Source organism: Onthophagus taurus, chromosome 11, assembly GCF_036711975.1.
Source record: "Onthophagus taurus isolate NC chromosome 11, IU_Otau_3.0, whole genome shotgun sequence".
In the NCBI taxonomy this organism is placed as follows: Eukaryota; Metazoa; Arthropoda; class Insecta; order Coleoptera; family Scarabaeidae; genus Onthophagus; species Onthophagus taurus.
Window position 1 is genome coordinate 29444438 of NC_091976.1, and position 144179 is coordinate 29588616.

General features: G+C 32.3%; 8 protein-coding genes, 1 long non-coding RNA gene and 1 pseudogene across 12 annotated transcripts in view; 6 read left to right on the forward strand and 4 right to left on the reverse strand.

Moving 5' to 3' along the window:
• Window positions 1-28288: 28288 nt before the first annotated feature.
• LOC111419474 (uncharacterized) lies at window positions 28289-67075 on the reverse strand. 2 transcript variants are annotated; one of them, XR_011641903.1, is made up of 4 exons: window positions 66934-67075; window positions 66690-66862; window positions 65694-65807; window positions 28289-28526 (listed from the first exon to the last, which is right to left on the reverse strand). It is a non-coding gene; the product is annotated as an uncharacterized lncRNA (long non-coding RNA). The 2 variants fall into 2 exon arrangements; XR_002706957.2 differs by lacking the exon at window positions 28289-28526 and having other exon boundaries at window positions 65686-65807.
• LOC111419473 (gamma-aminobutyric acid type B receptor subunit 3) lies at window positions 66788-82935 on the forward strand. 2 transcript variants are annotated; one of them, XM_023052283.2, is made up of 11 exons: window positions 66788-66880; window positions 67853-68091; window positions 68145-69470; window positions 75804-76389; window positions 76449-76586; window positions 76661-77179; window positions 77230-77445; window positions 77505-77565; window positions 77619-77992; window positions 81791-82069; window positions 82131-82935. In XM_023052283.2, the coding sequence occupies exons 4-11, from the start codon at window positions 75865-75867 to the stop codon at window positions 82917-82919; spliced, it is 2901 nt and encodes a 966-aa protein (XP_022908051.2). In that variant the 5' UTR covers window positions 66788-66880; window positions 67853-68091; window positions 68145-69470; window positions 75804-75864; the 3' UTR covers window positions 82920-82935. The 2 variants fall into 2 exon arrangements, with proteins under 2 accessions (XP_022908051.2, XP_071056185.1); XM_071200084.1 differs by lacking the exons at window positions 67853-68091; window positions 68145-69470 and having other exon boundaries at window positions 66806-66880.
• Window positions 82936-88203: 5268 nt separating this feature from the next.
• LOC111419475 (neuropeptides capa receptor-like) lies at window positions 88204-103341 on the forward strand. Its single transcript, XM_023052287.2, has 6 exons — window positions 88204-88355; window positions 95761-96090; window positions 101955-102045; window positions 102098-102317; window positions 102492-102717; window positions 102781-103341. Exons 2-6 carry the CDS (start codon window positions 95814-95816, stop codon window positions 103230-103232), a joined length of 1266 nt encoding a protein of 421 aa, XP_022908055.2. The 5' UTR covers window positions 88204-88355; window positions 95761-95813; the 3' UTR covers window positions 103233-103341.
• A 4705-nt stretch (window positions 103342-108046) lies between these two features.
• Window positions 108047-109944, forward strand: LOC111419824 (juvenile hormone esterase-like; annotated as a pseudogene).
• A 3993-nt stretch (window positions 109945-113937) lies between these two features.
• LOC111419828 (xaa-Pro dipeptidase-like) lies at window positions 113938-116328 on the reverse strand. The gene is made up of 8 exons (XM_023052698.2): window positions 115792-116328; window positions 115561-115738; window positions 115209-115510; window positions 115111-115155; window positions 114785-115054; window positions 114288-114717; window positions 114082-114236; window positions 113938-114028 (listed from the first exon to the last, which is right to left on the reverse strand). Exons 1-8 carry the CDS (start codon window positions 115839-115841, stop codon window positions 113977-113979), a joined length of 1482 nt encoding a protein of 493 aa, XP_022908466.2. The 5' UTR covers window positions 115842-116328; the 3' UTR covers window positions 113938-113976.
• A 4359-nt stretch (window positions 116329-120687) lies between these two features.
• Window positions 120688-125332, reverse strand: LOC111419821 (cytochrome P450 9e2-like). The gene is made up of 2 exons (XM_071199899.1): window positions 125100-125332; window positions 120688-122168 (listed from the first exon to the last, which is right to left on the reverse strand). Exons 1-2 carry the CDS (start codon window positions 125297-125299, stop codon window positions 120797-120799), a joined length of 1572 nt encoding a protein of 523 aa, XP_071056000.1. The 5' UTR covers window positions 125300-125332; the 3' UTR covers window positions 120688-120796.
• Window positions 125333-127046: 1714 nt separating this feature from the next.
• Window positions 127047-127758, forward strand: LOC111423121 (zinc finger protein 512B-like). Its single transcript, XM_023056365.2, has 2 exons — window positions 127047-127137; window positions 127200-127758. The coding sequence occupies exons 1-2, from the start codon at window positions 127126-127128 to the stop codon at window positions 127632-127634; spliced, it is 447 nt and encodes a 148-aa protein (XP_022912133.1). The 5' UTR covers window positions 127047-127125; the 3' UTR covers window positions 127635-127758.
• Window positions 127759-132741: 4983 nt separating this feature from the next.
• LOC111419827 (MAGE-like protein 2) lies at window positions 132742-133477 on the forward strand. Its single transcript, XM_023052697.2, has 2 exons — window positions 132742-132826; window positions 132890-133477. The coding sequence occupies exons 1-2, from the start codon at window positions 132815-132817 to the stop codon at window positions 133325-133327; spliced, it is 450 nt and encodes a 149-aa protein (XP_022908465.1). The 5' UTR covers window positions 132742-132814; the 3' UTR covers window positions 133328-133477.
• Window positions 133478-137620: 4143 nt separating this feature from the next.
• LOC111419825 (cytochrome P450 9e2-like) overlaps window positions 137621-144179 on the reverse strand; it is a 9661-nt gene continuing 3102 nt past the window's right edge. Inside the window, exons 1-2 of one of the 2 annotated variants that reach the window (XM_023052694.2) lie at window positions 139051-143061; window positions 137621-139001 (exon numbers count right to left, since the gene is read on the reverse strand). In XM_023052694.2, the coding sequence (XP_022908462.2) occupies window positions 137717-139001; window positions 139051-139250 (1485 nt within the window). In that variant the 5' untranslated portion in view covers window positions 139251-143061 and the 3' untranslated portion in view covers window positions 137621-137716. Of the gene's footprint in view, window positions 139002-139050; window positions 143062-144179 lie in introns of those variants that run through there. The other variant, XM_071199900.1, reaches the window with a different exon arrangement.
• LOC111413472 (zinc finger protein 271-like) overlaps window positions 143763-144179 on the forward strand; it is a 1738-nt gene continuing 1321 nt past the window's right edge. The window contains exons 1-2 of the mRNA XM_023044466.2: window positions 143763-144002; window positions 144052-144179. The exon at window positions 144052-144179 is cut by the window's right edge and continues 679 nt beyond it. Coding sequence (XP_022900234.1) covers window positions 143880-144002; window positions 144052-144179 — 251 coding nt within the window. The 5' untranslated portion in view covers window positions 143763-143879. The remainder of the gene's footprint in view (window positions 144003-144051) is intronic.

Genomic DNA, 144179 nt, shown 5'->3' on the forward strand with positions numbered 1-144179 from the left:
TCGTTGTTCATGTGCGCGCCTAATCGTAAACCGTGTCTGATTAAAACATAAAACTTTATTATTTGAAGCGTTCGCAAGCAGATTGAATATGTAACAGGGAGAAACTGTCGGGGTTTAAATATTTAAGCGATGCGTCACCATGTCTTAGAAATTGCGTCGTTAGGCCGGTAGGTACACTTTGGAAATTAAACGAGACCGTAAACGCCGCTTACAGAAAATTACTTTTGTACCACGAACATTGTAAGTTTATAAGTAATTTCTAAATGTCTGGTTTATAGGATGCGTCATCAAATGTCTAATCCTACATACATTTATTATTAAGTAACGTTGAATTAACTCCCATCATATCTCACACAAATTCTATGCACTTTGATTAATTGCACTTCCAAAGTAGAAATCGCTTGGAAACACAGATTATGTACTTTAGTAATGTTATTACTAAATGGGGTAATAATAAACTGCAATTCACGTCAAGCTTATGTTATTACGAAACATTAAACTAATTAAATTTGTTTTTTTATTTGGAGAAACGTTTGATGTAATCGGATACGGACAATTCCTATTTTTCAGAGCTTGTCGGTGACATAGGGACTTTTGACGTGGATTTATTCGTAGCGCAAAGATTAAAAGTGGCCGGTCTACGTCTCGTTGTAAGAGATGTTGGCAGATATTGGCCGATAGAAGCGCAGCTGGGAGATATCGATTGGTTCAAAACGAGTTATCGTGTACGGGGGACCAAAGAATTAAAACGCCATTGATCAAAGGTAAGTGTCACGTGTCGGAAACATAAATAATAACTTTTAATTCGCGCGAGGCCGCCGATAGAAGTCGCGGTTTGGGCTTGCAGGGGCCATATATTTCCTCTTCGGTCCGGCCCTGTGCGGTTTTAATTTGGCCGCTTTTTGATTTATCGCCAGCTCTGTGTGCCATCAGCGAAATTCGGAATTGTGCGGAATTGATTAGCACTCACCTATAAATGTGCCGCACCTTTTCAATTTATTTTTTTTTTCTATAATATTAAAAAATAATTTCAAACACCCGTTGTGTCGGATCGTTACGAAAAGAGATGGAGAATTGAAATTTGGCAGGATCAGGATCTTCTCTGCAGACATTCGAGTTTTGCATCGATTCTGGATGGTTGCTGGCGCCTCTCTCGTATCGGACGCCAACGCCGGTTCGGTGATTATCTGAATTGATGGGATATCAATACCAAATACATTACAAACTGTTCATTTGTTCTTCCTCGCGAGGCTGAATGGATTGAACAGGGTGAACCGGTGAGAGAAACGACCGTACGTTTAAATACCCATTCCGCTAATTCTCCAGTTGAAATTGATACGATCTCAACGATTTTACAAAGCCGTCGTTCAACACATTGCACACTTCCAGGTTTATAATATTTATCGTAAGTAAAGTTTTCATACATATAAGGCAATGATTTCTAAACTGTATGACTTTCACCAAGGTCCGTTGAGTAAACATACTGTATAAGGTTATCCAACTCTATATGAACCATTGAGGTCTTATATATAATCTAGAGTGTGTATGTGGTGGTGGTGGGGGTAATCAGAAAGTCAGACATGTTGGATGTACCGACCTGAACTTAGCTATAGTTCCAAGTCTCTATTGTAAAACACATAATTAATTGGATTTAAAGGTTATATTTAATTCAAAATGGGTAAATGGATGAAATTATAAACAAGGTAAGTGGATTAAATCAAAAAAAAATATTTTTAGATCAATTAAAATGTATAACAATTATAAGGGATAATTAAATAATAATTAAAACTAGAACTAACACTAGACCTAGAACTAGAATGTTTTAGGTTTATTCGGCTAAACCCGAATATTTCTAGTTCTATGTCTAGTGTTAGTTCTAGATTTACACTAGCACTATCACTAGAATTAACACAAAACCTAGAACTAGAAACAGTTGGGTTTAGTCGTGAAAAAAACTTTCACTTGTCAATGTCAACTTTAATTTTATTATTATATTCGTAATTTTTATAAAATAACCTTTAAAGTGACGCATTTATCTTAAAAAACCAAAAAGTTCGTACTTTCAACTTTTAATTTCAACATATTTGTCAACTTCATACAAAATCCTTTAAAATGAGCCCAAACTCGACATATTTAACTTTTTTTTTTTTTTTTAATATCAACAATAACCAGCTCAACATTACAATGTTCTTTCATGGTTTTTATAATATAATAAGGTGGTTTCACAATGATACGTGGGAAACAAATGTCTTCCTGAAACTATTCACTGTTTATTAGAATATCTTCTTCTGCCAGGTTGTCTTGGGGAAGTTTTCTTTTTAGTCGAGTATGGATTCCTAGCTCTCCCAGGTGATGACTGCGTGCACTTGGACACTTTTGCAAATTTTCCAGATATTTCCGCGTTGTTTTGTTAATATGTTCATTGATCGTTTCTATATGCAATTCTTCATGTATTTGCGAATTCCGCACAAACCACGGCGCATCTACAGCTATTCTTAATATTTTGTTTTGCAGAATTTGGATTTTGTTGATGTTTGCTTTAGCTGATGAACTCCAAACTGGGCATGCATATGTTACTATAGGTCTTATTAATGATTTATAAAGTAGCACTGCACATTCAATTTTTAATTTTGATCTTCTATTAATGATAGGGTATAGTTCGTGTAATCTGACGTATGCTTCGTTTAGTTTTTTGTTAATATGGTACTTCCATGTGAGCCTTTGGTCCAAGTAAACACCCAGATATTTAACTGCGCTATCTTTCGGATTCCAATTTAAATGATGATCATCTATTGTTATCATCGTGGGATTTTTGACTTGTCTAAGAGTGAATATCTTGGCCTCACACTTACTGGGATTTAAGTGGAAACACCATGTTGACAGCCACTTATTAATTTCATTAATTGAAATTTGCAGATCTTTGATAGATTGTTCCTGGTTTTCATTTTGCGTTATGATAACCATGTCGTCTGCAAATAATGCTTTTTGCTCATTTTCGTGAATTGGAATATCATGTAAGCAGATATTAAATAGAAGAGGTGAGAGAACGCTGCCCTGTGGAACTCCTGACTTGATGGGTTTTGATTCCGATGTATAAGCATTCACTCTAACGCAAAATTTTCTATCTTCAAGAAATGAGTAAATTAATGCTTTAAGGTATTCCGGAATGTTAGTTTTCAGGACCTTATAGATTAAGCCATATAGCTATACTGAATCAAAGGCTTTAGATATGTCTAAGAACGCAGCTGTTGTGTACTGTTTATTTTCGTACCCTCTTTCTATTATCTCGACTACTCTTGTTAGCTGATGTACAGGGTGTCCCAATTTCAATGTCCGCATAGGCTAACTCCGAAACTAAAAGAGATAGAAAAAAAGTAGCTTACATGTCATGATCTCGTTTTTCCAGAAAATGCTAATGCCGAAAACTCCGAAAAGCTATCGTCTTTTGTTTTCGCCCTATCGGCAAAAACTGAAAATTTTGCGAAAACGACAGTCGCGGATATCTCACTTATTATCAAAGATGGAGTATTATAAATAAAACATTATATGGGCAACTTTTTACGAAGAATTCAGTGGCGTAGGTAGAATTTTTTTCCCACCTTTTATTTTCGAGATTTTAGATGTAACTTTATTTTTTTAAATGGAAACCATAGTTGGCTATGACCTAAAATAATTTGTTATTTTCTTCTGATAACAAATATATATAGTTTGTGGGGTATATTTCTTATAGTTATTGAATAATTAACAAAAATTCTTTTTGTTCTATCTAAAACTAATGTATGTATTTAAAAGTTAATGTTGCTATGGTGATAACCATACATACTATGATGAAAAATAATGTATCAGATAATTATCAAAGTTCATATTTAAAAATTCGCTAACAACTCTGACATTATTATGTGCTGGTGTGGAGCATCAGCATGTTAAGTGTCAAAGTATAACAAAACTGAATAAAACTTTATAATGAATTTCGAAAATTATGAAAAATGTAACATGATGGAATGCTATATGTTATCAGATAAGAATGCGACGTTAGTCGCGGAATTATATTTCACAAGGTATCCGGAAGAAGACAACCGCACGCAAGATCTTTCAGCCGGTTAGCAGAAAATTTAATGGATTTTTGATCCTTCCCCAAACCACGTGCAAAAACATACGAAAATGACCTACAAGAGGATGAAGTCAATGTGCTGGCTTCAGTTGCGATAAATCCATCAAGATCTTGCAGAGAAATTGAACAAGACGTCTAACCCAAAAGCCGCTGCTCCCGAATATGAAAGAAAAATAAATATAAATCATACAAAGCGGGGCTAACTCATTATTTACGTGCCGGAGATGTCAATCTAAGTTTAGAATTTTGTAGATAATATTTAGAAAAATTAAATAATCTGCTGTTTGTTCAAAATGTCATCTGGACCGATGAAGTCTCTGAGTGTTCAAAGAAGATTCGGGTTCAATGTATGGTGTGCTCTTTTAGATAATAGAATTTTGGCATATAGTATCTACCATAAAAACTTAAACTCAGGTAATGTGCTGCCTTAATATATTGAGGTATATTATATTAAGGCAGCACATTGAGCCTTTGGTCTACAATTTGCTATTAAATATGTCTCAAATGATATATATTCAATATGACGGAGCACCAGCACATAGTGCCAGAGTTGCTAGTGAATTTTTAAATACTACTACAAACTTTGGCAATAATTGGAAACAATGTTTTCCATCATGGTATGATTATCACCATAACAACATTAAGTTTTAAATACATACAATAGTTGTAGAAAGAACAAAAAAAATTGATACATTATGTTCCACCATAGTATGTATGGTTATCACCATAGCAACATTAACTTTTAAATACATACATTAGTTTTAGATAGAACAAAATGAATTTTTGTTAATTATTCAATAACTATAAGAAATATACCCCACAAACTATATATATTTGTTATCAGAAGAAAATAACAAATCATTTTAGGTCATAGCCAACTATGGTTTCCATTTAAAAAAATTAAGTTACGTGTAAAATCTCGAAAATAAAAGATGGGAAAAAAATTCTACCTACGCCACTGAATTCTTCGTAAAAAGTTGCCCATATAATGTTTTATTTATAATACTCCATCTTTGATAATAAGTGAGATATTGGCGAATGTCGTTTTCGCCAAATTTTCAGTTTTTGCCGATAGGGCGAAAACAAAAGACGATAGCTGTTCAGAGTTTTCGGCATTAGCATTTTCTCGAAAAACGAGATCATGACATGTAAGCTACTTTTTTTCTATCTGTTTTAGTTTCGGAGATAGCCTATGCGGACATCGAAATTGGGACACCCTGTACTGTTGGGTGACCAGGTGTAAAACCATATTGGATGTTAGGTATGATTGTGATTTTGGGTCGTAAGCGTTCAAAAATCAGTTTTTCGAAAAGTTTACCCAAGGTTGGAAGCAAGCTAATTGGTCTATAGTTTTCAAGATTTCGTTTATTTTTCCCGGGTTTCTTAAACATTAATATTTCAGCCTCTTTCCATGTTTTAGGAAAATATCCCATATTCATACATATATTGAAGATGGAACTTAATATATTTAAAGTCTTATTCGGTAGATTTTTTATCACAGCATTGGGAATGAGGTCGTGGCCAGGAGCTTTTTTAATTGGTAACTTTTTGATATTTAACTTTAATATTAATGGAAATACAATCACTTCCGGTTTGAAATGTCAAAGTCAATTTTGACATATTTGTCATCTTCATTAAAAAACCTTTAAAATGAGTCCAAAGATGACGCACTTATCTCAAAAAACAAAAAAGTTAGAATAAAAAACGTTAAACCCGAAGTTAGCAACAATGAAGATAGCAATTTAATTTTTAAATATTAATACCAACCTTAATTTTTAATTTTTTTTTTATTATATTTTTGTTTTTGTGACAAATATTAAGACATTTTATAAAAATTAAGAATATGTCAAAATGACATTGACATTTCAAATCAAAAGTGCTTATATCTCGAGTAATATTGGAATTAATATTAATTTATATTAATCATGTTTGGGCTAATTTTAAAAGATTTTTCACGACAATTACAAATATGTCAAAATTGACGTTGACATTTCTAACCGGAAGTTGACCATAACTTCATTAATATTGAAGATAAATATGTCGTGTTTGTACTCATTTTAAAGGATATTTAATGAAGATTACAAATATGTCAAAATTGAGGTTGGACAACTTCATGATGATCTTTTATGATGTATTCTTTATTAAAAAAAATCATTAAAATGAGTCCAAACATGATGTTGCTAGATATCAAGTCTCTAAAGGCGAACGTTTCTAGTTCTATATCTAGTGTTCGGAATTCGAGGTATTTCGAGGTACTTGACGATCTCGGATATCTAGATTAATGTTATTAGTTAAATTTTCTTTATAAATAATTTTAAAATTTTTTTCAAAAATTTTCTGATATAAAAGTACTAAAATTTTACGTCATGGTAAAAAGAAAACAAATCTCTATTAAATGAGCCTAAGAAAGGATATATTGTCATTTAAAAAACTTCAAGTATTATTCGTTGCTCATTTGTTTTTTGAAATGAGAACAATTGAATGCCTTATTATGGCAATATTAAACAACGTTTGTATAAATTGTTTTTTTATAAAGTTGATATTTACGATAAGATATATACTATATTCCATACTTAATGGGCATCCTATATATTATATTATGATATTCATGATTTAATGACTTACATTAGTTTAAACACTTTGCCTTAATGTAAAACGATGGAATGAATTCAGAATTTATTGCCAAGCAGTTTTTATACAAATTTAGTTTTACCCAAGGACAGTAGAATTTAACAGGACTGCTACATGCATTATATTTTTGTAGCCCACTACGGGTTGGTTGCCCGCACTCTACGTCACACTATTTGCCACGCCCTGTTAACTGTCATTGACTTAAACAGTTCCACGAAGTCTTGTTTTTTATGCGTTATTCTATTATCAAATTGACAAAGGCGGAGAAATGTTGGAACATTTTAGACCTCTTTCCAAAGGTATTTCCGACGAGCCAGGTCATCCGATGTACCTCTTCTCGATTTCTTTTGTTGAGCATTCTTAAATAGTATAATAAGAATTAAGAATTAAAGACAATGTATCGAAGCGGGTCGGAAAATGTTTAAAAATTCATAAATCTTATTTATTCTTGCTAGATTATAAGCGTTAGTTAATTGTTTCTGAAGATGTTTCAATTTTTATCAAAAAATGATTTGAAGTTGTAGTGGCAAAACCTCACAGTAACATTTTTTTATTTTTCTTTTTTGAATTATTTTACTTTTATCCACAGATTCAAATTTTACAATAAAATATATAGGGTGCCATTTAAAAAATTGGTCGTGACCTTCATATAACCTTGAAAATAAGTTCATAAGTTGAATCGATGTATAAATTTCTTTATTAAATCAGTTCGAATCTAATGATTCTTGTTCTTTGGTGTAGCACTGATTTAATAAAGAAATTCGATTCAACCTATGAACTTTTATTCTATGATAAACTTGAAAATAAGGTCAAAATCAAAAAATGTTATCGTTATATAGCACAAAACAACTTTAATTTGGTTCATTTTTATGTAGAAGTAATTTCGAGATAATCGTTTGTCTCACGCTAAATGGACCACCCTGTATTACGAGTTATATGAAACGAGTTATTAAAGAACTTTAATACTTTACGTACGTTTATTTTTTGGTGAAGCTTTATTTGAATGGTTATGATTTTTAATGGAGGGTAAAATTAAATTTGCATTGGTTGTCCAAGTAAATGAGTATTAAAACTAACATTTTATCAAAAAATATCTATTTTCATTTAATTTCGAACGTTTTCAAGTTAAAATTGTTTTATTTCATTTATTTATTTTAAGTTCCACAGAAACAAACAAAATATTTATTTAATAAATTTTCCATTGTATTTAATATTATTCAATTCGTTTTTCCGACCTCTCACTACATCTATTAATTAATCCTTGATGCGTGACCGTATAAAACTAAAATAAATCAAAAATTAATTTAATATACAATATAAAAATATTCATATTTTCTCTTTTTTTGGGTGGAACCAGTCTGTAGGAGATTTTGCGAGGTGAAAAGATTGAGTTTTCATAGCACGAAGCAAAAACGGGCAGTTTCTGCTCGCTCGGCCGTAATGCAAAACCTTGGAGAACTAAATTTAGGGTTGTCGGAGGCTGCTGATGTTGGCAGCTGAGGATGCCACGGTCACTTGATCCGCAGAGCGCTTGTTGCGTCGTCGACTTATTGATCTCGGCCCACAACACATGGTGGCCCGCAACGGCCACTGCCGGTTGCGGTGTACTTTGCCTTCGTCTAAGTATTCCTTTTACATTGCTGTAGATGTTAGGGAGATGGGGCCCTTTTCCTAGTGGACGCGTCGCTAAGTAGAAATTGCTTCGTAAACTTGTCCTGACGTGAATAGCGTATATTAAATTGGACCTAAGCGAGACTCGAAAATTACGTTACTCGTATAACTTAAATGCAAGTTGAATGTCACTACATTATGACTAAAATGATAAGATGTTTTGTCGTGTTTCGGGGAGTAATTCGAAATGTAATGGTATATAGTATGCAACCAACATCACAGTGGAATACGCATCATAAGCAAATCGCGTGTTGCAATAAAAATGCTGTAATATTGGTTGCATACTTGCTACGATAATTAATTTTCTTTCTGTGTATTCGGAGTAAAGCATCTCTTTGGCATGAGATGTGCTTTGGCGTAGTACCGCATCGATTAAATCTTAACGCTTACCACTTGGCCGGCGTTCAATAACTGGCCCGATTCGGTTAAATATTAGCCTACAGTACGTTAAGTGTGATGTACCGTTGCAATATGCAATTTATAACGTCGGCGAGCGAGTTTCCCGATTGGCGCCATGCCCAACGGGCTAAAGACACGACCGTTCTGCTAATAACGGCGCTATTCACGATTATGGTTATGGAGGCGACCGGCTGAAAATCTACAAAAACGTGGCTGTTAATTGTGACGTACGCTTCGAATTCGAAAACCGGACCGGAGGTTGTTACTTTTCACGGCTTTGTGAGCCCTATTTCTCGGACGGCGCGATAAGGGCGCTCTAAATTGGGATAAACGTCACATTTACCAGGAGTGTTTAGGGATCCGTTTTCGTCGCCATCCAGATCAGGGTTGAAATACGAGGGTCGAATTTTGATTGGGCCAAGAAATTTTGATTTGTTTTCTTGCGGTGCCTAATCCAAAGATTTATCTAGGGGTATTAATATTCCCCGTTGGGATTAAAGATTATTCAAATAGTGCGTCGCGGGGCAAGTTTCGCACCTAATCGGGGCCGAAATTTGCATATATTTAAATATAGCCTAACCGGATATCTCGCAGGACACGGAGAGCATTAAAAAGCGCGATAAATTCGACGCCCACGGTGTCCAACTGACATGTCAAGATGTTGTTTGCACCGCTCTGTACGCACCTACCCCACCAAATACAATACATAATGCATATTGGATTAGGAATTTCGTGCCCGCACCCTGTTTATGTAAATCCAGAACCGTATATGATAAACACTGTGCATATATGTATGCGGTTGTCGGCCGATCGATTTCTGCTGCGCTGTCCGCGACCTTCCCAGTCGACCCACTATATACTCACTCTACGTATTTACAGTTTTCCATCGGCAAACTCGTTCAAAACTGTTATGTGAAATCACGTTTTTATTATATAATACCATTTTAACTCAAATTAATTAAAACTTTACTATAACGCGAACAAACGTAATTGTTATTCACTGACTGTTTAAAACGTTGAAATTCTATAAATTCAATGCTACCCCCACTTTCTCTCCGGGTGCTAGCTTCAACTATTAATCAACGTTATTTTCAGCCTAATCTCATGGTTTAAATAATTCAATGGTAGAAAGACGCATAAACGTAAAAATAGCTAAGATATTCACTCTACACTGTGGTGTTAAGTCTGGAGTGTTGAAACATAAAGTGCGACAAGAATCTTTCTTTGTTAAAAACTTCGTGGTTCTGTGGGGTGAGTTCATAGAGGTCTGGAAAATATCAATAGATAGAGATGATAAGAAAGTTTCCAGATAAACGTTCCCCATCATAATGATGCTTGAGTGTTCCATTTCGCTTTTAGGATGTTCTTGATCTTCCACAGATTCCATCTTTAGTTATCAAGAAAGATGATTAGAAGTCATGAGCAGCAAGACCCTAAAGCAACTCAACCGCAATACTACCCAAATTCAAGGGAACCCAAATCCAAAGCAATGCTACTTCTTAATAATTAGGACTTGATACATGGGTGGGTTGGATTGGATTGGGTTTACAAAGTGGGCGAGCAATTTTGTAAGGAATGTCAGAGGATGGCAATTAAAAGGGCCACAAGTTGATTACTACACAACACAAGCCATAACGGGCCACGGAATTTTTACTACATACTTAATAATATAAAAAATATAAGGAAAATAAAGTCTGATGATTGATGGTTTGGATGTAAAAAGCAGGAGACTCCAAGCTACACGTTTTTTTTCAATGCCAGAAGTTTGATGGTGACCGTAAAGATACAAAGATTGGGAGAAGAATACGAATTGACACCGTAGCGGAACTACTGGCCAGAGACGAGGAAACGAAGAAAAAGAGGAATAATGAGTTCCTTGCGAAGGGTGATGATCGAGAAGGAAATAGAGGAGAAAAGAATGATGCAAGAATGTGAGAGGTCCTCTGGAGAGAAATGAGCATACCACCTCCTAGAGTATGTATGTAGGTAAACTATATAGGACGATATATACGACCTACTATATAGATAGTAGGTCGTGCGCTGCCCCAGAAGAGGTGAGAAGACTGGTCAAGTCCTACCTCTCAGACAGAAGTATTGTTCTCCCCGACGGGCGAGAAAAAGAAATGACATGTGTCGTTCCACAGAGGTCAGTAATAGGTGATACGTTGTGGAATATGTGCTATGACACAGTGGTAAGAATGAAGACTGAAAAAGGGGTTAGGATAATGGGCTATGCAGATGACTTGACAGTAGTCGTGAAAGCACCCAACCCAGAACAAATAAAAAAAAAGCTGAATACTGCATAAAGATGTTAAAAAAAAGCTTAAACGACACGAAAGATGATTAAAAGTCATGATCAGCAAGATCCTAAAGCAACTCAACCCCAATACTACCCAAATTTAAGGAAACCCAAATCCAAAGCAATGCAACTTCAAAATGATCAAGCCTTGATACATGGTTGGGTTGGGTTGTGTTTTGTTGGTTTGGGTTATTAGAAGTCATGATCAGCAAGACCCTAAAACAACTCAACCCCAATACTACCCAAATTTAAGGGAACCCAAATCCAAAGCAACTCAATCCATCTTCAAAATCAAGCCTTCATACATGATTGGGTTGGGTTGCGTGGAAGGATGCAGTTAAGGTTAAAAGGAATCTAATGCAATTGACAAAAATACAGAGAGAAATACTTATTAGTACAACAAGTGCATATAGGACTGTCTCAACAGAAGTACTGCAGGTTCTGGAGGATTCTATGCCCATGGATTTGATGGAATGGGCGGCGCGGCGGCTGGCGATGAAACGCAAGATAAAAATGAAATGAAAAAACTGAACATGGAGAAATGGAATGACAGATGGAAGAAGGATACTGGGAAGGGCGCATGGATAAAGAAAATACTGCCAAACATTGAATTTTGGTTAACAAGAAAATGGGGAAATGTTGCTATAAAGCCTATTTGTTACTTCTTAAAAGAGCGGAAAATGAGGACTGCGTCTACTGTGGTGGGAGAGATAACGCGGAGCACACCTTTTTTCATAATAGTAATAGTTTCCTTTTACTATGTCGTCATGGGGATAAAAGGAAAGGTAAACAATTTCGACCTTAGGATGGACGGGGAAATAGGGGAAGGTCTACTGCCCACTGCTAACCAGGAGGTATGGTATGCTTAAAATGAATCTTCAAAAAAGTAATCGATTTCTTTTACAATGTCTTCTGCGAGGTATTCGTCGTGAGGATGAAATGGGAGGCGAAGGGGTGACTTCAGAAGCAACGAATCTCAAATTTTGCTATGTCGGACTTTAGGATGGACTGGAATTCTTTTAAAAATGTCTTTTGCGAGGTTGTGTTTTCGTCGAAACGACTTTTGGCGAGGCAAAGAAGGGAGATTTTCTTATCCGAGTAACAGAGTAACAAAGTCCGAAGCAACGCCAAACCGGCAGATTCCGGAAAAGGGTTTTTAGTGGGTCGGGGTTATTTAGCCCCAACCCTACACTATCTGGCCGCCTAACACCCAAAGCCAGATGTCTGCTAGCAGATTTTCCCCGATATCGTTAAAAAAAAATAAAGGGTTGGGACGGTTGGATTACTAGCTGAAGAATAAACGGAGACTATTATCCTAGAGGGAAGAAGGAACCTAAAGGAAATAGAAACAACTATCGGATAGCAAAAGATAAAAAGCTCACCTTATGTGAAATATTTGGGGGTGTCTTGGATAAAGATTTTAGAATGACACAACATATTAGAAAGATAAAAGAGGCATAGCTCAGAAAAACCTAGCTAAAATAATGCCTAGGAAATGAGGCCCAAACCAAGCACGACGCAACCTATTAGCTACAGTCATAAGATCAATAACACTATACGCAGCACCTGTATATATAGAAACACAAGAAATATGCCAATGTGTTGAAATCGATTGGCAAAAAACCAGCCATAAAAGTGATATCTACATACAGGACAGTTTCCACAGAAGCAGTAGAAGTGCTGGCGAGGTTGGAGAGGAAAATTGGAAAGGAAGAGGTCAGGAAAAAGAAAAGAACAGAGAAATGATGTTTGGATAATGGTGGGCTAAGACCTTCATTAAAAACGTAAAGGAATGGCATGAAAAGGAAATCCAAACGGATTATTACACTACCCAGGCACTTAAAAAGTAAGATTTCGATATGTACTGGTTCGGAGTGCGGAAAGAGGGACTCTCCTCGGCATAGAATTTTTGGATGTGGTAGATTTGAGAGAAAATGACACAAGTTGGACTGAAGTTTGAGGAGAGGAGCGTAGTGAGCCTAGTGATGCGAGATAAGAGGACCGGCGATGAAGTTTCTGAGAGAGGTTATGAGAGAGAAGAAAAAGGAGGAAATGAGGACAAAATCCAAATCAGCTTATCCACAAAATAATTCAATTCCAAGAATAAAAACCAAACTTAAAGCAACTCAACCACATTTAAAGTAAGCCAACACCAAAGTAAAATAATTTCAAAGTAACTCAAATAATATGTAATTAAACTTCAAGACAACTATACCAGAAAGTAACTGAACTCCAAAGTAATCCAATTTCAAAGCAATACGATTAATAAATAAATTTAACTCCAAAGTAAGTGAAAACAGTCCGAAAGCAAGCCATTTCTAAAGCAACTCAACTACAAAGGAGCCCAAATTTAAAGCAAGATAATTAAACTCCGCAACTAATTAACTTCAAAGTAGTGTAATCAGAAAGTAACGTAAAGTAATTTTATAGCAACTCAATAAATAATCCATTCCAAAGATATCCAATACAACCTCAAGTACATTTGATATCGATAATTATATGTACTAATTAACAGTGACTTAGATAGTTAAAATCGATGTAAATAAAATCAAGTTGAAGAGGCTGATAGAAATCTTTATAGATGTATATAGATACTCGGGTCTTTCCTTCGGGCGTTTAAAATTCAAGAGGCTGTGTGCTGATGTTTGTATCTATATTCGCAAGCCTGGTTCTTTGTGAGGTGGATCGGATGTTTAAAACAACAACGTAAAATGTTTTCCATTTGTATTCCGTTCCTCTTCGTTGCAATATTTCAATATATAAAATCAACTACTACATTATCGAATAAAGTAATTGTAAAAATGTAGTATCTTTTCAATTTTTCTCATGTATCCGCGAGAACACCCGGCGCCTCCGCCATTATACAACGGTGGTTATAACTTACGGTTCTTCTTCGCTCGGTGCGCAAACTTCGACCTCAGGTGTAGATTTATACCGCCGATTTTGTTTAAAATAGGTTCCAGAGAAATTTACGTCCCCTGGGCGCAGATTAAACCGCCATTATACGGCTCATGTTTCACTTCTTTCGCGTAACTGCCTGGTCCTGGTCGCGGTCTAGATGCAAATTAGCCACGAGCCGTTAAATTTCTGGTGAGGGGCGATCACGGGTACGAGAGCGTCTCCTACGGGGCGCGTTACACCTAATAAGCGAGCCCCCAGAACGTCGGGTTTATTTAGGCAACTTATTACCGGTCGCACCCACCATTTAACCCAACCGTAGACCGTTTCCAGATTCAACTTTAGATAACACCATCGAATTTATTCCTTTTTACTATCTGTATTAAGATTAGTTAAAAGAATTTCTTTTTTATCGTTTTCGTTTTTGGGTCAAAGATTAAGAAAGGAAACTCCGGAGTTTCTTTAACAAAAGACAGCTGGAGGGCATTCATACATTATCATCTCAAGTCACTTCGCAATTAATAACCCTGACAAGCACTAAATCAAAAGGTAAAGCGATCGTGGGAATTAATAAAAAACCAAGTCATTAATCACCTTTGTAAAGAGCTTGAGAAAAGTACAAATAAAAAGGATTCTTTGTCGAGGTCGTTTCAATAGCTCTTTTATTGTAGGGGATTCCAAAAAGTTTATAAATTTACAAATTGTTTTAAAATGTTGATTTAATAAAATTGGTGCGAATGATGTAACACCTCGTCATCGTTGATGCGTTTGCATACACCGGATGCAATATGAGCCCTCTGGCAGATTCCTAGACAGTCAAAGCTCGCTTGTAAACAGTGCTCCACCACGTGGTACGTCCAATTGTGGTTAGGCGGTCTCTGGAAGCTGCCGGGCTTTTGCGCGTAAGGAACTTTGGTGATTAAGCGCTGGTCTATGCAAATTTGTCCAACAAATCAAACGGGGTTACAATGGGGATTTACCGACCGATATCGGACGACAGAGGTGCAATATTCTTGAAAAGAGGTACTTAATCATGAAGCGTTAAGATTCATAGTGCGGAAGCAACGATATTCAAACTCAACTGCTATATTAAACGTATCCTGAATATCACGTTTCATCAATAATAGCAGTATACCAAACGCGGTTATTGCTTATTATTAATAATAATAATAATAAACTTTATTGAGAAAGTAAAGAGACAAAAAATGCACATCTCGTTACTACTCACCTAGAAATTTGGACACCTGTACAGATGCTCCTCACGTAATTATTAAATATCTTAAATTTAGCCAATCTTTTTGTTAGTTGTATTTTTAATCACTCTAAGACCAAATATAGATTTTGATAGCTTATAACACATTTGTTCCATGTGACACTTAAATTACATAGAACTATCAAGATCGTAACTTGATCGAACTATCGTAGATTGTAGAAGGTTTATTAACCAATTTATTATCAAAGACTATCACCCCACTTTTATCTTCTCTCATTATTAGATTATTACTATCAAACCACTTTTTTAGAGCATTCAACGCATTACTAGCTTTGTCCATCATTTCGTTTAAAGTTAAACCGTTGACTGATACGGTAGTTTCGTCTGCATAACTTGTTAAATAACAATTCATGTCGTGTAATAGCAGGTCATTTATAAAAATGACGAAAAGTAGAGGACCCAGTATGTTACCCTGTGGTACTCCATACCTTGTATACTTCGTAGTTGATATTACTGGAGCACCTTCATAGCTTATAACTTTCGTCGTATGTGATCTATTATTTAAATACGAAGTAATTATGTGTTTTGCAGGACCCCTAAACCCGTAACGCTCAAGTTTGGCCACTAACAATTGTCTATCTATACAATCAAAAGCCTTAGACATCTTCGTAGGCAACTGGAATATTCGTAAAAGGTTCAAAAAGAGCAGTATCAGTTCCACGACCAGGTACAAATCCATTCTGTCTTTTACTAAGTAAAGAATTACCTTTTATATACCCCAAAAACGTGCGTAAATAACTTTCTCGATAATCTTGGATAAAGAAGAGAGCATACTAATTGATCTATAACTACCAGGTTCCAATATGTCACCTTTTTTGTAAAAGGGTGTTATAATTGAGTTTGTCTTTAAAACTGTGTACAATATTAAAAGGTTCACTCTCCGTTACAGGCGCCATAAAGATTGATTGACCTTGAATAAGTATGTTACTCAGATCAGCTGGTGAGTTATTATTTATTTTGGACACAAGATTGCTTGCCACAGAGGCAAAGAAGTTATTGAAAGATTCCGCTATTTTATTTGGGTGATCAAACCGTAAAAGGTTTTTAGGTTTATGGTGTATAGAGTTTTTAATTATATTCCAGAAATATTTTGACTTATTAGCAGTTGCTCTTCCATGTGCTTGTTTTTAAGATGTATTAAAAGTTGGTTGTTTTCGTTGATAATCTAGTTTAAATTTTTCGTCGATTTGAGAAAGCTCTTGTAGCATACATAAGGAATCACTGCAAGCATCTACTTCTTCTTTTGGTAGAGTTTCGGATTGTTCTTTTAGGAAAATGCTGATTGAAATAATTCAGATAAATATTTGCAAAATATTTATACTGATCATTAGCATCACTTGTTTCCAATACAGTCTGAAAGGTCTCAATTGATAGGGGCTGATTAAAACGTTTTATGTTATCCTCACAAAAATCTCGTTTGACAACATAATAATATTGTTGGATGATAGAGGTAACATTCAAACATACTGTTTGAGCTTTATGATCTGAAAAACCGGACACCCTGTATATCATTTTAAAGCAGAGATTTCAATCTATAATTTGAGCCATAAATCATTTCTCTATATCCGGTAATAATGTCAAAGCGATTTTTTGAATTTCTTCATTTTTTAACAATTCTCGATTCAACTCCAATTTTAGACCATTTGATTTTGGGCCATTTCAAATAATTTTTCATAATCAACATATCGATCTTTATATATCATTTTAAAGCAGAGATTTCAATCTATAATTTGAGCCATAAATCATTTCTCCATCTCCAGGAATAAAGTCAGACCGATTTTTTGAATTTCTTCATTTTTTAACAATTCTCGATTCAACTCCAATTTTAGACCATTTGATTTTGGGCCGTTTCAGATAATTTTTCATAATCAACATATCGATCTTTATATATCATTTTGAAGCAGAGATTTCAATCTATCATTTGAGCCATAAATCATTTCTCCAGCTCCATGAATAAAGTCAGACCGATTTTTTGAATTTCACCAATTTTTAAACATTTTTGAATCAACTCCAATTGTAGATCATTTGATTTTGAGCCGTTCCTGATAATTTTTCATAATCAACATATCGATCTTTATATATCATTTTAAAGCAGAGATTTCAATCTATCATTTGAGCCATAAATCATTTTTCTCTATTTCCAGGAATGAAGTCAGAGCGATTTTTTGAATTTCTTCATTTTTTAACAATTCTCGATTCAACTCCAATTGGAGACCATTTGATTTTGGGCCGTTTCAGATAATTTCTCATAATCAACATATCGATCTTTATATATCATTTTAAAGCAGAGGTTTCAATCTATAATTTGAGCCAAAAATAATTCCTCCATCTCCATGAATGAAGTCAGACCAATTTTTTGAATTTCTTCATTTTTTAACAATTCTCGATTCAACTCCAATTGTAGACCATTTGATTTTGAGCCGTTTCAGATAATTTTTCATAATTAACATATCGATCTTTATATATTATTTTAAAGCAGAGATTTCAATCTATAATTTGAGCCATAAATCATTTCTCCATCTCCATGAATGAAGTCAGACCGATTTTTTGAATTTCTTCATTTTTTAACAATTCTCGATTCAACTCCCATTTTAGATCATTTGATTTTGGGCCGTTTCAGATAATTTTTCATAATCAACATATCGATCTTTATATATCATTTTAAAGCAGAGATTTCAATCTATAATTTGAGCCAAAAATAATTTCTCCATCTCCATGAATGAAATCAGACCGATTTTTTGAATTTCTTCATTTTTTAACAATTCTCGATTCAACTCCAATTTTCGACCATTTGATTTTGGGCCGTTTCAGATAATTTTTCATAATCAACATATCGATCTTTATATATCATTTTAAAGCAGAGATTTCAATCTACAATTTGAGCCATAAGTCATTTCTCTATCTCCAGGAATAAAGTCAGACCGATTTTTTGAATTTCTTCATTTTTTAACAATTCTCGATTCAACTCCAATTTTAGACCATTTGATTTTGGGCCGTTTCAGATAATTTTTCATAATCAACATATCGATCTTTATATATCGTTTTAAAGCAGAGATTTCAATCTACAATTTGAGCCATAAGTCATTTCTCTATCTCCAGGAATAAAGTCAGACCGATTTTTTGAATTTCTTCATTTTTTAACAATTCTCGATTCAACTCCAATTTTAGACCATTTGATTTTGGGCCGTTTTAGATAATTTTTCATAATCAACATATCGATCTTTATATATTATTTTAAAGCAGAGATTTTAATCTATAATTTGAGACATAAATCATTTCTGTATCTCCGGGAATAAAGTCAAAGCGATTTTTTGAATTTTCTCATTTTTTAATAATTCTCGATTCAACTCCAATTTTAGACCATTTGATTTTGGGCCGTTTCAGATAATTTTTCATAATCAACATATCGATCTTTATATATCATTTTAAAGCAGAGATTTCAATCTATAATTTGAGCCATAAATCATTTCTCCATCTCCAGGAATAAAGTCAGACCGATTTTTTGAATTTCTTCATTTTTTAACAATTCTCGATTCAACTCCAATTTTAGACCATTTGATTTTGGGCCGTTTCAGATAATTTTTCATAATCAACATATCGATCTTTATATATCATTTTAAAGCAGAGATTTCAATCTATAATTTGAGCCATAAATCATCTCCGGGAATAAAGTCAAAGCGATTTTTTGAATTTCTTCATTTTCTAACAATTCTCGATTCAACTCCAATTTTAGACCATTTGATTTTGGGCCGTTTCAGATAATTTTTCATAATCAACATATCAATCTTTGTATATCATTTTAAAGCAGAGATTTCAATCTATAATTTGAGCCATAAGTCATTTCTCCATCTCCAGAAATAAAGTCAGACCGATTTTTTGAATTTCGATTTTTAGATTTAGATGGTGAGCTGTTGTACTTGTACCTGGCCATAAATTTGATGATTTGACTTTATCCAAATCAGAAAGATGAAAGCTCAACTTAAAGGATGTAGTCTTTTTGCTTGCAGTTTCTCGCATTTGTTTTATTTGTTGAAAACTTTGTGGTTTTCATCATTGCAATTTGCTCCAACAGTTTCCTGTTGTTTCTTTCTAGTTGAAAATTTGTTAATAATGTGGTAGTTATGTTTTTAACTGCAAATTTTTGATGAAATAAATTTCTCTAACTGTTTCGGGTTGCTCACTTGATTCAAGAATTCTTAGAATTTTTACATTTCCAGCTCTTCAAAGATCCTTGCTCCTTCATTTTTGATAACATCTCTGTTGACGATCAAATAACTTATTGATTTGTGGATTCAATTTACTTGATTAGCAACTAATCATCTTTTCTGTTTGAAAAAACAACCGGAATCCTTAATAAGCACTGGTCACTTTGACTAATTAGAGAGTTATTAATTACGCATTCAAGAAACGGATTGCCGGAAGTTTTAATTCCTGAATGAGGCGAAATTAGGAACGCTCCGTCCAACAAATTTCCGTACCCTCAACTTGGTACATCTAAAGCGCCGCCTACCAACTAAGCTTTCCGGGATGAAAATTGAAAATATCAAAGCCACCTTGCGGTAATTGCTTTACGCGCGTCGACTTGGAGTAATAGCCTAGCCGTCGCTATATCGACCGTTTTAATCAAATTTACGCAGCTAATTCCACGGGTAACACTGTTAGAAGCAGTTAATAAGCTCTCCGTTTCAAGGATCGATACTGTTGTCACGTCCAGACAACCTTCTGGACGTCTATCAATCTTATCTACGAAGATCTAATCTCGATTTTGTACACCTGTTAACTATTGGTAAATGGTTGTGTTAACCAGGTTTTTTTTCGGCCTGAATTTTATCGAAAATGTGGCAACTTTAATAAAGATAGATTTATTATTAAATAAAATAAAGTTGATTGATTACCTTTTTGTGTTTCAAATTCTAATAAAAATCAAAAAAACATTTTACCGACCACTAAACATTTCACGATCGATTGTTGTCCAGGAGCATATTTAAAAATTTAAATGTTTATCACCGAACTCCGACACGAATGCAGATAATTTGTTTGAATAATAGATATGAACGCAATCGGATTTTCAGAACGAAACATTTTTTTATTTTTAACCCAAACGAAAAGTAATAATAAAGAGAAAAGGACGTTGAGTCGTTGCATATTCGTTTTTCATTACCCTGAGGTTACAGGTGGAGCGAATACTCGACGTAGTAGAAATGAAAATAACATGTTCGTAGTGGCATGACACACAATCGCGGGAAGCATTTTCCAATTATTACTGAAAGGTACCTTCTCTGAATAGATGTTGGTGTGACAGATGCTTTTCTAAAAACTCGTGAAATGTAAATATCATGCAAAATCTTTTTGATATGAACGCCATCATTTAGTTTCTTTTTTAAAATATTTTTTATATACAGGTAAATACAAAAATAGAATTAAATAAGATGTTCAAAATGTTCCATAACCAAATTGGCTGAAGAATAATCGAATTCTCGATATATTATTCGAGTAGTATTCACGGACTAATCTTTACAAATATTGCCAAAAAAAGAAGTTTAGAGGGTATAAGTCAGACGATTTTGCAAGCCATAGTACAGATCCGCCTCGTTCTACGTGCAAAAGTTTGAGCACAATCGAAAAATGAGGATTATTCTGGAACCACATTTGTTGCAAAAGATTAATCATTGTGTTCTGCAGAAAGTTTAAATAAGCAACGCTTGTTAATTGTTTTGGTAAAACAAGGGGACCTAAAAACCTGTCGCCCTCAATGCCCATTCAAATGTTTAACAAAAAACGGGTCTGATGTTCAGATGTCATTATTCTATGGGGATTTTCATTGGCCCAATTCATACCCATTCGGTATGAATCAGTAAAAAGAATATTGGCAAAAAAAAGGTTCATACCTTTTACAATTCAGGAACGTTCTTCAATTTTAACGTGTTTAATTGTAATTTGGTCTTAAATTTTAAAAAAAATTATTCAAATAATCACGATATGACTTTTCTGTAAACTCTTGTAAAATTAGTCTCTGAGGATGAATTGAGAAATTTAAATTTAATTACCTTTTCATACTTTAACAACTGGTAAAATGGATTTTAATTATAACTATCTTATTAAGACTAACTATTTACTAAGACTAACTAATTATAACTATCTTCAACTGCACTGTAAAAGATCTGGACTGGAAACATGAAGAAGCTCATGTGATGCTAAAAAGTGAAAGGCATCACACAAATAAGCAGGAGTGCCTGTATGGACAATTTTGTATAACATAGTAAGCATACGAAATGATCTACAACTCTGGCAAATCATCATCTGCATAATGTACTGTGATAATTTTAACATTCTCTTAGTTCACTGAGAGAACATAACCTAGAATTTGTGACAGAGATTTTTTGTTGGTGAAAATCTTATCTTAAACCGTTTTGTTTACTTCCAAAAGTATCAATTATTATAGTTCAGCTCCTAAAGCACATTTTTCATCCATATTTTGAGGTTTTAACGTTATTTTGAGGAAGAAATCTGTTAACTATTTAAACACACTCCTCTGAATGGCTGAACAACTCTTTACTATAATCCAATCGGTTACACTTAATCCAACGGTTTTTAAAACTGCTCTACTCTAAACCTTATGACTACATATGTGCCAGTTTTTAAATATACACACCACAAGAACCTCCCTTAGATTCGTATCCCATCGGTCCTCTTCTTCTTTTTCAGTCATTAAACACGGAATTAATGTTCGGTTTACTCGTTCCACTTGACCGTTCGCACTTGGCCATTGAGATGAATTTCCGAAAATTGTCCGATGTAAAACTTGTTCCCCGGTCACAGACAATTTGATCTGGAATCCCGAATTGATCAATGAACTTTTTCAATACACGAATTGTCGAAACAGTCTTTGTATCACGAACCGCATACAACTTAACAAACTTAGTCAACGCGTCCACGACCACCAGTATGTGTACATTTCCCTTCTTGCTACGAATTAATGGTCCTAGGTGATCAATGTGAATTCGTCCAAACGGACGCTGAGATACAGGTATTGGATGTAGTTGCAGATAGCCCTGTGCCAGATCCAACGTCGTAAATAATTTGGCATTCTGTAAATTTTCTAAATGTTCGTCCAAACTGGCTATCGGAAAGTTTTTCTTTATCGTCTGTTGGTGCAACCTCCGATAATCCACCACTAGACGCGGTTCACCCGTTTTCTTTTTAACTAATAAGACCGGACTCGCGTAAGGAGAATCGGTCTCCGTCACGATCCCATTTATTTTCCATTCATTTACAATTTCTGCGATAGTTTTCCTCTCGTCAATGTTTGCGCGATATGGTTTCGATCTTACCGGCACCCCCGAATCGTCAATATCCACAGTAATCGCATTTGTGCATCCTAGTTCCGACACATTCAACGCAAAACAGTCACGATATTCGTTGCACAAATCCACCAATTTGTCAATCACTTCGTCCTTTGTTTCACTGTCTACCCGGAGCATATCCACTGTTATGGGTTCCTTCGACGGTATTTGTTCCGAAATAGTGTTTATATCACGCACAATCCCAACCACGTCGTCCTTCATAAATTGTTTCGGATTCTCACTTTTGTTTTTCATTGGTACAAGTACATCAATGTTCGCTACCTTTGCTTTGATTAGCTGCATTGAATTGTTAGACACAATAACGTCCTCAGCAGCCACCACACATTCGCGTCGCGATCGATCAACTTCGCTGATTTCACTAAACGGCAACGAATCATCCCAACCAAACACGAGACTGTCTTTAATTCGAGCGTAAGCTAACTCCGGAGCTTCCGTAAAAGATCGACCAATTATCACTGGCACGGATTGAGCGTTCTCTGGAACCACAAAAATGTCCACGTTATTTACGAACACTTCGTCCACCATTACCCGCGCGATTATCTTCTCGCTGCACTTTACTGGTTTTCCCTCTCCGAATCCCGTAAGCTCAATATTTGTTTTCTGCCGATTTTTCTCATCAACCAAGTGAGCTTGAATTGTACAAACGGCGCTCCCTGGATCGACTAAGGCCACATACTTTTTCTCGTTCAATAGGATTCGCTTAAAGTACTTTTCAATACCACTGTTGTATGTCGTTGTTGTATCTTCTACTACACGAATTTCTCTTCTATCACTATCTTCTTTTCTCCATCTGCAATCTTTACGTTGATGCCCTGGTTTGTTGCACAAAAAAAGCATACTGCTTCTCGTTTTAGACATTGTGATGCCATATGTCCCAACCCTCCACATCTGAAACATTTTATACCTTCTGACTTGTTTCTACGTTGATCTTGCTCACCTTCGTTTTCCCCTACGCTTTTCCGCAACATTGTACCTTGTGATTTTGTATTTTTATTTCCTGTGGTTGACTCTCTTTTTTCGTGAACTTCCTTTCTCTTTTCAATTAATCGTTCACTATTTACGATATCCTGGTACAATTCATCCAAATCGCCGTAAGACTTAACGCATAAATTACCGGCAATCACTCTCGAATAAAGACCTCGTAAGATCTCCTCTTTTATCTCGTTATTGTTTAGTTGTAATGCTCTGCATAATTTATATTTATCATGATAATACGACATCACGGACTCGTTTTGTTTTTGAATTCGTTTTCGCATACGGTCCCATTTTTCTCCCGTACTAGTAGTTTCGATGAACGTTTTCTCAAATTTTACCCTGAAGTCATCCCAATTTCGGATATCGCCGCTTCGTGCGTTATACCAATCGCGTGCAGGTCCTACGAGATGGTTTCTCGCCGTTTCGATTTTAATACATTCCAGCCACTTATACATCGAAGCACTATTTTCGATACCTTGTATCCATTCTGCGGCGCACAACAAATCAACATCTCCATCGAACGTTGAAATGGTTTTATTTAAGTCAGGCATTATTTGGAATTGCTCTGGTTTACTACTTGCAAGTTCGGCTTTTCTGGTATTAGTCTCGGCTCGCAAACATTCGGTCAGTGCGATCAACACGTTCTGCATATTTCCGCCGTCTATTCCAGTTGAATTTACGCCATGGTCGAAGTTCCTGTTTCATTTAAATTGAAACAAAAGCCCCCTGTTTCTGCTTTATTCGGTTCGGTGTTGTTTGACGGCAACTCACCGTGTGGATCACTCATAAGTCCAGAATAATCTTGGACGTGGAATCTGTCCAACGAAAATCACTTCACGGTAGATCCAGACGTTTGGGCACTTCACTTCACAGTAGGTCCAGACTTTTGGGCACTTCACAGTAGATCCAGACTTTTAGGCACTTCACAGCAGGTCCAGACTTTTGGGCACTTCACTTCACAATAGGTCCAGACTTTTGGGCACTTCACTTCACAATAGGTCCAGACTTTTGGGCACTTCACTTCACAATAGGTCCAGACTTTTGGGCACTTCACTTCACAACGGTTTTTAAAACTGCTCTACTCTAAACCTTATGACTACATATGTGCCAATTTTTAAATATACACACCACAAGAACCTCCCCACGCCATCTATCGTACAAAAGCCGCACCACACATAAAAGAACGTTAACAAATCCTTGATTTAAATTTGAATTTTTCTAACTTTACTCATTGTTGAAATTTGGCGTGTACTCCAATGTATGTCTGAAAACAAGAAAAGACAACGTTGAATACGAAGTTTTATTACGTTTCATAAAGGAATAAGGGAGAAATCAACGAAAAAAGAATTAAATTTTGAAGGTTAATTCCGAGAAAAATCAAGAGATGACGCTAGTTTCGAAGCAAGAATTTTGAATTTTGAAAAGGGCGCGAAGCTAAGAGCCAATCAGAAACGAGGAAAAAACAGTTGGAGTCCCGGGGTATATAAGGAGATCGCGAAGAGGGAGTGAAAGAGTCGCCGTCTGACCAGCGTTGAATCCACGTCGTCAGATAGAAGAAATTTTCAATCTCAAGAGATAACCTCAAAAATTTAAGATAATTTTTTAAAGTCAAATCAACTTACGATATTAAAATAAAAAGAGAATCATCCTACAACCTATTCCGAGAACTACTGATACTTCTTCGAGATCATCCAAGACCCTATTTCCGAAGAACAAGCAGTTCAATTTCCCGTAAGAAGAATCCTGTAGACAATCCAGAAAATTTGTTAGTGCCCCGAACACAAGAGACAATCCATAATCCAGATACCACATTGAACTCCAATCCTTTCTTTTTCGCAGTGAGTCGGATGATAATTTTATTTTATTATTTAACATAACCTACAAAAAGAAAAATCAAAGAATCAAACTCAAAGAACAAGTCACAAGAGTTTCCTATAATTTTGATAAATACTTACTTGTGGGTAAAGATTTATTAATTTTCTTGAATAACGTTTCAAATTTTTTTTTGTTACTCATAAAACGATTTAATTTGATTTAAATGAATTTTTTGTCGAACCTGATTAATTTTCTTTTGAACCTGAACTTGCCCGAAACCCTGAGTTTTTAATAAGAGTCTCTTAAAATTAAAGAAACCCAAATTTATAGTTTAATAACTTGTGTAAAAACATACAAGTAAAACACCACAGTACTGAAACTTTCCTAAATCAAAAATGTACCGTATACAATTGTTCTGAAGTTGTTCCAATTTACCCTGAAGGGTTGCGGACAGATCATGATGCAGCATCGGCATAATCAATGTGTGGAAAATGAGGGAATAACAAAGATTACGACGTACAACAGGAAGAAGGTAGCAGCGAAGTTTTTTCAATCTATGGAAACAGAAGTAAACCCTCTTACAAACTCCCTGAACTTGTGGCCACCAAGACATCGCCGAATCCAATACTACACCAAGATTGTTGGGTTGGATTGTGTTGGGTTGGGCCTCAGTTGAAGGGTAGTTAAGGAATTAAATTATGCCAGCAAGGGACGAATGCCAAATGCAATGGCTTGCGTTTTATCTGGATTTAGGTTAAGCCCATGACGTCTGGACCAGTCAAGTACGGTAGAGAGATCGTTGTTAAGATGCAACAAAGCATCTGGGAGGTTGTTAACAGTTGACGAAATATACAGTTGAAGGTCATCTGCATACAAATGATAGTTATACGAAATACCATCCCTAATACTATTTATGAAAACTTATTAATTTATGAAACACATTTGATGTCAACAGGAGAAGAGAGTACAGATTTCATGTGGACACGTAAAGACCGATAGGAAAGGTAGGACTGGAACCAAGATACACAAGAAGAGGTAAAACCAATGCGCATTGTCTTAGGTTCAGTACAACGTGTGCAATTATAGCCGCACACTGTTAGTTCTGATCAAATCATTCTCAAAGTATGAAAACGACAATCACAGCGACATTTATTGTCAAACTTTTGAAAAACTACAAGAAGCTATTCAATAGAAACGAAGAGAAAGGTTGATGAAATTAATCAGCTTGTTGCATGAGACCTCAAATCCTTCGTCTGATTGACCCAGTGTGAGAAACACAATTGGGAATTTTTTGTCAACCAAACAGCTGAAGAGGAACAATTCATGTCGATTCTCTGTACCTACCCCATAAACACAAATTCTATTTATACGTATAACCACTTCAGTGGAAATTGTCGCTCAAAGGATTTATCGATTTGAAGAAAGCATAGAACCAATCAATACCATGAAAAGACTAAGATAAGAGTGTAGCTTGTCACCACTTTTGTTTAACATTTATATTGAAATGGCCCTAAAAGATTAATAAAGGTGATTTGGAGGTCCAGAGAATCAAAGGCCTTACTAAAATCAAGTAACACTAGCAAGGTAACACAACGTTTATCACAAGCAGATCAGTGCTATAGTAGTCAGTGCTGTAGTAGTACCATGCCCTTCACGAAAACCAGACTGGAACTTGTTAATCAGATTAAAATCCTCAAGATATTTCTGAATCTGTAAATAAGCTAAACAACGTTCAATAGCTTTTGACAACGTAGATAGAATAGAAATGGGTCGAAAGTCACCAACATGGAACGGAGATTTAATTTTTGGGATAGGAATAACATGGGCGATTCACCTGATTGGTGGAAATATAGACTGTGCAAAAGAACAGCTGAAAATATGTGTTAGGGGAGTAATAATTATCCAAAATCTGAGTCCAATACCATCTGCTCCGACACTACTGGACTTGGAGTAAGTTAAAGCATCCCGGACCTCAGCATCTGTAATCAAGCCGAATGAAAAGAAAAACACGTTGGTAGATGCAAGGATTTCATTAATAGTATTCTGCCTAGTTATGTTACCAACCACCAATGCAAGAGCAGCAGCACCAAGAGTGGGTTGATCTGTGGGAGACTCTATAACACCAAGTGATCGCATTGTTTTCCAAAATGTCTTATGAGTGGCTGCAGACAACCTCTGACAGTAGTGCAATCTTTTAACGTTTTTGTATCGATGATTACAACGGTTGCGCAGCACACGATAATGTTTTCGATTGGCAGCAGAAAGGCTACGTTTCACCTAATCTCATCATTTAGCCAAGGTGCCGGCATCTATCTAACTCTCCGCCGCCTCTCTGGAGCATGCTTGTCATAGAGGTCAAGAACCTTGGAATTAAAGTAGTCCACCTTAGCATCTATGTCAGGCAATCGGTAAAGTGGCTGCCAATCAATTTCGCTTGCATCAGACATCAATAACCTGCAATCTATACTTTGAAGATCACGGTGGGAAATCAAGTCATGGTTCGAAAATTGAAGTTGAGTTAAATGGACAACAGATATTACCACCTTTTCAATTCGGGTTAACTTCCCAGAATAAAAATGCAGGTATAAAATTTGGTGAGGTTCGGAATATTGCCAGTCTTTATTTGAAGTTTTGCTGTCTCTCAGTAACATTACAATGAGTGGTAATATGCCTCCATTTACTGCGGTCCAACATTAGTTCCCCAATATTATCTCTCCACCGCATCCTCAGTCTTCCCAGACAGGTCTCCTAACATGGCTCGTCCATCTCAATCTTTCTGACTTTTACAATATTTGGCTGGATTTATAGTTCTCAGATTTCCTGCTTTCACAGTCTGAAAATATGAAATCTCATGTTCATCTTTTGAAGTAATCTTCTGGTCTTGAAGAACGATTCGCCAACAACTGCCACCAGGATGCTGAAGGGTGTATGTTTAGGAGCGGATATAGTAAATGTGATTGAAAAATTTCAAGTAGTGATCAAATCATTTTTATAAAGTTTCTTACCAGATATTCTTGTCACGGAGGAAGTTGGGAATACGACCTCAGATTCGCATCCACGATGCTTTAGTAACGAGGCAAAATACAGCATCTAGAAGAAACATTTGTTTATTCATCTTCAAAACAACGGAGGGAGTTTTAGCACCTTAAACTTATCCCAAACTCACTCTAAACTCATTAAATATTAACACAATACTTTGGGAAACTCGACTTTGCTGTATAATTCAACATTACGTCGTTACACGAATTATATTATGACAGTACACGCGAATCTAATTCGAATAAATCGCTTTGATTTACCGGACAGTTTTTTCAAACTTTCGTTTTTGTGTTAGCAATTAGCGAACGGTCATCAGTCACCAACTGATTGCAGAATTTATTTGAAAATCTCAAATCTTCAAAAACGCTTTGATTCATTATAATGTTAATATCATGTTTCATAACATTTCTATATTCATTTTATTTATTAATCTATATATTTTATCCTATTAAAACGCAACAACAGATTAATTGTTTAAACAATTTAATTAAAAGGATTCATTCAAAACAATAAATCCCATTAATTATAACATCATTAACACAAATGGGCGCAAATTTGATTATTTATCATTGTTTGGAATGTAATTTTATCAATATCAAACAACAAAAAGTTATTATTTTGTTAAATAACTCATAAATATGAGCGATTTTTCCCCATCAATCAATATAAAGATGTACAATTAAAGAAAGAGCGAGATAAGAAATCCCCTTTTCTTTTCACGTTCCATTTCCCATCGACCATTTCGTCAAAATCGCTTGCATTTAAGGGAATTGGTTGGCTTTAGGGAGAATGCGACGATCCCGCTGTGTGCTCTACCAATTTTATGTACTTACAAGAAGTCGAAGACCGAACCCCCGTGGCTACAATTAACTTTAAATCGTCGCGACCACAATTTTCTGTCTTCGCACTCAGCAAAGGGATTAATAATGCAAATCCAAAGTTCCTTCCAAGCAATTCTGAACCGAAATGAAGGGCTTCTTTAATCAACGTAGTCGTATTTCCTAAGGGGATGAATGTGGATCATTTTGAAATCTTTTAACCTTATTCCGGTTTTTGTTGGATTTATGTTTATATTAGGAATTTCATATGGATTTTAGGGAAGGTCGAAATTGAATGTAGAGGGTCGTTTAATAGTTTAATAACAGTAAATATTCGTCGTTTAGCGGTTTGGTAGGGCACTGTGGCCCAGCTCGTCCGAAATAAATTAATTAAACGATAATTAGACCGAAATCGAACATGTGCAGCGTGAATGCTCGTTTACCTTACGCAATTTGCTCGAAAATAGGCCGTTCGTGCTCATTAGATTAGGGGCATTTTGTGTGCAAATTCGACGGTTGTAATCCCCGAGCGGTATTAGTTCGTTTGAGGGACGGTTATTTTCTAAAACAACCGATTATGTCCTATTTGAGTTGTTTTGAGTTAATTATTAGAATGATAAAGGTGGAAACACAATTGAAAGATCACAAAAAAAATTTATAAACATAATAAGAAATTAACTCAATATTTTTAATCATTTTTAAAAAATCATAACAAATCGAGATTTCACTCAATAATTATGCAATTATCAGCACTTGTTATACAAATTATAAGCTTTTCAATGAAAGAAGCGGATTTTCAAAATATTTTATAGTACTTGAGATATTAACTTTTAAACGTCAGAAGATATTTTCTCATTATTCGGGTTAAGTAACTATTTTTACTCGTTTTCAAAAAATCATAATAAATCGAGACTTCACTCAATCATTATGAAATTATCAGCACATGTTATACAAATTATAAGCTTTCTAATGAAAGAGACGGATTTTCAAAATATCTTTTAGTTTTTGAGATATTAACCTTTAAACATCATTTTCTTAATTTTTGGGTTAAGCACCTATTTTCAATCATTTAAAAAAAATCATAACAAATCGAGGTTTCACTGAATCATTATGAAATCATCATCACTTATTATACAAATTCTAAACTTTTCACTGAAAGAAACCAATTTCCAAAATATCTTTTAGTTTTTGAGATATCAATTTTTAAACATACCCCTTTTTTATCATTTTCTAGAGAGAACAATTATTTTCACCACATTTTCAAAAAATCACCATAAATTGGGATTTCAATGAATTATCATAAAATTATCAGCACTTGTTATACAAATTATAAGCTTTCCAACAAAACAAACGGATTTTCAAAATAACTTTTAGTTTTAGAGATATTAACCGTTAAACGTCAAAAGACATTCTCTCATTTTTTGGGTTAAGAAACTATTTTCAACCATTTTCAAAAAATCATAACAAATTGGGCTTTCAACTAATTATTATAAAGTTATCATCACTTATTATACAAATTCTAAGCTTTTCACTGAAAGAAACCAATTTTCAAAATATCTTTTACTTTTTGAGATATCAATTTTTAAACATACCCCTTTTTTATCATTTTCTAGAGAGAACAATTATTTTCACAAAATTTTCAAAAAATCACCATAAATTGGGATTTCAATGTATCATCATGAAATTATCAGTACTTGTTATGCAAATTATAAGCTTTCCAACAAAGAAACGGATTTTCAAAATATCTTTTAGTTTTAGAGATAATAACCTTTAAACGTCAAAAGACATTCTCTCATTTTTTGAGTTAAGAAACTATTTTCAATCATTTTCAAAAAATCATAACAAATTGGGCTTTCAACTAATTATTATAAAATTATCATCACTTATTATACAAATTCAAAGCTTTTCACTGAACGAAACCAATTTTCAAAATATCTTTTAGTTTTTGAGATATCAATTTTTAAACATACCCCTTTTTTATCATTTTCTAGAGAAAACAATTATTTTCACAAAATTTTCAAAAAATCACCATAAATTGGTATTTCAATGAATCATCATGAAATTATCAGTACTTGTTAGGCAAATTATAGGCTTTCCAACAAAACAAACGGATTTTCAAAATATCTTTTAGTTTTAGAGATAATAACCTTTAAACGTCAAAAGACATTCTCTCATTTTTTGGTTTAAGAAATTATTTTCAATCATTTTCAAAAAATCATAACAAATTGGGCTTTCAACTAATTATGATAAAATTATCATCACTTATTATACAAATTCTAAGCTTTTCACTGAAAGAAACCAATTTTCAAAATATCATTCAGTTTTTGAGATATCAATTTTTAAACATACCCCTTTTTATCATATTCTAGAGAAAATAATTATTTTCACTAAATTTACAAAAAATCACAATAAATTGGGATTTCAATACATCATCATGAAATTATCAGCACTTGTTATAGAAATCATAAGCTTTCCAATGAAAGTAACGGATTTTCAAAATATCTTTTAGTTATAGAAATATTAACATTTAAACGTCAAAAGACATTCTCTCATTTTTTGGGTTAAGCAACTATTTTCAACCATTTTTAAAAAATCATAATAAATCGGGACTTCACTCAATCATTATGAAATCATCATCACTAATTATACAAATTCAAAGCTTTTCACTGAAAGAAACCAATTTTCAAAATATCTTTCAGTTTTTGAGATATCAATTTTTAAACATACCCCTTCTTTATAATTTTTTAGAGAAAACAATTATTTACACAAAATTTTCAAAAAATCACCATAAATTGGCATTTCAATGAATCATCATGAAATTATCAGTACTTGTTATGCAAATTATAAGCTTTCCAACAAAACAAACGGATTTTTAAAATATCTTTCAGTTTTAGAGATATTAACCTTTAAACGTCAAAAAACATTTTCTCATTTTTTGGGTTAAGAAACTATTTTCAATCATTTTCAAAAAATCATAACAAATTGGGCTTTCAACTAATTATTATAAAATTATCATCACTTATTATTCAAATTCTAAGCTTTTCACTGAAAGAAACCAATTTTCAAAATATCTTTTAGTTTTTGAGATATCAATTTTTAAACATACCCCTTTTTTATCATTTTCTAGAGAAAACAATTATTTTCACAAAATTTTCAAAAAATCATCATTAATTGGGATTTCAATGAATCATCATGAAATTATCAGTACTTGTTATGCAAATTATAAGCTTTCCAACAAAACAAACGGATTTTCAAAATATCTTTCAGTTTTAGAGATATTAACCTTTAAACGTCAAAAGATATTCTCTCATTTTTTGGGTTAAGAAACTATTTTCAACCATTTTCAAAAAATCATAACAAATTGGGCTTTCAACTAATTATTATAAAATTATCATCACTTATTATTCAAATTCTAAGCTTTTCACTGAAAGAAACCAATTTTCAAAATATCTTTTAGTTTTTGAGATATCAATTTTTAAACATACCCCTTTTTTATCATTTTCTAGAGAAAACAATTATTTTCACAAAATTTTCAAAAAATCACCGTTAATTGGGATTTCAATGAATCATCATGAAATTATCAGCACTTGTTATACAAATCATAAGCTTTCCAATGAACAAAACCGATTTTCAAAATATCTTTTAGTTTTTGAGAAATCTTGGAAACTTGTTAAAAATGAAACCTTTTGGTTTTTAAAAATGCAATTATTATTTGTTCATCTAAATATATCTCCCCCGTAATAAAAAGGATGAAAATCAAAGAAATAGAAAAACAATAAGAGATAAACGGTAATTTTTATTGGCAAAGCCATCAAAAAGAAATATCTCTCTTATGTTTTCCAAGCGAACTAGAGCACTTCTCGTTTGATTGCTATCGTAAAGTGTGGTTTTCTTTTATGAGGAAAATTACAATTATCCCATCGATAGTTTTGTTTTTTTTTGTTTCATCCATCAAAGAAATTTAGTTCTTTTTGGGTGATAAATATTTATAAACTGCCACTCTAACGAGGAGAACGCTTAGTGTAAACTAAAGTTTATTAAGCCAATATACCAACCAGCATATATTAGCATAGTAACCGAGGATTTTCACGAGAGGAAAATGTAAAATGTAATTTAAAATTATACTCGTAGTTCACCTGCACAAGGACTTGTTCATTCAACGATGATTTAGTTTTTTGGGAGCCTTACAAAAAACCTTGGATAAAACAGATTTCGAATCATTAGAACGTGGTAGGAGGAATAGTCATTTTCAACCCTCCTCCTTAATTTGATTGCCAAACTCTGTTTAATTTTTCCCGTTGAATTAACGACCCCAGAAAAGGGTCTTAACGATGCCATCATTTTCCATTTTCCCAACCAGGATTTACCCGATTGCGTCACTTGAAATTATCGCATCACCACTTTGAACCATTTTAAATTTTTTTTATATAAAAAGTATTGATTTTATTATTATAATTGGTTGTAAATTTAAAAGATAGTGATATTCCTAGACTGATAGTAACGGTCATTAGAAGAAAATGTGAGGTGAAACGAAAGACTCGTTTACGTTCTGGAACATTATATTCTATTTAGCAGAATAGGGGGTGGAAAATGTTTCAGGTGTGCACACCCTAACGATCTTTTTATTCAACTGTAACTTACGCGGCTTTTTAACTCGCCTCGTCTGCCTTGCGCCTTTATGTTAAAATTACGCCATCTCGCGAACCATTTCATCGTATTTATGAGGCATTTAACATCATTTTTTTTATCGCTCGGGATAGTGTTGCGGAGTAAAGCAAAACAGGGGCCCATTCGGGAAGCTTGGATAGGTTCTTAAGATTGTGCACAAAAAGAATGCAAGCGTTCAGTTAAAACTTTTCCAATATTGCTTCTGTGAGTAATTTTATCGATTCGGAAGCTGGAACCGCACACAAATACACTCCGCTGCTTTTCCGGTTCCATAAACCGGATTATTGAGAAGAATGACTTTCGGATCGCGGGTCTTCATTCGCCCGAAAAATATACCACCCGCTTTTCTCTTTTTAGATTTGTGCATTTGCTTTTAGACCTTTATATTCTTTCCCCCCTTTTTTTATTAAAGCTTTTAAAAGCTAACCCTCGGATTTCAAATAATCGTAAATAACAATAAATAAATAATAATAATAAATAAGTTTATTGTTCACTAAGTTTTTTTGAACCAAAAGCAATAACATCTGTTTTTGCTGATTATCCAGGTCAGCACTTATCCGCCTCAACCTCACCCTCGCCAAAAGACCCATAAAGCTGAGTGTCATCGGCATATTGGTGCATATTGCAAAAAGATACATGCTTGTGAAAATCGCTAGTGTATATTGAGAAAAGGAGCGGGGAGAGTACCCATCCCTATTGGACACCCATCGACACCGTCATTGCCTCCGACACCCAACCATCCACATTTACATGCTGCACCCTATTATCCAAAAAACTCCCCAATTAATTAACTGCTTTGGACTTTAACCCTATATGGTGCAGTTTGGACAGCAAGATTTTATGGTTCAAAGTGTCGAAGGCCTTCGAGTAATCAAGCAGACAGAGAACGGTAATTTTATCACAATCCGGCAGAATGCTGTTGTTTACAATATGTTTGCTAAGTTGTTCAAATAAAATCTTCTCCATGACCTTTGAGAGAATATATATGCTTATTAATCTTAAGTCAGAAAGCCTTTGAGCCGGGAAAGAACTAGTCTCTATGACATGATTTACAATATGCCTAACATATGGTGTAATTCAATGGAGCCTAGAGGATATGAAAATACACTTGATGAGAGTTTTTAAAGCCTGCTTAGCCTTTAATTACGTTCTCATCAGCTGTAGGAACGTTACAGTAACCTTTATATCAAAGAATGGAAAAAACGACCCAGCGGATCCTAAAGCCTTTCGACCCATTAGTTTCTTTTAAACACGTTTGGAAGACTATGTTAACATTACATTAGAGAGAATGTAAAATTATTACATTAGAGAGACTGCTTAAAACGTTTCCTTTGCACTTACACCAACATGCTTATATCAAAGGTAAATCTGTGGATAGCGCCCTATACATGATAGTGGTAGTTGACATAGAGGGAGCATTTGACAAAACCACCTTTAGTAGCATTAACCTGGCACTAGAATCTCGAAGAGTGCCATTGGTCATCGCAGGCTGGATAAAAACAATGCTAGCAAGCAGAGTTGTTCAGGCTAAGACGAAAGGACACACAGTACAGAGAGCTGTGGTTAAAGGTTGCCCACAATTAATAGTTGATGATCTCATTCGTGAGTTAAATAATAAATATCTCTTCACAGCTGGTTACGCCGACGACGTGGCTATCTTGTTAAGAGATGAACCTGACAATTTTCTTTGTTACAGAATACAGCAGCTGCTTAAACTTGTTGAACGATGGTGTGAAGAACACAAAAAGACTGAGACTGTTCTCTTCACTAAACAGAAGAAACTTAACGCCACACAATTTCTGTAATAATCCATTAACCTTTGCTGCAGAGGTGAAATATCTGAATGTTATCTTGGACAAAGGACTAACTTGGACATCACACATTAGTTGCAAAACCAAAAAAGCAACGATTGTACTGACCCAGTGCCGAAAGGCTATTGGGAATACTTGGGGACTAAATCCGAAAATTACAATGTGGATCTACACTTCTGACTAAAACATGCATATAAAGCTAAATTGCTGCATCAATTGCAACGACTGGCCTGCCTGCTAATCACAGGCGCTATGAGATCTACACCTACGATTGCGATGAAGACTATGCTGAACGTGCTGCTCTTAGATATTTTTATCAGGGAGATGGCCGTGATGGCATTGCTTCGACTGCGATCAGTAGAGCCCCGACAGTTTAGGAAACGTGCGCCCCTCCACACTAAACGAATGCTTTTATAAGCCTACGCTTCGATTTAATTCATTGAATATTGGACTGGAGTGGGAGGCGTTTTAGGGTCACTTTCCTAAACTGTCCGGGCTCTGTCGATCAGTAAATGAAAAGCAGGTTGTTAAAATGGGAAGCAAGCTCTGGAGTGAGTTAAGGCTCGCACAGACTACATTACACCTACTTTCTTAGGCAAGCCACACTTTGGCATTTAAACGATACCCCAGAGCAACTCAAGCTCGGGCAAAACGCTGACCATCTACATTGATGGATCAAAGAAGGCTGGAGGTTCCGGAGCGGGAATTTTCTCCAGCTGCACCTTTCCACTTCGTTAGGATCGTATTGCACGACTGCTCAAGCCGAATTAACTGGTATAAACATAGCAGCCGATGCGATTATCGACTCCAAAAAAGTCGGCAGAAAGGTTGTAATTTGCACTAATAGCGGACAGGCTATGCTGGCGGTGAAGTCCTGTCGACAATCACTCGAGGAGGCAAACGTATACAACGAATTAACTCGGGGCACCTCCTTGAATTGTGGTTGGTGCCTTTTCTTCGCCTCCAATAGTTCCTCTTGATGGATAACAGTTAACTTTGTTCCATTTAGACGAAGAATCCTGATCCTCGGTCCAGCAGTTTTCGGCTCCGAAATGATCCTTTGCATTCTTATAAATTTCGAGAAGTGCTTTCGTCAGGGATTCTGTTAATAAGATCCCCGTTCCTTTATATTTTCGTTTGTTTCTCCATATTTCGGTTCTATAATTATATGTCGTGAATTTAACAATAATAGGACGATTCGATGATTCAGCTGATTTACTGTTTTCCTTCTTCATTCAGATCTGCCGCAGGCTCCTAGGAAGGAACTGGGGTCTCAAACCACGAATGGCTCGTTGGGCCTAAGTAGCAATAATCAGACCCATGGTCGCCTACACCTCATTGGTTTGGTCGCCAAAAACAAAACATAAGACAGCACAACAACAGCTGGCACAAATCCAGCGGTTAGCATGTCTTAACATAACGGGTGCTATGAGATCCTGGCTGACGGCTGCTTTGGAAGCCCTACTCGGTCTCAGACCGCTCTATTTACATATACAAAAGAAGAGAGCCTTAAGTGCCTTATCACTGAAAATAGTTTCTTCACTCAAGTTAATGCAGGGTAACCTCAGAGCACACCTCGAGATCCTCAAGGACCCATGTCTAAATCACCTGATTGAAATTAAAACGGACCTCATACTGACTGAATACAATTTCAACCAGCCGTATAAGATCAGAGAGTGTACCAACAATCTGAGAGAACTCGCTAGGGGCAATGATGTTACCCTATGGTGGGTTCCAGGTCACAGCAACATTGAGGGCAATGAGAAGGCCGACAAGCTGGCCAAAGAGGCAGCGAACACGCCCTTCATTGGACTTCCCAACCCAACCTGGTTGTGGACTACAAAAAAAGCCACCTAAAACAAATAATCAACAACTGGGAGGTTTCAAAGATAGCCTTACGCTGGAAAGAAGAGGTTGTATGCCTCAGCAAAGGGGATCTAAGAACACTCTCAGGCTACCTGACCGGCCATGCGCCCCTTATATACCACCTCTTCCACATTGGACAAGCTGAGGATCAAACTTGTCGATTATGCAACGACGAGTCAGAAACTGCTGAACATATACTGCGCAATTGCATCGCCAGAGGCTGTCTAAGACACAACATTTTCGGTAGAACTACCGACATAAAGGTTCAAGACCTCAGGACAATACTAAGGTTCATTAAGGACCTACATTTGCCCTAAACCTTAATAATAACAACAATAATAATGGCAGCGATCAATCATCGACGAACTGTAATTAAAATTATTGATGTTCAGCTCCTTAATGGCATTTTCGACTAGACCCATTGTGTCTTCATTCTCATGCTCGGAAATTCCATGAAACAGAACCATCCAAACGTATATTGACTTCCCTGAAAGTAGATTTGATGCCCTTAATGGCCGTTTTAAATGCTTCGGCAAAGTCCAGGAAGTCTGCCCGCAACCTCGCGAGACTATTCGGGGTTGGTCCTTGTTTCTCCTCGTTCGCCATCTGAAGTCGCTTATTGAAGTCTTCAGACTTCCTTCCAAAACTTTTCATATTTTAGGCTTTATAAAACCTTGATGGAATAACATTTATCAAGCGAAAAGCGTAGGTCGGTCAGCGATGGAGTATTGGATAGTGTATATAGAGATTGTATGACTTTATAAATAAAGATATATACGCTTAGGTCTATTCCTTTACTCACAAAAACGCCACCCAATAGTATGATATTATGGGATTATTGATATTAAATAGTATGATATTATGGGTTTTGATTTTATCTAGCTATGTATAATATTATAGGTGATATTAAGTTCCAGAGGTTAATTATTGACCTAGTTTATGCGGTTTTCCCTCTACCCAGACTAAATCTACACTACTTCGCCCGTGCAATATAGGAAATTAGCGACGATATACGGTACCGAGGAGGGATTTGGTCGAATATACGCAGTCACCTGAACGGGGGAATATTTTATGAAGCCTGCAACGTGTCGTGGCTCCCGAACTATGCGACCGCGGGTTTAATTAAATAAAGCAAGGCCCCACCACTTAATACGTATAAATCTGCGAACTCGCGCCGTAAATTTTCCAAGACCGGACGGGTAGGATTTTGTTTAAATTGCGTCCCGATAAAAATCTGCATACATCTTCGGTATAAATTCAAGTTTAATCTTGAAATTTTTCCTTCTACAGAACGCTTAAAGTTACGCTCGAATTCATATCGTACGTTCAATGTTTACTTGGGCAACTTTCCAAGCAAGCACAAACACTCCTTTGAATACATTACATTCAAATACTTATTTTTATATTTTTTGTAAAGGGAAAAAACGTATTTGTTGTAAGTAATGTTAAGGGATGTAAACTTGTAACACCTCGCTTTTTTTATTTTCCAAGGGTTGATATAAATAGCGAAGAATTTTCTAACAACGGCAACCCCTCAGTGGACTACTAAACCACCGGATTTTATTCGCGGACGTGTCCGGCGATCCTTGCAGCTCCTAACGAAGGCCTCTGAGGTCGTCTCATTCAAAATTACCACCCGATTCTCTGTTGTTCCTCCTCACAAATTCACATACTTTACCCACGTACTTTATGTACTTTGTATGGTTGTTATTTTACCTTAGTACTTTTCAATATTAGAGAGTACTAAAAAATATTATCTTGAAAACTCAATCAAATCATTTTAAGTGTTAAGGTTTAGCACTGATAGACTTGAAATAAAGAGGCATGTCTTTTAAGTAATAAGAAAGAGTTTGAAACCTAATCGAGATAATGATTGATAACCACTAATAAGATGAAAACGTTGGCAAACCTTCATGGAGGTATTAGTCATGAAGACACGGAAAGAACGAAGAGTAGAGGAGGAATAGAAACGTATAAGATCCAACGATGAATGTCTGCTCGTAGATATTAAAACGTAGATGTTAAAATCCGTTACAAACTTGACAACTGACAATAGCAGGCAACCAACAACTCACTTCGCTCTAACTGATACCAAGTTAAAACTTATTACATTCAATATTGGTTTGGGTTGAGTTCATCTCACTGTCAGAAATGAAATACTAGACTAGTGGGTATGCACTTTCATGGAATACGTATCATTCGATTTCAAATTAATTAAAGAACGGCTGAAATTGTTACACTACCTTGAATTAATAACATCTCATCCGAAACCAACCCAATTCAAACCAACCCAACCCAATCTAACACCCTTTTTTTACGAGGTTGGGAAAAAATCTGCTAACAACAGACATCTGGCCTATTATGCTGAGTGGCCAGATGTCTGTTAGCAGATTTTTGAGTTCAGACTCACTGTCAGAAATTAAACAACTAATGGGTGGACAATTTCTTGGAATACGTATTCGATCAATCAAAGTTTTTCAAACTTTAATTTCAAAGTAATTAAAGAAAGACTGAGGTTGTTACACTATCTTGAACTAATAACATCTTATTACAACCCAATCCAATCCAACCCAATCCAACCCAACCTAAACCCCTTTTTTACAAGGTTGGAGAAAAATCTGCTAACAGACATCGGGCTTGGTATGTTAAGTGGCCAGATAGTGTGGGGTTGGAGACCCCACTAAAAAGACCTTTTCCTTGTCTTCTCCGGAACTGCCCAAACGGACATTACTTCGGAATGACTTTCTTCTCTTTCACCTCGCGAAACGGTCAATATGGAACATATGGAAATATGGAACAACCCAAGTCTTTATTTAGTCTTGAAACTAATTTAACTGTGTGAGAATAATTTTATAGTCTTAATTAACACACTTTTTTTATGATCTCAAATTAGTAATCACCAGATTGTTACTTATTGTGTCTTCTACAGCCGAAATGAAAGCTAAAGCAAATGGCAAAATTTATTTAGAACTGTCTCTATAAAGAGATGAATGAGGTTGTACGGTGAAAGATGATTTAAGATTAACGAAGAAACAACGTTAAAGAAGATAACCAATTTATCCATATCAATTTATAATGAATCAAAAATGGGACGTTCCATATTCTTGGAAAGTATCAAGCTTGATATTGATGGAAAATGAAATATTTTTAGGTTCGTTAAGAAAAATAAGTGATATACACATACTGTAAAGTGTAGGAAGTAAATATTATTTTACTTTTGATTGGGTTGGGTTGAATTGCGTTCCCACAAGTATCGATCCTGGGCCCTCTTTAAGGAATGCATTTTTTGACTAGATTTTGTTAGAAGAACAGCGAGATGACTTACATGAAGGGAAACTGGTTGCCTATGCTGACGACCTTTGGAGAAACTAGATGAAGGATAACTGGTTGCCTGTGCTGATGACCTTTAGAGAAACTAGATGAAGAGAAACTGATTACCTATGCTGACGACCTTTGGAGAAACTGATAATTAAAATGGAGAAAATGGGCCTACAGATCGTTCCGGAAAAAACAGAAGCGATATTTCTAAGAAGCAAGAAAGATCTGGGGAAAGAAACTCCGATGGGACGAACATGTAGAATATGTCACAAACAAATACTGTATGGATGTAATTTGTGGTCCGAGACCTTTGAAACCAAAAAACTGACAGACAAGCTTAGCAGAATTCAAAGAAGAATTTTGATTAAAGTGACCTCTTCCTATAGGACCGTATCTACCGCAGCACTGCTCACGCTCCAAATAAAGTTGATGGCCAAAAGAAGAAATGCAATCCTGACTGGCAAACATATAGCCACAGCACAAGTATTGGAGGAATGGGAATCCAGATGGTCGGAAAACACTGGTAAAGCAGGCTGAACAAAGAAACTCATACCAAAGTTAACACCGTGGATAAAGAGAATCTGGGGAGAAGTAAACTACACCTTGAACCCGTTTCTGAGCCGGCATGGCTGCTTCAAGCAGTACGAGATTGTGAGAATAGGGTTGACGATGTGGCATATACCTTTTTTTGCGTGCATGAGATAGGTACAGGAGAGAGAGGAAGTACTGTTAAAGATCAGGAAAACAATTATACCAGGGAACTGTGTTAATATCATGCTTGAAAAAAAACAATACTGGAAAGTTGTTGAGAGATATATTACAACAGTAGTAGCTGATAAGAATGGAGTTGTGATATACAGGCTGTCCCGAAACTCAACGTCTAGCGGGCACCGGGTGAGAGGCCAACCCATACCTGTTCTGGTAAAAATGAGAAAAAAATTCCATGTCTCGTCTCTTAGTTAAGTGGTAATAGACATATTTTTGAAAATGTTAAAAATCGTTCCCGTACATCATATCTTTAGGTACTACGGTCAGAAATGTTCGCAATTTAATAGAGACTTTTTTAATAATATATTCCTCATGAACCATGCTAGTATAGCAGTCACAAATCGAACAACAAAAGTCGTTAGTTTTGCAAAAAACTATATTAATTTGATTGAGTCAGAATTTTGTTCTTATTTTTACCAGGAAAGGTATGGGTTGGCCTCTCTCCTGGTACCCGCTTGACGTTGAGTTTCGGGACACCTGTACAGGGTATCCAAATTTCGATGGGTTTGCAGGGTATCTCAGTTATTATGAAAGATAGAAAGTTGCGGCTTTCGCGAACCTGAGCTACTTTTTTGTGAAACTTACAATGGCACAAACCAAATTTTCATAGCCCTTTTTGTTTTTGATATACAGGGAGTGTTTGAAATTTACGATTTTCAGACACCTCCTCGATTTCCAGATCTCGGCTATCCGGAAACTTAGTAAAAAAGTAAAAACGGGTTCTAATAGATTTTTTCACGTGGAATCCAATGGTGCACGTAGAATTTTTCTAGTCATCATGGTTTTTGAGTTATAAACACAACTCAAATACTAAATACTCAACTTCTAAAATACTTAACTCATTATAACTCAAAAACCGTGATGACTAGAAAAATTCTACGTGCAGCATTGGATTCTACGTGAAAAAATCTATTAGAACCCGTTTTTACATTTCCGGATAGCCGAGATACAGGAGGTGTCTGAAAATCGTAAATTTTGAAACACACCCTGTATATCAAAAACGAAGAGGGCTATGAAAATTTGGTTTGCGCCATTGTAAGTTTCACAAAAAAGTAGCTCAGGTTCGCGAAAGCCGCAACTTTCTATCTTTCATAATAACTGAGATACCCTGCAAACCCATCGAAATTTGGACACCCTGTACATATCTTTCTCAGTACATCCTCCTCAGTATATTTTTAAGTGTTCTCTACTTTTCGAAGCTTCCATTCACCTTGTCTAAATTAATTAAGAGATTAGTCACTGCTTCCCAACATGTTTGCTTATAGCCTTAACGTATTGTCTTTACTATCTTCTTATTTGTAATGCATAACTCACAAAAACGGCAACGCTACGCTGTGAGTATAGGCATCTACTCACAGCGTTCATTTTGCTATATGACATCAGAGTCAAGACTCAACAGCTCTTTTTCTCCATAGCTTCTTTACTTCTCTCATATAGCGCACTCCTTTCTACAAGCAAGTTCATTGGTGGTAAAACCGCAATTTTTATTTCTTTAACGAATATAATACCCTCAGCATCCACATATTTCTTATTAATCCATATTTATCATTTCGTTAATATGCTTCGTCATAATAATATCCACATTTTTTGAAAGTAAAATAATCGATTATTTTTTTACAACCACCAAGATTCCTCAGTGGAATCCTCTTATTATCTCGGCCACTTCTCATATTTTCAAGGAAAGCGGATAATATATGAGGTCGGGGACGCGCGGCTATAAGTTCCTGAAGGAAGTTGCCGGTTCCTAATGAATCCCTGGTGCCTGCCGATTGCGTAGAAGTTTCAAATGAAACCATCCGACCATGAAAAATGCGCATGAAAGTTGCGCCGTCCGTTTGAAACGAGCCGTTATTGTGCAAGAATCCCGGGGCTCGCGTGGTAATTAAGACCGATGGCTGAATTTATTTGGGGCGCTGAATGGGTAACCCATCCTTTTAACCAACCTATCCATATCGAACAGCCGTACTTTCAACTTAATCTCGGAAAAGCGAATAAAAGAAATACGGAATAAAAGAAAATAAATTGAAATCTTGCGATAAAATTTTATAGAAAATTTCGATTTCAAATAATCTATTTTAGATTTCGTCCTGATTCATATCAAGATCGTCTACAAAACTTATTCCATTACCGCAAACTATTAGCGCAAAACTTGGCATTCAGCACAACAGGCGAGTTTCCGCTAGGTTCGCTTTAGATAAGACCCGGAGAAAGTGTTCCTTGCAAACTAACTCAAGGGCTAATTGAAGGCCCTAATTACCGCCAGAGATTACGGTACCTAAGGCCGTTATGTTCAACGAAAAACAAGATGTAGTACCTCGTGGCAATCGATTTAACGTTGAGGAGTGGTTTTCGTGAATAATTTACAGAAATAGGAGAAGTTGTACGTTGTTGAATTAAGCTCGATTTTAACAAAACAAACAGTAAGCTCAGTTAACACAAACAACGGTCTGAAATAAACATGGAGTTTCTGGAAATCCTAGACGTTTATATTTAATTTTGTAACTTTTTACAATTACGTAACTTCGATAATAATGCATCAATATACACTACATTGGCAAATCAACAGTGCAGTTAATTTCCATAACGTATTTTTCATATCCTCCACTGAACTGGAATACAACCGGACCATTTAATTTAATGGTATTATAATTGAAACATATTTATAGTATACAATGTTTATTTTCCGATGTCTGGTTTCCATTTTAATTGGGTCCTCAATTAACTGCCACTCACGGCTTGATTAACCTAGCAATCCGAAAGATAATTAACAGTGGTATCGATTTATTATCAGAGAATTCCAATAAAATTACAACAAATACAACATAAAAACAATAATAATTGAACCCTCAATGGTATTAGAATCACTTCTAAATCGAAGTTCTTCTCCGGTTATGGACCGAATTATTTTATTTGGATTAGTTTGATTACTGAAAGCAATATTCATAAAATCTTCATATATATCGATTCTTGTGAATAAACCGGGGTACAGAGGAATTCCACAACCAATTCCTGCTGATACTACACCAATTTGAAATCCTTTGCACATCAAAGGGCCTCCTGAATCTCCTTGACAGGCGTCTTTACCTTTCTCAGCATCCCTTGCACAAAATACACTTTCTGTTATCATCTCTCCGAATAGATTATAGCAATCCTTTAAATTCATAACTTGAAGTGAAGTACATTGTAGGTGTGGATTATAATTCTTATTTAAATGCGAGACCAATTTTCTTTTACGATTTTGTAATCCAAAACTCATTACAATCGCATTTGTACACTTACCATTATCTACTAATTCTTTAAATATTGATTTAGTAGGAAATTTAGAAGCTTTAATATGTTTCGATTTTTTAATACCGGGTTCTATGTTTAAAATACACAAATCGTTATTTAACGGTTCCCTTGAATAATTTGCGTGGATGTAAACCCATTCAATTTCAGCGATTTGTTCTGGGGTATCATTAACGTTTTTAGCACCCGCGTAGATATTATATTGACGATTTGGTCTCATAATATCGCAACAATGAGCTGCTGTTAACACCCAATTTTGGGATATCAAAGTTCCTCCACAAAATAATTTATTATCTTCCATAATCCTAACTAGATAAGAATACTCAGTTATATTGCAATTTCTACTGAAAGGTAATCGCAATTTTCCTGAAATCGTTAAAATAATTAACGATATGATTATGTATGATTTAATTGACATCTGTTTGACTTCGATATTTTACGAAACATCAATAAATTGTCAAAAGTCGATTTGCAAAAGATTCGACGAAGCCATTATTTCCAATAAAAAACTTTCCTTTAATTCTCCTTTACACCCGCGCATGTTCTAACAACATGTTCTATATTGGGAAACGTTAATTATACTGTTGAATAATTAGTTTTATACGCAGATAGATTTGATAAGAGGGAAATAAACAGCTGTTTCAATATGGAAAGCACTTGAGGAACGTTATGAAAGAAAAGGTATTACGGGCCAGTTGATGCTTGGAAAAAATTAATATCAATGAAGTTAAAAGAACTTGAAGAGTTTGAGCAGTTAACTAGACAATTTGAAGAAGTGGCGAGGCTGTTAAGTTCCACAGGAGTTGTATTAAAAGAAGTAGACTTAGTATGAAACTTACTATTAGTAATCCCCAGATCTTTAGATACAGTGGTGAGCATTTTAGAAAATATACCAGCAAATGAATTAATCCTTTGTATCCCAAGAAGTCAAAAACTTTGTGACAGAATCAGACAGAATTAAAACGCTATCAAAATACACTCAATAAAGGCCTTTGGAATCAATTTTAGCCAATCTTTAATCAATTAAAGTATTTATTAAAATTAAGAAATGAGACCTATTCTAAATTAAAGCTTAAAGTTTTCTCTTTAAAATGATGTGTAATAATTGTTGGGTTGGATTGGAAAAATATTGAGAAAAAAAATGTTGAAATAAAACTTACATTTTCGTATAACCTAAAAGTGTCAAAAAAGATGCTAGTTTAAAAATTCCTGGAAGCCGTATTTATTGAAATTAAGGAATGAGACTTATTCTAAATTAAAGCTTAAAGCTTTCTCTTTAAAATGATGTGTAATAATTGTTGGGTTGAATTGGAAAAATATTGAGAAAAAAAATGTTGAAATAAAACTTACATTTTCATATAACTTAAAGTGTCAAAAAAGATGCTAGTTTAAAAATTCCTGGAAGCCGTATTTATTGAAATTAAGGAATGAGATTTATTCTAAATTAAAGCTCAAAGCTTTTTCTTTAAAATGATGTATAATAATTGTTGGGTTGGATTGGAAAAATATTTTTTAGAAAATGTTGAAATAAAACTTACATTTTCATATAACTTAAAGTGTCAAAAAAGATGCTAGTTTAAAAATTCCTGGAAGCCGTATTTATTGAAATTAAGGAATGAGACTTATTCTAAATTAAAGCTTAAAGCTTTCTCTTTAAAATGATGTATAATAATTGTTGGGTTGGATTGGAAAAATATTGAGAAAAAAAATGTTGAAATAAAACTTACATTTTCGTATAACCTAAAAGTGTCAAAAAAGACGCTAATTTAAAAATTCCTGGAATCCGTATTTATTGAAATTAAGGAATGAGACTTATTCTAAATTAAAGCTTAAAGCTTTCTCTTTAAAATGATGTATAATAATTGTTGGGTTGGATTGGAAAAATATTGAGAAAAAAAATGTTGAAATAAAACTTACATTTCGTATAACCTAAAAGTGTCAAAAAGGATGCTAATTTAAAAATTCCTGGAAGCCGTGTTTATTGAAATTAAGAAATGAAACTTATTTTAAATTGAAGCTTAAAGCTTTCTGTTTAAATCGATGTATAATAATCGTTGGGTTGGATTGGAAAAATATTGCCAAAAAAATGTTGAAACAAAACTTATTTTTTCGTATAACCTAAAAGTGTCAAAAAGGATACTAATTTAAAAATTCCTGCAAGCCGTATTTATTGAAATTAAGGAATGAGACTTATTCTAAATTAAAGCTCAAAGCTTTCTCTTTAAAATGATGTATAATAATTGTTGGGTTGGATTAGAAAAATATTGAGAAAAAAAATGTTGAAATAAATCTTACATTTTCGTATAACCTAAAAGTGTCAAAAAAGACGGTAATTTAAAAATTCCTGGAAACCGTATTTATTGAAATTAAGGAATGAGACTTATTCTAAATTAAAGCTTAAAGCTTTCTCTTTAAAATGATGTGTAATAATTGTTGGGTTGGATTGGAAAAATATGGAGAAAAAAAATGTTGAAATAAAACTTACATTTTCGTATAACCTAAAAGTGTCAAAAAAGACGCTAATTTAAAAATTCCTGGAAGCCGTATTTATTGAAATTAAGGAATGAGACTTATTCTAAATTAAAGCTCAAAGCTTTCTCTTTAAAATGATGTGTAATAATTGTTGGGTTGAATTGGAAAAATATTGAGAAAAAAAATGTTGAAATAAAACTTACATTTTCATATAACTTAAAGTGTCAAAAAAGATGCTAGTTTAAAAATTCCTGGAAGCCGTATTTATTGAAATTAAGGAATGAGATTTATTCTAAATTAAAGCTCAAAGCTTTTTCTTTAAAATGATGTATAATAATTGTTGGGTTGGATTGGAAAAATATTTTTTAGAAAATGTTGAAATAAAACTTACATTTTCATATAACTTAAAGTGTCAAAAAAGATGCTAGTTTAAAAATTCCTGGAAGCCGTATTTATTGAAATTAAGGAATGAGACTTATTCTAAATTAAAGCTTAAAGCTTTCTCTTTAAAATGATGTGTAATAATTGTTGGATTGAATTGGAAAAATATTGAGAAAAAAAATGTTGAAATAAAACTTACATTTTCATATAACTTAAAGTGTCAAAAAAGATGCTAGTTTAAAAATTCCTGGAAGCCGTATTTATTGAAATTAAGGAATGAGATTTATTCTAAATTAAAGCTCAAAGCTTTTTCTTTAAAATGATGTATAATAATTGTTGGGTTGGATTGGAAAAATATTTTTTAGAAAATGTTGAAATAAAACTTACATTTTCATATAAGTTAAAGTGTCAAAAAAGATGCTAGTTTAAAAATTCCTGGAAGCCGTATTTATTGAAATTAAGGAATGAAACTTATTCTAAATTAAAGCTTAAAGCTTTCTCTTTAAAATGATGTATAATAATTGTTGGGTTGGATTGGAAAAATATTGAGAAAAAAATGTTGAAATAAAACTTACATTTTCGTATAACCTAAAAGTGTCAAAAAAGACGCTAATTTAAAAATTCCTGGAATCCGTATTTATTGAAATTAAGGAATGAGACTTATTCTAAATTAAAGCTTAAAGCTTTCTCTTTAAAATGATGTGTAATAATTGTTAGGTTGGATTGGAAAAATATTGAAAGAAAAAAATTTAAATAAAACTTACATTTTCGTATAACTTAAAAGTGTCAAAAAAGACGCTAATTTAAAAATTCCTGGAAGCCGTATTTATTGAAATTAAGGACTGAGACCTATTCTAAATTAAAGCTCAAAGCTTTCTCTTTAAGATGATGTATAATAATTGTTGGGTTGAATTGGAAAAATATTGAGAAAAAAAATGTTGAAATAAAACTTACATTTTCGTATAACATAAAAGTGTCAAAAGAGATGCTAATTTAAATATTCCTGGAAGCCGTATTTATTGAAATTAAGGAATGAGACTTATTCTAAATTAAAGCTCAAAGCTTTCTCTTTAAAATGATGTGTAATAATTGTTGGGTTGGATTGGAAAAATATGGAGAAAAAAAATGTTGAAATAAAACTTACATTTTCGTATAACCTAAAAGTGTCAAAAAAGACGCTAATTTAAAAATTCCTGGAAGCCGTATTTATTGAAATTAAGGAATGAGACTTATTCTAAATTAAAGCTTAAAGCGTTCTCTTTAAAATGATGTATAATAATTGTTGGGTTGGATTGGAAAAATATTTTTTAGAAAATGTTGAAATAAAACTTACATTTTCGTATAACCTAAAAGTGTCAAAAAAGACGCTAATTTAAAAATACCTGGAAGCCGTATTTATTGAAATTAAGGAATGAGACTTATTCTAAATTAAAGCTCAAAGCTTTCTCTTTAAAATGATGTATAATAATTGATGGGTTGGATTGGAAAAATATTAAGAAAAAAAATGTTGAAACAACACTTACATTTTCGTATAACCTAAAAGTGTCAAAAAAGACGCTAATTTAAAAATTCCTGGAAGCCGTATTTATTGTAATTAAGGAATGAGACTTATTCTAAATTAAAGCTTAAAGCTTTCTCTTTAAAATGATGTGGAATAATTGTTGGGTTGGATTGGAAAAATATTGAGAAAAAAAATGTTGAAATAACACTTACATTTTCGTATAACCTAAAAGTGTCAAAAAAGATGCCAATTTAAAAATTCCTGAAAGCCGTATTTATTGAAATTATGGAATGAGACTTATTCTAAATTAAAGCTTAAAGCTTTCTCTTTAAAATGATGTATAATAATTGATGGGTTGGATTGGAAAAATATTAAGAAAAAAAATGTTGAAACAACACTTACATTTTCGTATAACCTAAAAGTGTCAAAAAAGACGCTAATTTAAAAATTCCTGGAAACCGTATTTATTGAAATTAAGGAATGAGACTTATTCTAAATTAAAGCTCAAAGCTTTCTCTTTAAAATGATGTGTAATAATTGTTGGGTTGGATTGGAAAAATATTGAGAAAAAAAATGTTGAAATAAAACTTACATTTTCGTATAACCTAAAAGTGTCAAAAAGGATGCTAATTTAAAAATTCCTGGAAGCCGTATTTATTGAAATTAAGGAATAAGACTTATTCTAAATTAAAGCTCAAAGCTTTCTCTTTAAAATGATGTATAATAATTGATGGGTTGGATTGGAAAAATATTAAGAAAAAAAATGTTGAAACAACACTTACATTTTCGTATAACCTAAAAGTGTCAAAAGAGATGCTAATTTAAAAATTCCTGGAAGCCGTATTTATTGAAATTAAGGAATGAGACTTATTCTAAATTAAAGCTTAAAGCTTTCTCTTTAAAATGATGTGTAATAATTGTTGGGTTGAATTGGAAAAATATTGAGAAAAAAAATGTTGAAACAACACTTACATTTTCGTATAACCTAAAAGTGTCAAAAAAGACGCTAATTTAAAAATTCCTGGAAGCCGTATTTATTGAAATTAAGGAATGAGACTTATTCTAAATTAAAGCTCAAAGCTTTCTCTTTAAAATGATGTGTAATAATTGTTGGGTTGGATTAGAAAAATATTGAGAAAAAAAAAGTTGAAATAAATCTTACATTTTCGTATAACCTAAAAGTGTCAAAAGAGATGCTAATTTAAAAATTCCTGGAAGCCGTATTTATTGAATTAAGGAATGAGACTTATTCTAAATTAAAGCTCAAAGCTTTCTCTTTAAAATGATGTGTAATAATTGTTGGGTTGGATTGGAAAAATATTGAGAAAAAAAATGTTGAAATAAAACTTACATTTTCGTATAACCTAAAAGTGTCAAAAAAGACGCTAATTTAAAAATTCCTGGAAGCCGTATTTATTGAAATTAAGGAATGAGACTTATTCTAAATTAAAGCTCAAAGCTTTCTCTTTAAAATGATGTATAATAATTGTTGGGTTGGATTGGAAAAATATTTTTAAAAAAATGTTGAAATAAAACTTACATACATACATTTTCGTATAACCTAAAAGTGTCAAAAGAGATGCTAATTTAAAAATTCCTGGAAGCCGTATTTATTGAAATTAAGGAATGAGACTTATTCTAAATTAAAGCTCAAAGCTTTCTCTTTAAAATGATCTGTAATAATCACACCTAATAACCATTTATCAAAAAGATACCTTTTTGAACAACAAAATTCAACAACACCCAGTCTTCACTAATCTTCTAACCTCACATCTGGATGAATAAGTTTAAATATACCTAAAAACCCTACAGTGCGGATTGCGTCGTTTTTTATACAGATTCTTTCTTGTATAGTAGAAAGTATCGAAAGCTCTAAATGCGCCGAATTGGATATGGCAATAGGAAAATTAAGATGGAAAGAAAAGTTGACAATGAGAAACCAGCTGCATTTCAATTTACAAGAAACGAATCACGCTTTAAATGCGGCAAGAAGGGACATTATAAAAGAGATTGTCCTGGATTGCAAGGAGCACGTTATCAAAAGACCGAGGTACGGGGTGGTTATAGTAATGGATGGAATAGAGGACGTGGCAGTTTTAGAGGAAAAGGTCTAAGAGGATATAGAAATAGGTCCGAAGGAGGCAGAAACAATCAAGAAGAAGATAAAAGAGGTAATTATGGAGAAACTTTAACAAAACATACACAACATGGAAGCGACGAACAGTGCTTTATGACTGATATAAAACAAAATTGTTCCACGTAATCATCAACTTGAGATCGAGACCAAAATAGAGTACATTGATCTTCACTAACTTTATCAAAGTCATTGCAAAATTGGGGTTATTGACCTTCGTAGACCATATATGGTAGAAAACTCCAACTTAAACTTTAAAAACATATTGACGGTGCTCAATACTACTAGTAAATGCTTTTTTGAATCAAATTGAAAAATATATTTCTTTTAAAGTGTTTATACCAAAAAATATCTAGATTATATGTACCTAGAAAAATGGTAAAACCTTGTAGCTTCCATACCGTTGCTTTTATTCGGTTTCTCTCGCTCGATATAAATAGGACGTAAATCGCCACTTAACTTTTTTCATATTCACCGAAAGTTTGTTGACGCGACTCCAACGCGGTGGGTTTCGCCTCAGTTGCGATATCGCGATACTTTTATGTGGTCGCGTATCTCAATGGGCCATTGCTCTATATGTTTATTGCTCAACAATCTCAACTTATCGCAATATGTTTTACATACTAAAACTCGATTCGTAACATAATAATTTTTGAAATCTCAATTTTTATTCATCTCAATTTCTATTCATCTCTCTATTTGATTCGTAGATAATTCGTGACATCTGGACTGGAGATATTTTACGGTTAAAAATTTTTTTGCGCTCCTCGAAAATTTCAATTTGTTATTATTAAGAGCAGCCAGAGAAAATTAAGCACTCGCAGTAATTTATCTCCGCCTTCGCGTCGGTTGACTAATAAAACTTCACCCGCAAACCTATTTAATTATTCAGAAAGTTCGTCTAACTGGATTTAATTTACAGGCTCCGGACTGGCGTAGTCTCGACATGATCGAGAAAAATTCCCAACCGTAACGAGAAGCACAATTACTGACAGCTTTACAGGATTACTTTAAAAGCAACTTCAATCGACGTTCGCGTTTTGAGAAGATGAAGGGTTGACTGAAAATGGTCCGAAACGATTTTTGCTCATAACTTTTGAGAAAGGGTTTAAAGCAAATGTGACCCTTTCATTGTAAAATTAATTATGATAATTCTGACCCGTTAATAATTGAAGCTTAAATGCCACCGACCGTAATTACTTGGCAGAAACTTCTAAATCCGACCGCGTATTAATATTAAGAGCGTATTAACTGCCAGAAGTAATCTGTTTTGTTTCCGACATGCTCGAATAATAAAACTCCACCGCGAAAGCTGTTTAGTTATGCAAGAAGTTTGCCAAAGTTCATACATGAAGATGAGGAGATGGCTAAAAACAGATTGAATAATAATTGCGTTACTTGTCGCGTGTTTCTGTTGTGTTCCAACGGTAATTACGTCATGTAATAAACTAGTTCTAGTTATGTATGTACTTCTAGCAATTTCAAACAATCTTAATTTCAATGTAATAACATTTTTGGCTATTTTATCTTTATCTTGCGACGTACATTGAAACCTGTTTTCATCTGAGGGAGTGGTAATAAATTCGACCTACTCGATGGGACAAATTCGAACTGTCAAACTTTAAGTTATAGCACCCGAGGGTCAAGTTTGCATAAAGAACGAACAACTATACGAAGTTCAATGCGCACCTCCTTTGTGTCATCAGTGATTTACTTCAACAACGTCTGAACATTTCAACACACACACGATGAACTTGAGGTGATGAATGGAGAGTTAAAACTTGGAAAAGCTCACAATTAATCCCACTTAAAAAACGATGGGTCATGTTATAGACTTTGCGTAATACATGGAGAATTCAAAGAGGTCAGTAGTGCTTGTCAAGGTGCTCCTCTGTAGAAAGGTTAGTTTTATTCATCAGGGTTAATGACTCGTCATTAAATTAGCAATTTTTAAATCTAAAATTAGCAATCTAAATTCAATCTAGATAGATTTCAGCATAAATAATGCGTCGGATATGTTCAAACTACTAAATCGCATAAATTTTATACTCTAACTATAAAAGTTAAGTAATTATTCCCATTTTTATGTAAAAATTGGACTTTTTTCTAAATTCAAAATTTTTCAAGTTCAATTTTTGGGACGGATTGAAACAAATTGTTTACATCATTACAAGATGATGCAGAACTATTAAAACTAAGAATAATTAATGCGATAGAATCTCTACCACTGGCGGAAATTCATAATTCTTATAAAGAATTTAGAACTCATCTTCAAATGTGTGCCGATTTGTTTGAATGAGGATTTGTTCACTTACAAATAAATAATATTTATTACTTACATAATGTGTTATTAGTTATTACATATTATAAAGTTTGTTAGAATATAAAGTTCGTGCGATTTAGTGGTTTGAACATATCCGACGCATTATTTATGCTGACGATGAGATAAGTTTGAAAAATCAGTAATAAAATTTTTTTCCATCTTTGTAACTCGATCCGGGGACATACTGTATATACAGGCTGTTCAGAAATTGACGGATAATCTACACGTAGCGACATTCTACGACCCACTCTGAATCGAAAATCTTAATGTTGAAATGTTGTTCTACTATGTTGCCAAATGTATGTTTCATGAAGATATGATAATGAAAAAATTTAAAAACGAACTTTAAAGCTAAAGAAAATAACTCTAACAAAAAAACTAGTTTTCAAAATTCTTTTTATTCTAACTTACAGCTTATTTATCAACCGGTATTGAATATTAATGATTATTTATGGACAAATTATCCGACCTTTGAGAACCTCCTGAAGACGTATGACGCATGGTACAACATTTTACAATTAAAATTTTCGCTTTAGAATCGAACGAAGAATGTCGTTACGTGCAGATTATCCGCTAATTTCTGAACACCCTGTATATAAAATAAATGAATCATCCTGGAAACTTCAAATTTGGTACAAGCTAACTTCAAAGCTTCCGTTATAACCTCAAAAAGTTTCGTTTCTTAAATTTTAACCGTTTTGGAGAAAACACCATTTCTCAAAGATTTTCGCTTTAGAATCGAACGAAGGATGTCGTTACGTGCACATTATCCGCCAATTTCTGAACACCCTATATATAAAATAAATGGATCATCCTGGAAACTTCAAATTTGGTACAACCTACCTTCAGACCTTGCTTTATAACCTCAAAAAGTTTCGTTTCTTAAATCTTAACCATTTTTAAGACAACAATTTTTTTCTTTAACCTCACCTTCAGCAAGAGTCAGACTCAATTCCTAATTTTTAAAAATATATATAAAATGAATGGATCAACCTGGAAACTTCAAATTTGGTACAACCTAACTTCAAACCTTCTTTTATAACCTCAAAAAGTTTCGCTTCTTAAATCTTAACCATTTTTAAGACAACAATTTTTTTCTTTAACCTCACTTTCAGCGTATGTCAAATTCAATTACAAATTCTTAAATATACATAAAAAATAAATGGATCATCCTGGAAACTTAAAATTTGGTACAAGCTAACTTCAAAGCTTCCTTTATAACCTCAAAAAGTTTCGTTTCTTAAATTTTAACAGTTTTGGAGAAAACACCATTTCTCAAAGAAGAGATTTTAAAAAATATATACAGGTGTCCAATTAGTGCGATATCGGACGATATCTCCTTACAGGGTGTCGCTAGAAGAAAATGTTTATGTATAAAGTTGTTTGGTACTCGAAGGTGCATAACCTAAAAATATTGTTGTTTATACAGGGTGTTACAAAAACAAAGTACAAGGTACAACTTCGTAAATTTAAATGGAACACCCCATATTTTATTACATTTTTGAATTACCCTTAAAATTCGACATGCTTTTTGTTAAGTATTACCTATACCAAAATTTTACCGTTTTTTAAATATTCAACATTTTGTGAAAAAATCTCCGTCTGCACGTGTCTATAAAAGAAAGCATACCCAATTTATTTAAGACCCTACAAAGCAAATCTTTTGTAAATTATTAATGCATAGTTACAGTAACTTCATGCCCCTATAAAAATCTGGTAACCTTCTACAGGGTGTTCGTAGTATTGTACTCAATACCAGAAACTTGAAATAGCTATATCTCATTTTTTTTAAATGGAATGCCTCATATTTTTTTATCTTAAATTATTCGCCAAGTAATAAGGTTTCTTTTTTATACAGCATGTCCTATACCTATTTGCAATAGTTATCAAGTTATTTATAGGACAATATTGTGCAGATTATCCGCCAATTTCTGAACCCCCTGTATATAAAATAAATGGATCATCCTGGAAACTTCAAATTTGGTACAACCTAACTTCAAACCTTCCTTTATAACCTCAAAAAGTTTCGTTTCTTAAATCTTAACCATTTTGAAGACAACAATTTTTTTCTTTAATCTTACTTTCAGCATATGTCAAACTCAATTAGACGTGCTTAAAAATATATATATAAAATAAATGGATCATCCTGGAAACTTCAAAGTTGGTACAAGCTAACTTTAAAGCTTCCTTTATAACCTCAAAAAGTTTCGCTTCTTTAATTTTAACCATTTTTAAGACAACAATTTTTTTCTTTAACCGCACCTTCAGCAAGAGTCAGCCTCAATTCCTAATTTTTAAAAATATATATAAAATGAATGGATCAACCTGGAAACTTCAAATTTGGTACAACCTAACTTCAAACCTTCTTTTATAACCTCAAAAAGTTTTGCTTCTTAAATCTTAACCATTTTGAAGACAACAATTTTTTTCTTTAACATCACTTTCAGCGTATGTCAAATTCAATTAGAAATTCTTAAATATACATAAAAAATAAATGGATCATCCTGGAAACTTCAAATTTGGTACAAGGTAACTTCAAAGCTTCCTTTATAACCTCAAAAAGTTTCGTTTCTTAAATTTTAACCGTTTTGGAGAAAACACCATTTCTCAAAGAAGTGATTTTTGATAATATATATAATATGAATGATTCACCCTGAAAACTTCAAATTTGGTACAACCTAACTTCAAACCTTCCTTTATAACCTCAAAAAGTTTTGTTTCTTAAATCTTAACCATTTTGAAGACAACAACTTTTTTCTTTAACCTCACTTTCAGCAGGTGCCAAACTCAATTAGAAATGCTTAAATATATATATATAAAATAAATGGATCATCCTGGAAACTTCAAATTTGGTACAACCTAACTTCAAACCTTCCTTTATAACCTCAAAAAGTTTCGCTTCTTAAATCTTAACCATTTTGAAGACAACAACTTTTATCTTTAACCTCACTTTCAGCAAGGGTCAGACTCAATTACTAATTTTTAAAAATATTTATAAAATAAATGGATCATCCTGGAAACTTCAAATTTGGTACAACCTAACTTCAAACCTTCCTTTATAACCTCAAAAAGTTTCGCTTCTTAAATCTTAACCATTTTGAAGACAACTTTTTTTTTAACCTCACTTTCAGCATATGTCAAACACAATTAGATGTTCATGTTTAAAAATATATATAAAATAAATGGATCATCCTGGAAACTTCAAATTTGGTACAAGTTAACTTCAAAGTTTCCTTTATAACCTCAAAAAGTTTCGTATCTTAAATTTTTACCATTTTGGAGAAAACACCATTACTCAAAGAAGTGATTTTGAAAGTATACAATATAAAATGACATAACAAATGTTTGGATATGAAGTTATCCCTTAAAGATTTATAAGAATCTCTCGCATCATTCCAGTACACACATACAAGTTGCTTTATAAATTTAGAAGACGTTTTAAAAACGCTTTCGTATACAAGTACATAGACCACGTATTCCTTTGAGAACCAAGTGGATATTATCTAAAACTTACGCGTTATTGCACGCTTTCCATATGAAGACGAAGAAGTTGCGCGACAGTACATCCGGACTTTCTTTTTCAGTCGTTCACTTTGTGCGCCTAAATTGGTCTCAAGCTCGAAGCGGCCTTAGTGACGTTTCAACACGACTTCCTTTAAAATTCAAAGCGCCCGTAAACTCCATTCCTTTTCAGCTCAATTTTCAGGCTACGTTTTCTACATTAAATAGCAACTAAACAAACAGCCGCGAGGAATCCTAACGTATTCCTCACGGTTGAGACGATAAATGAAAAGCGTCAAAGGATTATTATTCTATGATTGAGATTAAAATTTCAATCGTATACTTTTTCTTATTACTTTTTCGTGGTAAATTTCATATTTCCACCGCGTAACGACGAGATGGAAAGTCGAGATCGAACGTGGATTAAATTCCGTTCAGCCGCTGGGGGTGTCCTTAGTTGGCAACATAATATGGAAGCCGTAATGTGGGTACGTATTGAATTTTGATCGTTAGACTTATGAATTTGGGTTGAAAATAAAACTCCCCCCGGGTCATATGTATGCAGATTTAGGTTCGAACTCGCCTTTTCGTGCCATCGGCGCGCGTCTCTCGATCGTTAAAATGGAGATACTGATTTAAATCGTTTCGAATTCAGATTTCCGCACACTCAATGTATCTAAACGTTTCATTGTAACCCGGGCAAACAAGGTAAAATGCTTTACGATCAGCACTTTAAAAATTTATTGGCTCCTAGCTTCCACGATACCGCCTACTATTCCACCGTTTTATTACTCGCAAGTGCACAATAAATAAGTTGGGAATTTATGGGGGCAATTTTAAAACCCATATCTGACGTAACAGAGCGTCAAAAGGGACGACTTTTGGGCGAGTTATATTTCGTTTTTTATTTTCTCTCTAATTAAATACAAAAACCTTTCACAATTTCCAGTTACCACTCGAAAACGGCTAAAAAAAAGCAAACTAGTTCGTCAACTGCAAAAAATATTAACGAGGAAATGGAAAAATTAATTGAAACACGTTCGAAATGGGGTTTCACCAATCGATTGTTAATTAAATAATTAATAATGCTAGGACGTTATCGTTAATGAATCGGGAAATTCGCCCAGCGCATTATTGGTATTTCGTATTTAGCTAATGTTAATTTTCTGATCGTGAAAATATGTTTAAAATAATGATTTCATATCTGAAGTTCCGATTAATTTTAATAAATATGTTTATTATATATTCAGGTTATTAAAATTAAATTTGTTATTACCCTAATTAATAATTGGACCGCGGTATGCATCACTTGACTAAGCCACAAATGAATAATGTTGAAAAAAATGGGATTTTCGTTTTCATCTCTCTAAAAATATAAGAATAGACAGGCTCAAACTATTGAAAATTGTTTGGAGCCTATCTATCTTTATCACAGAACACTGAATCCGTTGTCAAAATGATGTTTCGTATAAAAATTTTTGAAGAAAATTAACTAAAGTTTGATTTTGTACTTTTAGACTGGTTTCTATTTTATATAGAATTTAAGTCGAACTAGTTTCGGCACTTGGCAATCTTCAAAGACTCTACAAATAGATTTAGAAACAAGTTTCTTAATATTTCTTTTGTTAAAAAAGATCACATATCAAAGTCGAAATCGGATTATTAATTACTAATTTAGAAAATTAAAGTTTAAAAAGTTGTAAAATGAAATTAAGGACGAAGTGTTACAAGTTTACAGGTTAAAATTTAAGAACGCTCTTTTTTAAAAATCTTAGGAAAAATTCAAGAATCATCAAGTGGGTTAAAAATCGACGATTTTTTTTAAATCAATGTGGAATGACCCAAAAAACACGTTAAAAATAAAAAGAAAGTGCGGAAAAGTGAATGTTTAAAAAGTGAAGGTTTAAAATGTCAACCTCAATTTTGACATATTTATAATCTTCATTAAAAATCCTTTAAAATGAGTACAAACACGACACATTTATCTTCAATAGTAATGAAGTTACGGTCAACTTCCGGTTAAGAATGTCAACGTCAATTTTGACATATTTGCAATCGTCGTGAAAAATCCTTTAAAATGACTCCAAACATGATACGTTTAATTCCAGATATAAGCAACTTCCGGTTTGAAATGTCAATGTCATTTTGATATATTAATTTTTTATAAAATGTCTTAATAACTGTCACAAAAAAAAATATAATAAAAAAAATTAAAAATTAAGGTTGGTATTAATATTTAAAAATTAAATTGGTATCGTCATTGTTGCTAACTTCGGGTTTAATGTTTTTTATTCTAACTTCTTTTGTTTTTTGAGATAAATACATCATGTTTAGACACATTTTAAAGGTTTTTTTTAATAAAAAGTACATCATGAAAGAACACCATGAAGTTGTCCATTTGTTTATTATATGACAACTAACTTCAGGTGTAAAATGTCAATTTTGACATATTTGTAATCTTCATTAAAAATCCTTTAAAATGAGTACAAACACGACATATTTATCTTCAATATTAATGAAGTTATGGTCAACTTCCGGTTTAAAATGTCAATGTCATTTTGACATATTCTTAATTTTTTATAAAATGTCTTAATATTTGTCACAAAAACAAAAATATAATAAAAAAAACCAAAAATTAAGGTTGGTATTAATATTTAAAAATTAAATTGTTATCTCTTCATTGTTGCTAACTTCGGGTTTAATGTTTTTTATTCAAACTTTTTTGTTTTTTGAGATAAGTACGTCATCTTTGGACTCATTTTAAAGGTTTTTTAATGAAGATGACAAATATGTCAAAATTGACGTTGACGTTTCAAACCGGAAGTGATTGTATCTCCATTAATATCAAAGTTAAATATGTCGAGTTTGGACTCATTTTAAAGGATTTTTTATGAAGATAACAAATATGTCAAAATTAATAGTTGAAAGTTCGAACTTTTTGGTTTTTTGAGATAAATGCGTCATGTTTGGACTCACTTTAAAGGTTATTTTATGAAGATTACGAATATAATAATAAAATTAAAGTTGACATTGACAACTGAAAGTTTTTTTCACAACTAAACCCGACTGTTTCTAGTTCTCGTTCTAGTTTTAGTTCTATTGTAGAATTTCTTGGTGTATCTAAGTGTCGTATCTAAGTCGGTTCTTAGACGTATGATGCAAACCGGATTTAACCATGATTTGTCCTTTAAAACAAATGATACTTTAGGACCTAAAGTTCTACAACTTTAGGAAGTAAACTTCTACAATGACAATCACAAAATAGTCATAATTTTAATGGGACTTGATGGATTGACAGCAAATTATCAATATTTGGCTTCAGTTTTGTTAGGAATAACCGCAAATCTCCCCGATCTATGATATTCAATCTGCTCCTTTTTTTTTGTTAAAAGGGATGTAACGACACTAAAACTTTTTTCGACAAGATATGGCGAGAGAAACGCTATCAAAAGCTTTCTCGCAATTCCGTACAGTCCAGGATATTTTTCAGGTATTTCTGCCTGCAGCCAAAATGGTTGATACCCTCTTTGAAATTTCACTTTCAGCTCCTCATTAGTGTTAAGCTCGAGTAGCTCCTCTTGTAATACCACATTCTCCACTTCCGTTTTATCAAATGGATTTATGAAGTCTGTGTTCTGATTTTGAAGTCATCATGCAGGGCAATTAAATGTTGAACGTATGTCTGAATATCCTCATCAAGCCATTCTACCTGTGACAAGTTTGAGAACTCGGAAAATTCGCGCCGACTAATATTTTGCTTCATAAATTTCTATTTTCAATCAAAGGCTGAAAGTACACACTTTGTTTTTATTAAATTGAGGTTGTCCCTTTGTAATTGTAAGTTAATGTTGGGTCTGTTAAATCTGGGTCTTTACTTTCCAGAAACTCTAACACTGATTCAAAAAGTGAATAAAATCTTGTTAAATATGCACTTTTCGATAACCAGCGTACTTCTGTATATACGAGTAATCGTTGGAAGTCTTCATCAATTGTGCAAATAAACGCGTATTCAATGCATTGCTTCTTATTTTGTTAACTGCATTAATCGGAAATTGAAGTGATGGGTGCAATCTATCACTCAAATTTTTCGCTACTAGATGTTGTCGGTGGATGACACACTTACCTCTGGTATAATTCTTAAGTTTTTACAAGTAAGAGTCATTGAGCTTCTTAAAATATTATCTGCCTACATTTGATAGGCGAAGTCATTTTAGTTCTCCACTATCGAAACCAGAAAAATGTTCGTGGGCCCAACCCAACCCCTGGGGGACCACTTTGGGAATCAATGCTTTAGGTCTTTCGGTATTCTGCATTTTTTCTAAGATAAGTTACACCTTTACCTACCACACAGCATAAAAATCTCTAAAAACGATAAAATGTCGCTTAGTTAAGTGATGTATGCGGTCCAATTACAGTTATGTTTTAATTATCTTTCAATTCCAATTTTATTAAGCTGTCATTTACATTTGCCATATGAAACATAGTTGTTTGGGGTTTAGAACATTTTGAGGGGGAAAATCCTGCGTATATTTTTTTTTGTTTTGGATGGTCGTTTAATATTTTCCGCGAGATTTACATAACGAACGGTGCTAACCCATGAAACGAGGCGCATTTGGTAGTCGATTATGAATTATGGTGTAGCCCTCGTAATAGCCCATTACTCCCCGGGCGTTTAACTAATCCGTAAGCTCTTTAGAGGCATAATTTGCCTTATTAACCACGCCCATTAATCCGTATTTATCGTCGGGACAATATCCGTTTCCGATTAACTCCTCTTAGAACATCTAGTTTCCTAATTTTCGCTTACTCCTCGGAAGAAAGGGTTTAAAGTTATGGTACATCAAAGGCGGCAAACTTAAAAATTAACGAAATAAACCTGACGAAAGTGGGTGGTGTAGTGTCGGCCCTTCTCAAAGAGGAGCCGTTCTCTTTGTCGCCTGGGCTTTTGTGTTCGTCAACTTCCGCCATTATCCAACCCGCGTGCAGTTTCGCAAGGCGCATTCGGGAAGCCCTTTTCTTTAATTAAGGGCGACGTTATTTTTCGAGAAGATAGGAAGCTTTTGGCGCCCCGACCATAATAACGTATAATTTAATTTTGAATTTTACGTCGAAAATTTACGGTCAGTCTTGAAGAAAATGAAATCTCCGGGCGGCAAACCAACTAAGCAGGGATCAATGTTCAAGAACATTGGAAACTTTCCGAATCCGTCGGTCGCTATTACTACAAACCGAAACTGAATAACCGTTTTCATTCGTTCCTCTGAAATAAATCCGCAGCTTTGATGCCGTTATTAACCACTTTCAAACTGTCGGCGTAATTAGACGTCCACTCATTTCCAGATACTTACTTACTACTTTAAGACGTCAAAGTAAATAAGAAAATTCAAAAAAAGTTAACTCAATTAGGTTAAACTTGAAGTTTTTTTTAGTTCAGTTCGTTCTTGGAAAGTCTTCTCTTTAAGTCCATATGATGCTTTAAGACTTAAGCATACAAATGTGGGAGTTATGTTATTTCTAATTCTATTCTAAGAATATTTTGTCCTGCGATAATTTTTGAAAAATCTTGTTTCGAAGATAGTAACAGTAACAATATTTTATTATCAAAAAGTACATGTAAAGTTGCTCAATCTACAATAAATGTTCGAAATGACTTCCTCCAGGCTGATTACAAGCATTCAATATTGTCGTCATTGAACTCTTTCAAACACCGGGGTTGTTTCTAATTGAGTTACACCGATTTCGCAAATCGTCCAAAATCTCCACTGGAGTAGCGTAAACTAATGACTTCAGAGATCCTCAGAAAAAATAATCCAGGGGGTTTAAGTCTGGGAATCGAGCAAGCGAAATATGGTGGTGCACCATCATGCATAAACCACATTGCAATTCTTGTCGCGTATGATATATCCTTCAGAAACTCAGACAGCGTTTCTGCCAAAAAGTTGCGATACACCACGCCAGTAAGTCTTCCTGGTAGAAATATCGGTCCAATTAGATAATCATCAACAATTCCAACCCAAACATTCAAGGAGAATTGATGTTGAAAATGATATTCACATACCTCATGCGGATTTTCATCTGCCCACACATGATTATTATGGAAATTCCTTATTGTATTTCTTGAGAAACTGGCTTCATCGATAAAAAGAATTTGTGTCAGAAATAGAGGAATGCGAACTAATGTTTGCAATATCCATTGACATAATGCAATACGTGAAGGAAAATGCAGCAAGTAGTAGTGCTTGAACGCATTGAATGTGGTACAACAAATTGTCCTTAAGAATTTTCCAAACTGTCCAATGACTTACATTCAAAGTATTTGCAATTCTTCGCGTAGAACTACCAGGATCTTCCTCGATCATGTCCAGCACGTTCTGTTCCAATTGTACCGTTCTTGCAGTCATTGATCTTCCTGGCCCTCCACTTCGTTTTAATGAGCCTGTTTCACGAATGAATGTTTTCGAAGATTTTTCGGTCGGGGACATTACAGGCAGGAAATCGTGTAGCTTCTAATGAATTGCCATCATCAAGTCAATACATGAAATGCATGTCAGTCATCTTGGCGTTCGTATAAATCATAATAGAGTACTACACCAACTGTTAAAGACACGTCAAACGTCACTCAATCTAAACAAATTCGATCGATGAGACGTATTTAGGTACTTGATAAACTCATTGCCGCATGTTTACCTAACACCCTGTATATTATAAAATATATATTATATAAATTCAACAAATTAATAGCTCAAGATGGTATCATTTCGTTTCAATGGAATGACGTAAACGAGAGAGTTAACGAATTAAATACGAGGGCCAATAGAATGGTCCTAGTAACTGGATTGTGTTTCATATTATAAAAGGAACTGTAGCATCATTGTTATGATGTAATCGTAACTTTATATAGGATTAACTTTATTAAAGTCCGCTTCAGTTTGTGATTTGCACAACAAGAGGTGAGCTTGTATAATAATTGTCATGGTAACGGTGAAATTTATTGCTGTGGAGCGACGTAATATAAGGTTAGAGGTCCCTTCACAGGTATGTTCGCCAACAATTTGGTCTAAATTCTGCTTTTCCAGTGTAGATTTTAATATTAAATTATTCCCTCTCTCCCATATCTCGACCTGCTTTCCTTAACACTGCAGTAATCGCGATTCCGGTTGTTACAAAAGTCATCTCTAAGATGATTCAATACATACAAAAATATTAACTGGTTAGTCCAGGAAAACTGTCTACGACATCTCTTAGATGACATGCGTCTATTGGAGTGTTAATTTCCTTCCAGGACTCCCCCAAGATCCTACAATGCGGTCTTCCTTCTATCCTTTTCTCGTACTTCATCGGTTTTTTCCCAGCTTCCACCCTTATTCCATTCACCTTAACCTCTTCCTTCTTATAGTCTCCCTCACCAACCCCAATACCCATCTACACTACCTTGTTTGTACATCCTCTAGCAACTCTTATTCTGTCCAACCCCATACTTGCATTTATTTATCATTGCGCTCCCACATGCATCCCCAAACCTGTCCCACCACCCTGTTCGCTCTGTTTGCCATCGCCCTGGCGTGCAACTCAACTCGTTCACTTCCTCTATCTCTCTCCCTCCTTGCAGAACTTCATGACCTTTGTCTTCCCGACGTTTACCTCCAGCCCCTTTGCCTCCAAATATCTCTTCAGCGACCTTATCATCCCCTTGATCTCCAAGTCCGCCGTATACATCGCAAATAGAGTGGGACTAACCGGGTACCTTTGTTCCAAACCCTTTGTAGTCCAGAATATCTCGCTTAACTCTTCCCTCAATTTAACCTTAGCCATCGTCTCCCTGTACATCTCCTTCACTCTCTCTATCAGCTGTTGTGATACCCCTCTCCTCTTCATTTCCTCCCACATCTTCACTCTATTCACCTAAGTATATAACGAGGCTATAACACTTACAAATTTTTTCACCGCAACGTTTTAACAATAATCCAAGAAGATATATTTAATATCTTCTTGGGTTAATGTACACAAAGAAAGGTACAAAGTAAATAACATTATGAGGTAATGGAATATCACAATTTTTTAAAGCTTTAACACTTATCTTGGATTTCTATTGCACAAAAAGAAACGTGCAGATTTTATAGCTCTTGCCATAACTGCAAACGACCTCAGCTAAAATCTCGATATTTAGTAATAAAATACATCAAATTTTCAATGTTTTAACATTAATCTAAGAAGGTATTGTAATAATAAAGCTTCCGAGACAGGTTTTACCTTAGAGAGAAACATAACCTCAATTCAGTTGACAGTTAATTTTTAGTTGCTCATAATTCTCTTAAAACTGTTAATATCCTTTCTAAACCATCCAAAACGGAAAGATAAGTGTCACTTACATCTAATTTATTAGATTCCGGAACATTTTGAATAATTTTGATCTTGAAAATTGGATTTTAAATTTGTAAATTTCAAACTTCTTTTGTGAGAATCTTGAAACCTCCAATGGACGGCTGAAATAGAAGAATATATGCATCAAATACGAAGTTTCATCCAAATTAGTGAAGAATTAAAGAAGAAATGAATAAACTAAGCTGTGGAATTTTGAGTAGTTCAACAAAAATCCGCTAGATGGCGTTCTCGAAATGTAGAAAGATTTGAAATTATTTTAAAATGTTAATATCCTTTCTAAACCATCCAAACGGGAAGATGAGTGTCAATTACATCTAATTTATTAGATTCCGGAACATTTTGAACGATTTTGACCTTGAAAATTGGATTTTAAATTTGTAAATTTCAAAGTTCTTTTGTGAGAATCTCGAAACCTCCAACGGACAGCTGAAATAGAAGAATATATGCATCAAGTACGAAGTTTCATCCAAATTAGTAAAGAATGAAAGAAGAAATGAATAAAATAAGTTGTGGAATTTTGAGTAGTTCGACAAAAATCCGCTAGATGGCGTTTTCGAAATGTAGAAAGATTTGAAATTATTTTAAAATGTTAATATCCTTTCTAAACTATCAAAACGGGAAGATCAGTGTCAGTTACATCTAATTTATTAGATTAATTAATTAGAAGAATTAAAGAAGAAATGAATTAAGAATTAAAGAAGAAATGAATAAAATAAGTTGTGGAATTTTGAGTAGATCGACAAAAATCCGCTAGATGGCGAGAGTAAGTAGAGAGATTTGAAATTATTTTAAGGGCGCGAAACCGATCAACCAATCAGGAGCGAGGGCTAAAAATAGAAGGAAGAAAATTTTCTGGAGAGGGGGAAAAGGGTATATAAAAAAGGAAAAAGTTGAACCAAGACAGTTCAATTTAATAAGGGCTAGAGTGTGGTTGAATTTAAAAAAAAATCTAACCTAAAAAAAGTCAAAAGTAGTTTCCTAACCTTAAATTGGTTCTTCGATAATTTCAATCCAAAATTAACGTCGAATCAAGATTTTCCGAGGGCAATTACCAGACAGCAGATCCAAAGAAGTCCGATTGAAGAATAATTATCCGAAGCTTTCCGGATTCCTGTCCATTTTCCAAGCTTAAGAGGGAATTAAGGTACAACATAACCTAAAAGTTATTTATCAGGTAAGTGGGAATTTCACCGTTAATTTTCATGTCAATAATTCAAGATAACTTACGAGTCAGTTGAAGAATCAAAATTACGCGATAACACTGTTATTTTCAGTTTAATTGAGAATCTATCGATTATTATCGACAAACTTAAATCTTTATGTTTAGTAGTTTCTTAACGTAAACGACGTAAACATAAATAGTGACATCTGTCTTTATTGGCGTTACGCCCTCTCTCGGATAACGAAGTTAAAATAGAAATCTGTAATTTAAACAACCGTTTTTGAATACATTTAACGTAATCATTACAATATACTTAATAAATACAAAGAAAGGTGCAAGCTTGTTGCGGAAAATTCCGTGGAATGTGGTTTCGGGATAAGGTGGAAGAATTAAATGTTAAAATTCCAAAAGAAAACTGGTTTATTAACCACACTCTGCATAAAATGCAAAAATTAACAATTAATTGAAAATACAAACTTAATTATGACAAACCTGAGCACAAGGAAAAGACAAACAGCTTACAAAAAATATGTTGTAAATTCCCAAGAGGTCACTCGAGTCTGGTGTCACAAACCAATGTGGAAAACCAAATCAAAACCAGACTCGAAGGACACTCACAAATTTACATCCCCACCTCGCACAAACTTTTAAAATTTAGTCGATAATAAGAAGAGGCAGTAGAATTCCTCAAATTTTCAATGTTTTAGCACTAAGTTCATGCCTCGGCCGCAAGTGACCTCTACTAGAGTCAACTCCAAAATTATGTATATCAAGCTAACATCACAATTAAACTAAAACTAGAGCTAACACTAGACCCTTAGAACCTTTCGGGTTAAGCCGTGCGTCTTTTGAAAAAATGTTTGACGTTTCGGATGCCATGTTGCAACCTTATTCAGAAACAAGTTCGAAGTGACGAAATCGGTTAAAATTTGACAATAAATACATGAAAAGATTATTAGTGACTAATTAGTGTCTAATTGTCAGCGGGGAAGACACAAAGTAGGAAGACAGATGGGGGCATGGAACCAATGGAAGCTGCAGGCTTCATTCCACCACTACCCACAGCTGAAGAGGTCCGTGATTCAAGCCTTATTTCAGCGAGTAGAGAGGGTATGTGATAAAGAGAACCTGAAAAAAGATTCTTAGATGTACTGTAGAAGAATGGCAATACGATGAGGGATATCCAACGAGGGACCAAACCACGCAAATAGAAGGATGATTCGGTAAGTACGACAACAGCGGTTTTTATTTGCTTTACTTATTTGCTTAGTTTTAGATGTGACGGAATGAGCGAATTGCGAGGTGTCTGAAGAAGAGTGATATCGTGGTACGATAGCCAAAAACAAACTAACCCCGTTTAAACGGAAGCTATCGTGCAGTTGCTGGAAATATTACGTTGGCCAAATTGGACGTAACATCGAATGACGCATCAAGGAACGCGAGAGGGATGTTCGATTGAGAAAAATCTATCTTTCTAATTAACACCATCCGTGAAAGCCAAAGTAAAACTCAACCAAGTAGATACATTACAGTTACAAAAATAGCTACGAACCTTTTTAAATGACATACCTCAAGCGACCTCGATTAGAGAATTTCCATATTCAAAAATGTTATTTTTCCAAACTGCAACAAAACACTATTTGATTCGTATGGAGATTGTTGCGTTATCTTTTTACTTGATGTAAAAAGATTGATCAGATTACTAGGACGTGACAGACCAACTGCGAGGGCACACTAGTTTTGCACTGCTAGGAAGTGACTGAAATAAATTATCTACCGAGCGAGCGAGCTGCTGGAGCTACGTGATTTTTTGGCTAATGCATTCTAAAATGGGTACAACGCGGTGTTATGCCCGGTCTGATCCATTTCTTGCGGGGTGTTGCCTCCTTTTTCCCCTCACCAGATTTATAACTCCGTCCAAACGTTGGTGATTTATGACGGTTAATTCTCTATTTTACCACTCGCAATCAGTTTGTGTGTTTACCCCGCTTCCTGATATATCGGGAAAGCGTACAAACTTCTAAAGTAGTTCTCTGTGCGATGAACAAGAAATATTTCTTCTTGGGACTTTTTAAAAATTTATCAAAACGTTCCACGTATTATACATTATTTTGGGTGAACGTTACACAATTTACTTTACAAACTCAATTTAATACAATTATTGGTGTACGTAATCTAGTTTAGGTAGTTCAAAGCAACCTGAGGTGGGATGTAAATATTTAGTCTCCCAAGCATTTAGGGTCAGTTAGAACACAAACTTTCATTAATTGCGTTGTTGTAATGTACTGCGATTGTAGGATTCGATATCAATCAAAAAAAAAATTTTTTTTTTAATCGGTTTATAAATTAACTTTTAATTGCCTTCCAGGTGGCGTTGGCAATTTCGGCTTCCAGTTATAAAGTTGAAAATGCCGGACGTGGGGGGGCAATTAATTTCGAATCTGCACGCACCACCGAATCGTTCGCAGTTTGCTGTGTTCTGCAGAAACGTAAAAGAGGCCCCCTTTTACGTTTCCGTGTTTTATCTGGTCGCGACCTCCGTTGAGAAATGAAAAGCTTGCATCGCTGAGCAACTGTTTACGCTTAACGCTTTCATACAAAGGTAGGAACATTATCTTTCAACAACAATTTCTAGATAATTTCGAGTTATTTCAACATTCTAACACCATCAGATTGATTAAATTCGGTTCGCCACGATAAACCATCAAAGTTACGATGTCTCCCGCTATAAACTTGTTGCGGCCACGCTTGTTTTTACCTCGTAAACTGGAAAGTTACGATTTTAGGGGTATTCATTGGTCGTTAGAAACTCTAATAAAATATCGTTTTTGTAAAAAGAGGAGTTTTCAGGTATTGCGTTGATATGGATATTCGACCGTTGGATGGTTTCGACTTTCGACAATAATTTATACGTTATTTCCCGATGTCGTAAATCAGAGGGACGAGCTTTCGCACGCACCATCGATTAAATAATACCGGTTTAAGCAAATTTCGCGCCGCGACGCGTCGCTTTTTGAAAGCGAAAAACCTGCATTCGATTACGCTCGTCATGTTTGCGTTTACCGGATGTTGAAGCTGCGTGACGGGAATTTTCACCCAGTTAATAACACTTTGTACCGTGAACTTTGTTTATAAATATTAACGAAATTTATTATTTAAAAAAATTCGTTGTTTAATTAAAACTCGACGTCGAAAAGAATTTGTAGAATTTTTTTAATCCAACCTACGCGACTCTCGTCGCTTTAATTAAACGACTAATCCAAGCACCAAACTGAGTGAGGGTATCATTACGTCTACGACTCTCCAATTTCGAAAAATAACACGCCATGCAGACTTTTTTTTAGAGCTCAACCTTCTGTCAACGTGTTGTCACCACCACTTACCCATCACGTCGGATTATGTCGATTTATCGCGTTATTACGTTTTCAGCCTCTCTCTCTATATTGTTTGCATTGTGTATAGTACGTTGTGACAGTTTTCGTTGGTGGTTTTTCCTTGAATTTCTGGAACATCGGGATAAAATGCCGCGGGGTCGTAAATAAAGCTTTCTTTCTAGAAGTTCGAGTATACCATTGCAGTAAATCACCAACTATCTGAGCCAAACAGACTTTAATTCTCTGCAACGCGAAATTTCTTAACCGTTACAGGCAGGTTAGGTATTGAACGGTTCGCGAAGGATGTAATTCCCGTTAATCCATGCGCGTGATCAGCATATTTTATGAATACTTGAAAAATTATCTCGCCCCGGCACCTCCACCATTTTTAACCTCCTCTCCCCGTACGATTCGAAATCCAATTAACGCCGCGGAAAATTAACTAAACGCCGCCGTATTTCTACCTCTTGACAAACACCGAGTAACGACTTCCGTCGCAATTAGGCCAGTTAAATGTTTGAGAACGACGTTTAGTTTATAACGAGGTCTCCGAGAAAATCAAGCACAAATACAAACTCGAAAAATCAAACGACAAATTATTGTTAGTTAGTTAAACTCAATGTTAAAGCAAACAATTAAATTTTTAAAAAATAAAAATGAACACCAAGTTTTTTATAAATATAAAAAGGTAAACATGAAAAATTATACTGCATAGCAGCACAATCTGGCGTTGGATTTATACAAATATTGATTTAGTTGGAAATAAACAACACGCCATCTCATGGTGGTAGATTTAACTTATTTCGGGGAATTTACAACTTCCTGCTGTGTTATACGATTTTCTAGACTTTGTTTAAAGTAATCTGTATTCAACAATTTGTTAAATTACATAATATTTATTGATTAAATAAGTTTGAAATCTACGAATTCCAATTCGTTTACTACTTTTTTGAGTTATGTTTAAAATTCAATTTAGAACAACCAAATTTAGGGGATTTACTCGGAATTGTTAAACAATTTTAGTGGTAAAAAATGTTTTTTGATATCTCGATTAGTTCTTGAGAAATTTACTTTAAAAGCTAACTTATTAAATTAAGATCCATTTTTTTGTAAGGTTGAGTTCAAAAATTCATTTTTATGATATGTACAAATTTAGAAAAACCAAATTTGGAGGATTTTCTGAAAACTGTTAAACAATTTTCATGGTGATAACTGTTTTTTGATATCTAGATTAAGTTCTTGAGAAATTTATCTTTAAACCTAACTTATTAAATTAAGATCAATTTCTTGTAAGGTTGAGTTTAAAAATTCATTTCTAGGTTATGTATAAATTTAGAAAAACCAAATTTGGAGGATTTTCTCTGAATTCTTTAACGATTTTAATGGTGAAATTTTTTTATTCGTATCTCGATTAGTTCTTGAGATAAAATTAATCTATAAAAATTTGATTCAGCAATTATTTCCTGCTTGGGTTCAAAGTTTTTCTTTTAGGTTATGTATAATTTTAGAACGACCAAATTTGGAGGACTTACTCAGAATTGTTAAGCAATTTTAATGGTAAAAACTGTCTTTTGATATCTAGATTAGTTCTAGATAAATCAATTTTTCAAGTTAACTAATTAACATAAAATCCAGTTTTTGTAGGGTTGAGATCAAAAATTCTTTTCTAGGTTATGTATGAATTTAGAACAACCAAATTTGGTAGATTTACTCAAAATTCTTAAACAAATTTAATGGTGATAACTGTTTTTTGATATCTAGATTAAGTTTTTGAGAAATTTACCTTTAAACCTAACTTATTAAATTAAGATCCATTTTTTGTAAGGTTGAGTTCAAAAATTCATTTTTAGGTTATGTATAAATTTAGAAAAAACAAATATGGAGGATTTTCTCAGAATTCTTTAACGATTTTAATGGTGAAATTTTTTTATTCGTATCTCGATTAGTTCTTGAGATAAAATTAATCTATAAAAATTTGATTCAGCAATTATTTCCTGCTTGGGTTCAAAGTTCTTCTTTTAGGTTATGTATAATTTTAGAACGACCAAATTTGGAGGACTTACTCAGAATTGTTAAGCAATTTTAATGGTAAAAACTGTCTTTTGATATCTAGATTAGTTCTTGATAAATCAATTTTTCAAGTTAACTAATTAACATAAGATCCAGTTGTTGTAGATCAAAAATTCTTTTCTAGGTTATGTATGAATTTAGAACAACCAAATTTGGTAGATTTACTCAAAATTCTTAAACAAATTTAATGGTGATAACTGTTTTTTGATATCTAGATTAAGTTTTTGAGAAATTTACCTTTAAACCTAACTTATTAAATTAAGATCCATTTTTTGCAAGGTTCAGTTCAAAAATTCATTTTTAGGTTATGCATAAATTTAGAAAAACCCAATTTGGAGGATTTTCTCAGAATTCTTTAACGATTTTAATGGTGAAATTTTTTTATTAGTATCTCGATTAGTTCTTGATATAAAGTTAATCTATAAAAATTTGATGCAGCAATTATTTCCTGCTTGAGTTCAAACTTCTTCTTTTAGGTTATGTATAATTTTAGAACGACCAAATTTGGAGGACTTACTCAGAATTGTTAAACAATTCTAATGGTAAAAACTGTCTTCATATCTAGATCAGTTCTTGAGAAATCAATTTTTAAAGTTAACTAATCAACATAAGATCCAGTTTTTGTAGGGTTGAGATCAAAAATACTTTTCTAGGTTATGTATGAATTTAGAACAACCAAATTTGGTAGATTTACTCAAAATTGTTAAACAATTTTAATGATGAAAACGTTTTTTTGATATCTAGATTAAGTTATTGAGAAATTTACCTTTAAACCTAACTTATTAAATTAAGATCCATTTTTTTGTAAGGTTGAGTTCAAAAATTCATTTCTAGGTTATGTATAAATTTAGAAAAACCCAATTTGGAGGATTTTCTCGAAATTCTTTAACGATTTTAATGGTGAAATTTGTTTATTGGTATCTCGATTAGTTCTTGAGATAAAGTTAATCTATAAAAATTTGATTCAGCAATTATTTCCTGCTTGACTTCAAAGTTCTTCTTTTAGGTTATGTATGCTTTTAGAACAACCAAATTTGGAGGAGTTACTCAGAATTGTTAAACAATTTTAATGGTGAAAACTGTTTTTTGATATCTATATTAGTTGTTGAGAAATCAATTTTTCAAGTTAACTAATTAACATAAGATCCAGTTTTTGTAGGGTTGAGATCAAAAATTCTTTTCTAGGTTATGTATGAATTTAGATCAACCAAATTTGGTAGATTTACTCAAAATTGTTAAACAAATTTAATGGTGATAACTGTTTTTTGATATCTAGATTAAGTTTTTGAGAAATTTACCTTTAAACCTAACTTATTAAATTAAGATCCATTTTTTGTAAGGTTGGGTTCAAAAATTAATTTCTAGGTTATGTATAAATTTAGAAAAACCCAATTTGGAGGATTTTCTCAGAATTCTTTAACGATTTTAATGGTGAAATTTGTTTATTGGTATCTCGATTAGTTCTTGAGATAAAGTTAACCTATAAAAATTTGATTCAGCAATTATTTCCTGCTTGATTTCAAAGTTCTTCTTTTAGGTTATGTATGCTTTTAGAACAACCAAATTTGGAGGAGTTACTCAGAATTGTTAAACAATTTTAATGGTAAAAACTGTCTTTTGATATCTAGATTAGTTCTTGAGTAATCAATTTTTAAAGTTAACTTATTAACACAAAATCCAGTTTTTGAACGGTTGAGATCAAAAATTCTTTTCTAGGTTATGCATGAATTTAGAACAACCAAATTTGGTAGATTTACTCAAAATTGTTAAACAATTTTAATGGTGAAAACTCTTTTTTGATATCTAGGTTAAGTTTTTGAGAAATTTAGCTTTAAACCTAACTTATTAAATTAAGATCCATTTTTTGTAAGGTTGAGTTCAAAAATTCATTTTTAGGTTATGTATAAATTTAGAAAAATCAAATATGGAGGATTTTCTCAGAATTCTTTAACGATTTTAATGGTGTAATTTGTTTATTGGTATCTCGATTAGTTCTTGAGATAAAGTTAATCTATAAAAATTTGATTCAGCAATTATTTCCTGCTTGGGTTCAAAGTTCTTCTTTTAGGTTATGTATAATTTTAGAACGACCAAATTTGGAGGACTTACTCAGAATTGTTAAACAATTTTAATGGTAAAAACTGTCTTTTGATATCTAGATTAGTTCTTGAGAAATCAATTTTTAAAGTTAACTAATTAACATAAGATCCAGTTTTTGTAGGGTTGAGATCAAAAATTCTTTTCTAGGTTATGTATGAATTTAGAACAACCAAATTTCCCAAATTCTTGAGAAATTTACCTTTAAACCTAACTTATTAAATTAAGATCCATTTTTTGTAAGGTTGAGTTCAAAAATTAATTTCTAGGTTATGTATAAATTTAGAAAAACCAAATTTGGAGGATTTTCTCAAAATTCTTTAACGATTTCAATGGTGAAATTTGTTTATTGTTATCTCGATTAGTTCTTGAGATAAAATTAATCTATAAAAATTTGATTCAGCAATTATTTCCTGCTTGACTTCAAAGTTCTTCTTTTAGGTTATGTATAATTTTAGAACGACCAAATTTGGAGGACTTATTCAGAATTGTTAAACAATTTTAATGGTAAAAACTGTCTTTTGATATCTAGATTAGTTCTTGAGAAATCAATTTTTAAAGTTAACTTATTAACACAAAATCCAGTTTTTGAACGGTTGAGATCAAAAATTCTTTTCTAGGTTATGTATGAATTTAGAACAACCAAATTTGGTAGATTTACTTAAAATTCTTAAACAAATTTAATGGTGATAACTGTTTTTTGATATCTAGATTAAGTTTTTGAGAAATTTACCTTTAAACCTAACTTATTAAATTAAGATCCATTTTTTGTAAGGTTGGGTTCAAAAATTCATTTCTAGGTTATGTATAAATTTAGAAAAACCAAATTTGGAGGATTTTCTCAGAATTCTTTAACGATTTTAATGGTGAAATTTTTTTATTGGTATCTCGATTAGTTCTTGATATAAAATTAATCTATAAAAATTTGATTCAGCAATTATTTCCTGCTTGGGTTCAAAATTCTTCTTTTAGGTTATGTATAATTTTAGAACGACCAAATTTGGAGGACTTATTCAGAATTGTTAAACAATTTTAATGGTAAAAACTGTCTTTTGGTATCTAGATTAGTTCTTGAGAAATCAATTTTTAAAGTTAACTAATTATCATAAGATCCAGTTTTTGTAGGGTTGAGATCAAAAATTCTTTTCTAGGTTATGTATAAATTTAGAAGAACCAAATTTGGTAAATTTACTCAAAATTTAATTAAAATAATTCACTTAGTTTACAAATAAAGAATTAAATGAGATTTATCTTTGTTAAAACTTTTTCCTTTCGTTCAATATCTTATAACTTTAACCTTTAAAAAGAAAAGCGAACTTATTCCTAATGAATAAAAAATTCTAAATATGATTAACTTTGTTAAAAGCGACTAATTTTTTTTTCTTTTTAACTAGTTCATACTTTTATACAACAACCCCGAAGCAGAAAAGCCCTCGGCCAGGCAACAAAGGGTTCATGAAAAAAGCTGACACCGCCAATTGTGCACCCAGCAACCGGCTCGTGAAGTGTCACTCAAGTAGGCACATTTCTCCTGAAAATTTTTCAGCCTCAACTCGATGCCTTCGGCATGCAAGACAGTCGCCGATTGCCACCTCGCGAGACATGGTGGCCCTTCAAAAACACCTTTACGTCATTCTGGTCTCATTGGCGATACTCGCCACCTATCTCACAACGAAGGGTTGGCGCCCGATTTTCAACCCTTTAGCTTCCATGGAGAATTTAACTGCGGTCTTCGCCGGGATTCCCCGAAGTTTCCAACCGCATTTACCACCATTCCAACCGGTTATTAACAATAGGACGCCGGGACATGACGATAAAGTAATTTATTTTCTCGGACTGTTTGAGATGAACGATGAAAACGGGGTTGAACGTGAGGAAGCCCGGAGCGAAGTTGAAGCGGCCAAGTTAGCCGTTAGGGACGTTAATTCGAAAGACGTTCTACCCGGATATTTCATCAAGTTGTTAATTAACGATACCAAGGTAAAAGAATTCCGATAGGTATAACTTTTTTTTTATTAATAACTTTTTATTGGTTTTAGTGCGATCCTGGAGTTGGGATTGATGCTTTTTTTCACGCTATTTATTCTAATAAAAAGATTGTTATGTTATTAGGAAGTGGATGTTCTAATGTAAGCGAATCTTTAGCCCACATCGTTGTTTATTGGAATATATTACAGGTAATAAATTCATTTTTATTACCAATTCTAATTTGGTAAAAAAAAACCTTATATATACTTTTTTTTTATTTAAGGTATCGTTCGGATCCACATCCCCTAACCTCAGCGACCGAAACGAATTCCCTTTCTTTTTTCGTACGGTTTCTCCGGATTCATCCTTCAACCCTGCTAGGACAGCCTTCATGAAATATTACGGTTGGGAAACGGTGGCAGCTTTCTGTGAAAGTAACAACGTCTTCTTACTTCCTTTGAACAACCTTGTTACTATCCTCGAAAACGCAAATATTACCTGCTCAACCATCACTTTTTCCCTTGATAATTATAAAGAACAACTTTCATTTCTTAAAAGTTTAGACACACGGATTATTATTGGCTCATTCTCTGTTAAGTTAGCACCCAAAATTATGTGCGAAATTTTCGAATTAAAAATGTTTGGATCGGATTATGTGTGGTTGCTTCAAGAACCCGATGATTATTGGTGGGATAACCCGATTTATTGCCCAAAAAAGATTGTTATGGAAGTTATTGAGGGATTTATTTTCATTTCAGATTATAGTTTTTTATCGGAAAATGTTACATCAATTTCAGGATTGGTAATAAATGATTTAATTCAATTTCTTTCCAAAAAAACAATTTTTTTTAGACCCAAGATTCTTTTTACACAAACTTAAACTCATTATCAATATCGAAATATGCCAAATTCGCTTATGACGCAATTTGGTGTATGTCTTTATCTTTAAGGCGCGTTAAAGACCTATTTGGTGATGAACAAATTTTAGATCAATTTGATTATAACAATGGTGGTTTATCCGAAGAGTTTGTTTACGCGATGAATTCGTTGGATTTTATGGGAGTTAGTGTAATAATTAATTTTTTTTTAGTTTTTTAAATTTTTAATATTTTAATTATTTCATTTAGGGTCCAATAAAATTTTCTGGCGGCGATAGAATGGGTAACGCAGAATTAAAGCAGATACAACGTAAATCTTTTATTCATTAACACTCTACTGGATCTAAATGGGATTCTTTCCAGATGGAGAATTAAGAAGAATAGCTATTTATTACACGTCGGAAAACTACCTGGACTTTAACTGCGCGAATTGCTGCAAAATCTTTTGGAAAGGCGGTCAACTACCGATAGCTAGAAGAGTTTTTAAAACTAGATTAATAACGATTCCTAAAGTTATTTTTTATATTATTTCGACTCTTTGCGCAGCTGGGATTATTGTGTGCTTAATATTCTTGTATTTAAATTTAAGATACAGAATGGTTATGTCTTTTAAAATGTCGAGTCCCAAATTGAACACTGTGGCTGTGATCGGTTGCGTTTTAGTATACTTAGCAGCTATTTTATTGGGAATTGATAAAAGTGTTATTAAGAATGAATATTTCACAAAGTTATGCACGGTAAGTTTATTTTTATCGCCGATAAAAATAACTAAGATAATTTTTTAACATTATCCAAAGATTTCCAAGATCTTCTAGGCATTTTCAATTGATTTCTATAAACATTCTGGATTTTCTAACATTATCCCAAGAATTTTTAGGGATTTTTAAAAATCATTATTAATATTTATTGATTTCCCACATATTTAAGTATTTTTAGAAAATTCATCAACATCCAGAAATGTTAATTAAAGATCAAGGTTTAATTATCGATTGTATTGTTATATATACACTTATGATCAAAATCTACTTAAAATTTCCTTCAATTTGAGTCCAAACTCGATTAAGTTACATCTATAAACAATGAAGCTACCAAAGTTTCAATTTTGACGTTTCAAAAAAACAATCGACGATCGCCTCATTTTAAAAAATTGACGTTTCGCTTATTTTTAACATAATTCCACCGAGTTTGGGCTCAAATTAAAGCAAATTTAACGTATTATCATTTCCATTCATTTTCTGTCTTCCTTCAGCAGATACTCAATTATTATCACGCTGCTTCGCACTCTCACAGTTTGTCCATACAGACAATAATGGTTTATTATACAGCTTCAAAAAACTCACTCACCGTCCATTTCGCAACTCGTCGATATTGGGCATTCTGAACACTATCCATTAATTCGCAGTGCATGTCCTGAAATGTTTCCAGCAGAAAACTACTGTTTTGCCATACATCCATGGGACATCCATCTTGCACAGTGATAGCCTGACAGCTGTATTGGCGTTCATCTGTGTGCTTTTATAGCTATCTACTTTTTACTACCTACTACCTTACAATTTTAATATCAGTTCAGTTTTGTTTTCTGGCTGCTACATTACCAGGCAGAAACACTCTGGTAGTATTAATTTATGAGTTTTCAACATCCATCTTCTCAGATCATCACCTTCAAGTTCAATTTCCTGTATAAATAATCTTAATTCCTCTCCTTTCCCTTTACTTTCATGTTTATGTCGTAAAGTCGATATCATTAATTTGCCACCGATATCAATATGGCTGCAACATTGCCACAATCTAAGAAATCATATTGGTTCATAAGTTCCAAAGGCTCTGATAAGATTTCATCACAGGCTTAGCATACACCTATTAGGTGTCCAAATCGTTACTGTCAAGGTTGCATTGAAGACAGATAGGACTTTCCGTTTTCTTTCCTGCCCTATAACCTTAAAGCCTTCGTATGAACTTCTTCCAGTACCAACTGCAAAAACTTGAACCATACTCGTTAATAGAAGACATTTTTAACCTTCCAAGTTCATTTTCGTCATAAAGTAGTCGAAGAATTTCTTCAATATCCTATTTTAATACATTCCAAAACCTTTTCTCACTCATATTGTATAATATAGAGCTCAAACAATTGATTTTACGAATACCACATCAGTTTTTGAATTTACGTGAGTGTATATGGGACCTAACGCTGCAAATTTCCGCTGGAACAGATCGATTTTCAAAATTCAAAAAAAAAATAATTAAGTATCGTTCATTTTCTGTCTTTCTTCAGCAGATACTCAATTATTATCACGTTGATTCAGCTTACCCATACAGACCATAATGGTTTGCTATACTGCTTCAAAAAAACTCTTTCACCGTCCATTTCGCGACTGTTCGATATTAGGCTTTCTGATCAATTCGCTGTACATATCCTGAAATGTTTCCAACAGAAAACTACTGTTTTGCCGTACATCCGTGGGATATATAACCTAAGTCCTATGGACACCCGTATTGTACATTGGTGGCCAGACAGCTGTATTCGCTTTCATTTGTACTTTTAGAGCTATCTACATTTTATTACCATTTTTAATATCAGTTCCCTATCGAGTTCAGTTTTGTTTTCTGGCTGCTACATTATCAGCCAGAAACACTCTGGTAGTATTAGTTTATGAGTTTCCAACATCCAGCTTCTCAGTGACAGGTTTCAAATGGTTAAGGTGAAGCAAAACTTTTCTGAACGTCGTCCTGTTTTTGCAGGAGTACCACAAGGGTCGATTCTCGGACCCCTGTTGTTCTCTGTATACACTTCGAAGTTATTGAAGGACTTAAAGTACTGCAAGGGACATATCTACGCTGATGATACGCAGTTGTATGTGTCTTTTGCACCGGACGACTGGCAAACAGCTCTCCAGAACCTAAATAGTAACTTAAATCAATTATATCAATTAACACTAAAGTATAATCTCCACTTGAATCCTTCTAAGTCTCAAGCAATTTTATTCGGTAGTTCCTTTGGTGATCAAATCGCTTACCCCACAGTTTACAATTTGTATTAATAATGTTACTATTCCGATAAGTGAAAGTGTAAAAACTTGGGTGTTATCATGGATAACTCATTTAGCTGTGTGAATCACTGGTTCTATCTTATTTTGCCTACTGCGCTCCGCTTTACCATGCCTCAATTGATAGTATTGATACTCTACGCATTCAAAGAGTGCAGAATGCTTGTTTGAGGTTTGTATATGATATTCGAAAGTATGCTCGTATTTCGCATAAACTTCGTGACATTGCTTGGTTAAATATGTCCAACTCTATCTTTATAATAAAATTTTGACCAATGGGAAGCCTTCCTACCTAACAAACAAAATAATATTACTTATTTCGTTGTGATGTGCACAATCTGAATACGAGGTTCAAAGGTAGAATTTCTCCTCCTAAGTATAAGTTGTCACTATTTAGAAGATCATTCACGTACCAGATTTGTGTATCTATCTATGTTACGTCTTGCTTTGTCATAAAATTTTTGTTAGTTCGTTGGGTGTGAGTAGGGGCACATTTTTGATGGGCCATCTGGACCCCGCTTTACATATTTTATTTATACATTGTAATTAAGTTTATTTAATTCAATAAAAGGCATTATTATTATTATATTTCTCGTTGGATTGCTGGTGGCGCATGATATTATTCGTTTGCAATATCTATGATAGATAAGTTTGTCATTGAGGAAGTTACTAATATCTTCATCTAGAATATCTAGTTCCACATCGCATATGATTACGGAAAATGAGTTGGATTTGTTATTTAGTGTATTTTTTGTTGTTGGTCTTGGTTTATTTTCTATAAAATCGTCGATAATTTGTTTTTCTTTTAATATGTTTAGTAATTTATATACTGTGTTTTTGTTTTCTTTTGATTTAATTAAAAAACCTTGTTTGGTTTCACTAATTATATCATTATGGACTATATTATTTATAAATTGAATTTCGCTCCAGTTGAGAAAGAACTGGCTTCTTTTTAAAATTTTTGATTTTGGAGTAATTTCAAAAATCGTAGTGAATTCTTTGTTTAATTATTTCATTTTGTCATTAAATGAGTAAGTAATATGTTTATTAATATTTTCATTTACTTTTTGTGTGTTATTTGTTGAATTATTACCTGGTTTTATTAAATCAAATTTTTGTGGTTTTCTGAATAACTCGCTTTGCCTTTGAGATGACGTCCCTGGAACGCCATGTTGCAGATTTTTCGTTGATGTTGTTTTCAGATCAGGTCTTTTAGTTTGTGTTGATGTAGTTCCTCGTTTAGGTCGTCCACATTTCCGGCCTCTACCCGCGGAAGAGTATATTTGCTACGTGTTTCTACTACATCCGTTAAAGTTCGTTTTCGTCATAAAGTAGATCAAGAAATTCCTCAATATCCTATTTCGATAAATTCCAAAACCTTTTCTCACTCATATTATGTAAAATAGAGCTCAAACAATTTATTTTACGACCCCCTAACACTCAGAACGATTCATTTTTTATTTAATCAATTTTTATTAATTTTTGTTGCAGTTTAAAGTTTATTTATTATCGGCGGGATTTACATTAGTCTTCGGTTCGATGTTTGCAAAAACTTACAGAGTACACAGAATCTTTACATACGGCTCTGCGAATCTCGTTAAAGACAAAATCCTCAAAGACAAACAACTAATTGGTTTAATAATGCTGTTACTGTTAATTGATGGTATTATTATAACATTTTGGGTTTACATCGATCCGCTACATAGACAATTAAAGAACTTAACTATCGAAATAAGTCCTATAAATAGAGGAGTGTTATATCAAACTCAAGTTAGTATTAATAGAAATATAATGCAATTAAGATTTCTCTTTTACATTATTCTTTTTAAAGGTTGAAGTCTGCGGTTGTAATAACACAAAGGGTTGGTTCTTGGCAATTTACGGTTACAAAGGCTTCCTATTAATCATGGGAGTTTACATGGCCTGGGAAACGAGGAATGTAAAAATTCAAGCGTTAAATGAATCTCAATACATTGGTATTTGTGTTTATAGCGCTGTTTCTAGTGCGATTGTTGTCTTTTTATCGAACTTTTTGTCTCAAGATATCATCATTAGCTACATAGCGACGACTTCAAGTATTTTAGTATCTACAACGATCACGTTATTTCTATTATTTCTACCTAAGCTAAGAGAAGTATTCGCCGCGAATACGAACGAAGAGGATCCGGTTATGCAAAGTATGGGACTTAAATTTGAATGTAACACGCGGAGGATGATACAACCGGAAGATAGAAACGAGTTATGTCTAAGGATGGAAATACAAAATAAAGTGTATCGTAACGAAATTGATGCTTTAGATAAAGAAATTTCTAGGTTGGAGAATTTATTGTTAAACGGTTATGATGTTGCGATTATCGAACCGAATAACGATGAGGTTAAAAAGAATTTTAATTTAAAATCGTTTAAATCAGAAAACACCTTGCAAGATAATTTTTCTAATCGTTTGTGTTCTCATCCTTCTTGGTTAAATATTTTACAGAACATAAAAAATGTTAAACCCAGCTCGAACCCGGAAATTAATACTTCGTTAAAAGTGAAAGAAGAAAATATTATTAGAGCTTCCTCTATTAGCATAATTAGTAAAGAATTTAATGAAAATGCATTTTTAAATTCAAAATAAAGTGTACATAAAGTTATTTCGTTTTATTTTGAAATGGAAGCACTCCTTTTCGTAGAGAATAATTCAGAAACCAAGATAGCTACGCGGAGACCAGAGCTTGTTGCTAATATAGAGTCTCCCAGACCACATTACAAATTGATGGAAGAGTTCCCACCATCCCCGTCACGATTCAAATTAATTCTATAAGCGAAACTGCACCAAGCCATCTTTTAATTAACGTGGTTGATTTGGGTTTTTATAACGACGCCGAATAAATGTTTTATGACCAACGAATTATTATTAATTATAGTTCAAGAGATGAGAATTTTCTACTAAATCTCGGGGTTTGCTAAATCTCGAAGTATATTTTTTAACGGTTATAAATCTTAAGAATTATGAGACGGGCGTCGGTGCAAAGCACAATTTTTCCGGTCACTTTGGTGGATGCGCCGGGTTAATGTCATGGAAATCAATTTCTCATGGGAAATGGAGTTTAGAACTACCTGGAAGTATAAATTATTAATATCGAGAAATTCTTGTTGAATTTTAAAGTTGTATGTGTCTTTATAATCATGATAAATATTCAGGTATAAAATATCAATTAAAAAAGGGCCATTTTAAATTAAATTTATTTAAAAAAGTGGTCAATGTGAAAGCTTAAAATTTGATGTATTTTTTTTGTAATTTTTTCAACAAATATCAAATTAAATCAATGATTTTTATAAATGCATATAAAATAGACAGTTCAATGTGAAAACTTCAACATTCTTTTATAACATCAAAGAGTTTCATTTCTTAATTTTAAGCTGTTTTGCAGAAAACATTTATAATGTCAATTTGAACTTTTAACGAAAACAGTGATTTTTAAATTTATATACAGGTGTCCCGCAACGATTGTACAACACTTCATCAGCGCGGTCCGAAAATAAACCATTGGTGAGATATTCAAAGTTTTAGTTGCATAATTTAATAATGAACATTCATGTGGAATCAAAAAAAGCGAAAATATCATAACCAGCATTAGAAGGATTTCTGCACAAGAAAACATCAAGAAAGCAAGCTTCAACACTGTTCAAGCTTTAATTGAAAATGATGACGAAAAACGATAGATTAGGTTTTGGACCATACATTGTATTTACGGATGAAGCAACATTTACTCAAAACGGACTTTATAAATCAGTGTTGAATGCAATACTAGAAACTCATCATAAGTGGCGATTCAATGTTAATGTGTTATAGGTGAGTTATTAGCTCAATTTTTTCTTCCAAAGACATTTACAGTTGATAATTACATATATTTTTTACAAAATTGAGTTTACAGAGACATTTGGTGAAAATTAGCAAATCCTATAAGATTACTACTTTGTGCATGATGGAGCACCACAACATACTTAGATTACAAATTTGGCAATAAGTGGATTTCACCAAATTTAAATATGTTAGATTTTTGGTTTTGGGGACATTTAACATAAATAGTTTATTCTGAAGAAGTTCAAAATGTGCAGCATCAGTTAAAAAGCGTATCTGTTTGTGTTTAGAAGTACAGCCGGTACGATATTTATTGAGCCAAATTTCTCATAAAACCAGTATGTCAGATTCTTGGAATCTATAACATCCGACACCCTAAAAGTCATTGGCGGCGGCATAGCAAGTAAGTTTTTATATTTCCAATTAGCGTTTGTTGAATTATTTCTTTTTAGATGAAACTTACATTCACACAGGTCATACTAGTTCCAATAGTTGGACAGACAATAGCACTAATGGTTTACTATCACCCATATCTAAAGGCAATTGATTGAAAACTCTGACGAAGAAGAATTTTCGTTGCTTACTATTGAAGACTGGTTGACGTATTGTCAAAATGTTGTTAAAGTTGAAAATAATTATTTAGAAAACGAGGTTCGAATTGAAGTGGCAATTATTACAGCTTCTGATAGTGAAACTTTTAGTGAGGACGACTTTTAAAATTTATCTTTGTTTGTTCCGTTTTATATCACCCTGTTTATTTTTTCAAAAAAAATTGACGTTATATTTTTTATAACTTCATTTTTGACAACAAAAGTTTGCTGCAAATCCGTTAATTAGTTTCTGAGACATTTTTACACCAAAAGTGCAACACGCTTTAAAAACAAAACACAAAAGTGTTATTATTGGTATTTTTGGCTCAACAAATATCGTAACGACTATAAATGACATCATTCTTTTTGAATTTGTTAAATATTCCTTGTTTTTATGCTGGTTGAAGGATTTTCTTCAACAATCTTTGTTAATGATGTTAACCAACTTATGAAACTAAAACTGAATATCTCGAAAATGGGTCATTTAGAATATGCTAGTGATGTATTGTACAATCGTTGCGGGACACCTGTATAATAAACTGAGACTGCCTAAGTCTGACGTCACAGAGGTGGGCGGAGCTTATACTGACTCCAAACAATTTCGTTGCTAACCACGTTCAAAATGTCATTTGAAATGTCATCACTTAGTTTATTTTATTTTAAGACTAATTGAAAAATTGAATATGGGATTTATCGTTAGCAACGAAAATGTTTAGAGTTAGTATAAGCTCCGCCCATCTCTGTGACGTCAAGGCTTAGATTGTCTATTACCAATTTTTAAAAGAATACAGGGTGATTCAAAAAACCGCTGACATACTTCTAGGGCAGGTAATAGATCAAAAATTAAGATGAAAAGTCTTAATGTAGGTATATGGGGTCGCAAATGCTTCATGAACGAGATATAGAGAGTCAAAGTTTCTTTAAAATTAAACGCCACTGCTAATTTTGTCAAACGGGCAGTATTTTCGTGTAAAATCTCTTACAAAACTTTGATTAAAGCAACAGTTTTTGATTGGATTAACAAATTTTCTACAAACAAGTTTTTCTTAAAAACTATTGCTTTGATAAAAGTTTTGTAAGCGACCAATTGATAGATAATTGATCACTTTACACGAACATACTAACCCGTTTGACAAAATTAGCAATGGCGTAGACAATATTTTTAAAAAAGGGCTTTTTATTGCAGATAATGTTTAATTTTAAAGAAACTTTGACCCGCTATATCTCGTTAATTAAGGAGGCTCTAAAAATTTGTCAGCGGTTTTTTGAATCACCCTGTATGTAAAATGAATGGTTCACCTTGGAAACTTCAAATTTGGTACAACCTAACTTCAAACCTTCCTTTACAACCTCAAAAAGTTTAATTTCTTAAACTTCACCCCTTTTGAAGAAAACAATATATTTTAACCTCACTTTCAGCAGGCGTCAAACTCAAGTACTGATTTTCCAAAATATATATAAAATGAATGGTGCATCTTGGAAACATCAAATTTGGTACAACCTAACTTCAAACGTTCCTTTACAACCTCAAAAAGTTTCCTTTCTTAAATGTTAACCGTTTTGAAGATAACAATTTTTTTCTTTAAACTCACTTTCGTCAGGTGTCAATGTGAATTACCGATTTTTAAAAATATATAATAAATGAATGGTTCACCCTGGAATCTTCAAATTTGGTGCAATCTAACTTCAAACGTTCCTTTATAACCTCAAAAAGTTTCATTTCTTAAATCTTAAGCATTATAGAGAAAACACCTTTTTGGGTTCAGTCATAATTTTATTAAGTGTCAAACCAAACAAGTAATTTTTAAAAATATATATAAAGTGAATAGTGCACCCTGGAAACTTCAAATTTGGTACAACCTAACTTCAAACGTTCCTTTATAACCTCAAAAAGTTCCATTTCTTAAATCTTAACCGTTATGGAAAAAACACCTCTTTTGCGTTTAGTCACAATTTCAAAAAGTGTCAAATTAAGTAATTTTTAAAAATATATTTAAGATGAATGATGCACTTTGGAAACTTCAAATTTGGTACAACCTAACTTCAAACGTTTCTTTACAACCTCAAAAAGTTTGGTTTCTTAAATCTTAACCGTTTTGATGAAAACAATTTTTTTTCTTTAACCTCACTTTCAACAGACGTCAAATGAATTAGCAATTATTAGAAATATATCTAAAATGAGTGGTTCACCCCGAAAGCTTGTAATTCTGCACAACCTAACCTCAAACGTTTCTTTACAACCTCAAAAAGTTTCATTTCTTAAATCTTAACCGTTTAGTAGATAAAATTTTTTTTCTTTAACCTCACTTTCAGCAGGCATTAAACTCTATTATCAATTTTTAAAAATATATATAAAATGAATGGTTCACCCCGAAAGCTTGTAATTCAGCACAACCTAACCTCAAACGTTTCTTTACAACCTCAAAAAGTTTCATTTCTTAAATCTTAACCCTTCTGGAAAAAACAAATTTTTTTCAGAGGTGCAACACTTGCCAAAAAACATAAAAACACATTGAAGGATGTATTTACTCTCTTATGTTATAGTCATAACATATTATTTAATTAAAATTAACCCAAAACACGTTGATTAAGTTAAAACTTTGAGTAAATAAATCTTTTGAACCAGCAAAACTAAAAGTGTTTTTTCAAATCGTTTTAACACGGAAAACTCCATTACGACGAAATTTCGCTACGTTTTTAATTAGAATAAAATTTTCCAAATGTGATCAATTTAATTCAATTTCGAAATGAGCTCTATAAATTGGGTTTCATAAATTCCGTTTTAGTCGTAATATGAAATTAATTTTCTATATGTTTGAAAATAAAAAAAAATTTGTTGTTTGATCTCACCGGAAAAGCTTTTACGAAATGAATTTCGAGGCAAATAATAGAAAATTGATGAAAGGAAATGCGAAATAAGCAATTATTAATTCGGAATTTAATTAGCGGTTGGTTTTTTTTTGATTAATTCTCCGCAAAAATAATTTAAATTTATTCGAATTTATAGTGACTATTTCGCGTTAGATGAGCTGCGTTAAGAGTCTAATTTCGTCTTATATCTTGCTTTATATGGTTATAGGAATTTTTATTGAACATTTTTATCATCTACTAAGGACATCATCGTAAAGTACCAGATGTCTCGATAATTATGGGGCGAAATACAATTATTTAACGAAATTTTTAAAACGAAACGTTGTTTTTAGTTTTTAGTCAAAATTTTTTAATAATAACTAGTTTTAATAATTGCATCCTAATTAGCAAAGTTAGTTTTATTGTGGATTTTCGTCGAAGTGAAGTATGCACGAAAGCAAATACGAGATAATCGTGGTCCATTGAAAACAGGAGAGTCGGTCGAGTTCAGTGTGGACGATTGTTTTCACACATGTAGACGACGCCGAGCGTCGCGACGCTTCTAACCAAGCAACCTGTCAGTTCGTTTCAGAACGTGTTCGCGAAACATTTGCGACCGAGATGAACGTTCCGTCAGTTAATTAGTCGAGTTTATACCGTGCTTTGTGGAAAACTATTGGTAAAAATTTTATTTGTACAGCTGGAAATAGTTTTAATTTGAATGAATTGATTCAAATAATAATTGGTTGAACTATTTTTGTATAAACAGGTACAGTAAATTGTTATTTTTTGTTATCTTTTTATTTTAGAAATATAAAACTTTAACAAAATTAAAACTCAAATTGATTAGGAAAAAAAAACCGAAAATAATTACTTTCAAGATGAAGTGCTTTCGATTTTAATTTGAACCGCTCGTAAAACAACAGTGATTCATAATTGTATTTACGCTGAGCGTATAGATAACGTTTCATCCAACAAATAATAATGATATGCACCAAAATTGGGTGTACACATTTTAATTTAATAAAATATCGTGTTTCATTCGATCGAACCAAAAATAAAATCAGAACTCTTAACATCGCCACAACTTTTAATTGAAACGTAAAATAACATCTTCGTAATTGAGTTCTTAATTATAAGATAATTTCACTTAAAATTTATTTCACTTTTTTTTGCATTTTCGTTAAAGAAATGCAAACTAGAACTACAAAAATTGATTTAGTAGTGCAGGTTCAATGCCAGATTATATCGAGCTTTCATATACCACCAGCGTATGCAGGGCCGGATTATTAGAAAAATAGATAAAAATCAAGAATCAAATGTATTGGAAATTGGGTTTATGTAAATATTTGAAATTCATTCATGTTAAATAAACTTGCTTATTTAATAACATTCAATTTATATCCAATTTAAACTACACAAAAATCTGTATTGGAATCGGTTATAACCTAAAAAGGTAATTCAATGGGATAAATGTTAATTAATTTTCGTACGTCATCATTGCAAGTATGCAACCAATATCACAGTGCAATACGCATCATACGCAAATTGCGTATTGCAATAAAAATACTGTGATATTGGTTGCATATATGTAGTAGTTGTGCATCTTGGCTTTATCATGTTCTAGATATCTCAGAAATAGCAGAGATGCATAAAAATAGTTGATTATGTTCTACAAATATCATAATCCATAACCTATTTCAATAATCATTTCGAAAATCTTAAAAATTGGTCTTTCACCCTTTTTGTGTAACACGCTTTATAGAGGGTGTTTTTTTAAGCTATATAGAACTTACGAAAGGGTTAACTGTCATACTACGCTCACTTTTTGATATTTTTAATATCATCATAAACAGATTGACACTTAAACAACCAAATTATCAAGACTTCGTGATTTGTATAGTGCACAAATCTTCCATCTGAGCAAGCCATCCATCGAACTGTGGATAGATTTCATTAACTACGTGGAAAATTTTGCGCAAAGATCTTGGCCTACACCCGTTTAAGATCCTGCTGGTGCAGGAATTAAAGCCACGAGATCATCGTATGCGTACATCCAGAAAAATACACCGTTTGGTGTGGTTTTCACGCATCATTGGACTTTATTTTTTCAGAAATTAAGATCGTTACCGCACCATGATCAATGATTTTTTGTTTGAAAATATGGATGACATTGATCCGGGTGAGATGTGGTTTCAACAAGACGTGCCATACGGCGACCGCAACCATCGACTTATTGAAATCAAATTTGGCGATAAGTTAATTTCGAGAAATGGACCTCCAAGATCGTGCGATTTGACACCTCTCGATTATTTTCTGTGAGGCCACGTAAAAGCATTGGTTTATGCTTATTCATGACATACGGACAACAATACTCAAAAAGTGTCCCAAAATTGGACGTCCAGAATGCGCTTCGTAAAGAACAGCCGCGGTGCCCATATGCCCGAAATCATTTTTAAATGTTAATGCCATGTATTGATATTTCGAACTGAAAAACTTTTTCGATTAATATTTAATTTTTTGTGTTATTTTTTTCAATTTAAAGTTCTATCGGGCTTAAAGAAACACCCATTTTTATTATTTGTCCATGATATTTCGCTTCTGCACATGATGTTCTTTTCTCCAAATCACTTCAACTCCTAATAATTCACTTTTTCTCCTAATAATTTTTTTCTGTCATAGCATATTTTGTTCTTGCCCAAAATCTAGCTTGAGCAAGAGATGATGCTTGATATTACATATCCGCCTAAAATTCTACTTCTGACATATTTGCATACATAGAGTTGGGTTTATTTTCCTTCATCAACACATTCATTCAATACCTGGTCTTCGCCCTCAACTTCCTCGTTATGGTAAGATTAACTTAAAAATCCTTTAATTCCTCCTACTCCAGCGTCCAATAGAGTCCAGAGACGTTTTGGTGATGTAGCCGAAATGATACAAGTGATACAACTCCAACAAATGCCTCGAATTTATATCTGCCTATGATATTTTTCTTCTCCGCATGACGTTCTTTTCTCCAAATAACTCCAAATATTTCACTTTCTTTTCTAATAATTTGCCTCTGCCATGATATTTTGTTCTTGCACAAGATCTAGCTTGGAGAGATGATTCTTGATATTGTATATCCGGCTGAAATTCTACTTTTCACATACTTGCATACATAGAGATTTCCCTTCATCAACACAATCATTCAATACCTGGTCTTCGCCCTCAATTTCCTCGTTATGGTAACATTAACTTAAAAATCCTTTAATTCCTCCTACTCCTGCGTCCAATAACATTCAGAGACGTTTTGGCAATGTAGCCGAAGTGATACCTCCAAAACTTCTAACGAATGCCTCAAATGTATATCTGCCTATGATATTTTTCTTTTCTGATATCAAATGAATGGTGCACCCTGAAAACTTCAAATTTGGTACAACCTAACTTCAAACGTTCCTTTATAACCTCAAAAAGCTCCATTTCTTAAGAGAGAAAACAACTTTTTGGGTTCAGTCATAATTCCATAAAGTGTCAAACCAAACAAGTAACTTTTATATATAAAATGAATGATGCACCCTGAAAATTTCAAATTTGGTACAACCTAACTTCAAACGTTTCTTTTTGACCTCATAAATTTTCTTTTCTTAAATCTCAACTTCTTCGTTGTTGTAAGATTAACATAAAAATCCTTTAATTCTTACTCCTGCGTCTAATAACATTCAAAAACGTTTTGGCAATGTAGCCGAAGTGATACCTCCTAAACTTCTAACGAATGCCTCGAATTTATATCTGCTTATCATATTTTTCTTCTCCGCATGACGTTCTTTTCTCCAAATATCTTCAACTCCTAATATTTCACTTTTTTTCCTAATAATTTTCTTCTGCCATGTTATTTTGTTCTTGCCCAAGATCTAGCTTGGAGAGATGATGCTTGATATTGTATATCCGCCTGAAATTTTACTTCTGACATATTTGCATACTTAGAGTTGGGTTTATTACAATCATTCAATACCTGGTCTTCGTCCTAAACTTCTTCGTTGTAGTTAAAACTTAAAAATACCTTAATTCCTACTCTAGACGTTTTGGCAATTTAGCCGAAGTGATACTTTGGCTATTCCGAACTCTTTTCGTTATGTCTCATAATTTATGACATTCCCAAAAGTTAAAGCAATCTACGCTGGAATGTTTTATCGCACAAAAAGAACCAATGTAGGACTTCTAATACCATTAGGACAGAAGTTGTCTCGCCTTTCCGAGATTCCTGATGAAGTCATTGAACCTAAACCATCTATCTCATATACTCTATCTCAGACAGTCTTAAATGGCTCTTTCGACAATGATATTTTCCTTCTGCGCATATTATTTGCTTCTGCACATAGTGTCGCTTCCATGAAAGATGAAAGAAGACCTATTTGGTCCTTTAATATTACGAACCCAGTAATCACCTTTTTGCATTTATGTAGCTATAGGCGACTGTTTTCATCATCTGAAAACAATAAATACTTTTTCATCATCACTACTAATAATTATATGTAGAATTTATACTTTATGAAAAAGGAAGTGTTATTGGACTTGAACTTAACATCACTGGCTTTTAGTCGTGGTGGTCATCCATATCGATTTAGTAATAATATGGAAAAATTATGTATTACAAGTCATTTCATTGGCCTCCCTCTGCCTCCATTTATCTTTATTCCTAGCCTCTCTCCTTCATCTCCTACTCCCGTCCATTTTAATCTCGGCCATCCCCTCGGTCTCACTCCTCTTCAGTCGTCCTGGCACTCTCTCTTCGCATCACGTGGCCAACATCTTAGGCATTGGAGTCTGACGAACTATGCCAGTGGCGAGTCTTTATAAATCTCATACAACTCAGGGTTGTATCTTAATCTCCATCCATCCTCCTCCAGAACTGGTCCAATTTTGACTTTTGCGAGAATTTATGATTCTTGTGTGAAATTTCGTTGTTACAACTCTTTAAGTGTGAGTGATCTAATTTTTTTCTCTGCAGTTGTTGCCATTTTTCAAAGTTGCCTTCTTTCTAATACACATTACTAACGCTGTGCAAAATTTCGCTTTTACAATCCATCGATTTTAGTGGTGATCAGCTGTTTTCTACCGCTTTATGCATAAAATGATGAAATAGCATTTATTAAACAGCTGTTTAGTAGGGATACTTCCAACTAATTTCTAATCTATTTTTTAAGGCTTTTTACACCCTTTATTAATCTTTTTCTTCTTCTTGTTAGACCATATGGTCTGTTTAGATTGCCAACTGTCCTGCCATCTTTTTGGTGGTCTCCCAGCTGGTCATGCCACGCACTTTTCCGTTGTCTGCCCCATCTGACGATATCCTGTATCTCGATGTCGTCATTCTTGACTCTCTCCATTATTGTTGTTCTTAATATGGATCTTAATGTTTTCATCTCACCTGTTCTTAGTAGACTCTTGGTTTTGTTTGTCTTATGAATCTTAACTTTGCTGTCGATTCTCATGTATTTGTTAGACCAAACAATGTCTCTTAAGGCACCTGACATATTTGCTGCCTAATTAGTTCGTAATCTTAGGTCTTTAACAGGATTATTGTAGCTGGAAATGTATACACCCAAGTAGACAAACTGCATGATCCTTTGCTATCACCATCCATTTTGAAAAAAAATTTCACATTATCAAGAAATATCAAAACAAATCAACGATTTTTATAAATGCACATAAAATAAACAGTTAATAATGAAAACTTCAACATTCCTTTATAACATCAAAGAGTTTCATTTCCTAATTTCAAGCTGTTTTGGAGCAATCTTAAGTTTTAATGAAAACGGTGATTTTTAAAATTTTATATATAATAAAAAGCTCACCCTGGAAACTTATAAATTGGTGTAACATCACTTTAAAAGTTACTATATAACCTGAAAAAGTTTCATAAGTTAATCCTAATCCTTTTGGAGAAAACAATTTTTTAATTTTAATCCCACTTTCAGCAGGTGTTAAACTTAATTACCGATTTTTAAAAATATATATAAAATGAATGGTGTATCTTGGAAACATCAAATTTGGTACAACCTAACTTCAAACCTTCCTTTACAACCTCAAAAAGTTTCATTTCTTAAAGTTCACCCCTTTTGAAAAAAACAATATTTTTTAACCTCACTTTCAGCAGACGTCAAACTCAATTACTGATTTTCCAAAATATATATAAAATGAATGGTTCACCCTGGAAACTTCAAATTTGGTGCAACCTAACTTCAAACGTTTCTTTATAACCTCAAAAAGTTTCATTTCTGAAATTTTAACCATTATGGAGAAAACACCTCTTCTGCGTTTAGTGACAATATCAAAAAGTATCAAATCAAGTAATTAATAAAAATATATATAAAATGAATGGTGCACCCTGGAAACTTCAAATTTGGTGCAACCTAACTTCAAACGTTTCTTTATAACCTCAAAAAGTTTCATTTCTGAAATCTTAACCATTATGGAGAAAACATCTCTTTTGCTTTTAGTCACAATTTCAAAAATTGTCAAATCGAATAAATTTAAAAAATATATGTAAAATGAATGGTACACCCTGGAAACTTCAAATTTGGTACAACATAACTTCAAACGTTCCTTTACAATCTCAGGAAGCTTCATTTCTTAAATATTAACCGTTTTGATGAAAACAATTTTTTTCTTTAACCTCACTTTCAGCAGGCGTCAAACTCAATTACCGATTTTTAAAAATATATATAAAATGAATGGTGCACCCTGGAAACTTCAAATTTGGTACAACCTATCTCCAAACATTCCTTTATAACCTCAAAAAGTTTCATATCTTAAATTTTAACCATTACGGAGAAAACACCTCTTTTGCGTTTAGACACAATTTCAAAAAGTGTCAAATTTGTGTTATATCCTGGAACGTAGATTGCCAACTGTCCTGCCATCTTTTTGGTGGTCTCCCAGGTGGTTTGGTGTTCGGGGGGTTGTATATCAAGACAGGTTTGGGCAATCTATTTTTTGGCATTCTGTTTATATGATCATGCCACGCTCTTTTCCGTTGTATGCCCCATCTGACCATTATTATCTCTTCATTATTGTTATTCCCAATATGGATCTTAATGTTTTCATCTCACCTTTTCTTAGTAGACTCTTGGTTTTGTTTCTCTTATTAATCCTAACTTTGCTGTCGATTCTCATGTATTTGTTAGATCAAACAATGTCTCTTAAGGCACCTAACATATTAGCCTAATTAGTTTGTGATCTTTAACAGGATCATTGGAGCTGGAAATTTGTACGCCCAGATAGACAAACTGTATGATCCTTTGCTATCACCATGCATTTGGTTTTATCAGTAAAGACCATCATATTCAGTTCTTTGCTCATTTGGTAGAATTTGCTCCTTTTTGTAACTAAAAAATCTTTACATTCTAAATATTTTAATCCGACCCTGCACATGTATGTATTATACATATTAACACTACATTTCCATATTTATAATTAATTTTCACATTTTTTGATAACCATCTACAATGACACAAATGAAAATTTCCTTTTGCGTTTCTATTTTTGTAATAACCATTTAAATTGAGCCAAATACGTCGAGTTAACATATCAAATTAATTTATTGAAACCTAAATTAATTGTTGGATTATTTAGTAATTACCAATAATTTATTAAATAGTTCGTTGAAACATCCTGCGGCAATAGAAATTCATTAATTCTGTATAAAATTATCGCCAAACGAACAATTATTTTGGGGGCACAATTTAAACTTTATTACAAAATCATTTGGGTCATCTTTTTGATCTAAAATTAATGCAAAAATGGTCCTCAATTAAACAAGCAATTTCAGTGTTCATGTAGTTGAGCATGTTGACTTTAAAGTAGCCAATTTCAATTAGAACTCAACCTGGTCGTAGGTGTGTTTGCCGCTGGAATTAAACTAAGTGACCCGCCAGGTAGAGTTATAAGGTAATGAAACATAATTTAATAAATTTTAATTAAAAATTTTAAAGTCTTGTATTTAAAGTTAAATTACTGTTATCTGAGCAACATTTGTTTGCAGTTTCTTATCACTTTAATAATCTCATTTTATTTTTATTGTAGTGTTTTTTAAAGTCTCATCACGTTGCCGCAGCAGGAGCAAACATTGCGTTGATTCACCTGGATGAATTCGTCTGATTGTTTCAACTTTTTTTTTTTTATTTCAGATTTAGCAGTGATGATGCCCTGAATCTCTCGAAACACAGTAATAAGTTGAATTATGTTGCAAGAATGTTCGAATATAACATACATAAACGATACGAACGTCAGTTGCAATTTAACACCACAGTTATTTATTTTATATCAACGAGGACCTCAACAATTGCCATTGGAAATTTCTGTACCATTAACAGTTCTTAATGTTATTATTTTCATCACTGGTCTTATTGGAAATTTTGTTGTATGTTTAGTGATTGTTAGACATCGTACCATGCATTCAGCCACTAATTATTATCTTTTTAATTTGGCTGTGTCGGATTTAACACTTCTTGCTTTTGGTAAGTAAAAAATTAATTAGATTATAAAGGGTTAAACGAACTTTTTTATCGTTTAAATTACCAAGACGCTTTTTTATGGCCGGTTTAAACGTCATTGAAGGCGAATTTGCGGAACATAAAACGTTTTCTGTTTGGTGATGGAGATTTTTAACTTTTTTTTGCAAAATAAACTCGCTCGCCAGTAATATGTTTTTATGGCGTATTCATATTTAAAATATAGAAATTGTCCATTTCGAATTTAATATTTCAAGTAGATTTATGGGTAGTTATAAATAATTTATATTCTCTGTTATCTAGTTTTGATTTAAAAACGGACATTTATTAGATTCATATTAAATTAAAAGTCTCACACTTTCCAAAATTAAAAAATACATGTTTCAAAACACGGCGGGTTAAAATAAATCAATTAAAAGTGTTACTGCTTCTAAAGAAAATCTATCCCTTTATTCTTTTTTAATTATTTTTCTTAAATTTCAAGATTGAGGCTGTTGTAAGCATATAAATATAAATGATGAAAAATATCAAAAATTGGGTTTTTAAGGATACTAAAATTCGTAATTTGTTTAAATATCGAATTGGAATCACGAAATATTGTGGAGTTATACTAAGAAGGGTGTAGATTCAATTAAAAAATACGATATTGTTTCAAAAATTAAGATAAAAATGTTGTGGGTGGTCAAAATGAGAAGTATCGAAAAACATCAAAAATTAGGTTTTAAGGATACAAAAATTTGTAACTTCTTTGAATATTGAATTGGAATCACGAAATTTTTTGGAGTTATACTAAAAAGAGTGTAGATTCAAATAAAAAATATGATATTGTTTCAAAAATTTATATAAAAATTTTGTGGGTGGTCAAAGTGGGAAGTATCGAAAAACATCAAAAATTAGGTTTTTAAGGATGCAAAGATTCATAATTTTTTTAAATACCGAATTGGAATCACAAAATTTTGTTAAGTTATACTAAAAGGAGTGTAGATTCAAATAAAACATAGGATATTGTTTCAAAAATTTAGATAAAAATGTTGTGGGTGGTCAAAATGAGAAGTATCGAAAAATATCAAAAATTTTGATTTTTAATGAAGCAAAACTTCATAACTTCTTTAAATATCGAATTGGAATCACGAAATTTTGTGGGGTTGTACTAAAAAGAGTGTAGATTCAAATAAAAAATACGATATTGTTTCAACAATTGAGATAAAAATGTTGTTGGTGGTCAACTATCGAAAAACATTAAAAATTTGACTTTTAAATATACAAAAATTCTTAACTTTTTTAAATACCGAATTGGAATCACAAAATTTTGTTAAGTTATAGTAAAAGGAGTGTAGATTGAAATAAAGCATAGGATATTGTTTCAAATATTTAGATAAAAATGTTGTGGGTGGTCAAAGTGAGAAGTATCGAAAAATATCAAAAATTTAGATTTTTAATGGTGCAAAACTTCATAACTTCTTTAAATATCGAATTGGAATCACGAAATTTTGTGGAGTTATACTAAATAGTGTGTAGATTCAATTAAAAAATACGATATTGTTTCAAAAATTTAGATAAAAATGTTGTTGGTGGTCAACTATCGAAAAACATCAAAAATTAGGTTTTTAAGCATACAAAAATTCATAACTTTTTTAAATATCGAATTGGAATAACAAAATTTTGTTAAGTTATACTAAAAGGAGTGTAGATTCAAATAAAACATAGTATATTGTTTCAAAAATTTAGATATAAATGTTGTGGGTGGTCAAAATGAGATGTATCGAAAAATATCAAAAATTTAGATTTTTAATGGTGCAAAACTTCATAACTTCTTTAAATATCGAATTGGAATCACGAAATTTTGTGGAGTTATACTAAAAAGAGTGTAGATTCAAATAAAAAATACGATATTATTTCAAAAATTGAGATAAAAATGTTGTTGGTGGTCAACTATCGAAAAACATCAAAAATTAGGTTTTTAAGGATACAAAAATTCATAACTTTTTTAAATACCGAATTGGAATCACAAAATTTTGTTAAGTTATACTAAAAGCAGTGTAGATTCAAATAAAACATAGGATATTGCTTCAAAAATTTAGATAAAAATGTTGTGGGTGGTCAAAATGAGATGTATCGAAAAATATCAAAAATTTTGGTTTTTAATGGTGCAAAACTTCATAACTTCTTTAAATATCGAATTGGAATCACGAAATTTTGTGGAGTTATACTAAAAAGAGTGTAGATTCAAATAAAAAATACGATATTGTTTCAAAAATTGAGATAAAAATGTTATTGGTGGTCAACTATCGAAAAACATCAATAATTAGGTTTTTAAGGATTCAAAAATTCATAACTTTTTTAAATAACGAATTGGAATCACAAAATTTTGTTAAGTTATACTAAAAGGAGTGTAGATTCAAATAAAACATAAAATATTGTTTCAAAAATTCAGATAAAAATGTTGTGGGTGGTCAAAGTGAGAAGTATCGAAAAATATCAAAAACTTTGATTTTTAATGGTGCAAAACTTCATAACTTCTTTAAATATCGAATTGGAATCACGAAATTTTGTGGGGTTGTACTAAAAAGAGTGTAGATTCAAATAAAAAATACGATATTGTTTCAAAAATTAAGATAAAAATGTTGTTGGTGGCCAACTATCGAAAATATCGAAAATTAGGTTTTTAAGGATACAAAAATTCATAACTTTTTTAAATACCGAATTGAAATCACAAAATTTTGTTAAGTTATACTAAAAGGAGTGTAGATTCAAATAAAACATAGAATATTGTTTCAAAAATTTAGATAAAAATGTTGTGGGGGTCAACTATCGAAAAACATAAAAAATTAGGTTTTTAAGGATACAAAAACTTCATAATTTTTTTAAATATCGAATTGGAATCACAAAATTTTGTTAAGTTATACTAAAAGGAGTGTAGATTCAAACAAAACATAGGATACTGTTTCAAAAATTTAAATAAAAATGTTGTGCGTGGTCAAAGAGAGATGTATCGAAAAATATCAAAAATTTTGATTTTTAATGATGCAAAACTTCATAACTTCTTTAAATATCGAACTGGAATCACGAAATTTTGTGGGGTTATACTAAAAAGGGTGTAGTTTCAATTAAAAAATACGATATTGTTTCAAAAATTGAGATAAAAATGTTGTTGATGGTCATCTATCAAAAAACATCAAAAATTAGGTTTTTAAGGATACAAAAATTCATAACTTTTTTAAATATCGAATTAGAATCAAAAAATTTTGTTAATTTATACTAAAAGAAGTGTAGATTCAAATAAAACACAAAATATTGTTTCAAAAATTTAGATAAAAATGTTGTGGGTGGTCAAAGTGATGTATCGAAAAATATCAAAAATTTAGATTTTTAATGGTGCAAAACTTCATAACTTCTTTAAATATCGAATTGGAATCACGAAATTTTGTGGAGTTATACTAAAAAGAGTGTAGATTCAAATAAAAAATACGATATTGTTTCAAAAATTGAGATAAAAATGTTGTTGGTGGTCAACTATCGAAAAACATCAATAATTAGGTTTTTAAGGATTCAAAAATTCATAACTTTTTTAAATAACGAATTGGAATCACAAAATTTTGTTAAGTTATACTAAAAGGAGTGTAGATTCAAATAAAACATAAAATATTGTTTCAAAAATTCAGATAAAAATGTTGTGGGTGGTCAAAGTGAGAAGTATCGAAAAATATCAAAAACTTTGATTTTTAATGGTGCAAAACTTCATAACTTCTTTAAATATCGAATTGGAATCACGAAATTTTGTGGGGTTGTACTAAAAAGAGTGTAGATTCAAATAAAAAATACGATATTGTTTCAAAAATTAAGATAAAAATGTTGTTGGTGGCCAACTATCGAAAATATCGAAAATTAGGTTTTTAAGGATACAAAAATTCATAACTTTTTTAAATACCGAATTGAAATCACAAAATTTTGTTAAGTTATACTAAAAGGAGTGTAGATTCAAATAAAACATAGAATATTGTTTCAAAAATTTAGATAAAAATGTTGTGGGGGTCAACTATCGAAAAACATAAAAAATTAGGTTTTTAAGGATACAAAAACTTCATAATTTTTTTAAATATCGAATTGGAATCACAAAATTTTGTTAAGTTATACTAAAAGGAGTGTAGATTCAAACAAAACATAGGATACTGTTTCAAAAATTTAAATAAAAATGTTGTGCGTGGTCAAAGAGAGATGTATCGAAAAATATCAAAAATTTTGATTTTTAATGATGCAAAACTTCATAACTTCTTTAAATATCGAACTGGAATCACGAAATTTTGTGGGGTTATACTAAAAAGGGTGTAGATTCAATTAAAAAATACGATATTGTTTCAAAAATTGAGATAAAAATGTTGTTGATGGTCATCTATCAAAAAACATCAAAAATTAGGTTTTTAAGGATACAAAAATTCATAACTTTTTTAAATATCGAATTAGAATCAAAAAATTTTGTTAATTTATACTAAAAGAAGTGTAGATTCAAATAAAACACAAAATATTGTTTCAAAAATTTAGATAAAAATGTTGTGGGTGGTCAAAGTGATGTATCGAAAAATATCAAAAATTTAGATTTTTAATGGTGCAAAACTTCATAACTTCTTTAAATATAGAATTGGAATCACGAAATTTTGTGGAGTTATACTAAAAAGAGTGTAGATTCAAATAAAAAATACGATATTGTTTCAAAAGTTGAGATAAAAATGTTGTTGGTGGTCAACTATCGAAAAACATCAAAAATTAGGTTTTTAAGGATACAAAAATTCATAACTTTTTTAAATACCGATTTGGAATCACAAAATTTTGTTAAGTTATAGTAAAAGGAGTGTAGATTCAAATAAAACATAGGATATTGCTTCAAAAATTTAGATAAGAATATTGTTGGTGGTCAACTATCAAAAAACATCAAAAATTAGGTTTTTAAGGACACAAAGATTCATAACTTTTTTAAATATCGAATTGGAATCACAAAATTTTGTTAAGTTATACTAAAAGGAGTGTAAATTCAAATAAAAAATACTATATTGTTCCAGAAATTTATACAAAAATTAAAAGTATCAAAAAATAAATTTTTAGAGGTATTAAAATTCATAACATTTTTATAAACTGATTTGGAACAATAATATTTTTAGGGCATATAGTAAATTGAATGTAAATTTTGATAAAAGAAACGAAATTATAAAATCCAAAACCCCAAAACCATAATACAGATTTCTAAATCAACTTTTTTTAAATTTCGTTTCGTATTTTACAATATAAAAAACAGCAATGTTATTAAAACACTCTCGAAATACCTGAAATATCATGATCTCGCCAATGCAAACTACAATCGCATTTTTTTTTGTTGAATCGACCAAACCTGGTTTTCACAAAAGAAATTGCGTTTCAAAAGAATTCCGAGAGTTTGATCCGTATGAAAATGTAACATATTGTTTTCGTATTACACGTAGTTTATTGATGTTTTCAACTCTATACAATTATTTGCGAATATCCCAAATAGTTGAAACACGATCTCTACATAGTTTAAAATCGAAACTTTAATTAAAACTGAACCTTAACTTTAAAAAATCATTAAATTAAATCTTATTGCATCATATTTGATGTGTTGAATCTGCTAAAAGCTCTTAATTAATCAAGTTTTTTGATCCGGGGTTATTTTTTTTGCAACACTCGACGTGTGTTAAATTAATTAACAGTGTAAAAAAAATGGAAATACCTGAAAAATGTTTACTCATAACAAAAGTACCCAATCCAATAAAAAATGAATCGATATGCATATCCAATTGAAATGTAAAATGTGATAAAATAACCTTGCCAATTTAATTTAGTTTATTAATTGAAAATGTTAGGTTTGCCGAATGATGTGTCGATGTATTGGCATCAATATCCATGGAAATTGGGAGTTACATTCTGCAAAGTTCGTGCTTTATTATCTGAAATGTAAGGTATTTTTGCAACAATTTTTTATTGTAATGAAATAAAAATGTTTTAGGGCTTCCTACGGTTCTGTGTTAACAATAGTCGCCTTTTCAACGGAAAGATACATTTCAATTTGCCATCCTTTGTACATACATAAAATGTCTGGACTTAGAAGAGCAGTTCGGATAATATCATTTTTATGGTTTATCGCATTTCTAGCTGCGCTACCTTTTGCAGTTTACACGACCGTACATTATTTAGTTTATCCTCCAGGTAGTGACACAATTCTCGAGGTAAGATATTTTCTATCAATAAAAAGTTTGAACCGATTTAGCGGTTCAATACATCCCTGGGGTAGTAAGCTTTTCTAAAATCCTTTAGAAACGATTCCATTTTTCTTATCTATATTTTTAGAAAAACTGTTACGATTTTGAATAATATATGATACGTTTTATTTATTCATATAGGAGTCGGCGTTTTGCGCAATGCTGGATCAACCAAAATTCGTTCCTTTAGCTGAAATAAGTGCAACTATATTCTTTATATTACCTATGTCAGTGTTAGCTTTTCAATATACGAAAATGGGACTGCAAATTTATAACAGCTCCAAGCAATTTCAAGGAACTATACGATTATCTTTGCATAGAGATAGTAGGAGGGTTCAAGCCCATAAAACAGTTGTTAGGATGTTAGGTAATAATAAATCTGAAATATTTTCATCACAATTTAATTTAAAATAATTTTTTTAATCGTTAGCTGCCGTTGTTGTGGCATTTTTCGTCTGCTGGGCACCATTTCACTGCCAGCGTTTATTATATCTTCACGCAATAAACTGGGAATATTATTACGTAGCAAACGAGTGGATGTTTTACATAACAGGGATTCTTTATTATTTATCATCAACGTTAAATCCCATTCTTTACAACGTTATGTCTGCAAGATACAGGAAAGCTTTCCGGTCCGTGCTTTGCGGAAACCCAATTAGCGACGATTTCAATAATCGATCAACCAGATGTTCGCAATTTGACGCAGCAAGAGCTGGAGGATCTCGACGTGAATCCAAACTTAGAAGCATTCTATTAGACACAGAAGATGGATGTAGCCTTACATCGAAAGATGGCGCAACAAGTTTTAAAGGAAATTATGTTTGTTCCGTTACGTTGAAGCAAAAACTTTTAAGTGAATGTGGAAATGAAACAAAAATGTAATGTTTTAAGTTGTTAGTTATATTTATAAGTGATTTTGTACGATTTATTTCTCAAAAATTGTTATTAAAAGGTTTGTGTGAACAAAAATAAATGTAAATATTAATAATCATTTTTTTATCAGTTGTTAATTACAAGAATTAATAGCTTCGCTAAATATTGAATTGGAATTACGAAATTTGTTGGAGATATACTAAAAAGGATGTAGGTTTAAATAAAAAATATCATATTGTTTCAAAAATTTAGATTTTTAATGATAGAAAACTTCATAACTTCTTTAAATATCGAATTGGAATCGCGAAATTTTGTGGAGTTATACTAAAAAGAGTGTAGATTCAAATAAAAAATACGACATTGTTTCAAAAATTTAGATAAAAATGTTGTTGGTGGTCAACTATGAAAAAACATCAAAAATTATGACTTTTAGGATACAAAAATTCATAACTTTTTTAAATATCGAATTGGAATCACAAATTTTTTTTAAGTTATAGTAAAAGGAGTGTAGATTCAAATAAAACGTAGGATATTGTTTCAAAAATTTAGATAAAAATGTTGTTGGTGGTCAACTATCGAAAAACATCAAAAATTAGGTTTTTAAGGATACAAAAATTCATAACTTTTTTAAATATCGAATTGGAATCACAAAATTTGATTAAGTTATACTAAAAGGAGTGTAGATTCAAATAAAAAACTTGATATTGTTTCAAAAATGTAGATAAAAATATTGTGGGTGGTCAACTATCGAAAAACATCAAAAATTAGGTTTTTAAGGATACAAAAATTGATAGCTTTTTTAAATATCGAATTGGAATCACAAAATTTTGTTAAGTTATACTAAAAGGAGTGTAGATTCAAATAAAACATACGATATTGTTTCAAAAATTTAGATAAAAATGTTATTGGTGGTCAACTATTGAAAAACATCAAAAATTAGGTTTTTTAGGATACAAAAACTGATAACTTTTTTAAATATCGAATTGGAATCACAAAATTTTGCTAAGTTATACTAAAATTAGTGTAGATTCAAATAAAATATACGATATTGTTTCAAAAATTTAAATAAAAATGTTGTGGGTAGTCAAAGTGAGAAGTATCGAAAAATATCAAAAATTTAGATTTTTAATGATGCAAAACTTTATAACTTCTTTAAATATCGAATTGGAATCACGAAATTTTGTGGAGTTATACTAAAAAGAGTGTAGATTTAAATAAAAAATACTATATTGCTTCAAAAATTTAGATAAAATTGTTGTGGGTGGTCAACTATCGAAAAACATCAAAAATTAGGTTTTTAAGGATACAAAAATTCATAACTTTTTTAAATACCGAATTGGAATCACAAAATTTTGTTAAGTTAAACTAAAAGGAGTGTAGATTCAAATAAAATACTTGATATTGTTTCAAAAATGTAGATAAAAATATTGTGGGTGGTCAACTATCGAAAAACATCAAAAATTAGGTTTTTAAGGATACAAAAATTGATAGCTTTTTTAAATATCGAATTGGAATCACAAAATTTTGTTAAGTTATACTAAAAGGAGTGTAGATTCAAATAAAACATAGGATATTGTCTCAAAAATTTAGATAAAAATATTGTGGGTGGTCAAAGTGAGAAGTATCGAAATATATCAAAAATTTAGATTTTTAATGATGCAAAACTTCATAACTTCTTTAAATATAGAATTGGAATCACGAAATTTTGTGGAGTTATACTAAAAGGAGTGTAGATTCAAATAAAACATACGATATTGTTTCAAAAATTTAGATAAAAATGTTATTGGTGGTCAACTATCGAAAAACATCAAAAATTAGGTTTTTTAGGATACAAAAACTGATAACTTTTTTAAATATCGAATTGGAATCACAAAATTTTGCTAAGTTATACTAAAATTAGTGTAGATTCAAATAAAATATACGATATTGTTTCAAAAATTTAAATAAAAATGTTGTGGGTAGTCAAAGTGAGAAGTATCGAAAAATATCAAAAATTTAGATTTTTAATGATGCAAAACTTTATCACTTCTTTAAATATCGAATTGGAATCACGAAATTTTGTGGAGTTATACTAAAAAGAGTGTAGATTTAAATAAAAAATACGATATTGTTTCAAAAATTTAGATAAAATTGTTGTGGGTGGTCAACTATCGAAAAACATCAAAAATTAGGTTTTTAAGGATACAAAAATTCATAACTTTTTTAAATACCGAATTGGAATCACAAAATTTTGTTAAGTTATACTAAAAGGAGTGTAGATTCAAATAAAACATGCAATATTGTTTCAAAAATTTAGATAAAAATGTTGAGGGTGGTCAAAGTGAGAAGTATCGCAAAATATCAAAAATTTAGGTTTTTAATGATGTAAAATTTCATAACTTCTTTAAATATCGAATTGGAATCACGAAATATGGTGAAGTTATACTAAAAAGAGTGTAGATTCAAATAAAAAATACGATATTGTTTTAAAAATTTAGATAAAAATGTTGTTGATAGTCAACTATCGAAAAACATAAAAAATTAGGTTTTTAAGGATACAAAAATTCATAACTTCTTTAAATATCGAATTGGAGTCACAAAATTTTGTTAAGTTATACTAAAAGGAGTGTAGATTCAAATAAAACATGCAATATTGTTTCAAAAATTTAGATAAAAATGTTGAGGGTGGTCAAAGTGAGAAGTATCGCAAAATATCAAAAATTTAGGTTTTTAATGATGTAAAATTTCATAACTTCTTTAAATATCGAATTGGAATCACGAAATATGGTGAAGTTATACTAAAAAGTGTGTAGATTCAAATAAAAAATACGATATTGTTTTAAAAATTTAGATAAAAATGTTGTTGATAGTCAACTATCGAAAAACATAAAAAATTAGGTTTTTAAGGATACAAAAATTCATAACTTCTTTAAATATGGAATTGGAATCACGAAATTTTGTGGAGTTATACTAAAAAGAGTGTAGATTCAAATAAAAAATACGATATTGTTTCAAAAATTTGGATAAAAATGTTGTGGGTGGTCAAAGTCAGAAGTATCGAAAAATATCAAAAATTTTGAGTTATAATGATGCAAAACTTAATAACTTCTTTAAATATCGAATTGGAATCTCGAAATTTTGTGGAGTTGTACTAAAAAGAGTGTAGATTCAAATAGAAAATACGATATTGTTTCAAAAATAAAGATAAAAATGTTGTGGGTGGTCAAAGTCAGAAGTATCGAAAAATATCAAAAATTTTGATTTTTAATGATGCAAAACTTCATAACTTCTTTAAATATCGAATTGGAATCACGAAATTTTGTGGAATTATACTAAAAAGAGTATAGATTCAAATAAACAATACTATATTGTTCTAAAAATTGAAATAGAAATGTTGTAAAAGGTCAAAGTGAAAAGTATCGAAAAACATTCTTTAATAATAATAATAATAATCATTTTATTGATACTGCACAAGAACACAATAAAAAAAAAATATATATATATATATATATATATATATATAAGCTTTGCTATTACAATATCAATAGAGGTCCTGCAGAAAATTCTGATTTAAGGATACCTTTTTCGAAAAAAAAATAAAAACCAATAATAAAAATAATAATAGAGAAGTAAAGAAAATAGTAATAATACTAAATACTAAATTAAGCAACTAACAAAATAAGCATTACATTTGCTTCCATTTTGAAATAAAAAAAAAACAAATGGATCTTACCACTATTAATAACAATAAACAAAAAAGAAACAAATCATAGAAGATAAATGAGAGAAAAAGAGACCAATTAAAATAATAAAAAATAATAAGCTCCGAAATAATGCACAATCAATGAGTCATTAAGTACTTTTTATATTTCTTTCTGAAAGAAAACATAGAACAGGCAGTATAATTCGATGGCATATTGTTTAGTATTTTCGCGCAATTATAGGAAAATGATTTTTTAAATGTTTCCAAACGGTGTTTAGGAATAGTTACAAAGTTTTTACGACGTAAATTTAAATTATGCACATCAGTCCTGTAAGTGATTCTTTCATACAGGTATGGCGGCGTTTTGGTGGTGATTATCTGCTGCTAAATTCAACCATTTAGCTATCGGCAACATGTATGACACTTTCTCCCTTCGTCTTATACCGTACACAAATCTTAAGCATGATTTCTGAACTCTGTCTACATCTGCAGGCAATAAGCAGGTGCCATAAACAATATCGCAATTATTAAATAAGCGAGTTAGCGTGTGTAGTTAATAAATGACGATTAGGATAAAGTAATTTTAGCTTTGAATATGAATTTTTTAATAATTTGTTAACACGACAGCTAAAATTCAACCTATTATCCAAAATCAGACCTAAAACCTGAACTTGTTCCACATTTCATTTATTTCTATACCTAGATCTTGCTCAATATTCACAATACCCTTAGCCATACTACCAAATACAATCATTGAGCTTTAAACATCGAATTGGATTCTCGAAATCTCTGAAAGCTTCTATTCAGTGACTTGTTGAAAGCGAATTAATGATGATTTCAATAATCAATCAACGAATTGTTCGAATCGAAGGAGTCAAACTTCTACCCATTTAGACATAGAAGGCGGATTTTAATTTTACACAAAATGTTTTAATATAGTAAAAATTTTCCGCGAACAAAAATAAATGTATAAATATTAACAAAAATTTTTACATTATAGGTATTTTTAAATTATGCTTACAATACGTTAATTATACTTTCAAAAATTTGTTAACGTCCGCGATAACAATGTCCTTTTTTAACATTCCCATGCCAAGAATTTTCGAAAAACGCTTGTTATAAAAGCTTGTTAACAAATAGCTTTCGCATTAACAAAATGTTTGCGTTACTGTTAACCATTCATATTTTTAAGATCGTTTTTGCAATCGAACCTATAGTTAAAATTGAAGATGGTGAATTAAGAGGTTCTATATTAAAAGATATCGATGGGAAACCTTTTTATAGTTTTCAAAAAATTCCTTTCGCCGCTCCTCCAATTCGTTCGTTAAGATTTAAGGTAAAATTAATTTTTTTTTTTAATTTTTTGAATTAATTTGATAATTAAGGATCCTAAACCGAATCAAAAATGGAGAGGAGTTAGAGATGCCACTAAAGAATCTCCGATATGTCTTCAAAAACAATTTCTTTTACACGGTAATTTCACCGGGGTTGAAGATTGTTTATATTTAAACGTTTATACTCCGAAGGTACAAAAAATATTTATTAATATAAAAGAAAAATGTTAAAAATTATTGTATTTAGATAAAACCAAACAAATTATTTCCTGTTCTCGTTTTTATTCACGGCGGAGGATTCATCGAAGGTAGCGGAACTCACTCATTTTATGGCCAGAATTTTTAATATCTCAAAATATAATCCTTGTAACCATTAATTATCGCCTTGGAATTCTGGGATTTTTAAATTTCAAAAATCAATCTCTTAACGTCCCCGGAAATGCTGGGTTAAAAGACCAAACGATGGCTTTAAAATGGGTTCGTAAGAACATCGAGCAATTTGGGGGAGATAAAAATAAGGTTACAATTGTTGGGCAAAGTGCTGGAGCTGCAAGTGTTCATCTTCATGTTATTTCACCATTATCAAAAGGTACAAATAATTTTCTTAATTACTTAAAAATAATTAATTCAATTCCACAGGTTTATTTAATAATGCCATAATACAAAGTGGAACAAGTTTAGCTCCTTGGTGTAATGGGGAAATTAATAATGGGGTTACAGCTGCTAATATTTTAAATTATCAGGGTAATAATGAAGGTGATATGTTAAAATTGTTACAAAATGCATCTGTTGATGAACTTAAAAAAGCTTCGGTTAATGTTTCGATGGTAAGTGTTAAATTTCCACATTCTTTTGCTTTATAATATATTTTCATAACATTTTAGTTAGTAGAAATTGATAAACCAAATAGATTCGGACCAACAATCGAACATCCCAACCGCGAAGCTTTCCTTACAGATAACCCAAGAAAATTAATAAAAAAAGGATTATTTAACCACGATGTAAAAATCATGATTGGAATAACAAGCGCAGAAGGAATGGTGATGGATTCATTTTTCATTTATCGCGATGGAATTTTCAATCCACTCCCAACAAGCAAATTCATCCCTTATTACTTCAAATTTACCTCCGATAAAAAGCGACAAAAATTAGTTAACAAAATTAATAAATTCTATAATTTAGAGAATAAACTCGACCCAAACCCACATTTAAATCTCCAAAGTGATAGTTATTTCACGTTTTGTTTATATGAAACAATTTTTGGGCATTTACGTTATAACCAAATTTATCTTTATCTATTCTCCTCGGATTCTAAATTGAATACGTGGAAATACAGTAATAATGTTACTAAAGATTATGAGGGGGTGTGTCATATTGATGATTTAGGGTATTTATTCCCGAACCCTAACACACCAAAGGTTGCTTATGATAAAACTTCGAAAGAATATAGATATATTAAAAACACAGTTAAATTAATATCTAATTTCGTTAAGTTTGAAACTCCAACTTTACCCGATGAGAGAATTCAGTGGAAAAAAGTAAACAATAAAAGTATTAATTATTACAATATTAATTTGGATAATAATACGCGGGGAATTGGGTTTTATAAGGAAAGGGTTATGTTTTGGTGCGATGTTTATAGGGAACAAAAATACCCAAATTTTTGTCCAGATTATTTTTAAAAAGAAATTGATAAAATAAAAGTTTTTGTTTAAAATGCAATTAGATTTTTATTTATTAAACTTTAATTAATTTTTTAAATTAAGCTGGAAAATGATCTGAAATAGCTCCAAGTAAAGAAATAAAAGAAAATAGAGAAATTAATTATGGTTCAAATTATAGATTGAAATCTCTGCTTTAAAATGATATATAAAGATCGATACGTTGATTATGGAAAATTATTTGAATCGGCCCAAAATCAAATGATCTAAAATTGGAGTTGACTCAAAATTTTTTTAAAATTGGGAAAATTCAAAAAATCGCTTTGACTTTATTCATGGAGATGGAGAAATGATTTATGGCTCAAATGATAGATTGAAATCTCTGTTTTAAAATGATGTATAAAGATTGATATGTTGATTATGAAAAATTATTTGAAACGGAGCAAAATCAAATGGTCTAAAATTGGAGTTGAATTATTAAAAAATGAAGAAATTCAAAAAATCGCTCTGACTTCATTCATGGAGATGGAGAAATGATTTGTGGCTCAAAATGAAGATTGAAATCTCTGCTTTAAAATGGTGTATAAAGATCGATATGTTAGTTATGAAAAATTATCTGAAACGGTCCAAAATGGTAAGGTGTAAGATTGGAGTTGAATCGAGAATTATTAAAAAATGAAGAAATTCAAAAAATCGCTCTGACTTTATTCCTGGAGATGGAGAAATGATTTATGGCTCAAATTATAGATTGAAATCTCTGCTTTAAAGTGATGTATATAGATCGATATGTTGATTATGAAAAATTATCAGAAACGGCCAAAAATCAAATGATCTAAAATTGGAGTTGATCCAAAAATGTTTAAAAATTGGTGAAATTCAAAAAATCGCTTTGACTTTATTCCTGGAGATGGAGAAATTATTTATGGCTCAAATGATAGATTGAAATCTCTGCTTTAAAATGATGTATAAAGATCGATATGTTGATTATGTAAAATTATCTGAAACGGCCCAAAATCAAATGGTCTAAAATTGGAGTTGAATCGAGAATTGTTAAAAAATGAATAAATTCAAAAAATCGCTCTGGATTTATTCATAGAGATGGAGAAATGATTTATGGCTCAAATGATAGATTGAAATCTCTGCTTTAAAATGATGTATAAAGATCGATATGTTGATTATGAAAAATTATTTGAAACGGCCCAAAATGATAAGGTATAAGATTGGAGTATAATCGAGAATAATAAAAAATGAAAAAAATTCAAAAAATCGCTTTGACTTTATTCATGGGGATTGAGAAATGATTTATGGCTCAAATTAAAGATTGAAATCTCCGCTTTAAAAAGATGTATATAGATCGATATGTTGTTTATGAAAAATTATTTGAAATGGCCCAAAATTAAATGATCTAAAATTGGAGTTGATTCAAAAATGTGTAAAAATTGGGAAAATTCAAAAAATCGCTCTGATTTCATTAATGGAGATGGAGAAATGATTTATGGCTCAAATTATAGATTGAAATCTCTGCTTTAAAATGATATATAAGAAACATTACGTTGATTATGAAAAATTATTTGAAACGGCCCAAAATCAAATGATCTAAAATTGGTGTTGATTCAAAAATGTTTAAAAATGGGTGAAATTCAAAAAATCGCTCTGACATTATTCATAGAGATGGAGAAATGATTTATGGCTCAAATTAATTACTGAAATCTCTGCTTTAAAATGTTGTATCAAGATCGATATGTTGATTATGAAAAATTATCTGAAACGGCCCAAAATCAAATGATCTAAAATTGGAGTTGACTCAAACATTTTTTTAAATTGAGAAAATTCAAAAAATCGCTCTGACGTTATTCATGGAGATGGAGAAATGATTTACGGCTCAAATTAAAGATTGAAATCTTTGCTTTAAAATGGTATATAAAGATCGATATGTTGATTATGAAAAATTATCTGAAACGGCCCAAAATCAAATAATCTAAAATTGGTGTTGATTCAAAAATGTTTAAAAAGTGGTGAAATTCAAAAAATCGCTCTGACTTTATTCATGGAGATGGAGAAATGATTTATGGCTCAAATGATAGATTGAAATCTCTGCTTTAAAATGATGTATAAAGATCGATATGTTGATTATGAAAAATTATTTGAAACGGCCCAAAATCAAATGATCTAAAATTGGAGCTGACAAACATTTTTTCAAATTGTGAAAATTCAAAAAATCGCTCTGACTTTATTCATCGAGAAATGATTTATGGCTCAAATTATAGATTGAAATCTCTGCTTTAAAATGATATATAAAAATCGATATGTTGATTATGAAAAATTATCTAAAACGGCCCAAAATCAAATGGTCTAAAATTGGAGTTGAATCGAGAATTGTTAAATAATGAAGAAATTCAAAAAATCGGTCTGACTTTATTCCTGGAGATGGAGAAATGATTTATAGCTCAAATGATAGATTGAAATCTCTGCTTTAAAATGATATATAAAGATCGATATGTTGATTATGAAAAATTATCTGAAACGGCCCAAAATCAAATGGTCGAAAATTGGAGTTGAATCGAGAATTGTTAGAAAATGAAGAAATTCAAAAAATCGCTTTGACTTTATTCCCGGAGATAGAGAAATGATTTATAGCTCAAATGATAGATTGAAATCTCTGCTTTAAAATGATATATAAAATTAAAGATTGAAATCTTTGCTTTAAAATGATATATAAAGATCGATATGTTGATTATGAAAAATTATCTGAAACGGCCCAAAATCAAATGATCTAAAACTGGTGTTGATTCAAAAATGTTTAAAACTTGGTGAAATTCAAAAAATCGCTCTGACTTTATTCATGGAGATGGAGAAATGATTTATGGCTCAAATGATAGATTGAAATCTCTGCTTTAAAATGATGTATAAAGATCGATATGTTGATTATGAAAAATTATTTGAAACGGCCCAAAATCAAATGATCTAAAATTGGAGTTTGCAAACATTTTTTCAAATTGTGAAAATTCAAAAAATCGCTCTGACTTTATTCATGGAGATGGAGAAATGATTTATGGCTCAAATTAAAGATTGAAATCTTTGCTTTAAAATGATATATAAAGATCGATATGTTGATTATGAAAAATTATCTGAAACGGCCCAAAATCAAATGATCTAAAATTGGAGTTGACTAAAACATTTTTTCAAATTGAGAAAATTCAAAAAATCGCTCTGACTTTATTTATGGAAATGGAGGAATGATTTATGGCTCAAATGATAGATTGAAATCTCTGCTTTAAAATGATATATAAAGATCGATATGTTGATTATGAAAAATTATATGAAACGGCCCAAAATTAAATGGTCTAAAATTGGAATTGAATAGAGAATTGTCAAAAAATGAAGAAATTCAAAAAATCACTCTGACTTTATTCCTGGAGATGGAGAAATGATTTATGGCTCAAATGATAGATTGAAATCTCTGTTTTAAAATGATATATAAAGATCGATATGTTGATTATGAAAAATTATCTGAAACAGCCCAAAACAAAAAGGTCTAAAGTTGGAGTTGAATCGAGAATTGTCAAAAAATGAAGAAATTCAAAAAATCACTCTGACTTCATTCATGAAGATGGAGAAATGATTTATGGCTCAAATTAAAGATTGAAATCTCTGCTTTAAAATGATATATCAAAATCGATATGTTGATTATGAAAAATAATCAGAAGCGGCCCAAAATCGAAAAGTCTAAAATAGGAGTTGAATCGAGAATTATTAAAAAATGAAGAAATTCAAAAAATCTCTCTTAAATTATCTAGGGTAGTAAAAAATTTATTTATGGCTCAAATTAAATATTGAAATCTCTGCTTTAGAATGATATATAAAGATCAATATGTTGATTATGAAAAATTATCTGAAACGGCGCAAAATGAACAGGTCTTAAAGTGAGATTGATCAAAAATTTTTTAAAATTGGGAAAATTCAAAAAATCAAATTATGGTTAATTTGAGGTTGTTAAAATGAAAGTGTTAAAATAAAAATTGTTGTTTAAAATGCAAGTTAGTGTTTTTATTTATATACTCATAAAGCCTTTTAAATTAATTTTTGCGGGATCGATTTGCGGCGAACCAAGCTTCAATTTCATCGATACTAAAAAAAAATTATAATTAAAATTTTATTAATTAACCGTTAAAAATTCTCACGTCCTGGGTAACATGGCACTTAAATTTTCACATCCATCGTCAGTTACAACCACATCATCCTCAATTCTAACACCACCGGATCCTCGGAATCTATTCAAAACGCTCGGTACTAAGAATCTTGATAAATTTGGAATGCCAAGAGCCTCATTTAATAACTAAAAGATTAATTATAAAAAAAAAATATTTAATTTTAAATTGATTCTTACGAAATCGATGAAGTAACATCCTGGTTCGATGGTAAATACGATTCCTTTCTCGAGTGGTCTATTAAAACGTGGTGCTTCTTTGGGATTTTTGAAGGATGAGAAATATCCACCGACATCGTGGACGTCCAAACCCAAAAGATGTCCCAAACCGTGTGGTTGGAAATAATAAGGTAAATTAGCTGCTAACATTTCGTCAATATCCCCAGTTACGATTCCCGCAGATTTTAATCCTTCCATTAAAGCTCGATTCGAAGCAGCGGATAAAACGGAAAATCTCACTCCGGGTTTCGTTTCTTTAATAGCAGCGCGATTTGCGTTTAAAACAGCTTGATAAATCAATTTTTGATCATCCGTAAATTTTCCATTAGCTGGGAATGATGTTGTTATATCAGCTGTATAACCAAAATAAGCAGCTCCCATATCATAAACACTACGAGATTTGAAATAGAGATTGAAATAAATTAATAAAATAAATAATGTTAGATTAAAAGGTTCACCATATATCCCCATCCTCAATCCAACGATCATTCGGAGCTCCAGCGTGCCCATAATGAAGAATAGCACCGTTTGGGCCAGAACCACAAATGCTAATATACCCTGTATGACGACATCCTCTTTTACTGTAACAATAATGAAGAAATTCTGATTCTGATTGGTATTCACTCGTTCCAGGAAGTGCCATCTTCATCGTTTTTAAATGCCCTTCGCAACTTGTTTCAATGGCATATCTCATAACTTCAATTTCCAAATCGGTTTTAATGACTCTCCTAAATATATTTTAAAATCAAACCATTTTGATTCAAAAAACACACAAAACACTTACAAATACGTGATGTCATCGAATAAATCAGTTCCATTAACTATAAAACTAAAATGTTACGATTAATTTAATATATAAAAGGTAAATTTAAAAATAATCACTTCTCAATCCCATCGAAAGTTGCTTCAAGAGTCGGAGAACCACTGTTTTGATTGAATCCGCGTAAAGTTAAAAGTTGACTTGGGGAGTGTTGAGCTAAAATTGTAGCAATCTCGTCTGTATAGTAAACTTGATCAACTTGGTATTTTTGCATAAAATCTTCGGGCGTCCAAATTGGGCCATACCATGCTTCGTAACTTTCGGGTAATCTTGGAATGAAAAGAGTTGATTTTCCAGTTTGAACTTCGATGGTGCCAAAGAAAGCTGGTTCGACGACACCGAAAGCCCATGTAAAATATGACTCCTACATAATGAAGTATTAACTTTGGGATACGTTTTAAAGTGAATTATTACCTGTCTAAAAAGATAATACCCATTGGTGTCATACATTTGGATCTCATCACCACCTTGCAAAACAACTATGGCGTTTCCCAAATTTTTTTCTTTTAATTTCTCAACTAATCGTCTTCTATTTTCGGCGTAAAGCTGTAAAGAGATTGCCAAGGTGCCTTCTCCCATCCATAAATACCCACTAAGTCATTCAAACAAATTTAATGAATTCATTTAAAAAAATAATTAACTTACGGTTTGGATGGGTTGAAAATTGGTGAATTCTTCTTAATTAGTGCTGCCATTGTCGAATTTCTATGCTTACATACTCAAAATCGAACTGGATTTAGTTTATATACCAAATCGGTTTCTTAATTCTCACCGTTATCAATCACATGTCGGAAATCTACATGAATGTTTACTTTGGTTATAGGAACCAGGTTTCTATTCCGATTGATAAGGTAATTGTGTTTGTCGGCACGATTTGTTTGCACACTAATTGCTGTTGGCACGTGGCCCGACTTAGTATAAATCTTTTTGCGGGCGAATTTGCTAAAGCGTTTATACTTGTAGATGGACATTAGAGGACAAATTCGGTCTCGTATCGTATTAAAGACGGAAGAGGACATCAAAGGGGACTTATCTCTAAGTAGAGGATATGCACGTTAACATCTACTTAGAATTGCGATTATCTCCGTTAGTCATACTCAATTTCTAGTATGATACAATTAAATATACATTTTCGTTAAGTTGTATCCAGATCTTGAGAAGTATGAAGAAATTAAAAAAATCAGTGAGTTAGTTTAAGGAGATTTATGGCTCAAATTAAAGCTTGAAATCTCTACTTTAAAATTATGTATAATGCTTGATATGTTGATTATGAAAAAATATCTGAAATGGTCCAAAATCCAATGGAGATTGATTTGAGAATTATTAAAAATGGCAGATATTCAAAAAATCTCTCTGACTTTATTCATGGAGATGAAAAAATAAATTATGGCTAAAATTAAAGCTTGAAGTCTCTACTTTGAAATGATGTGTAAAGATGTATATGTTGATTATGAAAAAATATCTGAAACGGCCCAAAATCAAATGATCTAAAATTGGGGTTCAATCGAGAATTATAAAAAATGGAGAAATTCAAAAAATCGCTTTGACTTTATTCATAGGGATAGAGAAATGATTTATGGCTCAAATTATAGATTGAAGTCTCTGCTTTAAAATGATGTATAAAGATCGATATGTTAATTATGAAGAATTATCTGAAAAGGCTCAAAATCAAAAGGTCTGAAATTGGGGTTGACTCAAAAAAATTTTAAAAATTGAGGAAATTCAAAAAATCGCTCTGACTTTATTCATTTAGGTAGAGAAATGATTTGTGGGTTAAATTAAAGCCTGAAATTTCTACTTTAATATGATGTATAAAGATTGATATGTTGATTATGAAAAATTATCGAAAACGGCGCAAAATCAAAAGGTCTAAAATTGGAGTTGAATCGAGAATTATTAAAAAATGAAGAAATTCAAAAAATTGCTCTGGATTTATTCCCGGAGATAGAGAAATGATTTATATCTCAAATTATAGATTGAAATCGCTGCTTTAAAATGATGTATAAAGATTGATATGTTGGTTATGAAGAATTATCTGAAACGGCTCAAAATCAAATGATCTAAAATTGGGGTTGAATTGAGAATTATTAAAAAATGAAGAAATTCAAAAAATCGCTCTGACTTTATTCATGGAGGTAGAGAAATGATTTGTGGGTTAAATTAAAGCCTAAAATCTCTACTTTAATATGATGTATAAAGATTGATATGTTGATTATGAAAAATTATCGAAAACAGCTCAAAATCAAAACGTCTAAGATTGGAGTTGAATCGAGAATTATTAAAAAATGGAGAAATTAAAAAAATCGCTCTGACTTTATTGATAGAGATAAAGAAATGATTTATGTCTCAAATTGTAGATTGAAATCTCTGCTCTAAAATGATGTATAAAGATCGATATGTTGATTATGAAAAATTGTCTGTAACGGCGCAAAATGAAAAGGTGTTAAATTGAGGTTGATTCAAAAATTTTTAAAATTGACAGGAAATTCAAAAAATCGCTCTAATTTTATTCATAGGGATAGAGAAATGATTTATGTCTCAAATTATAGACTAAAATCTCTACTTTAAAATGATATATATAGATCGATATGTTAATTATGAAAAATTATCTGAAACGGCTCAAAATCAAAAAGTCTAAAATTGGAGTTGAATCGAGAATTATGAAAAAAATGTAGAAATTCAAAAAATCGCTTTGACTTTATTCATAGAGATAGAGAAATGATTTATGTCTCAAATTATAGACTAAAATCTCTACTTTAAAATGATATATATAGATCGATATGTTAATTATGAAAAATTATCTGAAACGGCTCAAAATCAAAAAGTCTAAAATTGGAGTTGAATCGAGAATTATGAAAAAAATGTAGAAATTCAAAAAATCGGTTTGACTTTATTCATAGAGATAGAGAAATAATTTATGGCTCAAATTATAGATTGAAATATCTGCTTTAAAATGATATATAAAGATCGATATGTTGATTATGAAAAATTATCTAAAACGGTCCAAAATCAAAAGGTCTGAAATTGGAGTTGAATCGAGAATTATAAAAAATGAGGAAATTCAAAAAATTGCTCTGGATTTATTCCCGGAGATAGAGAAATGATTTATATCTCAAATTATAAATTGAAATCGCTGCTTTAAAATGATATATAAAGATTGAAATGTTGATTATGAAAAATTATCTGAAACGGCCGAAAATCAAATGATCTAAAATTGGGGTTGAATCGAGAATTATTAAAAAAATGAAGAAATTCAAAAAATCGCTCTGACTTTATTCATAGAGATAGAGAAATAATTTATGGCTCAAATTATAGATTGAAATATCTGCTTTAAAATGATATATAAAGATCGATATGTTGATTATGAAAAATTATCAGAAACAGTCCAAAATCAAAAGGTCTGAAATTGGAGTTGAATCGAGAATTATAAAAAAATGAAGAAATTCAAAAAATCGCTCTGACTTTATTCATAGAGATAGAGAAATGATTTATGCCTCAAATTATAGACTAAAATCTCTGCATAAAATGATATATACAGATCGATATGTTGATTATGAAAAATTATCTGAAACGGCCCAAAATCAAATGATCTAAAATTGGGGTCGAATCGAGAATTATAAAAAAATGAGGAAATTCAAAAAATCGCTCTGACTTTATTCCCGGAGATGGAAAAATGATTTATGGCTCAAATTATAGATTGAAATATCTGCTTTAAAATGATATATAAAGATCGATATGTTGATTATGAGAAATTATCTGAAACGGCCCAAAATCAAAAAGTCTGAAATTGGAGTTGAATCGAGAATTATAAAAAAATGAAGAAATTCAAAAAATCGCTCTGACTTTATTGATAGAGATAGAGAAATGATTTATGGCTCAAATTATAGATTGAAATCTCTGCTTTAAAATGATGTATAAAGATCGATATGTTGATTATGAGAAATTATCAGAAACGGCCCAAAATCAAATGATCTAAAATTGGAGTTGAATCGAGAATTATTAAAAAATGATGAAAAAAAATGAAGAAATTCAAAAAATCACTCCGACTTTATTCCTGGAGATGGAGAAATGATTTATGGCTCAAATTATAGATTGAAATATCTGCTCTAAAAGGGTATATAAAGATCGATATGTTGATTATGAAAAATTATCTGAAACAGTTCAAAATCAAATGATCTAAAATTGGGGTTGAATCGAGAATTATAAAAAAACGAAGAAATTCAAAAAATTCTCTGACTTTATTCATAGAGATAGAGAAGTGATTTATATCTCAAATTAATGACTGAAATCTACTTTTTTTCTATCTCTTATAGCTTCCGAGTTAACCTATTCGAACATCGAATTTGAACCACCCTGTATATATAGAAAACTAGCAGCTTCAAATATGGAAGTATGGATCATGACATGTAAGCTACTTTGTAATGTCGAGAATACGTTATCTAACTTTTCTTTAGTTAATGCGTCATTCATATTTTTTGGCGATTTTGATATTTTGAGAATTTCTGACTTGAACCTAAGAAACGGTGATATCCATGATAGCATTGGTTATGAATTATGTTATCTTGATTCATCATCATTGATTTTTATGGGAAACGTTTTTCTCTGTCACCCTAAAATTGATTTTTTTAGTCATAACAGAATTTTATGTACCTAGATGATTGTCAATTTTGATATTGTGGGATTTTCTGGCTTGTGCATAAGAAGTTGAGATAACTATGGTGCTATTGCTTATGAATTATGTTATCTTAATCCATTATCATCAATTTGGAACCAATCAACTTGGATCTAATGGCTGGTACAAGGTTATCGATAATCATCTTTTTGCATTCTGCTGCGTTAATAGACTCGATGTTTTTGGTCAACATTGTTCCTCTTACCCAGCAGGCCAGAGTGCTATTTTGCCGCTGAAATACTGTTTTTTAGCACTGTCATAGCGTGGTCTGGCCACTGCAGCCATAAACATAACTTTACTTATGAACCATTTGCTTTCACAGCACCTTTCTGGTTCTGCTTCGTCCAGCGTTATGTAGTAAAAGCTAGTTGGTGCAATAAAAAAGTAACTTTTCCACCCCAGATTTAGGTTGGCACCTCTCCCTATACTTATAACATTGCAGCGTGACGTCACAGGGCTTCCGTTTGAGAACTTTTCCAATACCAACCTAAATCTAGTACTCTTTTCATCCCCAGATTTAGGTTGGCACCCCTCCCTATACTTATAACATTGCAGCCGTGACGTCAAAAGGGGAGTATGAGGAGCAACTTCCGGTCCAGAACTCTCATTTCTATACTACTGATAACTAAATAAGGCCCTTTCGGCAGTTTTCACCCGTTCCATGTTGTTCCAACGAGCCGTATTATGGATTCCATCTGAAGTTCCAGCACCCCGTAATAACGTAGCCAAAATTAACTGAAAGTTTGTTTAAAAACAGACGAATTTCGTGTTTTTGGGCTAGTTTTTCGTAACGATCGAGATAAAGCTGTTGAATTTACGACCACAGTTCTAAACAAAGCTGAATTAAAATTTTCTAGGATAACGAAAGATCTATTTAATACTTATATTTATTTATGCATACAATTAAAACGATATGACACATTACATTAAAATCAAAAATTCTAATTTAATACATTACAAAATTAGTAAATTAATAAATTATAAACATCGTGGTTTCAATCCAATCCACATCCCATTTTCTGCAATCATATTAAATGATTTTTTGCTTAATTTCAACGGAATTTGAGTTTTTTCAGTTACAACTAAATCGAAATTTCTTAGAAGGTGGAAAAATATTGTTTTTAATTCCAACAAAGCGAATCTTGATCCAATGCAGTTTCTTGGTCCAAGTCCAAAAGGTAAATAAGTGTAAGGTTTAATATTGTGTTTATTTTCATCGCTGAATCGTTCCGGATCGAATTTATCAGGATTTGGATAATATTTAGGATCTCTTTGAATAGCATTTGTTGGAAACCAAATTATATCACCTTTTTGTAAAGTAATCGCTTTTTCTCCTGGATTTTTTGGCTCAATCGTGAAAGTTTCGTTGCAAACTCGATCAGATCCAACAGCCGGCGGCCACTTCCTTAAAGTTTCAGATACGACCATATCCATGTATTTCATTTTCATTAATGCTTCGTAAGTTAAAGTTCCTTCGCATGATTCTATGGTTTCGTCAATTTCTTTTTGAAGTCTTTCTTGAATATCGGGATTAACAGTAAGTTCGTATCCCATAAAACACATTGCTATTGAAACGGTTTCAAAACCAGCGAAGAAGAAAATTAAAGCTTGTGCTGCTATGTCTGTATCGGTGATTTGGTATGTTTGTTGAACTGGTTTTATGGTTTCCTCAACAGTTGAAAATCCAGTGTCTAAAACTGGGGGATCCTCAAATTTCTTTTTGCCTTTTCGCGCTTCTAGGAGAAGATGTATCATGTCTGGACGAACGATTCCTTGTTCCTCTCTGGCTTTAATTGTAGACATTATGATATTTTTGAAGAAATTAGTGAGGTGATCAGGGAATAATTTTATTTTCAACGCGGCGGATAATCTTGGTGTTAAAGTGTAAAGAAAAAATCTCATATTCTTCCAAAACGTGAACGTTGTAATTTCTTTTCCATTTAAATAAAATTCGTTGTCTTTTTCGTTAATTGAATCACTCTTTAATCCAAAAGCTGTTGAGGCGATTACGTCGTTTGTGTACCTCGTAAAAGTGTCTTTCAATTCGACCGTTTGAGTCCCTTGGGTTTTTGTAAAATAGTCCATGTATTCATGAGCACAAATCGAAATCAAATTAAAAATGGCTCTCATTTTACTCGAGGTAAAACTTGGGCTTAAAGTAGCTCGCATATTTCTCCATTCATTTCCTTTTAACGCAAACAAGTTTTTGCTCCAAATTGGATCCACACCATCAGGAATGAAAGGTCTGTGATCGACGAAATGGTCAAATTCTTTTACGGTGATTTGTTTTATTAAATCAGGATCTCGGATAACCAAAGTGGGAAGAGTCATTTGATACATCCCCATATATCTGTAAAATGTAGTTAGGTTTAGTAAATTCAAAATGATTTATTGGTCAAATTAAAGCATGAAATCTCTATGGGGGTTGATTCAAAAATTTGTAAAAATTGAGGAAATTTAAAAAATCGCTCTAATTTTATTCATGGAGATAGAGAAATGATTTGTTTGTTAAATTAAAGCCTGAAATCTCTACTTTAATATGATGTATAAAGATTGATATGTTGATTATGAAAAATTATCTGAAACGGCGCAAAATGAAAAGGTCTTAAATTGAGGTTGATTCAAAAATTTTTAAAAATTGGGGAAATTCAAAAAATCGCTCCAACTTTATTTATGGAGATAGAGAAATGATTTGTATGTTAAATTAAAGCCTGAAATCTCTACTTTAATATGATGTATAAAGATTGATATGTTGATTATGAAAAATTATCTGAAACGGCGCAAAATGAAAAAGTCTTAAATTGAGGTTGATTCAAAAAATTTTAAAAATTGGGGAAATTTAAAAAATCGTTTTAGCTTTATTCATGGAGATAGAGAAATGATTTGTTTGTTAAATTAAAGCCTGAAATCTCTACTTTAATATGATGTATAAAGATTGATATGTTGATTATGAAAAATTATCTGAAACGGGGCAAAATGAAAAGGTCTTAAATTGGGATTGATTCAAAAATTTTTAAAAATTGGGGAAATTCAAAAAATCGCTCTAACTTTATTCATGGAGATAGAGAAATGATTTGTTTGTTAAATTAAAGCCTGAAATCTCTACTTTAATATGATGTATAAAGATTGATATGTTGATTATGAAAAATTATCTGAAACGGGGCAAAATGAAAAGGTCTTAAATTGAAGTTGATTCAAAAATTTTTAAAAATTGGGGAAATTCAAAAAATCGCTCTAACTTTATTCATGGAGATAGAGAAATGATTTGTGGGTTAAATTAAAGCCTGAAATCTCTACTTTAATATGATGTATAAATATTGATATGTTGATTATGAAAAATTGTCTGAAACGGCGCAAAATGAAAAGGTCTTAAATTGATGTTGATTCAAAAATTTTTAAAAATTGGGGAAATTCAAAAAATCGCTCTAACTTTATTCATGGAGATAGAGAAATGATTTGTGGGTTAAATTAAAACCTGAAATCTCTACTTTAATATGATGTATAAATATTGATATGTTGATTATGAAAAATTGTCTGAAACGGCGCAAAATGAAAAGGTCTTAAATTGATGTTGATTCAAAAATTTTTAAAAATTGCAGAAATTCAAAAAATCGCTTTAACTTTATTCATGGAGATAGAGAAATGATTTATGGGTTGATTTAAAGCCTGAAATCTCTACTTTAATATGATGTATAAATATTGATATGTTGATTATAAAAAATTATCTGAAACGGCGCACAATGAAAAGTTCTTAAATTAAGGTTGATTCAAAAATTTTTAAAAATTGGGGAAATTTAAAAAATCGCTCTAACTTTATTCATGGAGATAGAGAAATGATTTGTTTATTAAATTAAAGCCTGAAATCTCTACTTTAATATGATGTATAAAGATTGATATGTTAACTATGAAAAATTATCTGAAACGGCGTAAAATGAAAAGGACTTAAATTGTGATTGATTCAAAAAATTTTTAAAATTGAGGAAATTCAAAAAATCGTTGTAACTTTATTTATAGAGATAGAGAAATGATTTGTGGGTTGATTTAAAGCCTGAAATCTCTACTTTAATATGATGTATAAATATTGATATGTTGATTATGAAAAATTATCTGAAACGGCGCAAAATGAAAAGGTGTTGAATTAAGGTTGATTCAAAAATTTTTAAAAATTGGGGAAATTCAAAAAATCGCTCTAACTTTATTCATGGAGATAGAGAAATGACTTGTTTGTTAAATTAAAGCCTGAAATCTCTTCTTTAATATGATGTATAAATATTGATATGTTGATTATGAAAAATTATCTGAAACGGCGCAAAATGAAAAGGTCTTAAATTGGGATTGATTAAAAAATTTTTAAAAATTGGGGAAATTCAAAAAATCGCTCTAATTTTATTCATTGAGATAGAGAAATGATTTGTTTGTTAAATTAAAGCCTGAAATCTCTACTTTAATATAATGTATAAATATTGATATGTTGATTATGAAAAATTAGCTGAAACGGCGCAAAATGAAAAGGTTTTAAATTGGGATTGATTCAAAAAATTTTTAAAATTGGGGAAATTCAAAAAATCGCTCTAATTTTATTCATAGAGATAGAGAAATGATTTGTAGATTAAATTAAAGCCTGAAATCTCTACTTTAATATGATGTATAAATATTGATATGTTGATTATGAAAAATTATCTGAAACGGCGCAAAATGAAAAGGTCTTAAATTGAGGTTGATTCAAAAATTTTTAAAAATTGGGGAAATTTAAAAAATCGCTGTGACTTTATTCATGGAGATAGAGAAATGATTTATGACTCAAATTAAAGATTGAAATCTCTATTTTAATATGGCACATAAATATATATATGTTGATTATGAAGAAATATCTAAAATGTTACAAAATCAAATGGTCTAAAATTGGACTTGATTTCAAGATTATTAAAAATTAATAAAATTCAAAAATCACTCTGACTTTGTTCGTGGAGATAAAGATATGGTTCATGGCTGAAATTGAAGATTAAAATCTCTACTTTAAAATGATGTAACAAGATTGATATGTTGATTATGAAAAATTATCTAAAACGGTATAAATTCAAATGGTCTAAAATTGGGGTTGATTCAAAAATTTTTTAAAATTGAGGTAATTCAAAAAATCGCTCTGACTTTATTCATGGACATAGAGAAATGATTTATGGCTCAAATTAAAGCCTGAAATCTCTACTTTAAAGTAATGTAACAAATAAATATATAAATAAATATTATTAAATTATTTATTAAAAAATATATTGTATATTACCTTTCTTCGGGGTAAGTATTATATAGATTTTGCATCATATCAAAAAACGTTTCCCTTTGCAAAAAGACTCCGGCATTGTCTCCTAAAAGATAAATTTGTTTCCTTTGTTTAACACCTCGCTCAATCCAAAAATTGTAGGTTTTCCTTAATTTGATATAAACCAGTAGGAGTAAGGCAATTCCAAAAATTATAAGCATCATTTTTAAATCTGCAATTAAACGTTTAATAGTTATTTTTTAACCTTGAAAAACGTACTGCGCGTGAGGAATTAAATTTTTATTCCAAACACGCGATATTGTTTACTTCTCAATTTAACAGATCTTTAATCTCTTCCCTTTACAGATAAAAATAAAACGTAAATAAATAAACAAGAACATAATTTTGTTATTGTGTTCAATTTGTGATAATAACATCTAAGTGAATTTTAAATTGGAAGATTAGGAATAAGTTTGATTTTATTTGAGTTCGTTTAATTATATTTTATGTGGGTCATTGAAACAAACAAAGGTTGTTTTAAATATCATATTAAAATAGTAGGTTTATAAATATCATATTTTTGAACAACAAAGAAAAATTAAAGGATTTAATAATTATTATTTATTTATTTAAGGTTTAAAAAGTCTTTGAACTCACACCAGGTTTTGAGTGAAACCGGTAAATAAATATTGGTGCATTCTTGCACTTAAGTCAATGACCTAAACGAACAAAGATTATTCAAATTTGAAATAAAAATTTGTTAATAAAAAAAACTTACCTTAATGGGGTCATACACGATTTTTTTTTTATTATATTTTCTGAAAATTTATATAAAAATATAGTTACCGTTATTTTTTTTTTAATATTTTCGAACAAAGTCATTGTTAAAAAAATTATTGAAAATTTATATACCCATTTGCGCTTTTAAAATTCCCGCGTTGATGACGTACGATTCTCACTTTTGCGTCCCCTGCTCCCCGCTCAAATGCGAGGAAGAGATGAACGTCATTTAGGTTGTATTGAAAAGAGATAGAGTGTTTGTAGGTTATGTTTATTATGTTTTGTTTATGGATGTAATAGAGACACTGTATTACATCCATGGTTTTATTTTGACACTGTCACACCGCAAGCGCTATCTAACGGACAATTTAACTTGTTTTAGGCAGTGCTGTTCCTACGTCACAGAAAAGCCGCGAAATTATTTCGTTTGAATATTTGCTATTTTTCACTTCAAATTACGCAAAATATAAAATTGATCAAAATATTTCTTTTACTTTGTGTTCATGCATATACTTGCATATATCGTTTGACATAAAAATTTTCTCTAAATTTAATAAGTGTGTATGACCCCATTGTAATTAAATTGATTAAATTGTTCACTTTGTTTATAGATTTCTCTTGATCTTGTATGATACAACCTGCTGCGTAAAATACATCTGAAAACTGACTCAAAGACGAACGCTCATCAGGTATTTAACCAACCAAACCGCAGCATGATATTGCGCAAATTTATTGTGAAATTACAAAAACAACTATACATATGTTATTCCCCATCTTGACTTAATAAAATATTTAATCATGTTTTGTCATACGATTTAAACTCGATCAGTTAACGCTTTTATTATTAACCCTATATTATTACTCATTTATATCGAATCTATTTTTAAATAGCTTATTTTGTTGTATTAATAAGATTGTGTTATTCAAATGGAATAGGAATAAAATAATAAATCGATCACTTTCACTTTATGCACATATTCATTTCCGAATATTAAATAACTTAATTACGTTTTAATTATTTTCCTAAAAAATAATAGAATAATTTAATTAAATTAAAAATATGTTTAATACAAAATCATGTTGGACTAATATAAAATTAAATTCGATTTAATTTGGTGCGAAAGAATGAAAGTATAAGTTCATAATCCCAGAAGCAACAGGGTCAATGCCGACGATAGAATGGAGATAGGTGAAAGTTCTTAAATATAAAAGGCTCCACCTTTCTCGAAAACGGCATCAGTTCACCACAACACATCGAAGAAACATCACCATGAATCCAATCGTAAGTTTAACGATTAAAAAGAAAATTTGCAAAAATTTCTATGTTAATATAATCCCTTTTAGGTTTGCGTAGTTTTCTGTGTCTTTGCTGCTGTAAATGCTGGTTACGCCGGCAGTTATGGCGAAGAAGATCATGGGGGTCATGAAACCATCGTTGTACAAAAGCCGATTCATATCCCAGTACCTAAACATGTCCCAGTTGAAATCCCACACAAAGTACCCATTCCAGTACCAAAACCAGTTGCTGTTCCAGTTCCACAACCTTATCCAATTCAAGTTCATGTCCCACAACCGGTTGCTGTACCAATTATTAAAACCATCACCATCCCCGTTGAAAAGCCGGTACCATACAAAGTCGAAAAGGAAGTTGCTGTTCCAATTGAAAAATACATCCCGGTTACTGTTGAGAAGCACGTAAAGATTCCGATACCAAAACCAGTACCAGTTCATGTACCAGTTTACAAAATTGTTTACCATGGACACGGAGGAAAACATTAAGTAAATTGATGTTTTTAGGCTGTTATTGTTAAAAAATTTTTGGTATTTATGTGATTTTGTTGTTATTGTTGTTATTTTGTTGAATCTTTTTTAATTTCTTGTAATAAAAATTTTTTTAAATATATTTTCGTCTTTTAATATGATAAATTTCAACACTTTATTATTACAATTTGAAGATTTATTAAAAATTGATGAAATTCAAAAAATCGCTCCTACTTTATTTATAAAGATAAAGAAATGATTCATGGATGAAATTAAAGATTAAAATCTCTATTTTAATATGGTGTATAAAGATATATATGTTGATTGTGAAGAAATATCTGAAATGTTACAAAATCAAATGATCTAAAATTGGACTTGATTTCAAGATTATTAAAAATTGATAAAATTCAAAAATCACTCTGACTTTGTTCATGGAGATAAAGATATGGCTCATGGCTGAAATTGAAGATTAAAATCTCTACTTTAAAATGATGTAACAAGATTGATATGTTGATTATGAAAAATTATCTAAAACGGTATAAAATCAAATGATCTAAAATTGGGGTTGATTCAAAAATTTTTTAAAATTGAGGTAATTCAAAAAATCGCTCTGACTTTATTTATGGAGATAAAGAAATTATTTATGGCTCAAATTAAAGATTAAAATCTCTATTTTAATATGGTGTATAAAGATGTATATGCTGATTGTGAAGAAATATCTGAAATGTTACAAAATCAAATGATCTAAATTTGGAGTTGATTTTTACAAATTGATGAAATTCAAAAAGTCGCTCTGATTATATTTATAGAGATAAAGAGATGATTTATGGCTCAAATTAAGGATTGAAATGTCTACTTTGAAATGATGTATACAGATGAATATGTTAATTATGAAGAAATATCTGAAATGTTACAAAATCAAATGATCTAAAATTGGAGTTGATTTTTACAAATTGATGAAATTCAATAAGTCGTTCTGACTTTATTTATGGAGCTAAAGAGTTGATTTATGGCTCAAATTAAAGATGGAAATGTCTACTTTGAAATGATGTATACAGATGTATATGTTAATTATGAAGAAATATCTGAAATGTTACAAAATCAAATGGTCTAAAATTGGAGTTGAGTTCAAGATTATTAAAAGTTGATGAAATTCCAAAAATTGCTCTGACTTTATTCATGGAGGTAAAGAAATGATTTATGGCTCAAATTAAAGACTGAAATCTCTATTTTAATATGATGTATAAAGATATATATGTTGATTATGAAGAAATATCTGAAACGTTACAAAATCAAATGGTCTAAATTGAAATTGATTTCAGGTGTATTAAAAATCGATGAAATTCAAAAAATCGCTCTGACTTTATTAATGGAGATAAAGAAATAATTTATGGCTCAAATTAAAGACTGAAATCTCTATTTTAATATCATGTATAAATATGTATATGTTAATTATGAAGAAATATCTGAAATGTTACAAAATCAAATGGTCTAAAATTGAAGTTGATTTCAGGATTATTAAAGATTGATGAAATTTAAAGAATCGCTCTTCCTTTATTAATGGAGATAAAGAAATGATTTATGGCTCAAATTAAAGCTTGAAATTTCTACTTTAAAATTATGTATAAATATGTGTATGTTAATTATGAAGAAATATCTGAAATGTTACAGAATGAAATGGTCTAAAATTGGAGTTGAGTTCAGGATTATTAAAAATTGATGAAATTCCAAAAATTGCTCTGACTTTATTCATGGAGATAAAGAAATGATTTATGGCTCAAATTAAAGATTAAAATCTCTATTTTAATATGATGTATAAAGATATGTATGTTGATTATGAAGAAATACCTGAAATTTTACAAAATCAAATGGGCTAAAATTGAAGTTGATTTCACTATTATTAAAGATTGATGAAATTCAAAGAATCGTTCTTCCTTTATTAATGGAGATAAAGAAATGATTTATGGCTCAAATTAAAGCTTGAAATCTCTATTTTAATATGATATATAAAGATGTATATGTTGATTATGAAGAAATATCTGAAATGTTACAAAATCAAATGGTCTAAAATTGAAGTTAATTTTAGGATTATTTAAAATTGATGAAATTCAAAAAATTGGTCTGACTTTATTCATGGAGTTAGAAAAATGATTTATGAGTCAAATTAAAGACTGAAATCTCTGCTTTAAAATGATATATCAAGATCGATATGTTATCTGAAACGGCCCAAAATCAAATGATCTAAAATTGATTTCAGGATTATTAAAAGTTGATGAAATTCAAAAAATCGCTCTTCCTTTATTAATGGAGAAAAAGAAATGATTTATGGCTGAATTTGAAGATTGAAACCTGTACTTTAACATGATGTTTAAAGATGTATATGTTGATTATGAAAAAATGTCTGCAACGTACCAAAATGAAAAGGTCTACATTTGGAGTTGTAATGTATTAAAAAAATTAAAAAATTCAAAAAATCGGCCTGACTTTATTCATGGAGCTAGAGAAATGATTTATGGCTCATCTTAAAGCCGCAAATCTCTATTTTAATATAGTGTATAAAGATATATATGTTGATTATGAAGAAATTCCTGAAATGTTACAAAATCAAATGGTCTAAAATTGGAGTTGATTTCAGTATTATCAAAAATTGATGATTTTCAAAAAATCACTCAGACTTTATTCATGAAAATAAAGAAATGATTTATGGCTCAAATTAAAGATTGAAATCTCTATTTTAATGTGGTGTATAAAGATATATATGTTGATTATGAAGAAAAATATGAAATGTTACAAAATCAAATGGTCTAAAATTGAAGTTAATTTTAGGATTATCAAAAATTGATGAATTTCAAAAAATCGCTCTGACTTTATTCATGAAGTTAGATAAATGATTTATGGTTCAAATTAAAGACTGAAATCTCTATTTTAAAATGGTGTATACAGATATATATGTTGATTATGAAAAATTATCTGAAACGGCGCAAAATGAAAAGATCTTAAATTGAGGTTGATTAAAAAATGTTTAAAAATTGGGGAAATTCAAAAAATCGCTCTAACTTTATTCATGGTGATAGAGAATTGATTTGTGAGTTAAATTAAAGCCTGAAATCTCTACTTTAATATGATGTATAAAGATTGATATGTTGATTATGAAAAATTATCTGAAACGGCGCAAAATGAAAAGGTCTTAAATTGAGGTTGATTCAAAAATTTTTAAAATTTGGGGAATTCAAAAAATCGCTCCAACTTTATTCATGGAGATAGAGAAATGATTTGTGGATTAAATTAAAGCCTGAAATCTCTACTTTAATATGATGTATAAAGATTGATATGTTGATTATGAAGAATTATCTGAAACGGCGCAAAATGAAAAGATCTTAAATTGAGGTTGATTCAAAAATTTTTAAAAATTGAGGAAATTCAAAAAATCTCTTGAACTTTATTCATGGAGATAAAGAAATGATTTATGGCTCAAATTAAAGATTGAATTCTCTATTTTAATGTGGTGTATAAAGATATATATGTTGATAATGAAGAAATATCTGAAATGTTACAAAATCAAATGGTCTAAAATTGAAGTTGATTTCAGGATTATTAAAAATTGATGAATTTCAAAAAATCACTCACACTTTATTCATGAAAATAGAGAAATGATTTATGGCTCAAATTAAAGATTGAAATCTCTATTTTAATGTGGTATATAAAGATATATATGTTGATTATGAAGAAATACATAAAATGTTACAAAATCAAATGGTCTAAAATTGAAGTTGATTTCAGGATTATTAAAAATTGATGAATTTAAAAAAATCGCTCTGACTTTATTCATGAAGATAGAGAAATGATTTATGGTTCAAATTAAAGATTGAAATCTCTATTTTAATATCGTGTATAAAGATATATATATTGATTATGAAGAAATATTTGAAATGTTGCAAAATCAAATGGTCTAAAATTGGAGTTGATTTCAGGATTATTAAAAATTGATGAATTTCAAAAAATCGCTCTGACTTTATTCATGAAGATAGAGAAATGATTTATGGCTCAAATTAAAGCGTGAAATTTCTGCTTTAAAATGATTGATATGTTAATTATGAAAAATTAAACTAATTAAGCTAAAACATTAGCTAATCTAGCAAACAGACAATAAGGCTCGATCAAGCTTCATTTACAATTGTAGACCTTTATTTCCATATTTTGTAAAGATCAGGTCGTTATTTTATTTGATTATTATTTGACTCATAATATTACTTTGTAACTTATAGAATGTTCCATGATTATATTAAAATATAATTAAATTTGTATTTTAATTTGATTGCGTTTTTATACGATGCATAACAATTTAATTGCTAAAGATGGTCAATAACCACAATCTCCTAAGCTTAACACTTTTAAACGAAGCATTATCTTGATAACGAAGCATAGCATTTTAATTTTGCAGTAATTAAATAAACTTACTTTCAAATTTTTTTTATACTTATAGAAACGATTAAATTTTATAATTGAATGATAATGAATTAACTAAAATAAAAAATCGATTATTAAACTTTTTCTTTGATGTTAACATTGTAATTTAATTTTTAATTTTAGGTCTTCGATTTCGTTCTCGGCATACCACAAACTAATAAAGAGAATGTACGGAGACAATAAAAAAAGTACCGGAAGAAAATGAAACAAATACGTCGTTACACTTATTTCCCAACTAATCTTTTGGTCCACTCCTAGAAAGTAAAATGAGCCAGGTCGTTGACTTACCATGAACTTGCACGGTTTGATAGATTCGCAGAAATTATCAATGATGACGTCACGAACTAATCATTTTGTGTTTGTAGAAATTATAAATGATTAACATAAGAAATCTGTCTTTGATTTGATTGAGGTTTTTTTTAAGAAAAAGTAATGACTCGTTTAAATAGATAAAAAAAAAGTAATAATAAAAGTTGAATTTGAAGCTTTCATTTTAAATTTCTTTTTTGCTAATTATTTTTTTTATTCGTGTCAAACTGTTCGATGGCTATTTCGTTGATTGGTCCATGCTGGATCAAAAATGGGAGCACCAGAGAATGTTTGATAGTCCCCGTCACGCTTTGGGAGCAGTGAAAGCATTTCACACTCCGGCTTGGTATAAAAGGCTTCTCCCGGACTTCGCAAACCATCAGTTTCTTCTCATCCACAAAAATAACCTAAACATAGTAAAGATGAATACCTACGTAAGTCCTAAATTAAAATAGTTTTTTTAATTAAAAATTATTTGTTTTTTTTTCTTTTTGTAGGTTTGTATTGTTTTGGTAGCAGCTTTTGCCACTGTAAATGCTGGACATATCGGTAGTTACGGTGGAGATCACGGAGGTCATCACGTACAAGAAACGGTCGAAGTAGAAAAACCGGTACCAATTCCAATTTATAAACACGTTCAAGTACCAATTCCACACGCATTACCAATTCCACAACCTAAACCGGTTGCAATTCCTGTTCCACAACCTTACGCAGTGCAAATTAAAGTACCACAACCGGTTGCTGTACCAGTTATTAAGACCATCACCGTACCAATTGAAAAACCAGTACTTTTCCCGGTTATTAAGAGTGTTCCATACCCAGTAGAAAAACCAGTGCCAATCAAAGTGGAAAAACATGTACCAATTCCAGTACCTAAACCAGTACCCGTTAAAGTACCAGTTTATAAGACCGTTTATCATCATAGCAAACATTAGTTTGGTTTTTCTGTGCGACCAAAAAAAAAGGAAAATGTTAAAGACTGCTGATTGTTGGTTGTTTTGTTGTGTGCTTCTTTGTTGATGATCTGTTGTTGACTATTTTTATTGTTTTTTTGTTAATAAATCTTTTGAAAATTAAAAAATTAAGTTTTAATTACATTTTTTATTGGAAATTCTTACAAGTAACTTAATAACGTAGTTAAGTTAGTACATTAATAGAAATTGAAAACTTTTTCCTATAAATTTCCAGTGAAAGTACTTACAAGTTTCTCTATTAAAATTATTTCGCGGTTTCTAAACTCAGATACAAAGATTATGGATAATTTTTATCAAGTTATTTGTTATTGTCGAGTTGTTTTTATCTGTGGTCTTTTTATCAAATATAAATAATAAAATACTCTGATAAATTTGATGACTAATAATAAATATATTAAAATTTTGCTATAATTGATGAAATTATGATTGGATATTGTGGTTACATATTGTGATGGAGGATAAAAATACTACTCATTAATAGCTAGTTCTCTTTAATAGCAACATCTACTCATGGCGACTTTACATGTTATTTAAACGTTGCCATTGCTTCTTAATACTTTTAGTTGTTGAATACCAGTCCTTCTCAGTATACTTGAAAAAGGCAGACAACCAGTTCAACTTAGGTTGAATCACAAACTTTAGCCCACGTCGCAATCTAAGCGGCAATATGATGTGCAAGAAACAGTGAAAACAACTTTGCTGGACAATATTTACAAACAGAGTATAACCGAAGCTGCTAAGTCCGTTACAAGTGAATAGTTGCTCCGTAGGTCAAGCCCATTATTCTACGGAGTGCGCTTACGGTTTTCTGCGCCTTGTTATAGACGTATTCTACGTAATTGTTCCATCGGAGATATCTTTCCATCATTATTCCCAAATATTTCAAGGACGCCTCAGTTTCAATCGTATCCATCGACCTTTATTTTAACTCTCTTACCACATTTTCTACTTTTCATCATAATAGCCTCAGTCTCCTCTGTCGCTACCTCGAGTCCCATCTCCTCCATCTTCTGTATTACTTTCCCTAGTATAGTTTGTGCTGTTTTCTCAATCTCCAAGATTTCCCATGCATTAACCACTACAGCCAGGTCGTCCGCGTATGCTATCATCTTGAGTATAATAAGAATCTTGAGTTTAATAACAAACAACATGTCATACCGTACCTGGTTAGGGGGGCTTATTTCGAAAAGCCCCGCCTATTTTTCTTCTTCTTCTTCCGTTCCATCACCATACCCTCGATATACTCTCCATCGCTCTCTCCTCTGCCTCCTTCGTGCTGACGACCTCCCTCACAAAGTCTTCCACCACCTTCCATCTTTCCTCGCTTTTCAGTATGGTGCTAATGCAATTTTCTGGGGTTAGTGTTGTTCCTAATTTCTCCCATGTTTCTTATCTTTTGTCTTTCCATCTTGCACAGTTAAAGAACATATGCTCCACGTCATCTATTTTGTCTGTGTAGTAGACACACATTTCGTCATTACTTCTCTTATGCTTAAAAAGGTAGGCTCTGAAACATCCATGTCCCCTCAGCAACTGACTGGTGAAATAGTTTGCTTCCCCCCATCGACGAGCTATCCATGTTTTAATCTCTGGGATTATTCTTTTGGTCCATCGAGCCTTGCCCGTGTCTTTTCTCCATCTGCTGTTCTATTCTTGGACTATATCTTCGTGTAGGGAGGTTCGGTCCTCTTTTGATGCTCCCGCAGACATCCTTACTCTCGCCATTAAATCAATTGGGAGTATGTTCGCCATCACCAGTAGAGCCTCTGAAGAGACAGCACCTGTCTCTGTATTCTTGTGAGTTTCTGTTCGTGTTTTTTAATTTCGAACCCCTCTCCCTACGCTTTGCATGCATACAACATCTGTGAGAAGACAACCGAGCCAATTATCTTTCTCTTCTCCATGCTTGGTCCGTAGGCCGACCCCATTATTCTACGTGTTTATTCCAGCGGAGATCCCTTTCCATCATTATTCCCAAGTATTTCAGAAACAACTCTGTTTCAATCGTATGTCCCTCGACCTTTATTTTAGCTCTCCCACCACATTTTCTAGTTTTCATCATAATAGCCTCAGTCTTCTCTGGCGCTATCTCGAGTCCTATCCATTAACCACCACCACCAGATCGTCCGCGCATGCGTATCATCTTGACTCTCTCATTTCTTCTCTGTATCTCAAAAATTTGGTCAAAGAAAACATTCCACAAGAGCGGGCCCAAGATTGAGCCCTGTGGGACCCCCCTACTTAATTCGTATATGTCTCCGTTATATTCTATGGTTCTTTCGCTCAGATAGTCTTTAATGATGTTTACCAAATATGTGGAGATTCCTTTCTTTTTTAGTTCCGCAACTATTTTCTCCCATGGTACTGAGCCGAACGCATTTTTTGACATCTATGGTTATTAACATACTGTTCCTTTTTTTCCCCTGTCTAAATCTCTCTAGCTTATTTGCCTTCGCCTTTACTTTTTCTATTGCGTCAACTGTGGATCTCCCCCTTGTAAAGCCGTACTGATCTTCTGACAGCCTACCTCTCTCTTCCAGTTCTTCCTCCAGCCTGTTTTTAATGATCCCTTCATACAATTTCCCATAACTGTTTAGTAGACATAGGGGTCTATATTTGTTTGCACTAGAGATGTGTAACACTGCGCTGCGCGGCGCAATTGAGTTAACTCAGTACAGTGTGTTACGTGCGCTGATACCCAACTTTAAAATGAGTCTCAACTCAATTGCGCCACCTTTGGCGTAGTAGCGTACGCTGGTGTGGCTTACTAGATAGGTGCAACACACTGGTAGACCTAAAGTTTAACGCACAACCGCTATGGCGCAGGCAGCATAAGACTTAGGGCTGGTATTTTCAACTATCTATAAAGTCCTCAATAGGTATACAACAGATCTGTCAGATTTATCACCCTATTATAGCCCTTCAAATGAGCAAATATAATGGCGACATTGTACAAAACGCGCCATGTACTCTTTATATTCACGTTCTGTACACCGCCACCGTAACATATTCCCATTTTGAGGAGTTTAACAGGGCTAAAAATCTTGCAGATCTCTCAAATAGCTATTAAAAAATTACAGATATGTAGGTGAAAATTCTAGCCCTTAGTCACGTATAAAACCTGCATTTGCTAGAACTTGGAACGAGATATCAGGCTAGCTGCGTCGGCGTATATGATATCGCCGATAGATATGATGCATCAGCAACTGCGTTATGGCGCAATTGAGTTGATACATTGCGCTAACTCACTTAGGTGCGCCAGTATCAGTGTGTCAGCGCAGCAAATTTTGCTGAGTTACACATGGCTAGTTTGCACCAGCCTGCTTTTCGATAAGAATCAGTTTACCGGACTTCCAGATGTTCGCAAATATGTTACTCTTTATGAGGTTATTATACATTTCTGTCATCTTTCCACTCGCTACTCTAGCGGTGTGATTGACAATTTCCGGTGTGATCTTATCCGGGCATTTTTTTGCTTGTTTACGAAGTTTTTAATTTCTTCTTCTGTGACCTCTCGACAGTCCAATTCATTTTCCACATCTTCCAAATTAAAAGTTATCCTTTTCCCCTCTGGGAACAGTTCTTTAATTAATGTCCTGGCTTGTTCCTGGTTTATATAGCGATACTATAGCGATGTTTTTTGTTCTTTTAACCGCTATGATGTATGCATCCCCCCATGTGTTGTTCTGAAGTTCGTCGCACAGTTTTTTCCAAGCAACTTTCTTTGCGTTTTTAATTTCTTTGAGAGCTTTCCTCGCTTTCTCATACTCTCTGTGTGCGTTTTATTTTTCTGTTTCATTATTATCCTTTGCGTTAGCTCTGGTTTGGATTCGTCTGTATTCGTTTACTGTCTCGTTGTCTTCTTTGACGGTATCATTCCACCAGTATAAATTACCCTGTCTTGGTCCTGTCTTTCTCCTTTTGCCATAAGTTTCGTTGCAGGTTTGCGTTGTTATTGATGAACCCAACCCAACCTAACTCAACCCTACCCAACCCAAACCCAGAACTAGAAACATTTGAGTTTAATCGTGTGTCTCTTAAGATGGCTAAACCCGAATTATTCTAGTTCTACTTTTAGTTCAATTAAAAATATACAACAGTCTAGAACTGAATGATAAAACTAGAACTAACACTAGACCTAGAACTAGAAAGTATCGGGTTTAGCCGTGTATCACTCAAAACGATACGACTTCTTCTCTTATTATTTATAGAATGATAATACATGATTAAAAATATTGCCTAAAATCATGCAGAATTAAAATAATACTATTAATTAAATAACTCTTAAATGATAAATAAAAAATAAGTATTTTGTTTATAAATTTTATTTGTCCGAAATTAGAATTACAACTATCTTGGTTTTATATCGATCCATAATCCATTTTGTGGTACAAATCCAAACGAATCCTTACTTATTTTTAAAGGAATTTCAGTTTTTTCGCACGGAACGAAATTAAAATCTTTTAAAATATTAAAAAAAGCAATTTTAGCTTCTAACAAAGCCAATCTAGAACCAATACAAGTTCTCGGTCCCAATCCAAACGGAAAATATGTAAACGGTTTAATTTTTTCTTTATTCTTTTCGTTAAATCTTTCCGGATCAAATTTATCGGGGTTTTCAAAATATTTAGGATCTCTTTGTATAGCGGCAATCGGTAACCACACCACATCACCCGGTTGGATAATAATGTCTTTTTCGTTTTGAATCGGTTCGATTTTATAGTATTTAGTACAAACTCTATCTGTTGCAAGAGTGGGCCATTTCCTTAACGTTTCATTTATAACCATATCTAAATATTTCATTTTTGTTAAAGCATCGTAAGTTAAATTTCGATTTTCGCATTCTTTTAATGTTTCATCGATTTCTTTTTGAAGCTTTTCTTGGACTTCGGGGTTTATTGCTAATTCGTATCCCATGAAAGTTAATAAAGTTGCGACACTTTCGAATCCAGCGAAAAAGAAAATAACAGCTTGTGAAGTAATGGTTTCATCGGAAAGTTCAAATCCGTCTTTTTTAGCTTCGAGAAGTAAATGAATCATATCTGGTCGGATAATATCGTTTTCTTCACGCATCCTTATCGTTTTGTTAATAAGGTTTTTAAAGAAATTTGTTATTTTTGTGGGGAATATTTTTATATTGAAAAATGAGGCGATTTTAGGCATGATTAAATAAGCGAAAACGGCTAAATTTCTTTTTAATCCGAAATTAGTTGCATCTTTTCCCATTAAATAGAATTCGTTATCTTTGTTGTTGATCGAATCGCATTTTAATCCAAAAGCAACTGTTGCGATTGCGTCGTTGGTGAATCTTGTAAAAAAATCTTTTAATTCAATACTTTCCGTGTGATCTCTTTTTTTTAAATAATCCTCATAAAATTTTAAAGTTTCCGCAATTAAAGTGAACATCATTTTCATTTTAACCGATGTAAAACTTGGACTTAAAGTTGCTCGCATTTGCCTCCAATAATCTCCTTTTAATGTTAATAAATTTTTCGCCCAAACATCATCGATTCCGTTAGGAATAACTTGTTGGTGGTCTGTAAAATGGTCGAAATCTTTTATTGCTATATTTTTTATTAAATCAGGATCTTTTATCACTAATGTAGGAAGTAATCCTTGGTACATCCCAATATATCTTAAAAGAAATAACTTATTCATGATGATTAAATTATTAATTTAGTTACCTTTCTTCTGGAAATGCGTTATATATACTTGTGATCATATCGAAGAAAGATTCTTTTTTTAGAAACACTTTTCCATTATCACCTAATAAATAAGTTTGTTTTCTCTGTTTAACCCCTCGTTCCGTCCAATAACTATATGTTTTTGATAATTTTATTAATAATAAAATGACTAGTAACACAAAAAGTATTAAGCACAACATTTTCGACGCTAAATTTTGTTATGAAAATGTATCTTAAATACCATTTATTATCTTATCAAGTCATGCAATAAATTGATAACACAAGTTATTTCTATCAATCGTGTTAAATGACATAACATTGCATTTTTTTGTTCCAAACCAGTTTTAGACTTGTTATCAAAAATTTTAAACGATTTTTGATTTACATCAAGATTAAAACAATTATAGGTTATTTAATGTTGTGAAATATTTCTTCATCGACCTTGTACCAAAATAACTTTTATGTATTAATTTGGTCTTAACTTCCAAACTGTTATCTCAAAGTTTTTCTGCCACCTAAGCAGTAAAGAGTCTTCTGCAACTTGAATCTAATCTTAATCTATGCAACATAGATCATCGTTTGGTCTGGCGAAAGAAGAATAAGAATGTTAGGTTGGGTTGTATTGGGTTTAGTTGACTTGGGTTGGGATTGTCCTTTATGATAATAAAATCTCAATCTAATATTCATTTCTTGTATTTTCTATGTGGGAGACTCTGAGGTATGTAGTGAGGGAGGAGGTTAAGGTGGATGCAGTAAGGGTGGAGGCTAGGAGAAGAGCAGTGAAGTATGAGGAAATGATGGAAGCAAGACCGCATTGCAGAATCCTCAGAGAGTGCTGGAGGGAAATTAAGGAGTGGAGGCTGAAAGTGATGAAATATGGAGAGAACTAAGAGATAGGGATAGGGAGATACAGAGGCAGGAAAGAAGGTCATAGATACGAGAAGGAAGATACAATGAAAGGTATGGGGAGATAGTGCCAGAAGAACTGCCAAAGTATTTGTTAATGGAGGGCAAAAGACCTTTAATTTCTCCTGGATTGATCTCACTACCTCTTCATATGTTTTCTTTTTATTTTCCACAATTACAACAATATAGAATAGCGTATGGAGAGGGGGTGGGATTCCGGAGGGATGGAAAGTGGGAGTAATTTGCTCAGTACATAACAAAGATAATAAGGAGCTACAGGGGAATTAAGCTACTACACTCGGCATACAAGGTATACACGAAGATACTGCTGAGAAGACTGGAGGAGGAGATGGAGTTGGGAGGAATTTTGCCGGATGGGCAGGCAAATCTATAAACAGATCTATATAATCTGTTTATAGATATGAAGGCGGCTTTTGATAAGGTGGATAGGGGGAAGTTGTGGGAGGAGATTGGGAGGAGGTGGATCACGGAACACCTAATTGCGAGAGTGAAGGAAATATACATGGAGACTATGGCTAGGATAAAAGTAGGAGATAAGCTGAGCGACGTGTTCTGGACGACTAAGGGGCTGAGGCAGGGATGTCCGTTGAACCCAAGTCTATTTACACTGTATACGGCGGACCTGGAGGATACATTGGGGAAGGGGCAGATGGGAGGGTTGGTGGTGGTAGGTAGAAAGTTGCATATGTTAGCATACGCGGATGACATCGTGGTCATGGCGAGAGAAGCGGTGGAAATGAAAGATATGATAAAGACATTGGAAAGCTATTTTAGGGGGAAGGAGCTGGAAGTGAATGTAGGGAAGACAAGGATGATGAAGATTTGTAAGGGTGAGAGAAAAAGAACAGAAAACTGAAGATGGGAAGGAAAAGAGATCGAGGAGGTTAGGGAGTATACTTACTTGGGGTATGTGTTTAGGGAGGACAACAGGGATGTGATAGCTATGGCAAAAAAGGCGAATAAGGTGATGGGGAAATAAGGTAAGGAATGTGGCAGCGAGGAAGATTATGTTTGAAGGTCTGGTTAGCAGTGTGATGATGTATGTATGGGCAGAGGTATGGGGATGGAGAGAGCAGGGAATGCTGGAGGACGTGCAAGCTAGATATTGGAGATGGGTGCTTGGGGTGGCGAGACAAACACCGGGGTATATAGTGAGGGAAGAGGTCTTGGGGGAGTGTTGGAGGGAAATTAGAAAGGGAAAAGTCGGATATGGGAAAGCAGACAGAGACAACTATTATAGACGAGCGGGCTACTCGGTAACTGAGATAAATAGTAGACGAAGGGTGGGTAGGGAGATGTGGAGGAAGTTAAGAGATAGGGACCGAGATGTGCAGAGACAGGAAAGAAGGACACAAATAAAAGAGGGAAGGTATAACGAAAGGTACAGGGACATAATTACGGAGGGGCTGCTTAGATACTTGTTATTGGAAGGAGATGAGGAAGGAAAGAAGTTGGTGGCTAGGTTCCGTTGTGGAAACGAGGAAAGAGCTAACAGATACTGGATGGCCGATAAGGAGAGGTGGTGTAGGCTATGCAGGGAGGAATGGGAAACGTTGGAACATATGTTAGATGGGTGCAGTGAGTTGAGGGAGGAGGAGTTGGACCCAGGGCAGATCTTAGGAGAGGGGGGAGAGGGGAAACGATGGATGAGAATGGTTGTGGGGGTGAGGAGACAAAGGGATGGATGAGGGGATGATTGGGCCGAGGAGCCGATGGTGTGGAAATGGTGGAGGAGGGTAGAGGGTAAAAATAATATTTTAATAATGTAAAGAATTGTAGACAGATTGTTGTATATAATAAACTCTTAATTAATTAACATATGTCTTTCTTTTTTCTCTCTCTGCTTTATCCTGGTTTCTTTCTTCATCAATTTTTTGCGGTGTTGTTGTAAATATTATTACGATTATTTGTGCTTTTCTGTATATTATTTGTATTATTTTTCTTAGTGTTGTTAGTTTTAATGCTCTTAGGTGAATGGCTATCTCTCCATCATCCTCTTCTACCATTACAATTTTTACATTTATTTCCTGTTGATATAACGGATTTCATTCTTTTATTAAAGTTCTTCGGTAATACTCACTCCTTGTCCCTTATTTTTTTCCAGTCGTCATAGCTTTCAGCTTTATCTATATTTTCTCTTAAATAATCTTCCTCCCTTTCTCTTCTTTCTGTAACTGTTAGTTCCTTTCTGTTCATCCTCCTCCTGAGCCATTCCTGTATGTCTTCTTTCTAGAGCCTCATTGTCTCTCTGTGTAATTTTTTTATTGCACTTTTTAGTTGCCTTTTTGTATTTTGCTCCACGTTCTGCCTCAAGACATTTGTTATTTCTATTATCTATATTGTTATTCACAATTTTCCCATTTATCAGTTGATCTCTTTCTCCTTTCTACATCTCTCATTATTTCTTCTTCCATTAGTGGTTTCTTCGCTTTCCCATAATCGAAAAACCAGCTTTTAACCTTTTCGGGGTGTGACTTTCTAGGTCCTTAACTTCGAGGACTATCGACTAGTAATATATCGGTCCCAATCCAGGGGGCATCGTATGAGCACACTCTTCACATTATTCATACGGTGTTATTTCTGTTAGGCTTACGAATATCTCATCTAAATCTGATTCCTCCGTACTATCTGCTTTGTCGCTTACTATATCTCTTGGCTTAGGCTGACATCTACTCCCTTCAGTGCTGCGCCTAAACACAAGCTCCTCTATATTTTCATGGGCCAGGCCCTGTATAATCACGTCCTTTCTCGCATTGTTGTCGTTTTCTGTGGTCTGGGAGTCACCAAGGGGTCGACCATTCCACTCAGCCGTTGCGTCAGCTGACATTGTCGACACAACTATCCGAGGCTCTTCTTTTCTATTATCCATTAAACCATGATTCCAGCTGTCAGGCGCCTAGGTTACATCCCATTCTATACCTAGTGGTAAGTACACATCACAGCACACTAAACACTGAAAACAAACACAAGCCGGTACTTTGCTGGTGTTGGCAAACCAGGCAGGAGCTCTTATAGGGTACTACTTGCTAATTGAGGTTGCTTCTTATTTTCCTTTTTTCCCTACTTCTGCCTTTCTCTCTTCGATGCTGGCGAAGGTTAACTCAACTCAACTCAACTCAACCCAACCCAACCCAACCCAACCCAACCCTTTTTTTATAGAGGATTAGGAAATGTGCTAACAGATACCCGGCCTAAGTTGTCATGCAGCCGGATACTATCGGATTGGCTTCCCTCTTGGGTTGCCAACCGCCCGTAGAGCATAACATTACTTCGGAGTGACTCCTACACTGATTCGCTCTGTCTTCTGCGTTTCACTTGTGGTTGGATTCGATAAAGTAGCTCAATGAACTAGTTCAAAAATTTCATCAAAAAGATTCCCATCATTACTTCATTTTTATTTGTATTAAAAGGAATCAAATGGAAATGTGTGAGAATAAGACTCAGTCCATGTTAAAGAAATTGAAGAATGGTGTTCAAATAAAGATTCATGTTTTAGTTAAATTAAATCCATGAAAAAAAGCTCCTTCTGTTTCAGGACCACACCTTCAAAGAAACACTATTGCTGAAAATCAAAAAGCTTTAAAACTACTCCATAGTTAAAGAAATTGAGGAATGGTGTTCAAATAAAGATTCATGTTCTACTTAAATTAAATGCATAAAAAAAAGGGGTTAAAGCGAGTTAAATTTTGGTTTTAATGTGATAAAAAATTAAATTTTACACTTTATAATAATGTACTATGACATAAAACTTTAAAATACATTTAAAAAATAAATTTTAAAGTGTTTTATTCCTTAACTTTGCTTTCATGATAAAAGCGCATGACTTTAGGAAATTATTGACGTTCTGCTCGCGCATCCCACATCTTAGCATCAAAAGATAACCCCAAAAAATCGTTTTAAACATGGATTTGTGCGATTTCAACATAGAAAAAGTGTGTAGAGCTTGTTTAGAAGAAACCCAAAACATGTCACCACTTCTACAAGACGGTTTAAGCGAAATGTTTAGTTTTTGTACTTTATTAAGCGTAAGTTAATTAATGTTCAAACATTTTTCTTAAATTAATTTATTTAAAGGTTTTAGACAATAAGTTTCCCTCTTTAATATGCAATAAATGTAAATTCGAACTTGGTATAGCGTATAACTTCAAACAACTATGTCTGCGATCCCAACAAACACTTGAGCAATACTTCAGTCAAACTAG

Coding starts and splice junctions, on each gene's coding strand:
- LOC111419475 (XM_023052287.2), top strand. CDS start 95,814: ATGTTGCAAGAATGTTCGAATATAACATACATAAACGATACGAACGTC. Junction 96,091..101,954: donor TTTAACACTTCTTGCTTTTG/GTAAGTAAAAAA, acceptor TGAAAATGTTAG/GTTTGCCGAATGATGTGTCG. Junction 102,718..102,780: donor AACAGTTGTTAGGATGTTAG/GTAATAATAAAT, acceptor TTTAATCGTTAG/CTGCCGTTGTTGTGGCATTT.
- LOC111419821 (XM_071199899.1), bottom strand. CDS start 125,299: ATGATGCTTATAATTTTTGGAATTGCCTTACTCCTACTGGTTTATATC. Junction 122,169..125,099: donor AATACTTACCCCGAAGAAAG/GTAATATACAAT, acceptor TACATTTTACAG/ATATATGGGGATGTATCAAA.
- LOC111419828 (XM_023052698.2), bottom strand. CDS start 115,841: ATGGCAGCACTAATTAAGAAGAATTCACCAATTTTCAACCCATCCAAA. Junction 115,511..115,560: donor GGTATTATCTTTTTAGACAG/GTAATAATTCAC, acceptor TTCATTATGTAG/GAGTCATATTTTACATGGGC. Junction 114,029..114,081: donor AGTGCCATGTTACCCAGGAC/GTGAGAATTTTT, acceptor ATTTTTTTTTAG/TATCGATGAAATTGAAGCTT.
- LOC111419473 (XM_023052283.2), top strand. CDS start 75,865: ATGAAAAAAGCTGACACCGCCAATTGTGCACCCAGCAACCGGCTCGTG. Junction 77,180..77,229: donor TTACATCAATTTCAGGATTG/GTAATAAATGAT, acceptor AATTTTTTTTAG/ACCCAAGATTCTTTTTACAC. Junction 82,070..82,130: donor GAGTGTTATATCAAACTCAA/GTTAGTATTAAT, acceptor TTCTTTTTAAAG/GTTGAAGTCTGCGGTTGTAA.